General features: G+C 38.6%; 1 protein-coding gene across 1 annotated transcript; it reads right to left on the reverse strand.

Annotated features, from left to right (window-relative positions):
* Nucleotides 1-95,685: 95,685 nt before the first annotated feature.
* LOC111911077 (pumilio homolog 4) lies at nt 95,686-99,715 on the reverse strand. The gene is made up of 11 exons (XM_052766779.1): nt 99,612-99,715; nt 99,443-99,519; nt 98,106-98,132; nt 97,400-97,949; nt 97,160-97,301; nt 96,977-97,084; nt 96,669-96,881; nt 96,482-96,589; nt 96,143-96,337; nt 95,898-96,054; nt 95,686-95,732 (listed from the first exon to the last, which is right to left on the reverse strand). The coding sequence occupies exons 1-11, from the start codon at nt 99,713-99,715 to the stop codon at nt 95,686-95,688; spliced, it is 1,728 nt and encodes a 575-aa protein (XP_052622739.1).
* Between the last annotated feature and the right edge of the window lie 44,464 nt (nt 99,716-144,179).

A 144,179-nucleotide genomic window follows, 5' to 3' on the forward strand; every position in this document is an offset into this window, starting at 1 on the left:
AGGAACTCTCCTTGGGCCGTAAACCCTAATGATGGTTGCAAATGAGCCCTAATTCCTTCCTTAGCCTTGGAACTAGGTCTAGAACACTTCCAAACTGAGTAAAGGACCTTAAACATCAAAATGGTACAAGTTACCATGAGATTACGGCCGTAAACTCATTAGGGCCGCAAAACCCTTGGTCGTGAACTCATGGGGAGTTTACACTTGGGCCGTAAACTCCAAGGTGAAGCCCTACATCCCTTAGATGCAACCCTTTGTACTTATAACACTTGAATCAAAGTGTTTTCTATGTCCTAGGGTGTCTATATTTGCTTAATTTGTTGTTTAATCACTAATTAGATGCATATATGTGTCATTATGTGCTAACTAGGATCTGTGTGTGTGCTCAAGTCTTCACTTGACACCTAGCATCCTAGACCACTCGTTCATCTAAATCACTCACTACAGGTGAGTTCATACCCCTTAATCTACCTTTTAAATGATTTTAAATGCTTTTGGGGGCGGGGGAATACAAGTTGAAACATTATAGTTATTAGATTAATCACACATGGTTAAGAACTATCAAACAAATTGATTTGCCATTCTTTTAGTTGTTTTATCAAACAAACTACTTCAAACTTTTTACCAAACTTGTTTTACATGTTAAACTCGTTATCAAACTTGTTTCTATACGCCAAACTGCTTTTAAATCGTGTTATAAAATAACATCAAGTCATCAACATTTATTTAAACTCTTCAAAAGGTTTTACAAAACTTCTTTTTAAACTTATATATATTTTCAAAATCATGTCTAATGCATATATAGTTATATAATTAAGGTTTGAAGGATTTAGGACTGATAACTCACTTTATTTCCTGTTCCTCCTTTGGTCGTGGACTTAGAGTGCCCGGTTGTTTGTCCGAGTTTTGTTTGATCCTTAGTTATATATTTTGTATATATGTATAAGACATAAAAGCTTTTATCTTAGTTCAATACATTCAGTCATACAAACAATTCTACTAGTAAACTATAATAGGTATAGTTTAGGAGGATACTAGTCATTACTTCTAGCTCAATGATGCATACAAAGAGTCAGTTCATTCATGAGTCAGAACTTACTATTATGAGAAACTATACAAATATACTATGATGAGAAACTAAGAGAACTTACTATGATTAGAAACTATACAAACATACTATGATGAGAAACAGATAGAGAATACTATAACGGGAAACAATATATACACTACACTATACAAATGAACATACTACATACTAGACAGAGAGAACATACAATACTCTAGTACATACAATACATATATAAGTATACTATAACATAAATGTGAACCACTGTTCTGGGCATGGCATCGCTGTCATGGCTCGATTTGTATCCAGAGTCTCTTGGAGGGAGAGCCTGAATTTTTGTATAGATCTATATTGGATTGACTGTCCTACACCTTGTTGTTCGCTACAATGGGACTTGCAAGTCTACGGGTGCCAAATGTCATTACTTCCGACGTCGTTCATCTTTGTGTTCTTAGTCAATAGTATGGTGCAACCATTTCACAATACACCTTAATTAACAGCCGGATTAAGGTAGATAGTACAGCAGTAGCTACTATAATATAACACTACATTACTTTATTATTTTCCATTGCATTTCACATTGTGATCTTCTCACATAAAGGGTAATGTAAAAACTATATTTTTGGTTAATGATAGTCACTTTTGGGAAAATACACACTCATACAAGAAACAAACATACATAACATTTGATGCCTTGATAAAAGGCTACATTTAGTAGAAAATATAGGATTTTCTAGGAGATTCAGACATTTACAAACTTCTACATCAAACATTTACAAACTTATACATCAGACACTTACAAACATTTTCATACAATCAATGACACTAAAATGCTTATGAACTCACCAGCTTTAAAGCTGATCAACTCTTTCAAAATAACTTGTATTTTATGGTCATCAGTAGACAGGTACCGATGCTAGGTTTTGAGAAGATAGAGCTTGTTCAAGACTCATCTCTTATTTTGTTTTACATTTTTGGTGTCTTATAAACTTCAGAGAACACACTTGTATTAGATTATATTAATTAATGCAATGGATGATGTTGTTGCTTGTTTACTATTACGCTTTGTTGTGATACAGTACATGAGGTCCTCCACCCCCGAACGTTTTTGCCGTTCCGGTTTTGGGGTGTGACAGTTTTGAAATGAGTTTCAAGATATGACTCATATTTACTCGAGCGTGGCTCTAACACTTTGATTGGGAACAAAGTATTAATCATCTTATGATTGAACCATTTATAACAATGATTTATTCCTTTTATAGTCATGCAGTTGCACTAAGATGTTCTTGGAGGATTTATTGTGATATAATTCCACAATTACTAAGATGATCATAAAACATGATACTAAATTACATGTGGCGGAAAAACACTTAAACCCTTAAGTTCACATCTCGTGATACCACTGATGGGTTTTCAAGGTTATAAACAAAAATTTAGTATGTAATGTGTGCTAACGAGGGAAATTTCCTTGTCCACATATCATGAGGTGTTTTGGAAACCTTCTTAGTTGGGACAAGATTAAGACTATGGGCGGCAATCTCTAAGGTTTACCCCCAGAATGAAATTGGAAGAGAAGCTCTAATCATCATGGAACGAAGCATGGCCAACAAGGTCCAATTGTGCTTCTCATCCACACCATTAAGTTGTGGTGTCCTAAGAGGGGTTAATTGTGAAACTATTCTACATTCCTTAAGGTAGTCATGGAACTCGATACTAAGATACTCGCTACCACTATCTGATCGGAGCATCTTTATTTTCCTGCCCGATTGATTCTCGACTTCATGTTTAAACTCTTTGAACTTTTCAAAGGTTTCTGATTTATGTTTGATTAAGTAAATAAAGTCATATATATATATATATATATATATATATATATATATATATATATATATATATACTATAATCGTCTGTAAATATCACATAAAATCTATTTTCATCCTTTGTGATGGATCTGAAGGGCCCAAACACATTTGTTTGTATGAGGTCCAACAAACCTTTACCTTGTTCACAAGATCCAGTGAAAGGTGATTTTGTCATCTTACCTAAAAGACAAGATTCACAAGCATCATCTGACCTTAGGTCAAATGATTCCAACACTCCATCCTTTTGGAGTTAGGCGATGTGTTTCTTGTTAATGTGTCCAAGACGACAATGTCACAAGTATGCTTTGTCTATACCATTAGAGGAATCAATTTGAAATACATTATTGCCTAAATTGTCTAGACACATCATAGTGTCATACACACCATCACAAGGTAAAGCTTCAAAATAAAAATACCATCTTATAAGAAGAAATAAAACCATTCAAATCATTAAATGAATATCCAAACCCTTGTATGAACAATGCATGAAAAGTGATAATGTTTCTTGTCATTTCTGACGAGTAGCAACAATTTATTAAATCTAAACTAACACCATTACTAAGCACTATATTATAAATTCCAATCCTGGTAATAGGAGAAGATCGCATATTCCCTATGATCAGGTTCGTTCTATTGTGCTCCACCTACACACTTCTTCTTAGACCCTGCAAATCAAAACAAATATGAAATCCACATCTTGTATCAAGGACCCAAGAATGAGAATATGATGAGTAATTAGATGAAATAATTTATCTACCTGCTGAAGTTGGCTTCACCTTGCCATGTTTGATATCTTGTAGATACTTCAGGCAGCTTCACTTCCAATTGATGGGTTTTGAGCATTCTAAAACTTCCTAAGTGTAAATGCAACCCTAATAACCTTGGATCTATGTTTGTCTAATTATCATGCAAAGTTGAATTCCAAGGTCATATTCCTATCTAGCATACATGGGGAACATTTTTAACTTGAATGAAAGATAGAATAACTTACCTTGTTGTGGATTATGATCCTTGAAACCTTGTGAGCCTAGCACCCCAAGTGTGATGCCCCAAATGCTTCACACAACACCAAATACAAAGGAGTAAACTTTTGAGAGAATACGCACACTTGAAATATCGGCCTAGCCCTCACTTGTACTTGTGTAGCCGATTTTGGTGGAGAATGGGTTCCTTATATAGCGTTGAGACATCTAGGGTTATACCATGTAAACCCTGATGTGTCATGACTCTTCATTTCCATGACCCATGGCTTTGTAACTCCCATGGAGCATCCAATGGGTTTAACCCAACTTGATAATCTATGGAGCCTTTTAGCCCACTATACAAGTTATGGATGATTTACATAATCAACCCATATATTTAATTAGTTATCTTTTGATCACTTAATTAATTCTCAATTAATTCCTGATCAAACTAATTAAATAATACTATTAATATATTAGAACTTAGAATATATTAATAAACCACAAGTGTTATTTCTCTCATTTAGTCTATCCAATTGCATGGTGCCATGCAACCCAAATGGACCATGTCGGGTCGGGTCAAGTAGATACCAGAAATAGTTATGGACTTAGACACCTTATCCAACAGTCTCCCACTTGGATAAGTCTAATAACTATAACTGCAAGTATGACTTCAGGAACCGATCAGCAATCGTAGCTCTTTCAAGGTTTCTCAAAACTGAGAAGATGATGATACGCCATTTAAGATAAGTGATCATATAATCCTCTGTTCTAGATATCAGTCGGACAAATACATGGAACAATGTCATACTTATTGTCCAGCAGTTTGTTTCCCGATTTCTGGTTTGTTTGAAAAAGAAATTAATTGAACACATCAACTTAGTTCTAACCGGGCCTGGTACATATGTCAAAACAAAATCATCGAGGGGCCCAGATATCAGCTTCTAATCGAAGAAGGACCAGATAAAGTTCGACTCATATGTTTGTTCTACTACTCATTGAATTATACATAAAGGAACGTCTTATAACATCGAGTTACCAATGCGTTTACGTACAATCAATGCATAACCAACTCATAAATAACAAATCATATCTCTAGGTTTGAAGAGTTATATGATATTACCGTCTCACGATCACTTGAGATAAATTCCATGAAGTGATTCCAGTGAGCGTGGGTTGAGTCTAATGCTCAGAACTTATGAGCACTCATGATTTTTGTAGCCATGTCCAACAACTTAGACTTGTGCAACCAATCATGACAGTCTTGGTTCATACCTACTTCCGACATATGACCGACTGTGGAGGTTCGAATAATATGATATACCAAACATAATTATTCTGGAAGTCAAAACATGCAAAAGAAATATAGTAAACGATCGACAAGAGATAGCAACACTTTACTCATAAATAAAAAACCTTTTATTCATCATCTAATGTCAATTACACTTTAAAATTTTCGAGGTTATCTAACTACTAAATCTAATATCATCCTTCAGCCCTATGCTCCGAGCATGCTGGAGACGCTTAACCCGAGTCAGTCCCTTCGTGAGGGGATCTGCTGGGTTCTCATCCGATGATACCCTCTTTTCCACGAGGAGTCCTTCTTCTATTCGATGTCTGATGAAATGGTATTTTCTGTCGATGTGTCTGGATCTCCCATGATCCCTTGGTTCCTTGGCAAAGGCAACAACACTTTCACTATCACAGAAAATTTCCATTGGCTCCTTAATAGTCGGTACAACTCCAAGGTCTCCAATGAAGTTCTTAATCCATATCGCCTCCTTTGCTGCCTTGCTAACTGCTATATACTCTAATTCTCAAGTTGAATCGGCCACTGTTCCTTGCTTGGAACTCTTCCAAGAGATTGCTCCTTCGTTTAAGGTAAAGACCCAGCCTGACTGAGAGCGGAAATTATCCCTATCAGTCTGAAAGCTAGCATCACTATACACTACAACTCTCAAGTCATCACTCCCACCGAGGGTAAGGACCCAGTCATTAGTCCTCCGTAGGTACTTGAGGATATTCTTTACCACAGTCCAGTGTGCCTTGCCAGGGTTCCCCTGATACCTGCTAACCATGCTCAAGGCAAAGGCTACATCAGGTCGAGTACACGTCATAGCATACATTATCGATCCTACAGCCGATGCATAAGGTATTCGACTCATTTCTGCTATCTTAGCCTCAGTACTAGGGCTTTGTGTCTTACTTAATTTGGTGTTACTCTGGATGGGTAACTCTCCTTTCTTGGAGTCCTACATGCCGAATCTCTTCAGCACCTTATCCAAGTAGGTACTCTGACTAAATCCACTTAGTCTTTTACTTCGGTCTTTTAAGATCCTTATCCCTAGAATATAGGTAGCTTCTCCTAGGTCCTTCATAGAGAAACACTTCCCAAGCCAGGACTTAACTTCCTGCATAGTTTGGATGTCATTTCCTATGAGTAGTATGTCATCCACATACAATACCAAAAACCTAACTATACTCCCACTATCTTTGACATACACACAAGATTCATCTTCACTCCTACAAATGCCAAACTCTTTGACTTTCTCATCAAATCAAAGATTCCATCTGCGAGGTGCTTGATTTAATCCATAAATGGATTTCTCAAGCTTAAACACTCTATTAGGGTACTCTGTATTGACAAAACCCTCTGGCTGACTCATGTAAACATCCTCAGCCAACTTTCCATTAAGGAAAGCGGTTTTGACATCCATTTGCCATATTTCACAATCATGAAATGCGACTATGGATAACAGAACCCTAATAGACTTAATCTTGGCCACTGGAGAAAATGTTTCATCATAATCAACTCCTGGTGTTTGTGAGAAACCCTTTGCAACCAGTCGTGCCTTATAAGTGTGTACATTACCATCCATGTCGGGCTTCTTCTTGAAGATCCATTTGCACCCTACAGTCTTACGACCTGGTACATTCTCAACCAAGTTCCAAACTTGATTGTCATACATGGACTGTATCTCGCTGCCCATTGTCTCTTTCCATTTGGCTGACTCAGGGCTTGCCATGGCTTCCGCGTAAATGTTAGGTTCATCCAGACCTATCAGTGTCTCATCACTGATAAGTGTATCCCCTTCCGCAATAATATGGAATCCATAGTAATGCTCAGGTGAATTCCTGTCACACCCCGAAACCGATGGCGGAAACGTTTAGGGGCGGAGGATGTCATGTAAAGTATCAAAACCAATGTACATAGTAAGCATAGTAAACACAAAACATTACATTACATAGAAATATTTACATATGTTTGAAAACAAATTAATACATGTTTTATAGATACATGAGTTTGAACAAAAGTAAAGACGTGACTTTTATATGCTCCGTCTTCTCCAAAAGTTTGCGGGATACCTGTCTAATGAGAACCTGAGAATACAAGTAATTTTAAAAATATCAGCATAAAGCTGGTGAGTTCATAAGCGGTTTGTTTCTGTAAAAGAACAAGTTTTCTTTGGTTTTCTGAAAAAGTTGCTATCCAATAAAATCCCGTATTTTCTTATAAGAAAAGTTTAGTTATCCATTTGTTACACAGTTTGGTTAAGAACAGTTATGTTATCAGAGGAAAAACCCTTATTTTCCTTAAAAGTTGGTGGTTGGTTATCGATTCGGAATGCAGTGTACATGTATCTACCCTCCTTGTAGCGTTTGTGTGAAGTTTCCTGAAAACCTGGTTATCCTTGAAAAGTATGTTAGTCTTAACATGTATATAAAACTATTAAGTGGGAAGTAAACTAATTCATAAGGTTATTTGATTACTAGGTTCATTATTACCAAAAAGTAAATCTTTGTTTTCTAAATTGCGATTTCCATAACAATACGATATACTAGATATGGCAATAAGAAGTCCAATATCATTTTATGAATTTTGTCACCCGTAGACCTGCCGGTCCCACTGTAGCTAGCAGCAAGGTGCGGGGTAGTCAGCCCCGTATAGATATATACACTCAAGTCACGCTCTCCGTCCAGGAGATTCTGGTTACAGGGGTGGTCCTCCACTCACATATCTCTGTGGAGTATTTCAGAGGACGTGTCTCAAATTTTTAGGACGAACAAATTTACAAGTAATAATGTGGAAAAACCCTATTTTAGATTCTGGTCACAAAGGTGGTCCTCCACTCGTGTATCTCTATGGAGTGTTACAGAGGACGTCTAAGTTCTAAGATTAATGATTTTAACATTAAAGAAGTGGAAAATCATTTGTGAAATATACAATATAACATTATATAATGAGATTTGCAATCAGTTTGAAAACTAACTCTGCAAGTCAAACGGTTGGTTAATACGGTTTCCAGTGTTAAAAGCATACGGAATTAGAAACATTTCAAATGAAATAATAAGTTTGAGTACAAGATATTCTTGTACTTTTGCTTGTATTCCCCCCTGAAAACATTGAAAACACAGAAAAAGGTGTAGGGGTATAAACTCACCAGACGAGAAATGTGTCGGCTAGGATGCTAAATGTCAGTTCAGGGCTTGAATACACGCGAGGTTCCTATGTAATATGAAGAGATACATAATTGTATCTAATTAGACTTTGAACTACTAATTAAATAAGAATATACACTCCGAGGCGCGAAAACACTTCATTTCAAGTGTTAGGAGTGATCTGGGTTGCATCTAAGGAGGTGTAAGGCCTAGATATGGAGTTTGTTGTTCAAGAGTAAACTCTTAAGGGAGTTTTCGGCCCATTGACCATATCCCCATGAGTTTACGGTCGTAAACTCATGGGTGGCGTGTTCTTGGTTGCTTATAGGTCTTATAACACTAGTGGAACTAGGCTAGGTTCAGTTCTAAGGCAAGGGAAGTGAATTGATCAACATATGGACCATATTAAGGAGTTTACGGCTGTAAACTAGGAGTTTATGGCCGTAAACTCTTACATGTCCTTTGCTTTTGTGTTTTGGTGATCCTAGGTTAAGCACAAGTGGTTCTAGTCAAAAGTATAAGTCATGGAAGGAAGTTAGGGCATCATTTGACCACTATAGAGGAGTTTACGGCCCAGGAACCATTCCATGGGGGGTTTACGGCCATAATCTCCTAAGGAGGTGGTTTCTCTCATGTTTAAGGTCCCTAACACAATGGTGGTTGATTCTAGACATTCTTCCGAGGCATAAGAGGTGTTTAAGGGGCATTTTAACACCTTAAATGGTGTTTACGGTCTTAGAAGGGTTGTTTACAGTCTAAGCATGATCTTGGGCCGTAAACTCATGTTTACTCCCCAATTGTTAAGATTTTGGTGTTCTAAGTCCATTCATGTAAGCCCCTAAGTCATTGCTAAGCACTATAGGTGATTTGGGAGGGTTTTGGGGCTCCAAAACCCCATTTCAGGGTGTTTATGGTTTGGGGATTGTTCCTGGGCCGTAAGCACATATCTTTGACACTATTGGATGATTTAAACACGAATTTGAAAGCCAAATATGCTAAACTATAAGCTAGGATTGATCACTTACCAAATTGGAGCTTGAAAGGGATGGTTTTGGATCAAAACTTGGATTGTAGAGAGAGAGTAGAGAGAGGGAAAGTGAAAAAGCTTCAAATGAAGTCCACTCACCCTTATATAGGGTTTGATTTTGAGGCTCAGTGGAAATCTACCCGATACTGATGTTAAACGAGGCTTATGGTCGTACTCGATTTAGTTGTCGTAACCCGACGTGGTCGAAACTAAAAATTCTTCAAATAAAAATTGGGGTGTTTTCATGTGTTTCTAATGGGTTTGGACACTTACGAGGTCATAATGAAAATCTTAATTCAATTACCCTAATTAAAAATGTTAACGGAAAAACTTGAATGCAAACGAGTTTTACTGACGGAAATGGGTTACCATGACGGAAAATTTTTCGGATTGTCACATTATCCCCCCGTTAAAGGGAATTTCGTCCTGAAATTTAGAATTAAGATACAAATCATAGAATTGGAAGGAGATGCGGATATTTCTGTTTCATCGAGTCTTAGCGCTCCCATGTGAATTCGGGTCCCCACTTGGCATTCCAGCGAACCTTCACTATCGGGATGTGGCTTTGTTTCGTACGTTTGATCTCTCTATCCATGAATTCGATTGGTTCTTCTATGAAGTTCAGACATTCATTGATCTCGGTCTCATCAAAATGGATTACGAGGGTTTCATCGGATAGACACTTTTTAAGATTAGAAACATGGAAGACATGATGGATGTTGCTAAACTCTTGAAGTAGTCGGAGTTTGTAGGCTACGGAACCGATCCTAGCAAGGATCTCAAAAGGTCCTATGTACCTCGGGTTAAGTTTTCCGCGCTTTCTAAGGCATATCATGCCTTTCCACGAGGGGACCTTCAACAGGACACGGTCTCCAACCTGGAATTCTAAGGGTTTCCGTCGTTTGTCGGTGTAACTTTTCTCTCTGTCTCGTGAAGCTTTCAGTCATTCTTGAATCTAGATGATCTTCTTGGTGGTTTCACGGATGATTTCAGGACCAGTGAGAGCACTGTCGGGGACTTGACTCTTGGCTAGCTGCGTGTCCCCTACCTCGACCCAGCATAGAGGGGATCTGCACTTACAACCGTAGAGGGCTTCGAACGGGGCAACCTTGATGCTGGTGTGGTAACTGTTGTTATACGAGAACTCGATCAAGGGTAAATGGGTGTCCCACGACTTTCCGAAATCGATGATACAGGCTCTCAGCATGTCTTCCAGGGTCTGGATATTTCTCTCACTCTGTCCGTCTGTCTGAGGATGGTAAGCTGTACTCATATCCAGCTTGGTTCCAAGAGCTTTCTGAAGGGACTGCCAAAACCTTGAGGTAAACCTGCTATCTCGATCGGAGATAATGGACACAGGCTCACCGTGTAGTCGGACTATCTCTTGGATGTAGGTTCGTGTAAGTCTTTCCATCTTGAATGATTCTTTAATCGGAAGGAAGTGAGTGGATTTTGTCAAACGATCGACAATTACCTAAATGCAATTGTACCCACTCGGAGATCTGGGTAACCTAGTGATGAAATCCATGGTAATCATCTCCCATTTCCACTCAGATATCTCGGGCTGCTGGAGCAAACCCGAGGGCTTCTGATACTCAACTTTTACCTTGGCGCAAGTCAGACACTTGCCCACGAAGGTAGCGATTTCGGCTTTCATATTTGGTCACCAGTATAGTTTCTTGAGATCCAGGTACATCTTGTCCGAACCTGGGTGAACAGAGTATCTGGTCTTGTGAGCTTCGTTCATAACAACTTCCCTGAAACCTTCGAACTTTAGGGTCCAGATTCGATCCATGAAACAGTAGACTCCGTCACCTCTGATACCAAGTTTCTTATCCATTCCCCTCAAGGCTTCATTCAACATATTCTATGGTTTTAGGGCTTCCAAATAGGCTTCTCGGATCTGTATGAATAAGTGGGAATGGATTGTCATTGTCAATGTCTTGGCCTTGTTACTTGAGCTTTCCTTTCGGCTAAGGGAATCTGCTACCACAATGGCCTTGCCGGGATGGTAGTGGATTTCGCACTCATAGTCACTGAGTAGCTCATGTTTAAGTCTTTCTGATCGAAGACATGATGTATGCTTTTATGGTCGGTGAAGATCGTGCACTTGGTTCCGTAGAGATAATGTCTCCAAATCTTCAGTGTGAAGACCACTACTCCTAACTCCAAGTCGTGAGCTGTGTAGTTAACTTCGTGTACCTTTAATTGTCCCGAGGCATAAGCGATAACTTTTCCTCTCTGCATAAGTACACAATCTAAACCCTGATTGGACGTATCACAATAGATAACGAAATCCTATGTCCCTTCTGGCAGGACAGGATAGGTGTGCTGCACAAGGCTTGCTTCAATATTTGGAATGTTGTATCTCGCTTTTCACTCCAACAAAAGGGTACACCTTTCTGTGTCAGAGTGGTCAGCGGTTTGGCAATTCTAGAAAAATTCTGGATGAATCAGCGATAATAGCCGGCGAAACCCAAGAATTTACGGATTTCTATGGGTATCTTGGGTGCCAACTAATTCTCTATCGCCTCGATTTTTGGAAGAGTCCACGTGTATGCCTTCCTCGCTTACTACGTGACCAAGGAAAGTGGTTAGACCAAAGGGCATCACTACAAACTCGTAGTGACCATATCGAGTCCTGAATGTTGTCTTGGAAACATCATTCTCATGGACTCGATGCTGATGGTACCCTGATCTAAGGTCTATCTTCGATAAGTAACTAGCTCCCTAAAGTTGGTCAAAAAGGTCGTCTATTCGAGGGAGAGGATAACGGTTTTTGACGGTCAATTTGTTCAGCTCGCGGTAGTCTATACACATCCGAAAGGATCCATCTTTCTTCTTCACAAATAATATCAGGGCTCCCCAGGGTGAGGAACTCGGTCTGATGAACCCTTTGTTGAGCAGTTCATTAAGCTGACTGGATAACTCCTGCATTTCTATTGGAGGTAAGCGATATGGAGACTTGGGTACAGGATTAGCTCCAGGAATTAGGTCCATGCGAAACTCAACTTGACGTTCTGGAGGAATTCCCGGGAGCTCTTCGGGAAAGACATCAGAAAGTTGCAGACTTCGGGGATGCTCTCGAGGTCTTTAACTTCTTGTTTCTCGTCGATTACATGAGCTAGGAATGCATAACACTCCTTTCGCAGAAGCTTTTGACCTTTGATGCAGGAAATGAAGCGAAGATTAGAACTAAATTTATCGCCATAGATCATGAGAGTCTGGCCAGAGGGGAGATTGAGACGGATGGCTTTTTCGTAACAAAGGATATCAGCATGATTGGGACTCAACCAATCCGTGTCAATGATATCATCAAATCTCTTTATGGAAACTGGCATTAGGTCGATGGGAAAAGAGTGATCGTTCAGGGTAAGGGTACGACTTATGAATTATATCGTTAGCGTTGTCTTTCTCACCGTTAGCCATCTCGACGTTAAATGTTTCAGTTAATGGTTAGGGATTATGTTTAATAAGATGTTTGAATGAATGGCTAACAAAACTTCACTCAGCACCATAATCGAGAAGGATACTAGTATAAGAGTTGTCGAGAAGGAACGTACCCGTGACGATGGTGGGATCGGTGACTGCCTCCACCTACTTTATAGTCAGAACTATCCCGGCGTTGTTGGTGGTTGTTACTTTTGGGAAGTTTCGCTTGAAATGCCCGATTTCACCGAACTCATATCAGGCCTGATTGGCACTCGCTTCGGAAGCTTGATTGGTTGGTTGAGCTGGTGCTCTGCAGTTTCGCGCAAGGTGACCCTTCTTGCCATAGTTTTTGCAAAACATTTCACAACACGAGCCAGGGATACGATGGTGGTAATTGCACCTGTTACACCAAGGGAGGTTACCAGCATACCTATTGGTAGGTGCTTGAGCTGTAGACGCAGCGACAAGAGTAGTAGCAGCGTGGACTGCCACAGTTTTGTGCTTCTTGGAGGGTCCTTGTGAACTCTAACCCTTTCGCTTTTTCTAGAAAATCTTCTTACTCTCACTACACTCATTCCGGTGCCCCTGATCACCTTCATGATTTTGGGAATGGGTGTTACTTCCTGGTCCACCGAACCCGCCAGGGATCAAGTGCGCCATTGCAGCCGTCACTGCGGCAGTAACAATTGCCTGAAATATGACAGGGTCGAATTGAGAAGGATGCGGTGGCGGAGGGTTGTTGTTCCTTAAGCTGGGTCCTTTCTTTGGAGGCATATTGATCTAAAATGATTAGGAAAGAGAGGATGGTAAGTCCTCTGAATTGAATAATGAGATATGAAACAAGAGATATCTCATTATGACAGATAAAGTGTTCTACTAAGTGATAATATATAGGAAAACTACCAAAACAAGGGAATTTATCGCTAATAAAAGAATGAGTAGCAACACTTGGAATGAATTTCTATAACGTATTCGGCTTTGGCTAAAATACTCCTATAGTATTTTATGTTTCGCTGCGACGATGATTCGTTGTTTACATATTAGGTAAGTTTTAGGCATGCTACACACCACAGTCACTCCCAAGCACATGTTGGCCATGTCTCGAATGTATATAGTTGATCAGGCTATATTGACCCTAGACATGACTACATAATTGCCCAGGTTTAACAGCAGCGTACAACACCCAATTACTTATGTTTTGTTCTACTCGTAGTTACGGTTTCTGGCGTTTAGGTATTCTTGTATACTTTTGAAAAATAATTATATTTTAAAGTATACTTTTAGTTCAGAGTACTTCGGCCCCTTAGTGCTTATAGTCTTATACCATGTAAGGTTCGGTATACTTAGTTCACTATAAACAAGGGCTCTGATACCAATCTGTCAGACCCCGAAACCGATGTTGGAAACGTTCCGGGGCAGAGGACGTCATGTAAAGTATCACAACCAATGTACATAGTAAGCATAGTAAACACAAAACACTACATTACATAGGAATATTTACATATGTTTGAAAACAAAGTAATACATGTTTTATAGATACATTAGTTTGAACAAAACTAAAGACGTGATTTCTATATGCTTCGTCTTCTCCAAAAGTTTGCGGGATACCTGTCTAATGAGAACCTGAGAATACGAGCAGTTTTAAAAATATCAGCATAAAGCTGGTGAGTTCATAAGCGGTTTGTTTTTGTAAAAGAACAAGTTTTCTTTGGTTTTCTGAAAAAGTTGCTATCCAAGAAAATCCCATATTTTCTTATAAGAAAAGTTTAGTTATCCATTTGATACACAGTTTGGTTAAGAACAGTTATGTTATCCTAGAAAAAAAAATCCTTATTTTCCTTAAAAATTGGTGGTTGGTTATCGATTTGGAATGAGTGTACATGTATCTACCCTACTTGTAGCGTTTGTGTAAAGTTTCCTGAAAGCCTGGTTATCCTTGAAAAGGACGTTAGTTTTAACACGTATATAAAAGTATTAAGTGAGAAGTAAACTAATTCTTAAGGTTATTAGATTACTAGGTTCATTATTACCAACAAGTAAATCTTTGTTATCTAAATTACGAGTTCCATAACCATACGATAGACTAGATATGGCAATAAGAAGTCAAGTATCATTTTATGACTTTTGTCACCCCTAGACCTGCCGGTCCCACTGTAGCTAGCAGCAAGGTGCGGGGTAGACAGCCCCGTATAGATCTATACACTCAAGTCACGCTCTCCGTCCAGGAGATTCTAGTTACAGGGGCGGTCCTCCACTCGTGTATCTCTGTGCAGTGTTTCAGAGGACGTGTCTCCAATTTTTAAGATTAACAAATTCACAAGTAATAATGTGGAAAAATCTTGTTTAAAATTCTGGTTACAAAGGTGGTCCTCCACTCGCGTATCTCTATGGAGTGTTACAGAGGACGTTTAAGTTCTAATATTAATGATTTTAACATTAAAAAAGTGGAAAATTATTTGTGAAATATACAATATAACATTATATAATGAGATTTGCAATCAGTTTGAAAACTAACTCTGCAAGTCAAACGGTTGGTTAATACAGTTTCCAATGTTAAAAGCATACGGAATATGAAACATTTCAAATGAAATAATAATTTTGAGTACAAGATATTCTTGTACTTTTGCTTTTATTCCCCCCTGAAAACATTGAAAACACAGAAAAAGGTGTAGGGGTATAAACTCACCAGACGACAAAATATGCTGGCTAGGATGCTAAATGTCAGTTCAGGGCTTGAATTCGCGTGAGGTTACTATGTAATATGAAGAGATACATAATTGTACCTAACTAGACTTTTAACTACTAATTAAATAAGAATATACACTCCGAGGCGTGAAAACACTTCATTTCAAGTGTTAGGAGTGATCCAGGTTGCATCTAAGGAGGTGTAAGGCCTAGGTATGGAGTTTTCTCTTCAAGAGTAAACTCCTAATGGATTTTTTGGCCCAATGACCATATCCGCATGATTTTACAGTTGTAAACTCATGAGTGGTGTGTTCTTGGTTGCTTAACGGTCTTATAACACTAGTGGAACTAGGCTAGGTTCAGTTCTAAGGCAAGGGAAGTGAATTGATCAACATATGGATCGTATTGAGGAGTTTACAACTATAAACTAGGAGTTTACGGTTACATGTCCTTTGCTTTTGTGTTTTGGTGATCCCAGGTTAAGCACAAGTGGTTCTAGTCCAAAGTACAAGTCATGGAAGGAAGTTAGGGCATCATTTGACCATTATAGAGGAGTTTACAGCCTAGGAACCATTCCTTGGGGGGTTTACGGCCGTAATCTCCTAAGTAGGTGGTTTCTCTCATGTCTAAGGTCCCTAAAACAATGTTGGTTGATTCTAGACAGTATTCCAAGGAACAGGAGGTGTTTAAGGGGCATTTTAACACCTTAAATGGTGTTTATGACCTTAGAAGGGGTGTTTACGGTCCAAGCATGATCTTGGGCCGTAAACTCATGTTTACTCCCCAATTGTTAAGATTTTGGTGTTCTATGTCCATTCATGTAAGCCCCTAAGTCATTCCTAAGCACTAGAGGTGATTTGGGAGGGTTTTGGGGCTCCAAAACCCCATTTAAGGGTGTTTACGGTTTGGGGCTTGTTCCTGGGCCATAAACACATATCTTTGACACTATTGGATGATTTAAACATGAATTTGAAAACTAAATATGCTAAACTATAAGCTTGGATTGATCACTTACCAAATTGGAGCTTGAAAGGGATGCTTTTGGATCAATACTTGGATTGTAGAGAGAGAGTAGAGAGAGAGTGAAAAAGCTTCAAATGAAGTCTACTCACCCTTATATAGGTTTTGAGTTTGAGGCTCAGTGGAAATCTACCCGATACTGATGTCAAACGAGGCTTATGGTCGTACCCGATTTAGCTGTCGTAACCCGAAGTGGTCGAAACTAAAAAAATTTCAAATAAAAATTGGGGTGTTTTCATGTGTTTCTAATGGGTTTGGACACTCACGAGGTCATAATGAAAGTCTTAATTCAATTACCCTAATTAAAAATGTTAACGGAAAAACTTGAATACAGACGAGTTTTATTGACGGAAACGGGTTACCGTGACGGAAAAATTTTCGGATTGTCCCAATTCCTAACCCTTGTGGATCACCTTAGAGGTACAGACTTTTCAATTGGCTCAACAGGAGTTTCCTCCTCAAGTTGAGTGCTAGGGTTTGAAGTTACTTCACTACTTGACTCTTCAATTTCTTCAAAGTCAACTTGCCTCCCACTGTTTCCTTGGCTTATGAACTCTCTCTCTCTCTCTCTCTCTCTCTCTCTCTCTCTCTCTCTCTCTCTCTCTCGAAAGACAACCCTCCTTGCTACAAAGACCACATTTTCACTAGGCCTGTAGAAGAGGTAACCAAAGGATTGTTCTAGGTAGCCGATGAAAATACACCTCTTGCTTCGAGGATCGAGCTTATCATGAATCTCACGTCTCACGAAAGCCTCGGAACCCCAAATCTTGATGTGGTCTAGTTTGGGTACTTTACCAGTCCACATCTCATGAGGAGTTTTGGCAACTTTCTTTGTAGGGACTAGATTAATGATATGGGCGGCAGTCTCTAAGGCATACCCCCAAAATGAGATTGGTAGCGAAGCTCGACTCATCACGGAACAACCATATCCAACAAGGTTCGATTACGCCTCTCAGCCACACCATTCAACTGCGGTGTCCTGGGAGGTGTTAGTTGTAAGACAATCCCACATTCCCTATGATAGTCGAGGAACTCTGAACTAAGATACTCACCACCTCGATCGGATCGAAGCATCTTAATGTTCCTGCCCAATTGATTCTCGACTTCCTGTTTAAACTCTTTAAACCTTTCAAAAGTCTTTGACTTATGGTTGATTAAGTAGACATATCCATATCTATTGTAATCATCAGTAAAAGTCAAATAATAACGATTAGCATCACTTGTGGCATGTTTGAAAGGTCCACACACATCCGTGTGTACAAGATCTAACAAACCTTCACCCCTCTCACAAGAACCTGTGAAGGGTGACTTTGTCATTTTTCCAAGTAAGTATGATTTGCAACTATCATCTGACATTAGGTCAAATGACTCCAAGACTACATCCTTTTGGAGTTGTCCTATGCGTTTCTTGCTTATATGTCCAAGACGACAATGGCATAATGACGCTTTATCCAAGTTATTATCATTAAGAGAATCAATACACAATACATTATTTCCTAAGTTATCAACCACAGATACAGTTTCATACACACCATCACAAGGTAATTCTTTAAAATAAAGAACGTTATTAAAGAAAGCATTAATCGAACCAAGTTCATTGTCAAATGAAAAGGTAAAACCTTGTTTATAGAATGCATGAAAGGAAATAATATTTCTTGCCATTTCTAGCGAATAACAACATTTATTCAAATCTAAACTAAACCCACTAGTTAGCGATAAAGTATAAACTCCAATCTTGGTGACATGTAAACCTTTCCTATTCCCCATGATTAAGTTTATTCTTCCATGCTCCACATTCTCACTTCTTCTTAATCCCTGCAAATCAGAACATATATGAATACCGCAACCGGTATCAAGGACCCAAGAGATAGAATAGGGTGATTTATTAGATAAGATAGTGTAAATACCTGCATGGTTGGGTTTAACTTTTCCATCCTTCACATCTTGCTTGTATTTTGGGCAGTTCCGCTTCCAATGTGATTTTTCATGGCAATAGAAGCATTCAGCCTCTTTTGGGTAAGAAGAAGGAGTGACGAACCATTCTTAGTTCCACTTGAAGAAGAGCCATCAAGGGTCCTAGCCTTGGTACCCTTCGGAGAGCTCTTTCTCTTCTTCCGTCAACTTTTCCCGATTGCCAAAACCGGGGTGGATTTTGGAGTAGGAGTGTTAACAACTGACTTACCCTTAAGACCTATTTCTACGCTCTTGAGGAGTCCCTGAAGTTTGTTGAGTGTGACCTCTTCCTTATTCATGTGATATGTCATGCGGAATTGATCATAGCATGATGGTAAGGAGTGCAAAATGATATCTATTGCAAGCTCCTCAGGGAAGTTCACATTAAGCTTTAGCAATCGATCCACATACCTTTGCATTTTCTACATGTGGCTTGTGATGGATTCCCCGTCCTTCATCATGGTTGTTATCATGGAGCAAATGATTTCATACCTCTCTTTTCGTGCACTTTGATGGTATCTTTCCATCAGATCTTGGTGCATTTCAAAAGGGTAGAAGTCCTCATAGGACTTTTGGAGTTCCGCTGTCATGGTGGCCAACATGATGCATTCCACTTTTGTAGCATCCCTTTCATGTGCCTGGAAGTCAGCGATCTCCTGGGGAGTTGCAGTGGTCTCATCAATCTCCTTAAGCTCCTTGTCAAGGACATATTCTTTGTCGTCGTAGCGGGTAATCATCCTGATGTTTTTGATCCATTCATTGAAGTTGGATCCATCAAAGGTGACTTTCCTACACAAGTTCATAAGGGTAAATGAGCCATTAGGATTAGAGCCAGAAGCAACGTTGTTTGAAGACATCTGAATGAAGAGAACAAGATTAGTTTAGATATTAAGAGAGTCCTTAATAAAACACCCAAATGTAATATTAAGGCTAGGATCCAATCGCAATAAACTATCACTTAGAAGAGGTATGTCATAATCCAAGCTATAACATATTTGAAAGGTAGGTGAATGACGATTCACCAATTTCCACCATGAAAAACAAAATATTGATATTAGGTTTTTAATTGGTTATTAGAAATTCCTAGATTCTTTGAGATTCATTGAACTTTTCAATTGCATGTTTCAATCTCGAGTGTGCCCTCCAAGTTTTGTGACTGGGATACTGAGGATCACAAAACGAGGTGTGAAGTAACAATGCAAATCACTTGGTACCCTTAAAGTTTATCACTTAATCGATGTGCCAGTAAACCACACACATTCCACCGATAATATGATAAATCTTAAGTGACCCTTTACCTACCTTGTTAAGTCAAAGTTAATGTGCCGGTTAACCACACACGCTCCACCAACGACTTAAACAAAGTAACTAAGATTGGGAATTTAATAAAAGCATTTAGTTACTTTATAATATTCATCATACTTTTAATGAGAATTTCTAATTCCTTGTCCTACCCATTCGGCTAACGACCCTCCACCAATCAAGGAAGCGGTGGGTGAGAGTGGGCACCCATTAAGTTTCCATTTTATAGGTAATAACCTTATACGCCCCTTATAGACCGGGTTCGTGAATGAAGCGTACTAGCGGTAAGACGACTTGATCTTATACATACATACATATATATATATATATATATATATATATATATATATATATATATATATATATATATATATATATATATATATATATATTAACTTATAATATTATAAAGTATAACGGTTGAATTTTAACTTTTAAAATTCTAAGGTTTGGAACTAAAGTTTTAATCAAGACTTTACTTGTTCTAAAACTTGAGGGCAAGTTTTGTAAACTTTCAAAACTTCTCATTTCTTATAACTTATGAATTAATTGAGTTAGAAAAATGAAGACACTTAATTTTTTATAACTCTTGTGTTCTTTTAATGGCTTTAATAAAAGTGTGACTTTTGGTTTTCCATAACTTGAGGACAAGTTATGGACTCCATTAAAACACATTATGATCATGAATTAAACTACCATGAAGGTTACAAGTAATTCCTATGATCATCTAATCTTCATAAGTTCAAGAACATGAATATGAACACTTTCAAGAATCAACAATTACACTTAAAAACTTGTAATTTTGATAATTGCCATTGTAAATGGATTAGCATAAACATTACACCATCTAAAACAAGTTTTCAAGTACCAAAACAGTTTAGGGTAATGTTTCTAGTCCATTTCTTGCAACAAAAGTCAAAAATCTACTGTCAGGGCCTCCTACTCGTCGAGTGCATGAACCTACTCGACGAGTAGGTTGAATATACACTTGAACTCGTCGAGTCCCCCCATGGACTCGGCGAGTTCACTGATCAGACAGCATGCAGTTTCGATTTTTTAACACAATTTTGCACAAATAACAAACAAACAAGCCTAGGCTATGATACCACTGATGGGTTTTGAGCATTTTAGCACTTCCTAATTGTACATGCAACCCTAATAACCTTGGATCTATGTTTGTCTAATTATCATGCAAAGTTGAATTCCAAGGTCACTACTGGATGACCCAACATGAGACTTTCCCTTCTAGGTTTTTTTTGGGAGGACCTTTACTCTTTTTACCTTCTCCTTGTCCAATGGCTAGGACGGGAGCACTAGCAGGAGTGGAGGCAATATCTTTTCCCTTCACTCCTGCTTCAACTGTCTGCATGAGATTTTGCAATTAAGACAAGGTGGTCTCACTATTGTTTAGATGATAGGCCAGAATGAACTGATCATAACAACTAGGTAAGGTGTTTAGGACTATGTCAATAGCCAACTCCTCATAAAAATGCACTTTCAGCCTGACAAGGCTATCAATGTAACATTGCATCCTTTTTACGTGGCCACATATATATTCTCCCTCCTCTATCTTGCAAGCCATGAGGGACTTGAACACTTCGCACTTTTCTTGATGAGCTCGCTTATGGTACTTTTCCACAAGGTCCTTGTTCATCTCATAGGTCCAATAATCCGTATAAAACCTTTGCAGCTCAGTGGTCATGGTGGCTACCATGATGTAAGAAAATTTTTTTGCATCATCGTTGTGCTTCTTGTAGGAGGCTAATTCTTTAGGAGTGGCCTTCTCTTCATCAATCTCACTGGGTTCCTTTTCGAGAACATATTCTTTTTTCTCAAATCAAAGGGCCATTTTGATATTTCGCATCCAACCATTGTAATTAGAACTATCCAATATGACTTTGGAGCAGATGGAAAGCAAGGAGATGTTATGGTGGTTGGAGGTGGAGGAGCCAGAAGCATCAGTTAGAGCAGACATTTGTAAAAGGAAGGTAGTTTTATATAGATAAGAATAATTCTTAATATAATAACCCAAAATAAAGTATTAAGGCTAGGATCCAACTATATAATTTACAACATAGAAAAGGGATTCTGTAATCTAATTGTAAATTTTTTAAAGGTAGGTAAATGACCATTTACCAGTCCCACCAAAAGAAAATTGAAATTAGAAATAAATTAAGTTAAGTGAAATTCGTAGATCTTTTAAGATTCATAGAAACTATTGAATGGCATATTTAATCTCAGTTATGCACTTTTATTTGTGACTAGGATTCCGAGGATCACAAACAAGATGTGAATAACCATGCAAATATGTTTGGTAATCTCATTTTCACTTATCATCTCAATTGATGTACTAGTAAAGCACACACGCTCCATCAACAATGATAATTTATGAGATATCCATTACAACTCTTTATTAGTCTCTATTAGTGTGTTGGTTAACCATACACGCTCCACTAATGACTTATAAAGTGTAATGTGAAACTTCATTGGTTAGCCTACGAATTCACATTTTTCTAAAGTAACTAAGATTGGTATTTTTTAAAAGTATAGTTACTTTTAATAACATTATACTTTTAATGAAAATTAATTTTTTCCTATCAAATCCGTTCAGCTAACGACCATCTACTAATCAAGGAAGCGATGGGTGAGAGTAGACACCCATTCAAATACCATTTTATAGACAGTTTCCTTATCCCCCCTCCCCTTATAGACTAGCTTCGTGAATGAGGCATACTAGCGATTTGATTGACTTATTTTTCTACATATATTAATAATTAAGCTTTTATTTTTACATATAGTATAAGGTGTATTTTAAACTTTTCAAAATACTCGGGTTTATATTTTAATTTCAAAATTAATATTCAATTAATTAAATTTAAAATAAATTAATAATGATTTAATTATTAACAATTAAGTAAATTAAATCAATTATGGATTATCTAATTAAATTAATCAAATAATTTAACCCTATTCCTTACCCTCTAATTTTTGAAAATTAGGGTACAGGATTCCAATTTTATAATTACCCCTTTTAAACAAATTAAACCAGCAATTATCAAAATATGGAAACCCTAATTAACTACCATTTTCGAAATTACTTGGGGATGAAGGCTAGGGTTTCGAAACCCTAGCCCTTAATTTGAAATCCAAGGGGTGGACGCTAGGGTTTCCACAACCCAAGCCCTTGTCAAAATCATCGCCTATTAGGGTATAATTTCAATAAACCCTAATTCGATCTATTCTTCTATTATAGATATTCAACAAAAAGCAAACAAAACACTCTGATACCACTAATGGGATTTAGATAAACAAACAAAAATTAAAACCCTTAAGTTTGCATGCAACCTAAAAAGGATCCATGTTTCTCTATTGAACCTATAACTAAGAATATCAAAAAGAAACCTAGAAACCCTAGGGTATTTTCGAAATCAACATTATATGGTTTTAGGTTTACATACTTTTTAGTAGGGATGTCAAAATTGTAGCACGAAAAACCAACCAACATGCTACCAACCGAACCAAGAAAGTTGGTAGCCAATATATTTGGTAGCCAACATGTTTGGTTGGTAGTACCATACCAATTGAACAATCTCGGTACGATAATTATACAAAAGTTTGAATACCATGGTAATACCGTACCAACCAATTCATATTATATATATATATATATATATATATATATATATATATATATATATATATATATAAACGAAATCCTAAATTTCAATTTTTAATTGTGTTTAGTGTTTATATTTTTAAGAACGTAATCTAAGTTATTTGGTCGCATTAGTCAATAGTTTTCACCATGTAAATCACAAAATTAAAGCATTACTTTAGCGTTACTTTCAATAGAATTCTTTTGTAAATTAAGAATTACGTAACAAATTTCTTTAATAAACGTCTAAATTACCAAATCTATTTGTTTGTTTTAAAATCTTACAATGGAGTATTAAAAGAAGTCGGTATATACCATTACCAATTTGTACCAATCAAACTTGTTGGTAGCCAAATATATTGGTACCAAGTATACTTGGTACGGTACCGTTAGCAAATTTTTTATACCAATTATAGTTGGTACGGTACACGGCTTAAGGAAAAACGAATTGGTACCGTACCAATTCCACCCCTACTTTTTAGTTGTTATAGCAAACAACTAGAAGTCCTATTTGTTGATATGTTGGAAGTAATAACCACAAATGTCGTGCCTCTAATATAATCTCACCTAAACTAGCAAAAAGTTGAATTACGAGAGAGGAGAAGGATTTTTCCAAGGCTTATGGAGGGTAGGCATGCACAAAATCAAGGGCTAGGGGACTTTTTATATAGTTGAGGAAACTTGGTGTCAATGCTAGGGTTCAAGGGATAAGACTTAAATTCCCTTGCTTTGTGACCAAGCAGCCCAAACCCCTCGTCTAAGAGGCATTGGACAAAATTTCTTAGGGATTCCCTAGAGATTTTTGTACACCTCATTCCATGAGGTTCTAGAGCCTTCATTTCTTAACTATTAATAAATAACAAAACAATCCCTATACTTTTAATTAATTCAATTAAACCCAAAGTTAATTTCAGTTAATTTTTAATTAATTATTAATTAAATAATATAAACTCTAATTAATATATTATTTTCATAACACATTAGTAAACCATTTATTATTATTCACATAATAAATTAATCTCTCTCTCTCTAAAATCATCATTTCCTATTGCTAGGTTTGAGGGCAACCCAAAAGGACTTTGCTACTATCAGTTCAACTATATATATACCAATTTTAGTTATGAGCATAGACACCTCATCCAACAGTCTATCGTGCGTGGAGTTGTGGATAGTTGACTGGTCAATTAGGATTCGGGCCTGATTCAGTTTTGTGATTCCTGACAAATTAATATACTAAAAAAATTGGCCCTTAAAAAAATGGGCCCAGAACACATGTCTGCTTCCCTTTCCCCCACCCATATATATATATATATATATATATATATATATATATATATATATATATATATATATATATATATATATATATATATATAGCCACACAAACACACACATACAAGTTGGGGCTCTGCATTATGCTAACTTAGAAGTTATAACGTAACAACTAACTAGGAGTTCATGGGTTCAATCCCTGACAAAAGAGAAAAATTATTATTTGTCATTCCAAAAAGTAAAACACTATATATATATATATATATATATATATATATATATATATATATATATCAATTCCCATAGAGTTAGTGAACAAGAGTCTTTTGTGATTTGAAATTCTGCCACATAAATTTTTGGATTCACAATTTGACTACCAAGGTTTTATACTTTGTCTTTTCGTATCTATGACCATTGGAAAATTATTCAGTGACCACCTACTTTAACCAATCACAAGGTGTAACACCCTGTTTATTTATTAGATAAATAAATAAATTAATAAACAAATGGTAGCCCTAAAATAAATAATTATATATGAAAAGATGGTCTCAAAGAGCTAACTATCACAATCTTAGTATTCGAGGGTTAAGAGTCTAACTTCCGAATTGGTTTCATAAATATTATTAGAGGCAGGGACTAAATGGTAATTTCTAGGACTTCATTTGAAGAGATTTTGGAGGCTAAGGGGCTGTTTAGTAAATCAGGTATCGAATTTGAAGGAATTTTTCGAAGCTGGTGTAGAAAAGGTAAAAGTTGGACCTAATTTGTAAAGGGTTTTAGATGGTGGGGTTCAAATGGTAACTTATGGACTGATTGTGAAAGGATTTTGGATGCTGGGGGCTGCTTTGTAAAATATGGTCGTATTTTGAAAGAAAATGTCATGGGGAGGGATCAGTCTTGCCATTATGGTAACAAGTTCGGTGTGGAGGCGGGTATATATGTCACAGCAAACCTTAACCCTAACTAAGAGGGTGCAACCGCTATCGTCGGAGATCTCCAGCCACCACCTCCACTCTTACGATCTTTGACGCCGCTCCACCACCTTCGTTGAGGTTGCCACCGCCGCAGTCGAATTCGAAGACGACCAGGAGCGCCATCGTCGTCTCACTGCTGAGGTTATGTTCATTGTGGTTGATGTTATCCCTTCCTCCGTGTTCTCCCATAGCTACACAGCGATTTACGACCGTCAGCGCCGTCACCAAGGGCTTGTCACGACTAGGATGCATCCGACCAGCTCTTGCCATCAGTAGGAAAAGGCCGGCACCGGTGAAGGCTCATTCGCACATGCTCCATCGTGATGTTATTGTTCTGCCGCCGCTCCCCAAGCATGTTCGTGTGGGTGTGTGTTTCTCGGCTGGGAATCAAAAGAACCGCCACCACTACCATGAGGTGGAGGTTGTTATTGCAAGATGTTGCTATCGCCGCCGCTGCTACCGTTATTTTGTACTTCCACCGTCGCCAACCACCACCAGGAGGGTGGCCGGATTCTCTTGCAAGAAGTTATCGTAGGTGTGTGCATTTCTGTTCCGTATGTGTGGTGTGTATGTGAAGCTTGGTTAGAAAACGAGAACAGCCACCGCCACCACTATGAGGTGGTGGATGCCACCATGCACCATCGTGTTTATGTGTGTGTGTGTGTGTTAGTAGGTGTGTGTGTGTGTGTTTATTTGAGATTTAGCATTGTAAAGTGTAATTACAAATTGGAATAATGAAAGGAAACTGAAAACCACCACCGTGAGGAGGTGGCTGCGGCCGCCGGTTGCCATGTTGGGTGGCGGTGTGCTTGCCTTGTGAGTTTGATTCGTTTGGGGTGCTTGAAACCCTAACGGGCCTTGTAAGCCCTAATGGACCCTAGTTGACCCAAATAAAACCCTAATGGGCTTAATAGGTCGATTAAAGCCCTAATTGACCTAAAAGCCCAACAAATTGATAAATGGGGTAATATTTGGATTGGAAAACCCTAATGCCAATAAACCCCTAATTTGGGGAATTAACCGGGACATGCGGGAATTATTTAATAACTTGAGATATTAAATAATAATCATTGGGAAAGATTAATTTAAGCGATATTGGACTTAATGGATTAAGTCCTTAGAGGATTAAGCCCTTAATGGGTTAATTAGGAAACTTAACTCTAATCATTATTTTATGTGAAACCCTAATTTCACTTGGGCCATAGTTGGGCCTAGATGATTATGAGACATTGGGCCATTGAAATTCCAATTGTTTGGACTGGAATTAATGGTTGCGCCTTAGGGTAAGACCTATTAAAGGTTGGGCCCAATTTGGAAATTTGGGCCATATGTTGGGCCTTGATTCCTAGTTTGACTTTGGGCCTATGGATTGCGCCTTGGGCTTGAATAAAGCCAAGCAAGGGGGTATTTTAGTAATCACCCAAAGTATGTACTTATGGTTATGTAGTGGAACCAATTATTAATTGGGTGTTATTTTGGTGTTGACAGTTCGGGAATCTGTCATCCAGCAGCTGGGGTTGAGCTAGTGGGACTTCAGCAGTGTGGGGTTGTGTCTACAGGACTTCAGTAGTATGAGGCGAGTTACCTTCCAGTAGGGGTGGGTCTAAGGCCACAATACTGGACCACCAATAGGGGGTAGTTGGTAGATAATTGTCCTTGTGATAATTATCTTGGTATGTTTATGTGATATGCTCATGAGGTATGCTTATGTGATATGCTTATGAGATATGCTTATGTGATATGCTATGTGTGTTAGTGGTAGCAGCGGGGAATAGTTCTTCCCTGACTTAGTCATTAGGACTGAAGGGTAGGTCAGTACCCTAGATATGCCTAAATGTATGATTATATCCTATTATTATATGATAGTGGTAGGGGTGAAATAGTCCCCGGTTACCGGTTGAAAGATACCGATGGCAGATACTGGTTCGAAGATACCGATGGCGGGTACCCGTTGAAAGATGCTGATGGCAGTTACCGATTGAAAGATACCGAAGCGGTGTACAGAACCCATGCAATGCTTATGTCACACCCCCAAACCAGAACAGCGGAATTGTTCGAGGGTGGATGACTTCATGTAGCATCATAACAATTGAATACATAGTAAAGAAAGCAATACAACCATCACATATATAATTTAAATGTTCACATTGTTGAAAGGGTACTTGTTTCAAAAGAAATTACAACAAGATGTTTAAAATGAAATTTAACTAACGCCGCAGCGTCCCTTCTTCAAAAGCTGCAGTTTAACTGTATTAATGAATCCGTGAGAAATACAAGTGGTTTTGAAAGAGTAGGTCAGCATTTAAGCTGGAGAGTTCATAAGTATTTAGTGACAATGTCTATATGAAAAAGAATGAAAATGTTTTGTTCACGTTAAATGTTTCAAGAAAATCCCATATTTTCTACATAGTAGATGATTGTTTGATTTGTTCCAAAACTGTAATGCAATAGTGCTTTTCATGCCTAAAATAGTAGTTTTATGTGTAAATTGTTAAGGAATTTGAGAAATCCCGTAAATCAATGTGTTTTTAATACGCCATGTTAGTCTTATAACCACGCTATTTGACCAGGATTCCTATATCAACGTTCTTCAAGCGTTGGAAAGTTATGACGTTTGTCACCCCAGGCCTGCGGGCCTAGCTGTAGCTAACAGCTTAGGTGTGGGATTGTCATTCCCGTATAGACCTATACACAAGTATCACACTCCCCCGACAAGGAATTATGGTATATAATATAGGACTTAAAATGCATACTTAAAAGTACGTGAAATGTCTCACAAAATTTAGTATAAAACATATTTACGTATGAAATTGTCCATTTGTTCTTGTATATGAAAATATCTTCTTTGATGTACTGTACCTAGGATGTAAACGTTCATGATTTCCTCATAAACTATACTTATTATAGTTTTTCAAATTGTGTTTCATTCATATAGTAAACCCTAGTGTAATGCTCACTCTTTATGTAAAGCATAACATGTAAAGTGACTTAACTGTTCACATATACCTAATGTAAAATGGAGCATTTGATTTGTATATATATATATATATATATATATATATATATATATATATATATATATATATATATATATATACATATATATATATATATATATATATATATATATATACACGTTTTATTTCCACAAGACAAGGTGTGTTTGAAAGTATATATTTCATACGAGAATACCCATGTAGTAGTTTATGAATCACATATGATTACTTAAATAAAAAGTTTATATAGTGAATCGTTAAGTTACACATGATAATAACTGCGCGTTTTACTTGCATTTCCCCCCTTAATATTGTATAAAAAGTATTTATAAAACATTTGAAAACGTAGTTTATAGGGGTATGAACTCACTTGAAAGATCGAAGAAAGCGAGATTAAAACCGAGCTGAACTTTGACTCAAGAAAGCGGATTTTCTCGGGATTCTCGGGAATCTCGGGAGCACAAACGACCTTGTGGACTTGAGTATGGACACCGGGGCTTCGGGATATCACGTGCATGAAAAACGAGGCAAAAACGAAGAAAGATGAGAGAAAAGGTGTAATTTCCCCGGAACCCTCGCATCCCTTTTATAGGGGCTGGGAACCGCGTCGGTACGCTGGGCGTACGCGTACGTCAGCATGACCGCACCCTCGACTGCCTCGGAGCTCGAATGGGACGGGGCATAGCCTCGCATAGGGGGCGACGTGGACGATCCGAGGCCTAGTCCTCGCGTACACTGGGTGTACGCTATTATGCCGGGCGTAACTTGGATTGGGCCGGTGACTCCCCCTTCGGGTATTACCAAATTTTGATTTAATTTTATATTTTTATTATTTAATAAACTTCAAAAATTCATATCTTCTTCATATGAACTCTGTTTTCGACGTTCTTTATATCCACGCGTAGGTGAGACCATGCTTTACAACTTTCGTTTAGACTCCGTTGGCAAATTTTGAAATTATTTTTATTATTTATTTATAAAAGGTCGGGCTAAGAAAAGTTTGTTAGAAATCCATAACTTCTTTTTCCGATGTCTTTTTTTGCCAAACTTTTTACTGTTGAAGTACCATTGTTGAGACCTTCGACTCTCATTTAGGTCATTCCGGCCAAAAGTAGCTCGATCTCTATTTCGAGTTTTTAGCTGTCTACCGCTATACCGAACTTGGAAAAATCATAACTTCCTCATACAAAGTCAGATTTGGATGTTCGTTTTATGTATGCTCAGGGTTTAGTGATATCTAACATGGTAGGTAACCAAAATAGAGGCTTTTTGTACAATTTATTTTGAAAGATAATTTCATTATTTTCGAAATTGGTTACAATACTTGGCTTTTTAAGTCATTACATAGAATCGAAATATCGGGTTGTCACATCATCCCCCCGTTAAAGGGAATTTCGTCCCGAAATTTAACGTAAGAAAAACACTTGTGGATTAGGGAAAAAGATGTGGGTACTTGTGTTTCATCTGATCTTCATGTTCCGAGGTGTATTCAGGTCCTCGCTTTGCATTCCAGCGGACCTTCACGATGGGTATGCGACTTTGTTTTGTTCTTTTAATTTCCCTATCCATGATTTCGATTGGTTCTTCTATAAAATGGAGACTCTCGTTGATTTCGATTTCGTCCAGAGGGACGACGAGGGTCTCATCGGACAAACATTTCTTCAAGTTTGACACATGAAAGGTAGGGTGTACGTTATTGAGTTCCAACGGTAGGCAAAGTTTGAAGGCTACCGGGCCGATCCTTGCAAGGATCTCGAATGGTCCAATATACCTCGGGTTTAATTTCCCACGTTTTCCGAAAGGTATTAACCCCTTCCAGGGTGAGACCTTTAATAGCAGTCGGTCCCCTACTTGAAATTCCAAAGGTTTCTGTCTTTTGTCTGCATAACTCTTTTGTCTGTCTCTTGAAGCCTTTAGTCGATCCCGAATTTGTACAATCTTTTCGGTTGTCTCTCTTATGATTTCCTGGCCAGTGAGAGTGCTGTCAGGTACTTGTCCCTTGGCTAGTTGTGTGTCACCTACTTCAGTCCAGCACAGTGGTGATCTGCACTTCCGTCCATAGAGGGCTTCAAATGGAGCAATTTTAATGCTGGAGTGGTAACTATTATTGTATGAAAATTCGACTAGTGGTAAATGGGTATCCCATTCTTTACCAAAATCGATTCCATAAGCTCTTAGCATATCTTCCGAGGTTTGTATGGTCCTCTCACTTTGACTGTCGGTTTGTGGATGGTAGGTAGTACTCATGTTGAGCCTCGTTCCTAGAGATTTTTGTAACGATTGCCAAAATTGCAAGGTGAACCTACAATCTCTGTCGGAGATAATGGATATTGGTACACCATGTAATCGCACAATCTCTCGGATATAGGTTCAAGTTAGCTTCTCCATCTTGTCGGTTTCTCTTATTGGTAGGAAGTGTGCGGATTTTGTTAACCTATCAACGATTACCTAGATGGTGTCTATTCCACCCGATGTCTTGGCTAATTTGGTTATCAAGTCCATCGTTATCCGTTCCCACTTCCACTCAGGTATTTCGGGTTGTTGCAACAATCCTGATGGCTTCTGGTACTCTACCTTGAACTTAGCGCAGGTCAGACACTTGCTTACATAGGTAGCGATCTCTGCTTTCATGTTCGGCCACCAATATAGTTTCTTGAGGTCTAGATACATCTTGTCCGAACCTAGATGCACGGAGTATCGAGTCTTATGAGCCTCGTTCATGACTACGTCTCTGAATCCACCAAACTTCGGTGTCCAGATCCGATCCATGAAGTAATGGATACGTCGCCCTTGACTTCAAGATTTTTGTCCATTCCTCTTAGGGCTTCACCTGCCACATTCTCTGTTTCCATGGCTTCCCGCTGAGCTTCCTTGATTTGTGTGGACAGATGTGAATGGATCGTCATGGTTAAGGATTTGACTCGGCGACCTGAGTATTCTTTCCGACTAAGGGCATCAGCTACTACATTCTCTTTTCCTGGATGATAGCAAATCTCGCATTCATAGTCATTCAGTAGTTCAACCCATCATCTCTGCCTCATGTTGAGTTCTTTTTGGTTAAGGATGTGCTGAAGGCTCTTGTGATCGGTGAAGATCGTGCATTTCGTGCCATAAAGATAGTGTCTCCATATTTTTAGTGCAAAAACGACTACTCCTAGTTCAAGATCGTGGGTAGTGTAGTTGACTTCGTGTGTCTTAAGTTGTCTTAAAGCGTAAGCGATGACCTTACCTCGTTGCATTAGTACGCATCCAAGACCTTGGTTAGATGCATCACAGTAGACTACGAAGTCTTCTGTTCCTTCTGGCAAGGACAATATAGGTGTGCTGCATAGTGCTTGCTTAAGCATTTGAAATGCAGCGTCTTCTTTTCCTTCCCAAATGAAAGTTACACCCTTCTGTGTTAGGGTGGTGAGGGGTTTAGCAATCTTTGAGAAGTTTTGTATGAATCTACGGTAATAGCCTGCAAGGCCCAAGAATTTTCGAATTTTTGAATAGCCTGCAAGGCCACATTCTCTGTTTCCAAGGCTTCCCGCTGAGCTTCCTTGATTTGTGTGGACAGATGTGAATGGATCGTCATGGTTAAGGATTTCACTCGGCGACCTGAGTATTCTTTCCGACTAAGGGCATCAGCTACTACATTCTCTTTTCCTGGATGATAGCGAATCTCGCATTCGTAGTCATTCAATAGTTCAGCCCATCGTCTCTGCCTCATGTTGAGTTCTTTTTGGTTAAGGATGTGCTGAAGGCTCTTGTGATCGGTGAAGATCGTGCATTTCGTGCCATAAAGATAGTGTCTCCATATTTTTAGTGCAAAAACGACTACTCCTAGTTCAAGATCGTGGGTAGTGTAGTTGACTTCGTGTGTCTTGAGTTGTCTTAAAGCGTAAGCGATGACCTTACCTCGTTGCATTAGTACGCATCCAAGACCTTGGTTAGATGCATCACAGTAGACTACGAAGTCTTCTGTTCCTTCTGGCAAGGACAATATAGGTGTGCTGCATAGTGCTTGCTTAAGCATTTGAAATGCAGCGTCTTCTTTTCCTTCCCAAATGAAAGTTACACCCTTCTGTGTTAGGGTGGTGAGGGGTTTAGCAATCTTTGAGAAGTTTTGTATGAATCTACGGTAATAGCCTGCAAGGCCCAAGAATTTTCGAATTTTTGAATAGCCTGCAAGGCCACATTCTCTATTTCCAAGGCTTCCCGCTGAGCTTCCTTGATTTGTGTGGACAGATGTGAATGGATCGTCATGGTTAAGGATTTCACTCGGCGACCTGAGTATTCTTTCCGACTAAGGGCATCAGCTACTACATTCTCTTTTCCTGGATGATAGCGAATCTCGCATTCGTAGTCATTCAGTAGTTCAGCCCATCGTCTCTGCCTCATGTTGAGTTCTTTTTGGTTAAGGATGTGCTGAAGGCTCTTGTGATCGGTGAAGATCGTGCATTTCGTGCCATAAAGATAGTGTCTCCATATTTTTAGTGCAAAAACGACTACTCCTAGTTCAAGATCGTGGGTAGTGTAGTTGACTTCGTGTGTCTTAAGTTGTCTTAAAGCGTAAGCGATGACCTTACCTCGTTGCATTAGTACGCATCCAAGACCTTGGTTAGATGCATCACAGTAGACTACGAAGTCTTCTGTTCCTTCTGGCAAGGACAATATAGGTGTGCTGCATAGTGCTTGCTTAAGCATTTGAAATGCAGCGTCTTCTTTTCCTTCCCAAATGAAAGTTACACCCTTCTGTGTTAGGGTGGTGAGGGGTTTAGCAATCTTTGAGAAGTTTTGTATGAATCTACGGTAATAGCCTGCAAGGCCCAAGAATTTTCGAATTTTTGAATAGCCTGCAAGGCCACATTCTCTGTTTCCAAGGCTTCCCGCTGAGCTTCCTTGATTTGTGTGGACAGATGTGAATGGATCGTCATGGTTAAGGATTTCACTCGGCGACCTGAGTATTCTTTCCGACTAAGGGCATCAGCTACTACATTCTCTTTTCCTGGATGATAGCGAATCTCGCATTCGTAGTCATTCAATAGTTCAGCCCATCGTCTCTGCCTCATGTTGAGTTCTTTTTGGTTAAGGATGTGCTGAAGGCTCTTGTGATCGGTGAAGATCGTGCATTTCGTGCCATAAAGATAGTGTCTCCATATTTTTAGTGCAAAAACGACTACTCCTAGTTCAAGATCGTGGGTAGTGTAGTTGACTTCGTGTGTCTTGAGTTGTCTTAAAGCGTAAGCGATGACCTTACCTCGTTGCATTAGTACGCATCCAAGACCTTGGTTAGATGCATCACAGTAGACTACGAAGTCTTCTGTTCCTTCTGGCAAGGACAATATAGGTGTGCTGCATAGTGCTTGCTTAAGCATTTGAAATGCAGCGTCTTCTTTTCCTTCCCAAATGAAAGTTACACCCTTCTGTGTTAGGGTGGTGAGGGGTTTAGCAATCTTTGAGAAGTTTTGTATGAATCTACGGTAATAGCCTGCAAGGCCCAAGAATTTTCGAATTTTTGAATAGCCTGCAAGGCCACATTCTCTATTTCCAAGGCTTCCCGCTGAGCTTCCTTGATTTGTGTGGACAGATGTGAATGGATCGTCATGGTTAAGGATTTCACTCGGCGACCTGAGTATTCTTTCCGACTAAGGGCATCAGCTACTACATTCTCTTTTCCTGGATGATAGCGAATCTCGCATTCGTAGTCATTCAGTAGTTCAGCCCATCGTCTCTGCCTCATGTTGAGTTCTTTTTGGTTAAGGATGTGCTGAAGGCTCTTGTGATCGGTGAAGATCGTGCATTTCGTGCCATAAAGATAGTGTCTCCATATTTTTAGTGCAAAAACGACTACTCCTAGTTCAAGATCGTGGGTAGTGTAGTTGACTTCGTGTGTCTTGAGTTGTCTTAAAGCGTAAGCGATGACCTTACCTCGTTGCATTAGTACGCATCCAAGACCTTGGTTAGATGCATCACAGTAGACTATGAAGTCTTCTGTTCCTTCTGGCAAGGACAATATAGGTGTGCTGCATAGTGCTTGCTTAAGCATTTGAAATGCAGCGTCTTCTTTTCCTTCCCAAATGAAAGTTACACCCTTCTGTGTTAGGGTGGTGAGGGGTTTAGCAATCTTTGAGAAGTTTTGTATGAATCTACGGTAATAGCCTGCAAGGCCCAAGAATTTTCGAATTTTTGAATAGCCTGCAAGGCCACATTCTCTGTTTCCAAGGCTTCCCGCTGAGCTTCCTTGATTTGTGTGGACAGATGTGAATGGATCGTCATGGTTAAGGATTTCACTCGGCGACCTGAGTATTTTTTCCGACTAAGGGCATCAGCTACTACATTCTCTTTTCCTGGATGATAGCGAATCTCGCATTCGTAGTCATTCAGTAGTTCAGCCCATCGTCTCTGTCTCATGTTGAGTTCTTTCTGGTTAAGGATGTGCTGAAGGCTCTTGTGATCGGTGAAGATCGTGCATTTCGTGCCATAAAGATAGTGTCTCCATATTTTTAGTGCAAAAACGACTACTCCTAGTTCAAGATCGTGGGTAGTGTAGTTGACTTCGTGTGTCTTGAGTTGTCTTAAAGCGTAAGCGATGACCTTACCTCGTTGCATTAGTACGCATCCAAGACCTTGGTTAGATGCATCACAGTAGACTACGAAGTCTTCTGTTCCTTCTGGCAAGGACAATATAGGTGTGCTGCATAGTGCTTGCTTAAGCATTTGAAATGCAGCGTCTTCTTTTCCTTCCCAAATGAAAGTTACACTCTTCTGTGTTAGGGTGGTGAGGGGTTTAGCAATCTTTGAGAAGTTCTGTATGAATCTACGGTAATAGCCTACAAGGCCCAAGAATTTTCGAATTTTTGAATAGCCTGCAAGGCCACATTCTCTGTTTCCAAGGCTTCCCGCTGAGCTTCCTTGATTTGTGTGGACATATGTGAATGGATCGTCATGGTTAAGGATTTCACTTGGCGACCTGAGTATTCTTTCCGACTAAGGGCATCAGCTACTAGATTCTCTTTTCCTGGATGATAGCGAATCTCGCATTCGTAGTCATTCAGTAGTTCAACCCATCGTCTCTGCCTCATGTTGAGTTCTTTTTGGTTAAGGATGTGCTGAAGGCTCTTGTGATCGGTGAAGATCGTGCATTTCGTGCCATAAAGATAGTGTCTCCATATTTTTAATGCAAAAACGACTACTCCTAGTTTAAGATCGTGGGTAGTGTAGTTGAATTCGTGTGTCTTGAGTTGTCTTAAAGCGTAAGCGATGACCTTACCTCGTTGCATTAGTACGCATCCAAGACCTTGGTTAGATGCATCACAGTAGACTACGAAGTCTTCTGTTCCTTCTGGCAAGGACAATATAGGTGTGCTGCATAGTGCTTGCTTAAGCATTTGAAATGCAGCGTCTTCTTTTCCTTCCCAAATGAAAGTTACACCCTTCTGTGTTAGGGAGGTGAGGGGTTTAGCAATCTTTGAGAAGTTCTGTATGAATCTACGGTAATAGCCTGCACGGCCCAAGAATTTTCAAATTTTTGAATAGCCTGCAAGGCCACATTCTCTGTTTCCAAGGCTTCCCGCTGAGCTTCCTTGATTTGTGTGGACATATGTGAATGGATCGTCATGGTTAAGGATTTCACTTGGCGACCTGAGTATTCTTTCCGACTAAGGGCATCAGCTACTACATTCTCTTTTCCTGGATGATAGCGAATCTCGCATTCGTAGTCATTCAGTAGTTCAACCCATCGTCTCTGCCTCATGTTGAGTTCTTTTTGGTTAAGGATGTGCTGAAGGCTCTTGTGATCGGTGAAGATCGTGCATTTCGTGCCATAAAGATAGTGTCTCCATATTTTTAGTGCAAAAACGACTACTTCTAGTTCAAGATCGTGGGTAGTGTAGTTGACTTCGTGCGTCTTGAGTTGTCTTAAAGCGTAAGCGATGACCTTACCTCGTTGCATTAGTACGCATCCAAGACGTTGGTTAGATGCATCACAGTAGACTACGAAGTCTTCTGTTCCTTCTGGCAAGGACAATATAGGTGTGCTGCACAGTGCTTGCTTAAGCATTTGAAATGCATCGTCTTCTTTTCCTTCCCAAATGAAAGTTACACCCTTCTGTGTCAGGGTGGTGAGGGGTTTAGCAATCTTTGAGAAGTTTTTGTATGAATCTACGGTAATAGCCTGCAAGGCCAAAGAATTTTCGAATTTCCGTTGGGGTTCTTGGAGCTGACCAGTTCTCGATTGCTTTGATTTTGGAAGGGTCTACGTGTATTCCGTCTTTGCTAACCACGTGACCTAGGAAATCTACCTTCCGGATCCAAAATTCGCATTTGGAGAATTTTGCATATAACTTCTCTTTTCTTAGCATTTCCAAAACTTGTCGGAGGTGTTGACTATGATCCTCTTTATGCTTCGAATAAATTAGTATATCGTTTATGAACACGATCACAAATTTGTCCAAGAATGAACGACACACTCGGTTCATTAAAGTCCATGAACAGCGTCGGTGCGTTTGTTAATCTAAAGGGCATCAGTACAAACTCATAGTGACCATAACGAGTTCGGAAAGCTGTTTTGGGAACAGCTCCTTCCAAGACTCGTAGTTGGTGATACCCGGATTTTAAGTCGATCTTTGAGAAATAATTCGCTCCTTGGAGTTGGTCGAATAAGTCGTCAATGCGGGGTAGCGGGTATCGGTTCTTGATAGTAAGCTTGTTAAGTTCTCATTAATCAATGCACATGCGGAAAGATCCATCCTTCTTCTTTACGAACAAGACCGGTGCTCCCCAAGGTGAGAAGCTTGGCCTGATGAACCCTTTGTTGAGCAATTCGTTTAATTGGTTGGATAGTTCTTGCATCTCAGCGGGCGCCAGGCGATACGACAACTTAGCTACTGGGGTAGCTCCGGGAATCAAATCGATTCTGAACTCGACTTGTCGTTCTGGTGGGACTCCTGGGAGATCTTCAGGGAAGATGTCGGGAAAATCGCAGACATCTTGAATGTCTTTGATGCTCTTCGTTTCTTTATCCTTATCTACCACGTGGGATATGGAAGCATAGTACTCCTTATGTAGGTATTTCAGGGCTTTGACGCAAAAGATGATTTGTAAGTTGCTACCAGGTTTGTCACCATAAATGACAAGAGTTTCGCCACTTGGCAGGTTTAGGCGAACAGCCCTTTCGTGACAAAGAATATCGGCATGGTGTAAGCTTAACCAATCCATACCAATGATGACATGAAAGCTCTTTATAGTAATCGGCATTAGATCGATTTTGAAATGAAAGTTCGTTTAGAGTTAGTGTGCAGCCTATGTACATATCATTCGTGCTTTCTGTTCTACCATTTTCCATTTCTACAGTGAATATCTTATTGAGTGTTTTAGGGTTCTATTTTAGTATATGCTCGAATTTATGACTCACGAAACTCCTCTCCGCACCACAATCAAAGAGTATGCATGCATAAGCGTTATTGAGGAGAAACAAACCCGTAACCACCGTGGGATCAACTATTTCTTCGTTCTGCCCTATTGCCAGCACTCTTCCTATGCCACCAGCATTCCTTGCCTTAGGGCAGTCTCTCTTGTAGTGTCCAGCCTCACCGCATCCATAACATGCTTGGCCTACACCGGCTCCTTGGACTTGGGTGATCGGTTGTCCTGGTGCTGTACAGAAACAGGCAGTGTGCCCCTTCTTGTTGCAATTGTTGCAATGCATCTCTCGACAATTTCCGTTGTGATGGAAATTGCATTTGCTGCATTTTGGCAGGTTTCCAGCATATGACTTTGCTGGTGTAGTGGTAATTGGTACAGCCGTGGGGATAGTAGCGGCATGGACTGCCACGATCTGTTGTTTCTTGGAAGGTTCCTGTGAAGGTTGACCCTTCCTTTTGTTCCAGAACCTCTTCTTCTTGTTGTTGTTGGTATTGTCGTTGTTGTTGTTGCTTCCTCTGGGTTGCTCCGATGCGGTAGTTGCGAAGTATTGGCAGACGCCATGGTCTACGAGAGCTTGTGCCAATTGTTTGGTGCTATCGAAGGTGATTGGCTTGGAAGCTAGAACACTCCCTTGAATCTGGGGTGACAATCCCCAGATGTACCTTTCGATTTTCTTGCTCTCTAGAGCAACTATTCCTAGGCAAAGGATTGCCAAATCACTGAACCTGTTGGTATATGTTGTGATATCTGAGCCTGTCATGGTAAGGCCCCAAAGTTCCTGTTCGAGCTTTTGCAATTCGCCCCATGGACAGTACCATGTCAAAGCTCTTTCAGAGAAAGTACAGGCAGCGAACTTCACTTTGTTCCCTTCCGGACAAGAACAAATTTCAAAAACCGCTTCAGTTTTCTCTATCCACTGGGATAGAGCCGTTATTCCTCCGGCCCCATTAAAAGTAATGGGTTTGTTATTCATGAAATTTTTGTATGTACAATCCCCTGGGCGACCTTGACGTTGGCCATTTGTAGAACTATTTACTCCCCCACCAGAACCATTGTTGCTTATTTGAACCATTTCCGTTGTTACTGCAGCCATTACCGCAGCTATCAATGCGGCATTTTCCGTTTTGGGAGGGGGTGATGTTGGAGGTGGTGTGTTGTTGACATGGCGTGTAGATCTACGGGGCGACATTGTGCTGATAAAGAAACAGAATGAAGAAATATAAGTTTTTAGTGTGTTAACAAATTTTTCATTTTTATCAATTTATAATTATACTGAACTACCCATGGTTTAGTGTTTGACGCATAATAAAAGTTTGCACATTTTTAGATAACTTATGAATCTGAGTGGTAGTCAAAGAATTTATACACAACTGAATTTCTTCATATATATTAAACACATGCCGAGTTACTTTGGAGTTAGGAAATTTTTTGACCCTTTTAAGGATCTCCGATACAGAAGTTAAAGAATAGTAAGACTTTTAGCCGAGTTCCTAATCTATAAAAAAAATTTGGGACATAGCAAGCACTACTTGCGGCGTAGGTTGCGCTTGGAGCTTGACTCCGCGTCTGATTTTTTTGCTTCCATAAGACGCCTATCGAAGGCGGCTTGTTGTTCCCTCATCTCTACGAGGGATGCAATCATTTGTGCTTGAAATGCGTCGGCCTGGAGATGGGTGTCATCATGCAACCTATCCAGTCGACGGATGTCGGAAGTGTGAACTTGTACTTCCACGTTGACTTCGCGAAGTCGATTTGCTTGTACCCCGGATTGATAAGACTGGTTGGCTAGTTTGCCCACCATGACCGGGAGTGCTCAGTCGGCTGAACCTCCTTCCCTGATGTCGTAGAAGTTCTGACACATACCGTAGGGTGAACGTATCCCTTGTTGTTGGCTCCAATGGTGGAGGTGACTCCCCCAAACGGGAGTCGGTCCCTGAAAGTTCCTCCTAATGGCTGGAGGGTCGACTACTTCTGGTTCTGAGTCCGTACCAGAGTCATCCCCTTCATCCAATTCGATAGGTTCTTCATCCTCTTTGGGATCCTCCTCTACCCATCCTCCATTACCTTGGTTCGGGTATTAGGGGTCCCCTGGTGGGTGGAATCCAGCCATTTGACTATACGAGAATAAGGTTATAAGAATTGAACAAAATTTGAAAACATGTAATACTAAACATGTCGATTAAACTATTAAATGCACCAAATACTCCTATAGTATTTAAATTTGTATGTTTGATACTAGTGTTTATTTTGGTATGTTTTGACTTGTTGCTCGCTACGACCATTCCTCGACATACGTTAGTCCAATCTCGGATAAATATAGTTGATCAGGCTATATTCGTCCCAAATTCGATTACATATATCTAGAGCTAATCGTAGTGTCCAACTCGTATTAATACTTCTTGTATAGCTCTAACCATGAAAATATATCGTTGTATGCATGTATTTTGTACTTTTACAACAAAAAATAATCTATTTAAATAAAACGTTGTTTTAGGTGTAATAACGTTTTTTCAGAGACTTTGATTCCCTAAGCATTTATAGTTTGTATATCTTATGTGGTTCGATATACTTAGTTCACTATAAACAATGCTCTGATACCAATCTGTCACACCCCCAAACCAGAACGGCGGAATTGTTCGAGGGTGGATGACTTCATGTAGTATCGTAACAATTGAATACATAGTAAAGAAAGAAATACAACCATCACATATATAATTTAAATGTTTACATTGTTGAAAGGGTACTTGTTTCAAAAGAAATTACAACATGATGTTTAAAATGAAATTTAACTAACGCCGCAGCGTCCCTTCTTCAAAAGCTGCAGTTTACCTGTATTAGTTAATCCCTGAGAAATACAAATGGTTTTGAAAGAATAGGTCAGCCTTTAAGCTGGTGAGTTCATAAGTATTTAGTGACAATGTCTATATGAAAAAGAATGAAAATGTTTTGTTCACGTTAAATGTTTCAAGAAAATCCTATATTTTCTACATAATAGATGATTGTTTGATTTGTTCCAAAACTGTAATGCAATAGTGTTTTTCATGCCTAAAATAGTAGTTTTATGTGTAAATTGTTAAGGCATTTGAGAAATCCTGTAAATCAATGTGTTTTTAATACTCCATGTGAGTCTTATAACCATGCTATTTGACCAGGATTCCTATATCAACGTTCTTCAAGCGTTGGAAAGTTATGACGTTTGTCACCCCAGGCCTGCCGGCCTAGCTGTAGCTAACAGCTTAGGTGTGGGATTGTCATTCCCGTATAGACCTATACACAAGTATCACACTCCCCCGACAAGGAATTATGGTATATAATATAGGACTTAAAATGCATACTTAAAAGTACGTGAAATGTCTCACAAAATTTAGTATAAAACATATTTACGTATGAAATTGTCCATTTGTTCTTGTATATGAAAATATCTTCTTTGATGTACTGTACCTAGGATGTAAACGTTCATGATTTCCTCATAAACTATACTTATTATAGTTTTTCAAATTGTGTTTCATTCATATAGTAAACCCTAGTGTAATGCTCACTCTTTATGTAAAGCATAACATGTAAAGTGACTTAACTGTTCACATATACCTAATGTAAAATGGAGCATTTGATTTGTATATATATATATATATATATATATATATATATATATATATATATATATATGTATATAAACAAATTTTATTTCCACAAGACAAGGTGTGTTTGAAACTATATATTTCATACGAGAATACCCATGTAGTAGTTTATGAATCACATATGATTACTTAAATAAAAAGTTTATATAGTGAATCGTTAGGTTACACATGATAATAACCGCGTGTTTTACTTGCATCCCCCCCTCTTAATATTGTATAAAAAGCATTTATAAAACATTTGAAAACGTAGTTTATAAGGGTATGAACTCACTTGAAAGATCGAAGAAAGCAAGATGAAAACCGAGCAGAACTTTGACTCGAGAAAGCGGATTTTCTCGGGATTCTCGGGAATCTCGGGAGCACAAATGACCTTGTGGACTTGAGTATGGACACCGGGGCTTCGGTATATCACGTGCACCGACAACGAGGTAAAAACGCAAGAAAGATGAGAGAAAAGGTGTAATTTCCCCGGAAACCTCGCATCCCTTTTATAGGGGCTGGGAACCGCCTCGGTACGCTGGGCGTACGCGTGCGTCAGCATGACCGCATCCTCGACTGCCTCGGAGCTCGGATGGGACGAGGCATAGCCTCGCATAGGGGGCGACGTGGACGATTCGAGGCCTAGTCCTCGTGTACGTTGGGCGTATGCTGTTACGCCGGGTGTAACTTGGATTGGGCCGATGACTCCCCCTTCGGATATTACCGAATTTTGATTTAATTTTATATTTTTATTATTTAATAAACTTCAAAAATTCATATCCTCTTCATACGAACTCTGTTTTCGACGTTCCTTATATCCACGCATAGGTGAGACCACACTCTACAACTTTCGTTTTGACTCCGTTGGCAAATTTTGAAATTATTTTTATTATTTATTTTTGAAAGGTCGGGGTAATAAAAGTTCTTCAGAAATCCATAACTTTTTTGTCCGATGTCTGTTTTTGCTAGACTTTTTACCATTGAAGTACCATTGTTGAGACCTTCGACTCTCATTTAGGTCATTCCGGCCAAAAGTCGCTCAATCTCTATTTCGAGTTTTTAGCTGTCGACCGTTATACCGAACTTGGAAAAATCATAACTTCCTCATACGATGTCAGATTTAGACGTTCTTTTTATGTATGCTCACGGTTTAGAGATATCTAACATGGTAGGTAACCAAAATAGAGGCTTTTTGTACAATTTATTTTCAAAGATAATTTCATTATTTTCGAAAGTGGTTACAATACTTGGCTTTTTAAGTCATTACATAGAATCGAAATATTGGGTTGTCATAGCTTATCTGTCTGTTTATGATGTTAGTATGTGATCAGCATGTTTATGATGTTAGTATGTGTTCAGTATGTTTAGGATATATTACTATGTGATAGTGGTAGGGGTGAAATAGTCCCCGATTACCGGTTGAAAGATACCGATGGCAGATACCGGTTGAAAGATACTGATGGTATTATGTGGTATGTGGTATGATGGGGGAACTCACTAAGCTTAGTGCTTACGGTTTACAGTTTTGGTTTCAGGTGCCTTGTTTTCAAAGGAAAGGAATCGGCTCGATCACTGTGCATCACACTATGTTTTCTGCACATGAGATCTTTCGGATTACACTCTTATATGGTTTTTATGGTGACATGTTTTGAATTATTGACATATTGGTTTTGACATGAGATATCATTATGAATGTTTTTATACCAATGGTTTTATGTTATATCTTATTTAAAAACGAAATTTTTGGCCTTGAATTTTGGGATGTTACACAAGGCCACCGCCATTCACCTACATCCTCTTCTTCAACACCCCCCCCCCCCGATGTTACATTGAAAGCCCTGCAATCTTCTATATCCTTCCCCTACCCCTTAATCTCTCATCACTGAGTCAGAGCTTGTGACGCCGATGCACCAAAAAAGTTTCCACCTCTCCTTTACCTAGTATCTAGAAGCATTACAAACTCAACGCATCCGTGGACACTGTCATCTACTTTTCTCTGATACCACATGCCTTATCCGCTACTTCTCGAGTGGTCGTTGTCTTTGTCGGAGCAAGAATTACAGGCCTTCGGTGAGGTCGACGTTTTTGTCTCCCATTCGCATTTCAAGATTAGCCTCAAATGCCAATTATGTAACTTCACAACTTCAATAAGAATGGCGACAAGGTACTAGAGTTATGTCCATTTTCGTAGTAAATTTCGATTACAACTTTGGAGTATCCGATGAATATGTAAACTTAGCCGATTTATAACAACTTGATTAATCATTATATGGTACTGGAAAACGTTATCTCACAGCACATCATTCGCCGTTGTGTTGTCGTGTCAGGTGTTCCATGGTATCTGATCATTCTAATTCCTTGGGGTCGATTTCTTCTATGTTCTTAATCCGTGTTCTTGAACCTTAAATGGTATCCTTCTCATTTAACTTCTAAACCCTTTTGGTTATTATTAACGCAGAAAGGCTTTCAAACGTTAATTTAAGACTCGATTGCACATGTTTACTTACTTTCATGCATTAATATTTGAATTTATTGAACTTGTATTACTAGATTATATTAGAAATTGTATACACATTGTGCCAATTTTACATGATTTATTTCCTTATTGGAGTTTTACTTCTTTTTTTCCTTTTTTTTTGTTCATATAATCATTGATTCATAATTGCTTGCATTGTTTTAGGAGCATCATGGATTTTTTTAATCCTTAATATAACACATTGAGACATGAAGATTATGGTGATATAGCATTCAATGGGTTGGGCCATTGCCAATGGGTGCATTATGTGGGTTACATCTTGCTTTAACCGAAATCTTTGTAACTTTGCTGTCAGTGTCAATTTTACCTGATACAATGGCAATCTCGGCCAGGTAAAAATTTTGATCTTTTAAACATTTATAACAAATCAATTAAGGATCATACAATTAATTAATGAATGAACATATTAGGTAAAATTTTACGATTTGGATTTCACTGCAATAATTGGTAAGACCTATTGTCCACATCCACTAATAGGGAAATGTTTGCATAAGTTCCAGGTATAATCCACCTCAGGCTTGATGTGTTTTGGGTAAGAAAACTCGTATTCTAAGAATTAGCCATCTGTTGAGTATGTACGCTATTCAATTTCTGACATTTTTTAGAAGTACTTATTACGTTTTGCTTTATTATTTATACAACAAATTTTTAGTTGAAAACCTACCTAGTAGATGTATTTGAAAATTTCAAAAATTCTAAAAATGTCTCGCACGGTACATACATAGATCTATGTGTCCAGTTCTTTCTAATGATTTTTTGTTTCTTACCATTTCATATAGCATAACATGTGGAATATCGTACCTGTTGTCATACCCCCAAACCGAAACGACGGAAATGTTCGGGGGCGGAGGACGTCATGTACAGTATCATAACAATGCACAATAGTGAAACAAACAACAACATCATCTATTGCATTAATAATATAGTTTATACATGTGTGTTCTGTGTATAGTTTGTAAGACACCAAAAATATATCAACATAAAAGGCGAGTCTTGAACATGCTCCGTCTTCTTAAAACCTGGTCTTGTGTACCTGTCTACTGGTGACCTAAGAATACAAGTTATTTTGAAAGAGAGTATCAACATAAAAGTTGAGTGAGTGCATAAGTATTTTTGTGTCAAAAGTTTGCATCTGTTTCATGAAAATGTTTGTAAGTGTTTTGATGTAAATGTTTGTATACTTCCTAGAAAATCCTATATTTTCAAGTAGTCTTCTACCAAGACTCAACTGTTTTGTATTTTTGTTTCTCTTTGAAAAATGATGTAAGATGTATGTTTGTACTTGTAATAGTAAAAATGTGGGTTTTCTATATTTGTGAAACTATCTTTACACGAAAAATAGTATGCATTTCTTATGTGAGAATATTACTATATGAATGTAATGGAAAAATGAAGATGTACAGTAGCGTTTGTATAAAAATACTCTTCTGAAGCACTAACTACCTTAAAACCAAAATGTTAATTAAGTTAAAACTTTGATTAGGTTATAACCATGCTTGATTGACTAGTATAAAACATGACGTTCTTTAGACGTCGAAAATGGTATGAATTTGTCACCCGTAGACCTGTAGGTTCCACTGTAGCAAGTAGCAAGGTGTAGGATGGTCAATCCCGTATAGATCTATACATAAACTCACGCTCTCCCTCCTAGAGACTTTGGTTACAAAATGTGACACAACAAGTATATTGCTATGCCATGAAATAATGGCTCACATTTTAGTTATTCTATTCTTGTTATAATATGTATTGTAATGTATAGTAATGATATGAATGTACTAACTCTTGTATGGTTCTCTGCTCTAGCAATAGTATGTAGTGAACCTCTAAACTATACCTATTATAGTTTACTAGTACGTTTGTTTGAACTGATACTGATTTGTAGAAAAGACTTAATTACTCATCATAAGCAACTAAGTTAAGTATGATCCTTAAAAATGGGTTTAATATTCAAATATGTATATAATAAGTAGAACTATGATTTAGTTGACAGTCGGACTAGTGATCCTACCCTAAGCCCACAACCAAACAAGGAACAGGAGTCAAGGTATCTAGCAGTAGTCCTAAGTCCGTTAAAGCATACTTATATGTAATAGATAGTTGAATAGGATTTGATATAAAAGAAGTTTAAAATAGTTTAAAAGGGTTTTAACAAGTTATTGAGTATAAGAAATCTTTTTGGGTGTTGCTTTCACATGTAAATGGTTAACACAATTGTATTGTGTTCTACTTGTATTCTCCCCCTAAAAGCATTTAAAAGTGTATTTTAGGGGTATGAACTCACCTGAAGTGAGTTATTTGAATGAATGATCGATATAGGATGCTTAGTATCACTAGTGAAGTCCTGAGCACAAATGGATCCTATTTAGCATATATTAGCACATATATGTATGAAAATTAAGGCCTATAACCACTAATATGTAAAGGAAACCACCTTAGGAACTAGGAAACACTTACATTGAAGTGTTAGAACCACAAATGAAGGGCCAAAAGATGTTCACGACCAAGATAGAAGGGTTCATGGCCCTAGGGTTGTTCACAGTCGAAGAACACTTGAAGTGTTCACGAACCTAGCTTGATTCTATGAAGGGTTTACGACAAAAGATGAAGGTTCACGGCCCTATGAAGGGTTCACAACCAAGTACACTTGAAGATCCTTGATGAAAAGATGATGAATCAATATGGAAAGCAAGGAACTTCTCATAAACCATAAGAAAGAGAGGAGTTACTTACGATTTTGAGATGAAAGGAGGCCCTTTTGTGGATGATACCTGAGAGAGAAATGATGTATTCACGGCTGGAAATGGAGAAGTGAGGAGAAAATGGCCAAAACTCATATATATATATATATATATATATATATATATATATATATATATATATATATATATATATATATATATATATATATATATATAGATGGCATGAGTTCACGACCAAGGATGGGTTCACGATCGTGAACCTAGTTTGCAGCCGTGAACTACTTTTGAGGGTGATTTCGACTCGAATGCAATCCATTGATCGCTAGCTAACACTTCCTAACACACAACCCTTTAAGTGTACTAGGCCTAGAACTCATAATATGACCCTTAAATCAGTAAAAGATAACAGAAACAAGTCTGAACTTTAGATTGATTTGATTGGCTTACAAGAAGAAATTACGGTTTGTCACACCTGTAGGTTGACTTGGAAAAATTTTGTGATGCATTGATCTCCATCATACAAGAAATAGCAGAAATCGAGAAACGGATAATCCACATCAACAACAATGTCATCAAGTAACTGCAAAAATAACTAAGTTTTAATGTTTGTTAGATCAAGAGTTATATCAGGGGTCATGATTGGAATTAAAATTTTATAGGGAGCTCCTCATGCACCACAACTAATCATGGCTAATAAGTGAACAAAACCAAACTCTTCAGAATATGCAGCTTACCCTGCTCCATGGCTCTGTGCTTGTAACTTCTTGCCTACTACATGTTCGTATCTTTTTTTCTCTCTTTCTCACAGATAAAATTTTATCTAAATAATTAAACATTTTTTTTTGTACTTTGACTTGTCACTGTGATTAACGATTTACTAACTATAGTGTGGTTAATGGTGACAGGCCGTGTGGAAAATGTGTATAGTGATCGAACGCAGTTGCATACATCAATTCCATCACATTCTCGTCATGTATATTCCCTCTCACTCAACCATACACCACTCTAAATCCCCTCTTTTTGTTTATCAACCTACGGAATCGGAATGACACCGCACGAAAGTCGAGACCAGGTCGACAACAACAGCAATACTGTATCAATAATCTTATTAAACCCTTTTCTTTTTTACACCCTCTCCACCTCCAGTCCCAACTTCATTCATGACACATTTCATTCAATCATCTGTTTCTAGGGTTGTTCACTATTCGGATAAAACTGAATTGTCCAATTGGACAACTTAGATTAGACTATTTGATTCGGATATTCGAATTTTTGGATGTTTTTACAGCAAAACCAAATTATTACTTTGGATTTTGGATTGGTTATGGTTTCTAAAATTAAAAGCAAAGTTCAAAAAAACCGAATAATAATTTATTATATATATATATATATATATATATATATATATATATATATATATATATATATATATATATATATATATATATATATAGGGAAAAGTAAATATGTGGCTGTCATGTATGTAATATTAGGTATAGAACCATCTATATCGACTTCATTTTGATTAAAAAAACATAATTTTCTTTCACAGTTAGCTTCTTCCTATTGCTTTTGAACTCATATGATTGTTTATTTTGTAATTCATCTCCAACATCTATGTATTTCAAATGTGTTTTTTATTAAACCTCTAGTAGAAACTTAATAACTTCCTTCGACACCTACCTTGTGTATACTTGCATTGTTTGTTTGTTTGTTTTTATGGATTATGCGAAGCGGTTTATCGAGTTTCTAATGAACAATTGCAATCTTTCATTATAGTTTTCTGTAATAAATTTCAATATACTGAACTACATGTAGTTGATAAAATATTCTTATATACGGTTTGTGGTGCAAAAATTAAACTTATAAAACTGCATGAAAAATATATTCAAAGCCAATTATAAGCTCTAATAGAGGATACAAGAAATATGATAGAGATATTTGATTGAATTTTGTTAAAATTATGTAGTTTTTGATGGTTCTATACCTAATATTAGATACATAACAACCACATATTCCCTAAGCCCATATATATATATATATATATATATATATATATATATATATATATATATATATATATATATATATATATATATATTGTTTCTTTTAATTTTTTATTAATTTACTAATTGTATTTTTAAATAGATTAGAAATTATATCCAATAAAATACATTAACGTTAATGTATACTTAACAACAGTTCTTTTATCTATAGAAATATTAATTTATAATACATTTTTTGAATAGTTATTCATAAGTTTAAATCCCAACAAAAACTTTGATTTTATTTACAGTTCACTAATAATCATGTTATATATATTTTTAAATGTTTCATTACTTGAAAACCGAATTGTAAAAACGATCCAACTGTATTGTAATTTAATTGGTTCGTATCGAATTTGAATTTAGTTTGAAGTATTTGGATTCATATTTTCAAAACCGAAATCAATTTGGATTCACATAATTGGATCAGATCATACCGATCCATTCAAACGAACACACCTATCTGTTCCAACGGCTTCCGCTCAATCATATAATTAATTTTCTTCTTAACAACTCATGTTATGTGACAATAACTTAAGTATGATTTATGTTATCTATTTCATGCTTACAAATAAAAACAACTTTTCTTTTAATTGTACAAAAAGTAGAATTTTATCTACATTTAACCAAACTTGATTACTTATCCAACCAGACGCCAACGACACAGGTAATTCCGGCTAGTTACATACGAAATTTTACCACTAAATTTTATATGTTTATTTGGTATGAATATAAATAAATTTTGAACAACAAAACATTGTAATACCGGAATCGTAAATAAATTTTGAAAACAAACGATACGTATGCGAATACAAATGTACATATAGATTCCCAAAAAATAATTCATGAAAATATTCATTGCCCGATATTTTCACATGTCGACTAGATTTTTGTTGCTGATAACCTATCGAAATCTAAACAAAAATAAATTTGCTGATATTTAGATTTCGAAGAAAATGACATGCTAAAATTATTGCTATTTGGAACATTTTGATAATATTTAGCTATTTAAAAAAATTGATAGCTTTAATTTAATTTGTCAATTTTCTTAAATGACAACACAGGTTCTATTTTCTTTTTGTTATTCAAAATTAAAGGAGATTCAATCATATTTACAGTCAATATTTTCATAAAACTTGGATATATTTATAAAATTATTTTGAACTACGGAAGTACTTGTCCACGATATGACCACTTACATCCGTAACAAAAGGAACACCGCAACACATTTTCACAAGTAGTTGTTCAACGACCATGTGAGATTTCCAAAACTCTCTCTCATATATATATATATATATATATATATATATATATATATATATATATATATATATATATATATATATATATATATATATATATATATATATATATATATATATATATATATGGGAAAACTGAATATACATTACAGCCCCATCTAAGCTTAGGTACTAAACCTCATGAAAATACGTCATTTTACTATATAAAGATTGTGGTTAGGTGATTCACGATTAACACTTGAATGTGTAGATTCAAGATCGACGCAATAGTTTTGATAACGAAGCGAGAATATTGATTATCTTTGAACTTTGTGACAGTGAAAAAAGTAATGTTCGTTATGGTGAAGTAATAAACGATAATGGAGGAAAGAAAACTAGGATGGTAAAACGATAATGGAGGAAAGAAATGTTATCGATGATGATATATTTACTAAGTGAAAACCAACCGAGTATGTTTACCAAGTTAAAACGACATATTTTAAAGGTTTAGTACCTAAGCTTAGGTGGGGCTGTAATGTATATTCTCTCTCTCTCTCTCTCTCTCCTCTCTCTCTCTCTCTCTCTCTTTATATATATATATATATATATATATATATATATATATATATATATATATATATATATATATATATATATATATATATATATATATATATATATATATATATATATATATATATATAAGCTTAAAAATAGTAAACTGGACATTTTTTGGCAGAAATGGTCCCTGCACTTTGCTCCTCATTCTTTACCTATTTTGACATTTTTGGTCCTTGCAATCAATATTTTTACACTTTTTAGGAACCTTTTAATATTTAAAGTTTGACCACAAAACTTTAATGGTTTGACAACTTTGATCCATTTTCTAAAAATTTGCTAATTCATACCCCTTTAACTATTTAACCGTTTTGAAACTTCTGATCCTTGCAATCAAAACTTTTACATTTTTTCATAAAAACATGAAAAAAAAAGGGTCGGGGGCAAAGTCCAGGCTTTTCATCCTTGCACTTTCTACGTCTGTCATATTTATCGATTCAGAAACAATATTGAAAGCTTCTAGCCCCCACGTAGCAGGGGTAACCTTTATATATATATATATATATATATATATATATATATATATATATATATATATATATATATATATATATATATAGCTAAAATGTTTATAAAAATACAAAAAGGAAAAGAAAAAAAAATTCTTATTTGGGGGTGAACAAATTGAACCCGTTTTACCCACATCCAAAAATCATATTATATATTATGCAGAAAAAAGATTTGTTCTATCCCTAAATCTTTTTTTCTAGGTCGGCCATTGAACATAGACTTACGCAAATATATTGGATTGTATGCCTAACGACATATTTACAAAATTAAACAAGACTTTCTTGTGCAGTCCGCTTAGACATCTAGAAAATTTATCCAATGAATTAGATACGACACCATATGTTAATAAAAAAAGTGCGACCGAGGGTTTTTGTAGTAGAGTAAACTCTTTCGTACCTCTTGCATCATAACGGTGTGTGAAATGTTCAAACGATCTTGTCAAAATCGTCGACTATATGTAGAAATAAAGGTTTGTACATTCGGAACCATCATCGGAAATTGTACCCTTGATAAGGTTCACCCTCTTTAAAGTAGTCGCACATAAGATGCTCATTGTAAAGTTCTGTTCCGAATTGACTCCTAGTCTGAGGCGGTGGCTCGAAGGTCGGACATTATAAGCATTATGGCTCTTGGGAAGGTAAGATCTAGGCCCATTTTGGTGCGGGTGGTGTATTAGAAGTGATCCGGATGTTCGGTTCGTGTTTTGGATCCTAGGGGTATTTCGGTAAAGTGGCGGTTCGGGCTTTTGTGGAAAATGGATTTTTTGTTTGGAAGGTCTTAAGAAAGGTTTGAGTTGTTAGAAGTTTAGGGCTTCTCGTCACCTTTTCGTGGTTATAAGGATCATCAGAATCGGGCTTATAACGAAGAAGTTACGGCCTTCGGAAGTTTCGTGGTTTTCAGGCTTAGCCAAGTATGCGGGGCGTACTAGCGAAGATGGTAGTACACTGGGCGTACCATATATATGTTGTGCGTACTCAGTCAGATCAGAACCCTATTTTAGGGTCTTGGACCCCATTTAAGCTCCTTATCTCATAACTTAACCCTAATATCTTCAGCTCCCATCCCTCTAAACCCTAGAAATTGACCCTTAGCCCCCATTTGAGTGATTGTTGTCACAACTAGCATTTTTGCTAGGAAATTCTATTCTCATATAATCATTCAACCAATATAATGATTGGTACTCTAAACAAATATCATACTCTATACCCCTTCGAATACATCTCTCATGTTCAACAAAGAGTTTGAAACTCTAAAAATCCCGATTCAAGTTCCTTATGAACTAGGATTCTCTTATTGGGCCTAAGGGACCAATAAATTATCAATTCATCAATCTATAACATTTTGGGCCATTCGGGCCTAAAATGATCCATCTTATTTCTAATGGGCCTTATTGGGCCATAACTAATCCAATTAACCCTAATAAGCCATAAATGCATTATATTATGCCATCGTGGACCGTGGACTTTCATAAAGGCCCAATGGGCCGAAAATATGGTTAGACTTCTTAAAAATTCGAACATGGCCAAGGTTGAGCCCAAACCATTTCATTCTTATTCCCTTGGCCCAAATCTCGGCCTAATAGAGATAATTATGCATATTAGACAAAAAAAATAAAAATAAAAGAAGAAATGAAGAAATATCCAACAAATGACACCTAACTTTTATATGATGGATATCCATGCAAGAGTGCATGTATCCATGCACCTATCACACCACCATAATTCAAACTCTATATCTCTCACTATCTCACTCTAATTCTCGGCCACACCCTCATTTCTCCAACCTCCCTCTCACTTCAAACTCAACAATACTTCTCTAGATCATCTAACACTCCTCCATCCACTCTCCTCAAGAAAACCGTGAGTATAAGGAAGATGTTCAAGAGAATCACTTCAAGCTTCATTTTGTGGTAAGATCTTGCAAGTCCAAGTGTCATACTTCATCTTTAAACCCATTTACTCCTCTTACACCCATGTGTTCGTGAATCATACACTTATAGTACCTTAGAGCTCGAAATCATCTCCATAACACATCTAGGCCGAGATCTCTTCACATCTTCATCAAAACTGACTTCCAAACCCCAAGGTGAGTTCATACCCCCTTGGTTTCTATTTTCACTTGTTTTTGGGGGGGATAATACAAGTCATATGTGTAGATCTATGTGTATATGCATGATTATGTGTGTTTTCTTGAAACATTTGGTGATTATGTGTTGATTTCTTCACTAATCTAAAAATATGTTAAGAAACTTGAAGTGTATCACTAGGATCTCCATATGAATCATGAGTAAGTATGTTTTATCACATATAATACATTTAAACTTGTAGATCTGGGATTTGTATACTTGATATAGTAAAAATCAGTGTTGTATTAAAAGATCCATAAACTAAACTCACAAAACAGCCCTTGACAGGAAGGTTTTGGTCCAATCACGGACTGTTTTGACCATCCAAATGGAAGTATTTTTCAAAACTGTTTTACATGGATAAAGTTCAGGTTTATACCTTTAAAATGACTACTCGCACGTTTTGACACGATTTTTCTACAATTTTTGGCGAATTTTACAAAACTGCCTATCATATTTGAAATAATTTCGGACCAACCTGTGAAGATGAGCAATTTCACACTTGTTAGAAGCCATTAAAAATTATGAGAAAATTTGTGAACAAAGTATACAAGATTTATAAACTTTGAGAGTTTACGGATCCAAATTTTGACTTACAATGATTTTTCTACAAATTTTCAAACAACTACGTCGGAAAAGCTCAAAAATCAGAAAATGTGTATTTCACAAAAATCAAGCCGATAATGCTATTTTTGACAAAACGGGGTTTTAAAATGTTATTTTTACTACAAAATAGTTATCAAAACAAGTTTTGAACAAAATGGAGACTAAAGTTGTAACATCCCAAAATTCAAGACTAAAAATTTCTTTTAATAAAAATTACGTTAAGCAAATTCATCGTTTTCAAACATAAACTAAGTATTAGTTTCCAAAATATATATTCGTTATCAGAGTAAACATTCTCAGGCTGTCTAAATTATGGTGTGTGCCATGCGATCATCCCGAGCTCCATCATCTGCTACCGGAAGTACCTGAAACCAAAACTGAAAACCGTAAGCACGAAGCTTAGTGAGTTCCTCACCTTACCACATACCATGCATAACCACATACTGCACATACTGGGCCACGCCCGCTATCCTGGGCCTCGCCCCCTACCTCGGGCCTCGCCCACTACAACGGCCCCGCCGCTCCAGGCCCCGCCTGGCTTCGAGCCCCGCTCGGATACAGATCTGTTTCACTTAGGCCTCGCCTGTCACAGGGCCACGCCCACTAACATATAATATAGCACGTAAACATATCACATCACATCACATAATCCAAACACATACTAACGGATCTTGTCCTAAGGCCTCGCCTATTTCTGGGCCGCGCGCTTGTCCTGCTACTGATGAGTCATGGAACCCCGTCCATAGTTCTGCTGATAGTGAGGTACGGGCCCAGCCCACCCTCACTCCCTCCCTAACTTGGGCCTCGCCCCTACTCTGCTGCTACTGAGATGTGGAACACCATCCACACTCTGCTATTGGTGAGATACGGGACCGCGCCCACACTCACCTTCCTACCAGGCACATACAAGTATCACACAGACAACAAGTATAAACTATCACATATAACACTTCTTGGGCACCCGCCCTCTATCATTGGACCTCGTCCCGAATATCATACTAGCATACTGTGCCTAGGGCTAACCCCCGAGTCTTCTACTCATAATTACATGGGCCGGCATTGTGGCCGTAGACCCATTCATACAAAGGGAAACTCACCTGCACTAGCTGAACTGGCTGATGATCCCACTAGTTGCTCCCCGACCACTCACTGAACTCCTGCTCTACTAGCTTCCCGAACTATCAATATCAATGCAACACTTAGTATAACCGACCCTCGACAGTTAACCAAGACAATTCTGGTCTAAGACAAAGTCCTGGTCAAAGTCAACCTTCCAAGTCAACCCTACTTGTCAAGTCCACTTACTGACTCGCCGAGGTCACATACTCAGGGTCCTTCTATTCGCGACATGACTCGCCGAGTCAGTCCATGACTCGCCGAGTCCAATGATTACCGAGTTTTGACCTGACCAACTCGCTGAGTCTCCACCCGACTCACTGATTCGAGTCTCAACTCGAAGGGTTTGGGGCTTCGCGACCTGACTCGCCGAGTCCAAGAACAGACTCGCTGAGTGCCAGGCAACCTTCATCCAACACGCCGAGTTGTTCCTCTAACTCGCCGAGTTCATGCCCATCATCAACCGACTCGACGAGCTGTCCATCCCACTCGTCGAGTTCCTCCTCATCTTCATGCTACTTGACGAGTCCACTCGAAGGACTCGCTGAGTTCATTCAGATCCACATACATGCAGAGGACTTTTGAGTCTTGCATGGACTCCAAACTGTAGATCTACCCTTCCCAAGCATATTCCCCACATAAAGTTGCAAACTTTACGTATAGAGATGGAGATCTAGGCAAAATCCACCATAAACTACGGTTTAAGGCCAAGGGGCTTCAAAATCGACTCAAGGGCTGATACTTTATGCTTCTCCAGTCCATAACACACTTGGATCTGAAGTAGCAACTCCAGATCCGGCTCCTAACTCAAAATAAGATCATTATGGCTAAAGAGCCCCAACAACCACACATAAATCTAGATGCAAAAAGGGTCCAGGAACTAGTTTATACGTCCAACAGCTCAGAAATGTCTTCCCAATCTCGGATCTATAGCCCCCTTCTTGCACTCTCAAGATTCTTCTTCTTTCCCCAAGCTTAATGCACTCTTGAAGGCAATAAATGGCTCAAATAGAGGATATGGCGGCTAGGGTTTGATATCCAGGGCTTAAGAGGCAGTAAGGAACCCTAGGAAGAAGAATAAGAGGTTTATATAGGCTCCAAGTCTCGAATTTAGGGTTTTCCACGCACATGCCAGACTGGCCGAGTCACCTTGGCCGACTCACCGAGTCGGTCACTTACTCCTCGACCCGGATCCCGCTCGGACTCGCTGAGTTCCACCTTGGACTCGCCGAGTCGCCCCTTAACATTAAGGTTTTCTTTCCTTTCTTGGCCTTCAAAACTTTGGGTGTTACAACTCTCCCCCATTTAAACTAAATTTCGTCCTCGAAGTTTGCTATGGCCCACCGCCTGCGATCTGCCTGCAATACCCATCCAATTATTCCAACACTAGCTGCCTTCCTTCACTGGCCTACCGCCCGATCATTCTGACTAGCATCAATCATTGCGGATAATCATCTCGGGTCAATCCTGACCCTAAACATTCTGGAAACACGACTTACTCAACCGATAATCCTCCTGGTGCTCACCGAGTTCTGCACTGAACCTATAAGGGTTCACCCCTTCTTTCCTTGCACAATTCCTTGCCTTCCCAAGGCAAACCCCCATAACCAACTATTCCTCCTGTCACTGTGAAGGCCCTATCCTTCACCAACTCCATCACCCCCGCTTACCAGTACGGGTCATTATCGCCAGTATCCACTGGGTATTTCTTTCTACTATGGTTTGGTGCTGAGCACCTCATGATCAACTAACTGAATTCCACCATGCGCTGCATACTCGCACTGCCACTGCCTGAAAATTTTGCTGTTCCTTTTCTGACTTCCAGATGAATTGAGACCACCCTATTCCCTACCAACCTATCAATGACTGGATTACCGGCTCCCACCGGTAGCTAGTCCCAACACCACCACTAGTCGCTCCCAGCGACTTCCAAAGAACTTGATCACCTACAACTGCTCAATCTACTCTTCCATTCAGGTACTACAAACCTGGGATTCCCGATCCCCTAACTTGACACTAAGGTCCCTACCAGGTCCCACCTGTGCTGCTAAACTCACGGGCCTCGCCCACCGGTCTCACCCAACCATACTACTGAGCAACCCTGCTCCCAGGTCTCATCTACACTGCTAATCTCATACGGGCCCTGCCCACGGGTCTCACCCAGCTATATCCTGGAGCGGCCTCTCCCAAGGTCTCACCTTTCTAGGGCTATACAGGCAACTCCCTATCATTCTCATCCACTACCCATTCCCGATCCCTACCTGATCACTAGGAGATAAAGGCCTCGCCCCAACTCTACTAACGAAACCACTAAGGAATGCTACGGCTTACCCATAGTCTTATAACACTTCCACCACTGACTGCTAGTGAATGCTACGGCTGCCTCGTAGTCTTACATCACCTCCTACCACTGAAGGCTAAAACAAAGGCATTACCCATGTGCCATCAGCTCTCAAGATCCTCACTCCGACTCCCTCGAGTCCTTCGGGCGATCCACAACCTGAATTCCCAATCACGCATTAACCATTACCAACACACGCACTAACTGATGGGGAGTTTCTCAAATTCCCAACACTGAATCCTCAAACCATCAAACGCTGAACTACTTCTTTTCCTTCTCTGAGGTCACATACTCATTCTGGGTCTGCGTGCTCCTCTCTGGGCACACCCGGAGGATTCTTCCCCACTTCGATCCTGCTTACCCCTTGCTGCTCAATACTCAAAAGAGATCCCGATCTTTACTACCATACAAATATCCGAGGTATGTAGATGGCATATAACTCGATCACAATCAACCACTCAAAATAAAATACTTTTACCGATAATGATGCAGAACCATAACAATAAAATCATGCACAATTAAAAGAACTGAAAATGGGAAATTGCATACCTGTAACGTCCGGCGTTGCTCGCGTCTCCAAGGTCGTCATCTGAAAAGCCCTGCTCCCTGCTGCAGGGGCCTCTACCCGGCCCTAACGGCCATCCGTGATCCTCAAGGTTGCAGGGGCGGGTGCTATCACCCGTCCTGCCGAGAACAATCTGGGACACTAGGCCTTCTTGCGGCCCCGCTGGTTGCAGTGCAAACATATCAAGTCTGATCCCTGCGCGGTGGTAACAGTACAATCCCTGCTGAAATGACCAGTCCGACCGCACTTGAAACAGCCAGACTCACCACCGCTACCACTCCTGCAGGCGCCCCCGTGCGCCCTGCCACACTTTCCACACCGACTGTGGTCCTGATGATCCCTTGATCTCGAATCCGATCCCTTGGGCCTTTTGCCCGAACCCGCAGCTACCTGAACCTCATCCGGCTTCCTCTTCCGGATTTGCTCCAAATCAATTTCCCTTTCTCTAGCCCGAGAAATCATATCTTCCAGCATCTTACAGCTGGATCTGCTCATGAACTCCCTGATGTCATCCATCAACATCTCATGGTACCGACCCTTCTTCATCTCCTAATTCACGACATACTGCGGTACAAGAAGAGCCCTCTCCCTGAACTTGGCGGTGATCTCCGCCACAATCTCAGTAGTCTGCGTCAAATCCTGAAACTCTCGTGCCAGCTACTGCACCTCAATAATCGGCGAAAACTCCACCCTGAACCTGGCCGAGAAATAGCTCCAAGTCATCGCGTCCAACGCGACATATCCCCCAAAGCATGACCAATCTCCTCCCACCAATCCCTCGCTCTGTCATTCAGAAGACAGGAGGCGAGTCTAACCTTATCCCCCTCGGGACACTTGCTCGTATGAAAAGCATTGGCAACATCAGCCAACCATCTGCTGCTAGCAATGGGGTCCCTAGCCCCATGATAATTTGGTGCCCCGCAGGCCCTGAACTCTCGAAATGTCAAGGTACGCGCTCCCAGCAAAGCCATCATCTCGGTATGGAAGGCTCCCAGCCTCTCATCCAAAATCTCTAGTATACCCTCCTTGATCGTGCCAAAGATCACAGGAGTCTGATTTAGCATACTGCGCGCAACCTCGGCGGATATCAACTCCCTCATTCGCTCCTCGAGCTACTCGGCCCCTAAACCCGAGCATGATCCCTCTCCGGCGCCTGATTCGTCCGCTGGTCTCTCTCGCAACGTCACCATGCTGAAACATATAACACAACCACTATCAGAATACTCATCACAGATGCGAGACCAACCATACCCCACCAGGTTCCCGGTCTTGTCTCGGCCTTTCTCGAATCGAGTACGGATCCTCTGCTTTCAGTAGTACGGGCCCATACTACCTTCCACATCTATCCGTACTTTCCTCAAGAATTGCTTCGACTCCACCAGGTCCCTTATCCACTAATACTGCTCCCATCACTACCTCATCCTAGGCTTACCCTAGGGGAACCTCTGACTCAACTCAAACCAGTCCTCAGCTGCTGAAGGTCTCCTTGGGATGCCAATTAGCCATCACCTGGATACCGTCACATGTGACGAGGCTCAGATAATCCTTCAAGTAAAAGACTCGTTCCAACAACGGTTGGACTCAGACAAGAGCTGCGCAATAGGACCAAATCCAACACTCTGAGATTATTCAACCCTGATCACATGTGGTGTGTCGTATCCACCTAATGGCTAACTCCCACCGCTCAAAGTCCCACAATGCACAAAGCAAGCAACATTCGAACAAGGGAAAATCTAACCATAACATACTCAAGCAATCATATTCACATAGCAAGAATCTGAACTAGTATGCAACACAAACTCATAACCTCAGGCATATCCTACACATGCTATCCTACTACTGTCTAATCAGCACTATCATGCAGCTCAAAAGCACAATTAACAGGCACATAAGGCATCACCCCTAGATCCTTAGTCCTATTCTAGCATGCTGTCCTATCAACTGATAATCATAACATAAACTTGTATGGGTATTTTGGGGTACTTACTTGAGCTCGGCTGATTGCATGCACCACACCCCTTTTCCTCTTTTCAAAATTCTTCTCTTTCTGGATTCTTCTTGCTTTTCTAAAACTATTTTTCGTTCTCAAAATTCTTTTTACTAAACTGTCTTTTCACTTTTCAAAACTTTTTATCCGACCCCTCAGTTTGAGTTCAGGCACACCCGAGAGTATGTCCGAATCCCTCAAACCAAGGCTCTGATACCAACTTGTAACATCCCAAAATTCAAGACTAAAAATTTCTTTTAATAAAAATTACGTTAAGCAAATTCATCGTTTTCAAACATAAACTAAGTATTGTTTTCCAAAATACATATTCGTTATCAGAGTAAACATTCCCAGGCTGTCTAAATTATGGTGTGTGCCATGCGATCATCCCGAGCTCCATCATCTGCTACCGAAAGTACCTGAAACCAAAACTAAAAACTGTAAGCACGAAGCTTAGTGAGTTCCCCACCTTACCACATACTGCACATACTGGGCCACACGCGCTATCCTGGGCCTCGCCCCCTACCTCGGGCCTCGCCCGCTACAACGGCCCCGCCGCTCCAGGCCCCGCCTGGCTTCGAGCCCCGCTCGGATACAGATTTGTTTCACTTAGGCCTCGCCTGTCACAGGGCCTCGCCCACTAACATATAATATAGCACGTAAACATATCACATCACATCACATAATCCAAACACATACTAACAGATCTTGTCCTAAGGCCTCGCCTATTTCTGGGCCCCGCCCTTGTCTTGCTACTGATGAGTCATGGAACCCCGTCCATACTCCTACTGATAGTGAGGTACGGGCCCAGCCCACCCTCACTCCTTCCCTAACTTGGGCCTCGCCCCCGCTCTGCTACTACTGAGATGTGGAACACCATCCACACTCTGCTATTGGTGAGATACGGGACCGCGCCCACACTCACCTTCCTACCAGGCACATACAAGTATCACACAGACAACAAGTATAAACTATCACATTAAACACTTCTCGGGCACCCGCCCTCTATCATTGGACCTCGTCCCGAATATCATAGTAGCATACTGTGCCTAGGGCTAACCCCTGGGTCTTCTACTCTTAATTACATGGGCCGGCATTGTGGCCGTAGACCCATTCATACAAAGGGAAAATCACCTGCACTGGCTGAACTGGCTGATGATCCCACTAGCTACTGCCCGACCACTCACTGAACTCCTGCTCTACTAGCTTCCCGAGCTATCAATATCAATGCAACACTTTGTATAACGACCCTCGACAGTTAACCAAGACAATTCTGGTCTAAGACAAAGTCCTGGTCAAAGTCAACCTTCCAGGTCAACCCTACTCGCCGAGTCCACTTACTGACTCACCGAGTTCACATACTCAGGGTCCTTCTATTCGCGACATGACTCGCCGAGTCCAATGATTACCGAGTTTTGACCTGACCAACTCGCTGAGTCTCCACCCGACTCACTGATTCGAGTCTCAACTCGAAGGTTTTGGGGCTTCGTGACCTGACTCGCCGAGTCCAAGAACAGACTCGCCGAGTGCCAGGCAACCTTCATCCAACTTGCCGAGTTGTTCCTCCAACTCGCCGAGTTCATGCCCATCATCAACCGACTAGACGAGCTGTCCATTCCACTCGTCGAGTTCCTCCTCATCTTCATGCTACTTGACGAGTCCACTCGAAGGACTCGCCGAGTTCATTCAGATCCACATACATGCAGAGGACTTTTGAGTCATCCATGGACTCCAAACTGTAGATCTACCCTTCCCAAGCATATTCCCCACGTAAAGTTGCAAACTTTACGTATAGAGATGGAGATCTAGGCAAAATCCACCATAAACTACGGTTTAAGGCCAAGGGGCTTCAAAATCGACTCAAGGGCTGATACTTTATGCTTCTCCAGTCCATAACACACTTGGATCTGAAGTAGCAACTCCAGATCCGGCTCCTAACTCAAAATAATATCATTATGGCTAAAGAGCCCCAACAACCACACATAAATCTAGATGCAAAAAGGGTCCAGGAACTAGTTTATACGTCCAACAGCTCAGAAATGTCTTCCCAATCCCGGATCTATAGCCCCCTTCTTGTACTCTCAAGATTCTTCTTCTTTCCCCAAGCTTAATGCACTCTTGAAGGCAATAAATGGCTCAAATAGAGGATATGGCGGCTAGGGTTTGATATCCAGGGCTTAAGAGGCAGTAAGGAACCCTAGGAAGAAGATTAAGACGTTTATATAGGCTCCAAGTCTCGAATTTAGGGTTTTCCATGCACAGGCCAGACTCGCCGAGTCACCTTGGCCGACTCGCCGAGTCGGTCACTTACTCCTCGACCTGGATCCCGCTCGGACTCGGCGAGTCGCCCCTTAACATTAAGGTTTTCTTTCCTTTCTTGGCCTTCAAAACTTTGGGTGTTACAAAAGTGTTATTCTTACAAAAATTGGGCGTTAATTCTAAATTTTTGGCTTATTGGGCCAAAAACGTCTTTTTACAGAAGAAGGGTCGTGAAAAGGTAAAAATCTTACTTTTAAATAAATAAATCCCTTAAAACAAAATACGAGATCTACGACTACCAGAGAAACGTAATAACCAATACACCTTCAACACCAATATCGTTACCAAACGAATTGATGCGGTCTCGAATCAATAACAAATCAAAGATCAATAAACAATAGTACTTCAATAAACACGCGGAATCTACGAGGAGTCAATATTCAATCTTTGGGCTTGAAAGTTTCAAATCGTGCTTGTTGGGCCTAGCTAGCCCAATGACATGATCTTTAGGCCCGAAGGGAACGCGCTTACATGTTATTGGGCGTTCTATGACCTAATTCCATGTAAAAGGACTTTCAATAGCTCTATTGTGCTGTTGGACCCCAAGGGTCCATTGGTACTGCTAGCAAAGTCGAGAAGTCAAATGCGAGTCGGGCCAAGTGCCTTTCGCATTCCTGATAGCCTTGAACGACTTATGGACATAATGTGGGCTTCATACCCTCCTTTCTCCTCGGTTGTGGGGCTATGAGAAGTCAGGGTGGTTGGATTAAGTGATTCTTACGGACGACGCCTAAAGGATCGTTTGTAATTGGTAGTTATAAACTAGTCATTTTCATTAATGTGTGATTATACCAACTCACAACCCATAATTAATCCAATGTCACCTGGAATTATCGAGTAGACAGATTCGTGGCATAAATCAAGAGAAGTCAGGGTGGTTGGATTAAGCGAGTTGTACTTATAACAACTCACAACCCATAATTAATCTAATGTCAACTGGAATTATCGAAAACAATCGTCGTATCGGTATAAAAATAAACAAGACACGAAATTTTATGTATGAGGAAAACATCGGGTTTTCCCGGGAAGTTCAACACTTTTACCTATGTGATGTATACAAGGTTTAACAATTATACACGTTTACAAAAATCGACAAGCATACTACGGATCTCCACACTTTTTCTTATATACAATACTCGTTTCAGAAAATATCAGATTTTCTGGGTTTTCAAATTTCACAAAAATCATTATTTTTCAAACATGACTTATGAACTCACCAACATTTCATATGTTTACATTTTTCCAAAATACTTGTATTCTCAGGTAACAGGTAAATCGAAGAATATGTATCCATTGATGTCATGGTGTTTTGTTTAAATTAGTATCGAATAGTTTAAGTTATGGAAATGTAATGTTTAAAACAATGTACTGAATGTAAACAATATTAGTTGTAATATTTCAATGCATGGTGATGAATGATGTTATGATTCATGTTTAATCATTTTGATGGTATTCAATTGAGTCACAATAGCCCTAGGACGTTTCCGCCGTCTGGTTTGGGGGTGTGACAATTGTAGAGCTTCAAAGTAATTTTTGGTGCTAGAGGAGGAAGAAGGAACTTCTTGAAGAGTCATTGGTTGACTTGGAGCTTTTGGATCCAACCTTTGTGCACCTAGATCTATCTTTTGGAGGTATAAAGTCTCAACCTTGACAAATTTTTCCATGTAGATCTAGCTAAGTGGTAGATTGTTATGGTTTTGGTCCCTTTGAGGTGGTTCTTGTGAGTAGAAGTTACTCCAGAACCTTTGAGCCCCTTATTGTGTCCTTATTGAGATTTTCGAGTCATAAATTTTGGTCTTAAGGGGTATGAACCTTCCATGCATGCTTTCGTACTCATTTGATCAAGTTTAAGACTTAGGGTTTAGATTTAGGCCACATTGAGTTATGCTAAGTCATAAAGTTGGAAACTTTATGACTTAAGATGTCCCTTGAAGTCAGATCTGGAAGCTTAGACTGAGGTCTTAAGGTATTAACAAGTTTTAAGACATTTTGGGAGTGATTTTGACCTTTTGGAATTCATCTTTGGTGTTTAGGCTTCATTAAGCCATGCAAAGGCTTAAAGCTTTCGACTTTATGGATTAAGTCACTTATATTTAGCCATTTTTATGACAACCATCAAATTCTGGTCAAGTCAAACTCAAGCAAAGTCAACAAGTCAAACTGGTCAACTCAGTTAACCCTTTTATACTAGGGTATGCGTTATGTAATTATTGTAAAATTCACTATTTAATGAGGAATCATCATTTGGAAAGTTCGAGTAGTTAAATTTCCTTAGCCTTGACAGTGCTAAAAAATGAACCAAAGCGATAAAACACTATTGCACACTCATTGGGAGTGTGTAAGACCCTTAAACATGGCTTAACGGGGCTTACCGATTTTGCGTTGCGAAGCCGAGCACTCAAAATGGTCACAAAAGAAGCCTCTCCCAATCTCTTTCACTCTATCTCTCTCTATTAAAAATCTCTCCCAAATCTCTCTCAAAAGTTCCTTTAACTTTTGGTAATCATTCGGGTCATCTCGACCATTAACAGGGTCAAAAACCGCTTAAAATGGGGTAAAAACGAGTAAAATAGACTTAAGGACCTAAAACCCCTCTTAAAGGGCCAAACCCTCTTAGGGCAGAAGGTCCATGAAGGGACCGAACTGCTGAGCCGAAGCCCCAAGAACCGAACCTGCCTTTCGGGCTGAGCCTCTCAAGGACCGAACCCGAAGGTCCTCTCAGACCCAAACCTCGCACGAACCGAACCCGAAGCCTTCGGTCCATTTCGCTCGAACTGCTTTCGGTCCATTTCGCCATCGGGCTAGCAACAACAAGGACCGAACCTCGGCCCAGGCACCGAGAGGTCTCGCAGGAAGCCCAAAATCACCCGGTTTTCGACTACGACTTCGTTTTAGGCCCGTTTTTCATCATTTTAACGTAGGATTTTCACCCAAAACTTTATTTTAACATATAAGGCCCCATATTTATTAATTAATCACGTCTTTGGGGATAAATCTTATCCAAGAAGAGTGGGTGAAGTACTAGAGGTGGAGTGTTGACTTTTCATTAGTTTATGACACAAGCAACCACCCGCACCCACTCCATGACCAGCCCACACCCTTCCCCACCGTACCTAGTCACTTCCTTGTACTTTTCTATCAATCTCCTGCCATTCTCACGTCCTAAGAGCTGGACAACCCACCCCCTCTCCTCACTTCACTCATTTTCCCTCATTTACACCAAAAGATCAAACACTTTTCTCTAAACCTTTTCTCTCTCAATTTCGAGATTTCCAAGACATTTTTCAAGCTTTCCTTCTACATTTGGTAATTATCATCACCCTTCTTATGGTTATTGCACTTCCTTCTACTCAAAATCATAGAAATCCCACACAAACATCGTCACCTTCATGTTAGGTTTTTGATTCATCAAGGCATCTTCTTAGTGTTCTTGAATTGAACACTTCCTTTCTTCAAACATCCATCCACTGAAATCACATAATGTGAGTTCATACCACTATCTTTTCATGTTTTCTTAAGTTTTAAGTGGGGAATACAAGTTAAAACACCAAGAACACAACTAAACTTTTCCAACAGCTTTCCTCAGGAAATTTTAACTCCATTCATGGACTGTTTTGGTCAACTTAAACATTTTAGTTTTCAAAATTGTATTAGATACAAATAGTTCAGGTTTATACTTTTAAAATTACTACTTGCACATGTTCATACGATTTTTCAACATTTTTTGGAAATTTTTACAAAACTACCTATCACTGTAGCTACGAATGCAGACCAGTCTGTGAATATGGAAATTTTAACACAAGTTAGACATATAAAAACTATGATAAAATTTATGAACAAACTAGACACATTTTCTAAACTCCCAGAGTTTACAGATTCAGTTTTCGGCTTCATATGATTTTTCTGGGATTTTTCCAAAATAGTACATAAATGTTAAAAACAAGTTGACAGCTTACAACTTCCATTCACACCTCGTAACTTGTTGAGCAAGGTGTGTATCATTATGTGATAATATATTATTACATTATGTGTCATTTTGTCTTGATATGTAGACATACATGAGAAAACAAATGGGTTTTTACTATATTAAGTATGGTGAAATAATAAATTGTCGTAAACAAAGTTTACATCCGTTACATACAATCATTTGGTAAACCATCACAAGGATAGTACTAATTGAATACATGTGAATGATATTACATATTATTTACCATATCTCGAAGATACGAATCATATACTAAGGTTTTCCACGACTGCTAGTAATTACAATAAACTATAATAAGTGTACACTACCAACAAATACGCTAACTATAGTAGATATAGTTAGATTGCATTACATTACAAACAATTTGGATAAACTATAATATGCATAATTTATGTTCACTATCACTACCACTATTTGGTGAATTATCATATGTATAGTTTATGTTCACTTCCACCACCACTTTTAGATAAACTATAATATGCATAATTCATGTTCACTATCACTACCACTATTTGGTGAATTATGATATGTATAGTTTATGTCCACTACCACCATTTGATGACTATGATAGGCATAGTCTCGGTCTTTGGTTTTTAAGACTACATTCTATCTAGAATTGTTAGTTTTCAGCCATAATTACTAAGGGTATATGCTAGAGTTATATAGAATTTAGTCGTGATCGACTTAGAATTGGTGGGTCCGCTTTATTTTCTGTTCATTGTTTGGTTGTGGGCCTAGGGCAGAACCATTACATTCGACGATTTATTTAACTTTAATTTTATATAACTTATATACACTTGGAGATTATGGAAGGAAATTATTGGGAATTCTAGGATGCACAATTTCATAACACGGAAACTTACAACACACTTTTCAAGGAAAATATTGGATTTTCTGGAATCCCTTTACCGCTTTTACAAGGAAAACAGTTTATTTCTCAATTAAAACTCTTATGAGCTCACCAACCTTTGTGTTGACACTTTTTCAAACAACTTGTATTCTAAGGAAATCACTAAACAGGTAGTCAACTGCTTTCGAGGACGGGACGCTAAGGCGTTAAATTCAAAACTTATTTTGTCATTATGATGTAATTGATTTTGAAACATGTAAACTTACTCTATGATGTAACTCTTTCAATTATATTGATGATGGTTATGTTTGCTTTCTTCACTATTATACTCGTTGTTATGATACTATACATGAAGTCATCCACCCCCGAACGTTTCTGCCATTCTGGTTTGGGGTGTGACAGATTGGTATCAAAACATTGTTTATAGTGAACTAAGTATATCGAACTATATAAGATATACAAACTGTAAATACATTGGGACTTAAAGTCTGGGATTTAACATTTTCCAAATAACTATACTTTTTTTGAAACAAATAGTTTCTTGTTAAAAAGTATGAGTACCTGTATACACACTAGGGTCAGTATCATGGTGGGACAGTACAAAAGTGGTGATTGTTGAACATGGAGAAGTAGGCTTAGGGATGTATAGTCAGGTCTGGGAATGACATAGCCTGATCAACTATGTTTATCCCAGAAGTGATTAGCATATGCCCAAGAATGGTTGTGGTGTTGCAACAAGTCTAAAACTTACCAAGAAACATTGAGAACATAATTCCAACATTTAAAATACTATAGGAGTATTTTGTGGAACTATAACTAACTTATGTGAAAACTAAAGACCCCTATTAGTAGGTCTAAAATGACTAAGTGCATACGCTAAGGTTATACATAATCAAAGATATTATAGACTCAGAATCTATGACTATTGCTCTACTTCCTGTTCCTTGTTTGGTTGTGGATTTAGAGTAGACTCATCTATTCGAAGGTCTATTTTATCTCAGATTATGTATAACTGGTATGCACTATGTGATTATAGAAGTGACTAATAAGGATCACCCCTATAAGTAATTATAGGATTAGACGTCTAATAACCATCTCATCTACCCCTATTCTCGCACGAACAACATGGCAAGAGCTCAACGACCACGAGATCCCTATTCGCCCAACCAGGAAAATGGTGGTTAGAACAAAGAAATTTCCAAAGAGGATCCTGAAGAAATAATGGAGGAAGACCCCGGAGACAATTTGAAGAGGAACGAGAAGAAGAAAAACAAAAGTAAAACAAAGAAAAGAATAAATAGGAGAAGACTCTGACGAGGAGCTGAGGCCTACAATACACCCTCCAGACTCTACATCCCGATGAGACTTCCATGACCCAACAGCTCGATGAGCCGTAGATTTAAATAGATGGAGTCTGAGACAAGGTCAAACACCCTACCTACAGTATGGAAAGAGGCTTTTACAACCCCAATGGTGGAGGATCAGTAGACAAGGCCTTCTTTCTCATAGTATACCACATCGCTTACCAGAGGATACAAACACGAGCACCGTTCAACCGAATCAGGAAGGTTAGTGCTATCGCCAAGATCATCGCAATTCGCCTTTGTCACCTGGATGGAGGACATGACAGGCCAGGAACCACACAAAGACCTACAGATAGAAATGACCACAACTTTTGCCAGGAATCGGAGAGTATCGGGAACGTCAAACAGCGTTGGAGAAAACGCGTGGTAAAAGCAGCACCTTAAACGACAGAAGACAGGGAAGAGGTTAGGTCGATGCGGACCTCTATGCCTTCATTTTATGGCCCACGAAACATCACTTGCCGCGAGTAGTGTGTACACTATTGACATATCGATATAGACTCCAAAACTACTGACATGGGCGTGAACACTACCCCGTCATATACGTAAATTCGGCTCGTAAAATTTAGGGATTTCACTATTCAAAGGGGCCGTGCCACTTCCAAAACTTTTCCTTACCTTAACGAAATGTAGACCTATTATCAGGTCAAAAGTTTTCCCAAACCTTATATTCTAGATTATATCAATGAAATTGGCATGCATTTTGTTTCATTGGGAATTTAACAAATATTTCATAACTTAGTATTACAAACAAATTGCTTATGGTAACTCCAAGGTTCTTAATGTATACCTCAAGGGCAGGTGTAATTAAGAGACAATCGACTTAGAAATGGTGAGTCCGCCTTGGGTCCTGTTCCTTGTTTGGTTGTGAGCCTAGGGCAGACTCATTAAGTTCGATGGCCTATTGGATCTTAATCATACACGGCTGGTATATACCAAGTGATCTTAGGAGGGGATCAGGCACGGAACAAATGACAAGTTACATTTGAGTCACTACCACTAAATTCATTTATATAGGCTTTGTTATGAATTACATGCAAGTTCCTTTTAAGTCGGAACATAATACAGAAAAGTCTAGTTTGGTAACATCCAACTTGTCACTACTATTAGAAACTTATCGTCTGTTCATCTTTACAAACTTATGACAGAACTATGCCGCCAAAGAAAAAGTCCAGACCTTCCAGCAGTGCAGCACCACCACCACCTCCGCCACCACCTCCGCAATTTGATCCCGTAATGTTCCAAGCTGCCGTCACCGCAGTCGTAGCTGCCGCAATGTCGCAAATTGGTACGAATGGTACCGGTGGTGCTGGATCTGGTGCCATAAACTCTAACCATGGGGACAATACGGGGCGTACGAGGGAATGTTCCTATAAGGACTTCATCAATAGCAAATCGGATGCTTTCAATGGAAGCGGGGGCGTTATCACTCTGATGTAATGGTTCGAGAAGACAGAATTAGTCTTCGAGGTCTACGTATGTCCCGAAGCAAGCAAGGTCAAATTTGCAGCTTGCACTTTCTCTGGTCGATCCCTTACTTGGTGGAATAGCCACGTTAAGTCACTGACGCTTGCAGTGGCTAACTCGTTAAGCTGGGAAGACTTAAAGACGTTGATGCTGAAAGAGTATTGCCTAAGGGGCGAAGTACAAAAACTAGAGCAAGAATTATGGAATCTCAAGATGACGGGCTCTGACCTTGCAACATACACCGACCGATTCTGTGATCTAGCACTCCTTTGTCCCGTGATGGTCACTCCTAAGGAAAAGAAGGTGGAACGATACCTCTGGGGATTGTCTCCCTAAATTCAAGATAGCGTGTTGGCTTCAAGACCAACTACCTTTGGCAGTGCCAAGGAATTGGCATAACAACTCATCGACCATAGGGGCAGCCATGGCACTATGACAACCACCCCTGAGCAAGATGGCAAGGGAAACTATAAAAGGAAGTATTGGGACAACGAGAAGAATCAATCAGCCCAAGAGCCCACCAATAAGCAGCAGATCGTCGCTATTCATGCTGCCACAACCCGTGCCACTCCCACACCCATAAATCAATACGCTGGTACCCTTTCGAAATGTAACAAGTGTAGCTTCCATCATACTGGGGCTTGCAGAGGCTTGCATTGTATGAATTGCAACAGGAAGGGACACACTACCCATTTCTGTAAGGCACCAGTATGACCCATCAACTAGTTCCCTGGCGTTGGAGCAAGCCCAACTTGTTACGAGTGCGGTGAAACGGGACACTTTAAGAGAGATTGTCCAAGGATAAGGAATGTTGGTGACATTGGAAGGGTACTTATGATCACCGCGGGAGAAACTTCCCCAAAACCACCCGTGAATAATGGTACGCGCTCCTGACCACCACATGTAGGATTTAAATTTTACTAAAACTAGGGTCAGTTTAGGGTCTATCAACCATAAATCTCGCGAACACGACGAACCTAAATAAGTCTTAACACATATATAAAAACATAGGGTTTTTACTAGTGAATCTATGATGGCTAGTGTAAACGTTATGGCCCTATATCATTAAGATTCTATGGACATAGAATGTATAATTTGCCTTACTTCGTGTTCCTTGTTTGGTTGTGGGCTTAAGACGGATACACTCATTCAATTGCCCTTGCAATCTTAATGATATACGACCGCTTTACATCAAGCGCTTATAAGAGAATTGGTAGGACTTATACTATAAATCTCGTCAAAAATTATCTAAGCACTCGTACTGCTAGTACTCACTAACTACAACCTGAAATTTTTGTAGTGGTAACTAAAAGGATAAAATAGAGAACTTAAAGAAATACATAGAATGCACTATCATTCCGAAACAATCACTCATTTTAAATCGACTTAGCTCTAGTTACAATAATAAAATCCCAAGTCGTCGTTTAACATAAGGTGGATTGGTCCTCACCCTATCAATTTCTTGTACTCCGATAAGTACCCACATCTCTTCCCGAACTCTTGAAGTCCTAGTCAAAATGCAAATTTCAGGACGAAATTTCTTCTAACGGGGGGATGATGTGACAACCGTCAAATTCTGGTCAAGTCAAAGTCAAGCAAAGTCAACAAGTCAAACCGGTCAACTCAGTTAACCCTTGTATACTAGGGTATGCGTTATGTAATTACTGTAAAATTCACTATTTAATGAGGAATCATCATTTGGAAAGTTCGAGTAGTTAAATTTCCTTAGCCTTGATAGTGCTAAACAATGAACCAAAGCGATAAAACACTATTGCACACTCATCGGGAGTGTGTAAGACCCTTAAACATGGCTTAACGGGGCTTACAGACTTTGCGTTGCGAAGCCGAGCACTCAAAATGGGCACAAAAGAAGCCTCTCCCAATCTCTTTCACTTTATCTCTCTCTATTAAAAATCTCTCCCAAATCTCTCTCAAAAGTTCCTTTAACTTTTGGTAATCATTCGGGTCATCCCGACCATTAACAGGGTCAAAAACCGCTTAAAATGGGTAAAATAGACTTAAGGACCCGAAACCCCTCTTAAAGGGCCAAACCCTCTTAGGGCCGAAGGTCCATGAAGGGACCAAACTGCTGAGCCGAAGCCCTAAGAACCGAACCTGCCTTTCGGACCGAGCCTCGCAAGGACCGAACCCGAAGGTCCTCTCAGACCCGAACCTCGCACGAACCTAACCCGAAGCCTTAGTTCCATTTCGCTCCAACTGCTTTCGGTCCATTTCGCCATCGGGCCAACAACAACAAGCACCGAACGTCGGCCAAGGCACCGAGAGGTCTCGCAAGAAGCCCAAAATCACCCGGTTTTCGACTACGACTTCGTTTTAGGCCCGTTTTTGATCATTTTAACGCGGGATTTTCACCCAAAACTTTATTTTAACATATAAGGCCCCATATTTATTAATTAATCACGTTTTTGGGGATAAATCTTATCCAAGAAGAGTGGGTGAAGTACTAGAGGTGGAGTGTTGACTTTTCTTTAGTTTATGACACAAGCAACCACCCACACCCACTCCATGACCAGCCCACACCCCTCCCCACCATACCTAGTCACTTCCTTGTACTTTTCCATCAATCTCCTGCCATTCTCACATTCTAAGAGCTGGACAACCCACCCCCTCTCCTCACATAACTCTTTTTCCCTCATTTCCAGCAAAAGATCAAACACTTTTCTTTCTCAATTTCGAGATTTCCAAGACATTTTTCAAGCTTTCCTTATACATTTGGTAAGTATCATCACCCTTCTTATGGTTATTGCACTTCCTTCTACTCAAAATCATAGAAATCTCACACAAACATCGTCACCTTCATGTTAGGTTCTTGATTTATCAAGGCATCTTCTTAGTGTTCTTGAGTTGATCATTTCCTTTCTTCAAACATCCATCCACTAATATCACATAAGGTGATTTCATACCCCTATCTTTTCATGTTTTCTCAAGTTTTAAGGGGGGGGGGGGGGGGGAACACAAGTTAAAACACCAAGAACACAACTAAACTTTTCCAACAGCTTTCCTCAGGAAAGTTTAACTCCATTCATGGACTGTTTTGGTCAAATCAAACATCTTAGTTTTCAAAACTATATTAGATGAAAATAGCTGAGGTTTATACCTTTAAAATGACTACTTGCACATGTTCATACTATTTTTCTACTATTTTTGGAAATTTTTACAAAACTGCCTATCACTGTAGCTACGAATCCGGACCAGTCTGTGAATATGAACATTTTCACACAAGTTAGAGACTTCTAAAAACTATAATAAAATTTATGAACAAACTAGAAACATTTTCTAAACTCCCAGAGTTTACGGATACAGTTTTCGACGTAGTATGATTTTTCTGGGATTTTTCTAAAACAGTACAGAAATGTTAAAAACAAGTTGACAGCTTACAACTTCCATTCGCACCTTGCAACTTGTTGAGCAAGGTGTGTATCATTATGTGATTATATATTATTACATTATGTGTCATTTTGTCTTGGTATGTAGACATACATCAGAAAACAAATGGGTTTTTATTATATTAAGTATGCTGAAATAATAAATTGTCATAAACAAAGTTTACATCCGTTACATACAAACATTTGTTAAACCATGACAAGGATAGTACTAATTGAATACATGTGAATGATATTACATATTATTTACCCTATCTCGAAGATACGAATCATATACCAAGGTTTGCCACTACTACTAGTAAGTACAATAAACTATAATAAGTGTACACTACCAACAAATACGCTAACTATAGTAGGTATAGTTAGATCGCATTACATTACAAACAATTTGGATAAACTATAATATGCATAATTCATGTTCACTATCATTACCACTATTTTGTGAATTATGATATATATATATATATATATATATATATATATATATATATATATATATATATATATATATATATAGTTTTTGTTCACTTCCACCACCACTTTTGGATAAACTATAATATGCATAATTCATGTTCACTATCACTACCATTATTTGGTGAATTATGATATGTACAGTTTATGTCCACTACCGCCACTTGATGACTATGATAGGCATAGTCTCGGTCTTTGGTTTTTAAGACTACATTATATTTAGAATTGTTAGTTTTCAGCCATAATTACTAAGGGTATATGCTAGAGTTATATAGAATTTAGTCGTGATCGACTTAGAATTGAGGGGTCCGCTTTATTTTCTGTTCCTTGTTTCGTTGTGGGACTAGGGCAGACCCATTACATTCGACGGTTTATTTAACTTTAATTTTATATAAATTATATACACTTGGAGATTATGGAAGGAAATTATTGGGAATTCTAGGATGCACAATTTCATAACACAGAAACTTACAACACACTTTTCAAGGAAAATATTGGATTTTCTGAAATCCCTTTACCGCTTTTACAAGAAAAACAACTTATTTCTCAATTAAAACTCTTATGAACTCACCAACCTTTGTGTTGACACTTTTTCAAACAACTTGTATTCTCAGAAAATCACTAAACAGGTAATCAACTACTTTCGAGGACGGGACGCTAAGGCGTTAAATTCAAAACTTATTTTGTCATCATGATGTAATTGATTTTGAAACATGTAAATTTACTCTGTGATATACTCTTTCAATTATATTGATTATGGTTGTGTTTGCTTTCTTCACTATTATACTCGTTGTAATGATACTATACATGAAGTCATCCACCCCCGAACGTTTCCGCCGTTCTGGTTTGGGGGTGTGACAATTTTGAGGTTTTGGATGTCTTGGCTTAATGGATTAAGAGTTAGGATTGAGAGTTGCTCAACATGAGGAGTACACTGGGCGTACAAGCCAGTACACACAACGTACAATCCCTTAAGCCAGTACGCTTAGCGTACAAGTTGAGTACGCCCCGCGTACTCAGCTGAATGGAATTTTGTTTTATAGGTTTCGGTTTGGGCCATCTTTAGGCGCTATTGGGCCATCAGATTTTGGGTTGGTATTTTATTTGTGGAGGCCCGCTATGGTCTTTGGCTTAATTTGGAAAATTGGGCCACAAGTGGTTTTTAGCATTCTAGGCTTAAGTGTTTGGATTATTATTGGGCCATTAGAATATGAAGTGTATTGGGCTTAAAAGAAGGATTTGGGCCGCATGGCAAGACCCATGTAGAGGTTTGGGCCCAATTTGCAAAATTGGGCCATTGATGGATTCATGGACATTATAGTGTTGGGCTTTTATTTTGGGTTTGGGTCTTGGCTTTGGATCATACTGGGTTAGGGGTAGGATGATCATTCTACCCCATTCATGGATCAAGGATTATGGTATGGGACCCAATTGGTAATTGGGTATATTTATTGGTATTGATAGCTCAGGAAGTGGTCAGGGCAGCAGCTAAAGATTTCTTTCAGGAAGCTTCTGAATTCGAGGTGAGTCTCCTCACCATACCAATGGGTCTAAGGCACCAAGGCCGGCCCACTTTATGTTATGTAGTATAGTAGCCATTATATGTTATGCGGTATGCTAGATGTTTTTGTGATATGTGGTATGCTAGTTGAATCTGTGTTACTTGCATGGAAGACCAAGGGAGAGCCCATGGCATTTGGATGTAAGACCATGTGGAGAGCCCATGGCTTTCCTATTAAAGACAACGGGAGAGCCCATGGCACTTAGGTGTAAGACCATGTGGGGAGCCCATGGTATCCTAGAGTAAGACCCTGGGGACGAGCCCACAGCATCCTTATATATTATTATGCGTGGCTTATATGGTAGAGATAGCTTTTATAGCTAATATGATATGTGTTATGTGGATGTATGCTCTGGAGGACTCACTAAGCTTTGTGCTTACGGTTTATAGTTTTGGTTCCAGGTATCATTGTTTTGGTAAAGAATAGCTCGGGTTGATCGTAGTGCACACACCTATGATTTCTGTAATGAATGATTTTGGGATGAACTCTGATAAATGTTTTACTTAACGATGATTTGAAATGTTTGAAATAAGTGGTATCAATGTTTTAGCTATATTAAAAATGAGAATTTTACCTTTATTTTGGGCCGTTACAAGTTGGTATCAGAGCCTTGGTTTGAGGGATTCAAACATATTTTCGGGTGTGTCTGAACTCGAACTGAGGATCTGTCAAGTTTTTAAAGGAAAAATGTTTTCAAGGAAAAGTTTTCTAAGAAAAGAAAGGATGTGGTGCATGCAATCAACCGAGCTCAAGTAATTTTCCCCAGAATACCCACATATGTTGTCTGTTATGACTTGGTTTATGAATTTGTGAGTCGCATGCTAGTTAGGGCTAGGGGAGATGCATGTATATGTTGTATGAGCTAGTAGAATTGCATGCTAATGTTCAGTAGTCAGCAATAGATTGGCCTGATATGTGGTGCTTGTAGCCTTGGGAATAATTGGATGCAATGCTAGAATGAGACTGATTATTGGTACTAGTAACTGCTATGTGTATGCTTTGAAAATTGTATACGGTTAGGATCTTATAGCAATATGAGCTAGCTACTAAGTGAATATGTTAAGTCACATGTGGCACACGTCGGATAATCTCAGAGTAATGGATTTGGATCTATTGCGCAGCTCTCGTTTGAGTCTAACCATTCTAGGATTAGTTCTGTTACTCGAAGGATTACCTGATCTCTGTTGCATGTGGCTATATTGATAAGGCAGCTGGTTGACAATATTGGGAATCTTTCAGCAGCTGAGGACTGGGTAGGTTGGGAACCTAGGGGGAGCCTAGGAGGTCCTTCGGTGGATGTTGTATTGCTGTTTAGCAGACATTTAGTGCATCATGGGAGTAGGTGACTTAGAGGATTTGGGATGATTCCAGAGGAAAGTATGGATAGGTGTGGAAGGTAGTATTCGGCTCGTACTACTGAAAGCATAGGATCCATACTCGAATCGGGGAAAATTTTGGAGAATCTAAGAAGCCTATAAAGGGGAATTGTTGGTTATGATTGGACCGAGGGGATAGTTGCGGTGCAAAATGCGGACGGGCATGCAAGGGGAAAGACCAGGGTTTGGTCCTAGCTCCGGTGGTGAGCCAGTTAGTGGAAGGACTGCTAGGATTTCAAGTTCGCCTTGGATCTCTTGTATCTAGTGGCAAGGGTTGATTGTGCAATTTATTGCGCTTTTGGATTTGAAACTATGTCTTGGGAATAGTTTATAGTCAGATTAGAGCAGAGATTGCTCCAGCTACTGTACTTCAGCCATTGGCAATTGAGCTGGCGAGTGTGTCAGGGTACGAGACCCTGAATGATATGGATCTCAAAACCGAGGATGGAAGATTGATTAGGAGTACCTCAATAAGAGAGGTATATGTCAGGTGAATTTATTGGAGGGTCTCGGACGGAGACCCGAGAGTCCAGATCAGCTTTTGAGAGGCCAGCAGGGTCGGATCCAGTGCAATGCTTGCAGAAATTGCGCGATGAAGTTTCATTCCAAGGGTTTGGATTGTTATTGGGATCAGAATGAGGTGTTTCATCATGTTATCGGGGTAGTCGAGGTATCACAGGAGGAGCTGGTTAGGATTCCTTCAGATGTTTGCGAATATGCTATCTTCAGCCATTTCCGGTGGATATTGGGTAATTGTATCACTTGGGAATTGTGATAAGTTGGATCTCGGGTTGGTTTTCTGCTATTGTCTGGGTTAGCAAGGTTTATCAAATGCCATTCAGCACATCGAGGAATCTTTGAGAGATCTTCAGGCGGATGTATCTTGCGGAGCGGATTCCACTTGTATCGTGATTGCTTCGAGTCGTTGTCAGAACCTGTTAAGTGATCTGGGGTGTAGCATGTTTGACCACGTCTTCAGGGATTGCCTATAGGGAGTAATCCCATTATATTTTTGTTGTGTTCAGGTGGACGACAAGGAGGTCGATTGTCTGACGGTCAGGGAGGAGCAGTGAGTGCACCTGCTCCAGTCATTTTTGGGGTTGGTCCAAGGGCTTGAACAAGGGAGTTATGACTAGTTTTCAGTAGCCTTGGTATTTATGTTTGGAAGAGCCATTGGGATTGCCAGAGGAAAAGAGAGTTGTCTCTGAGGTTTTGGTTAGACTATTCGTTCGCTGGACTCCGAGATCCATGCGTGAGGTCCCCGTTAAGCGTTTGAAGTGATTGATGTAGTTGGGATAGAAGAAGTGTTAGCTGGATTTCAGGTAGTGTGCTGTTTGGGCAGGGTTATTCATGGTGTTGTAGCTTTGGTAAGAACCGGTCGTCAACAAGGTGAACATTGGAACGTAATGAGGATTGAGAATCGTTCAATTCTCGCGTGCTGAGCAGAATTAGTTGAATCTAAGTGGGGGAGAACCTTCCAAGTATCCAGGACAGAAGCAAGGGTGAAAGTGGTGTAAGACTATGGGGCAGCACTAGCATTCACTAATGGTCAGTTAGGGTATAGTGTGTAAGACTGCAGGGGAGTCGTAGCATTCACTAGCAGTAGAGAGTGTTGTAAGACTGCAGGGGTGCCGTAGTGTTCCAGATTCTTTCAGGTGATTTGGAATAGGGTAGGCTAATCCACAAGGTTGTGGGGGAGCCACAATTTAGTTATAATCAGGACCAGAGGTGATTAACTGATCAGTTATTCGGGGGCGAGCCCGGATGGTTATGGGAACTTAAAATGGACCCGGTAGAGACTGTTGAGCTAAGGGTTGGACCTTGTGATACAGGATTTTGTGGTCAAGTAGTGCATGTTTCTGTTGGGCTACGGCTGGGTAGCCCTATTATTGGTTCTCATAAGAACCTGATGGTTGGACCGGGTGCGAGACTAAAAGTCTCAGGGAATCAGCTAAGGGTATTTATTAATCAGTCAAGTAAAGGATAACGGGAAGTCATGGTACATTAAGCAAATGCTGATTTGAGAATCTTTGGATAGGACCAGAGTAACAATTTGGATTTGGACAGGAACCCGAATCGGAATTCGTGCGGGATTTTGTTTCAGTGAGTTGGGATGTGGGTAATCTGTATGCCAAGAGCATGGAGGGTAGAATTCCAGAGTGGTGAATGGGTTGGTTTGATGGTAGTTTAAGCCATTATGATGTGTCTCAGGTGGCTCTATCCGTAATAGATTCACGACATGTCGGAATCAGCAAACGGTGGGTCGAAGGAGGTCGGGTATGATGTAAGACTACAACTATTCTGATAGTATTCACCTTTTTGCGTCAGATTCAGTGGCGATAGGTTTTCAGCCTATCTCGATCGGATAGATCAAATGGATTGAAGGAGATAGGGCAGTTTTGGTTAGATGAAGTATTCTTCAGAGGTCGCAGGGAACTACTGAGTGTGCTTTTGGCTCAGCAATCGGGTGGGTGTGCGGTATTCCAGACTGTTGGTAGATAAGTTGGGACCAAGGAGGTCCCCGATTGTTCTTCAGGAAAACAGCCATGTGGCAGCTAAAGGAGTAGGAGCGACTTTAGTGATTTGGGGTCTGTGTGTGGAATTACTGGTTATTCGGTAGTCACAGTTGATCGGTGATTTTGTGTCACAACTAGAAATTTTGTGTCCTGTAATCTCTACACTCAAGTAAAATGTAGAATCAAAAACTTAAAGAGCATGTAAGATGCTTACTCTATGACATCTAATTTTCAAACACATACACCATACAAGTACTACAAATAGTCAACAAACAATTGGAAACCCTAGAAGTTCTTGTTAGGTCCATTTTGGACTAGGACTTCCTTATTGGACTCATTGGGCCAATAAGCCTCCAATTTGACTATCATGGGATTAGAACCTTTAAATGGGCTCTAATTGGACCCACATCCATTTATTTCAACATTTTGGGCCACATTGGGCCTAGAATGAAATAAATTAAAAACTATGAACCATAATTAACCTAATTTAGCCCTAACAAGTCATAAAAATCACCTTTATATTTATTTGGACCAAAAATCACTCCACATAACCATGAAAATTGGGCTTAAGCATTTAAGGCCCAAACATTCTCTTTTCCCCCTCCATTCTCGGCCCAAGCCCAAATAAAAGGAGGAGTTGACTTCTTGCATGACACATCATCTTTGTATGGAGGATATCTAAGTATTACACTTCAAACATCCATGCATTCTCATCTTTCCATGCAAGCTCATTCTCTCTTCTCTCCTCTCTTCTCCCTCTCGGCCGAAACCAAACAAACACACACACATTTCACTTAAAAATTTTCTCTCAAGAAACTCTCTCCATTTCTCTCCAAATTTTCGAGATCTAAGAGGTGTTCAAGGGATTTCTTCCATAAAAATCATCATCTAAGGTAAGATATTGCTTAGATCCATAATCTAGCTACTTCTTTTCATCAAGAATCATCTCTTAATCCATTCAAGTTCATGATCTTGCATCTTAGAACCCACTAAGTTTGAGATCCATCCAAGGAACTTGATAGGGCCGAAAATAGCACCAAACTTCCACAAATCTTCTTCAAAACCGAGACCACACCTAAGGTGAGCTTCATACCCCCTTATTTTTGGTTTTTATAAGTTTTGTGTGTGTGGGGGGGGGGGGGGAATACAAGCAAATTTGTAGATCTATGTGTATTTGTATGCCTTGTGTGATTTCTATGCTTAAAGTTGTGTTTTTGTGTGATTATGATGTTGGATCTAGTCAAAAACCCTTAAAAATCGAGATATACTTTGTGTTAAATGATACTTGCATAAATTATATTACTACATACAAATTATTTCAAGAAAAATAACCAAGTTGTTTAATAACATCTTCTTTGGGCTAAAAACTCATTTTTTGGACTCAAAATGTTAAAAAAATATAAAGTTAAAGGGCCCAAAATGACCAAACACAAATTCTGATGGGTAAAATGAGTCAAAACACTTTCAATAATGTATTTTCTGAAAATACACTCTTTTGAGGGATTAATAATATAAATTTCAAGCATAATGGGCTAAAAGTGACATTTTCAGCCCAATAAGGCCCAATATGCGAAAATTTCCAATTTGAGGGGCTGAAACTGTGTTTTTATGTAAAACAGTGGACTACTAGAGTTCCAAGTCCATTTCAAAGGTTAAAAATGCTTTTCATAATTAAAAAGGACCAAAGTTGCAAAAAATTTCCAATTCGGGCCAAAAATGTAAAAACTGCAAAAAAGGGAGGTGACAGCCGAGAAAACTGCATTTTGAGGGACTAAAACTATTTTCAAATAAAAATGTGCTGAAAAATATCAATTACAACAAGTTTTGATATTAAAATGCCAAGACAAATGGTTTAAGGACTAACTCGGAAATTAATTTGTTCAAAGGGTTGAAACGGTAAATTTACAAAAGAAAGGGGCTGTAAACAGAAAAATTTCAATGTTTAAATCAATACATCCGTTGCGATAAAATACTGACACTGCGACTACCGACAAATCACAATACACGACAACACCAAAAATCGTTATCAAACGAATTGATTCGGTCTCGAATCAATAATGAATCCGAAATTACTAACACGACGAAACTTCAATACACACGCGGAAAATTCGGGAAGTCAATACACACGTGAGAATACACCAGACGTCGATACACCATCCTTGGGCCCAAAATTTTCAAATCATGCTTGTTGGGCCTAGCTAGCCCAATGACATGATCTTTAGGCCCGAAGGAAACTCGCTTACATGTAGTTGGGTCTTATATGACCTAATTTCGTGTAAAAGGACTTTTACAGGCTTTGTGCTGTTGGACCCCAAGGGCCTTCTAGTGCTGCTAGTAAAGTCGAGAATTCACCAATGCGAGTCGGGCTAAGGGCCCTTCGCATTCACGAAAGCCTTGAACGACGTAGGGAAATACCGGGGTTTCGCACCCTCTTTTTCCCCTCGGTTGTGGGGCTACATGAGTCCGGGTGGTTGGGTTAAAAGAATAGTGCGAGTGATGCCTAAGGGATCGTTTGTACGGTTGCCAACTGGTCGTTTTCATTAATGTACGTTTACAACAATTCACAATTCGCAATTAATCCAACGTCTCCGGAGCTCAACGAATACACCTGTTGCAATGAATTAACAACCCCTAAACTAATTAAAGCAAAGTGATAGGAAAACGTCGGGTTTTCCTAGGGTTTTCAATTAATACACCTACGAACTACATACCGAGTTTTACAAATTGTACTCTTACATTTATAGAAACAAACATGCATACTTACGGATCTTCACACCTTTTATACTATACTATTTTCAGAAAATATCGGATTTTCTGGTGGTTTTCAAAACAATACAAAACATTGGATTTCAAACATTACTTATGAACTCACCAACATTTCATATGTTGACGTTTTTCAAAATACTTGTATTCTCAGGTAACAGATAAAGTGAAGGAAGAATTGTACTCTATGACGTTTTGTTGTTGTTTATTTAGTATCGAACAATTTACTTTTGGGCATGTAACATTATGGAACAATGTAATGAACGTAAACACTATCAGTTGTAATATTCCAATGCTTGGTGATGAATGATGTTATGTTTCATGTATATTCATTGTAATGGTATTCAATTGAGTCACAACAGCCCCCGGACGTTTCCGCCGTTTGGTTCGGGGGTGTGACATTTTGCTCTTTAGGAAGCCTCAAGGTATTATGAGTGGGAAGTATTCTATCTAGACTGGTTTCTTTATAAATCTGTATGATGATGATTCGATGTGAGCAGTCTGTGAGGGAGATAGACCATCTAGAGACTTCAGATTTCATATGGATCAGATGTGATCAGGTTGCAAGGAATTCGTTCATCTTCGGGTTCTAGAACCCTATGAGGATTGGTTTCAGTTGACTTGGGTAGGATGTGGTATTCATGGGTTTGTGGCGGTGTTGCTCAGGTTGTATGGTATGTCGGGGACAGTGATGCATGATTTCGGGGACGAAATCTAATTTAAGTGGGGGAAAGTTGTAACGTTTTGTTCCAAATTGACTCCTAGTCTGAGGCAGTGGCTTGAAGGTTGGTCATTATTGATGGGTTTTGAGCATTCTAACACTTCCTAAGTGTACATGCAACCCTAATAACCTTGGATCTATGTTTGTCTAATTACCATGCAAAGTTGAATTCCAAGGTTATATTCCTATCTAGCATACATGGGGAACATTTTTAACTTGAATGAAAGATAGAATAACTTACCTTGTTGTTGATGATGATCCTTGAAATCTTGTGAGCCTAGCACCCCAAATGCGATGCCTCAAATGCTTCACACAACACCAAATGCAAAGGAGTAAACTTTGAGAGAATACACACACTTGAAAAATCGGCCTAGCCCTCACTTGTACATGTGTAGCCGATTTTGGTGGAGAATGGGTTCCTTATATAGTGTTGACACATTTAGGGTTACACCATGTAAACCCTAATGTGTCATGACTCTTCATTTCCATGACCCATGGGTTTGTAACTCCCATGGAGCATCCAATGAGTTTAACCCAACTTGATAATCCATGGAGCCTTTTAGCCCACTATACAAGTTATGGATGATTTACATAATCAACCCATATATTTAATTAGTTATCTTTTGATCACTGAATTAATTCTAAATTAATTCTTGATCAAACTAATTAAATAATACTATTAATATATTAGAACTTATAATATATTAATAAACCACAAATGTTATTTCTATCATTTAGTCTATCCAATTGCATGGTGCCATGCAACCCAAATGCACCATGCCGGGTCAGGTCAAGTATGAACCAGAAATAGTTATGGACTTAGACACCTTATCCAATAGTCTCCCACTTGGATAAGTCAAATAACTATAACTGCAAGTATGACTTAAGGAACCGATCGACAATCGTAGCTCTTTCAAGGTCTCTCGGAACTGAGAAGATGATGATACGCCATTTAAGATAAGCGATCATATAATCCTCTGTTCTAGATATTAGCCAGACAAATACATGGAACATTGTCTTACTTATTATCCAGCAGTTTGTTTCCCGATTTTCGATTTGTTTGACAAAGAACTTGATTGAACACAACAACTTAGTTTTGACTGGGCCCGGTACATAGGTCAAAACAAAATCATCGAGGGTCCCAGATATCAGCTTCTAATCCAAGAAGGAACATATAAACTTCGACTCATATGTTTGTTCTACTACTCATTGAATTATACACAAAGGCACGTTTTATAACATCGAGTTACCAATGCGTTTACATACAATCAATGCATAACCAACTCATAAGTAACAAATCATATCTCTAGGTTTGAAGACTTATATCTTATTACCGTCTCACGATCACTCGAAATAAATTCCATGAAGTGATTCCAGTGAGCGTGGGTTGAGTCCAATGCTTAGAACTTATAAGCACTCATGATTGTTGTAGCCATGTCCAACAACTTAGACCTCTGCAACCAATCATGACAGTCTTGATTCATACCTACTTCCGACATATGACCGACTGTGGAGGTTCGAATAATATGATATACCAAACATAATTATTCTGGAAGTCAAAACATGCAAAAGAAATATAGTAAACGATCGACAAGAGATAGCAACACTTTACTCATAAATAAAACACCTTTTATTCATCATCTAATGTCAATTACACTTTACAAATTTCGAGGTTATCTAACTACTAAATCTAATATCATCCTTCAGCCCTATGCTCCGAGCATGCTGGAGATGCTTAACCCGAGTCAGTCCCTTCTTGAGGGGATCTGCTGGATTCTCATCCGATGATACCCTCTTTGCCACGAGGAGTCCTTCTTCTATTCGATGTCTGATGAAATGGTATTTTCTGTCGATGTGTCTGGATCTCCCATGATCCCTTGGTTCCTTGGCTTAGGCAACTGCACTTTCAATATCACAGAAAATTTCCATTGGCTTCTTAATAGCTGGTACAACTCCAAGGTCTCCAATGAAGTTCTTCAGCCATTTCGCCTCCTTTGCTGCCTCACTAGCTGCTATATACTCCGATTCGCAAGTTGAATCAGCCACTGTTTCTTGCTTGGAACTCTTCCAAGAAATTTCTCCTCCGTTTAAGGTAAAGACCCTGCCTGACTGAGAGCGGAAATTATCCCTATCAGTCTGAAAGCTAGCATCACTATACCCTATAACTCTCAAGTCATCACTCCCACCGAGGGTAAGGACCCAGTCCTTAGTCCTCCGTAGGTACTTGAGGATATTCTTTACCGCAGTCTAGTGTGCCTTACCAGGGTTCCCCTGATACCTGCTAACCATGCTCAAGGCAAAGGGTACATTAGGTCGAGTACACGTCATAGCATACTTGATCGATCCTACAATCAAAGCATAAGGTTTTCGACTCATTTCTGCTATCTCAGCCTCAGTACTAGGGCTTTGTGTCTTACTCAATCTGGCGTTACTCTGGATGGGTAACTCTCCTTTCTTAGAGTCATGCATGCCGAATCTCTTCAGCACCTTATGCAAGTTGGTACTCTGACTAAGTCCAAATAGTCTATTACTCCGGTCTCTCAAGATCCTTATCCCTAGAATATAGGCAACTTATCCTAGGTCCTTCATAGAGAAACACTTCCCAAGCCAAGACTTAACTTCCTGTAGAGTTGGATGTCATTTCCTATGAGTAGTATGTCATCCACATACAATACCAAAAAGCTAACTATACTCCTACTAGCTTTGACATACACACAAGATTCATCTTCACTCCTAGAAAAGCCAAACTATTTGACTTTCTCATCAAAGTAAAGATTCCATCTGCGAGGTGCTTGCTTTAATCCATAAATGGATTTATCAAGCTTGCACACTCTATTAGGGTACTTTTTATTGACAAAACCCTCTGGCTGACTCATGTAAACATCCTCAGCCAACTTTCCATTAAGGAAAGCGGTTTTGACATCCATTTGGCATATTTCATAGTCATGAAATGCAACTATGGCTAACAGAACCCTAATAGACTTAATCTTGGCCACTGGAGAAAAGGTTTCATCATAATCAACTCCCGGAGTTTGTGAGAAACCCTTTGTAACCAGTCGTGCCTTATAAGTGTGTACATTACCATCCATTTTAGTCTTCTTCTTGAAGATCCATTTGCAACCTACAGTCTTACGAGCTGGTACATTGTCAACCAAGTTCCAAACTTGATTGTCATACATGGACTGTATGTCGCCGTCCATTGCTCTTTCCATTTGGCTGACTCAGGGCCTACCCTGGCTTCCGCGTAACTGTTAGGTTCATCTAGACCTATCAGTGTCTCGTCACTGATAAGAGTATTACCTTCCGCAGTAATATGGAATCGATAGTAATGCTCAGGTGCATTCCTAACCTTTGTGGAACGCCTCAGAGGTACAGACTTGTCAATTGGCTCAACATGATTTTCCTCCTCAAGTTGAGTGCTAGGGTTTGAAGTTCCTTCACCAATTGACTCTTGAATTTTTTTCAAGGTCAACTTGCCTCCCACTGTTTCCTTGGCTTATGAACTCTCTCTCTCGAAAGTCAACCCTCCTTGCTACAAAGACCATATTTTCACTAGGTCTATAAAGGAGGTAACCGAAGGATTGTTGTGGGTAGCCGATGAAAATACACCTCTCGCTTCGAGGTTCGAGCTTATCATGAGTCTCGCGTCACAAGAAAGCCTCGCAACCCTAAATCTTGATGTGGTCTAGTTTGGGTGCTTTACTAGTCCACATCTCATGAAGAGTTTTGGCAACTTTCTTTGTAGGGACTAGATTAAGGATATGCGCGGCAGTCTCTAAGGCATACCCTCAAAATGAGATTGGTAGCGAAGCTCGACTCATCATGGAACGAACCATGTCCAACAAGGTTCGATTACGCCTCTCGGACACACCAATCAACTGTGGTGTCCTGGGAGGTGTCAATTGTGAGACAATCCCACATTCCCTAAGATAGTCAAGGAACTCTGAACTAAGATACTCACCACCTCGATAGGATCGAAGCATCTTAATGTTCCTGCCCAATTGATTCTCTACTTCCTTTTTAAACTCTTTAAACCTTTCAAATGTCTCTGACTTATGCTTGATCAAGTAGACATATCCATATCTATTGTAATCATCAATAAAATTCAAATAATAACGATTAGCATCCCTTGTGGCATGTTTGAAGGGTCCACACACATCCGTGTGTATGAGACCCAACAAACCTTCACCCCTCTCACAAGAACCTGTGAAGGGTGACTTTGTCGTTTTTCCAAGTAAGCATGATTTGCAACTATCATCTGACCTTAGGTCAAATGACTCCAAGACTCCATCCTTTTGGAGTTGGCCTATGCGTTTCTTGCTTATATGTCCCAGACGACAATGCCATAACGGCGCTTTATCCAAGTTATTATCATTAACAAAATCAATACACAATACATTATTTCCTAAGTTATGAACCATATATACAGTTTCATAAACATCATCACAAGGTAATGCTTTAAAATAAAGAACATTGTTAAAGAAAGCATTAATCGAACCAACTTCATTATCAAATGAAAAGGTAAAACCTTGTTTATACAATGCATGAAAGGAAATAATATTTCTTGCCATTTCTGGCGAATAACAACATTTATTCAAATCTAAATTAAACCCACTACTTAGCGATAAAGTATAAACTCCAATCTTGGTGACAGGTAAAGCTTTCATATTCCCCATGATTAAGTTTATTCTTCCATGCTCCACATTCTCACTTCTTCTTAGTCCCTGCAAATCAAAACATATATCAATACCACAACCGGTATCAAGGACCCAAGAGTTAGAATATGGTGAGTTATTAGATAAGATAGTGTAAATACCTGCATGGTTGGGTTTAACTTTCCCATCCTTCACATGTTGCTGGTATTTTGGGCAGTTCCGCTTCCAATGTGATTTTTCATGGCAATAGAAGCATTCAGCCTCTTTTGGGTCAGAAGAAGGAGTGACAAAACCTTTCTTGGTTCCACTTGAAGAAGAGCCATCAAGGGTCCTAGCCTTGGTACCCTTCGAATAGCTCTTTCTCTTCTTCCCTCTACCTTTCCCGATTGCCAAGACAGGGGCGGAATTTGGAGTAGGAGTGTTAACAACCGACTTACCCTTAAGACCTGTTTCTACGGTCTTGAGGAGTCCCTGAAGTTTGCTGAGTGTGACCTCTTCCTTATTTATGTGATATGTCATGCGGAATTGATCATAGCACGTTGGTAAGGCGTGCAAAATGATATCTATTGCAAGCTCCTCAAGGAAGTTCACATTAAGCATCAGCAACCGATCCACATACATTTGCATTTTCTGCATGTGGCTCGTGACGTACTCTCCGCCCTTCATCATGGTTGTTATCATGGAGCAAATGATTTCATACCTCTCTTTTCGTGCACTTTGATGGTATCTTTCCATCAGATCTTGGTGCATTTCAAAAAGGGTAGAAGTCCTCATAGGACTTTTGGAGTTCCGCTGTCATGGTGGCCAACATGATACATGCTACTTTGGTAGCATCCCTTTCATGTGCCCGGAAGTCAGCAATCTCCTGGAGAGTTGCAGTGGTCTCATCAATCTCCTTAAGCTCCTTGTCAAGGACATATTCTTTGTCCTCGTAGCGGGTAATCATCCTGATGTTTCTGATCCATTCATTGAAGTTGGATCCATCAAAAGTGACTTTCCCACACAAGTTCATAAGGGTAAAGGAGCCATTAGGATTAGATCCAGAAGCAACATTGTTTGAAGACATCTGAAAGAAGAGAACAAGATTAGTTTAGATATTAAGAGAGTCCTTAATAAAACACCCAAATGTAATATTAAGGCTAGGATCTAATCACAATATATTATAACTTAGAAGAGGTATTCCGTAATCCAAGCTATAACATATTTGAAAGGTAGGTGAATGACGATTCACCAATTTCCACCATGAAAAACGAAATATTGATATTAGGTTTTTAATTGGTTCTTAGAAATTACTAGATTCTTTGAGATTCAATGAACTTTTCAAAGGCATGTTTCAATCTCAAGTGTGCCCTCCAAGTTTTGTGACTGGGTTACCGAGGATCACAAAATGAGGTGTGAAGTTATGGATGATTTACATAATCAAACCATATATTTAATTAGTTATCTTTTCATCACTTAATTAATTCTAAATTAATTCTTGATCAAACTAATTAAATAATAATATGAATATATTAGAACTTATAATATATTAATAAACCACAAGTGTTATTTCTCTCATTTAGTCTATCCAATTGCATGTTGCCATGCAACCCAAATGGACCATGCCGGGTCGGGTCAAGTACATACCAGAAATAGTTACAGACTTAGACACCTTATCCAACAATTATAAGGATTATGGCTCTTGGGAAGGTAAGATCTAGGCACATTTGGGTGCGGGTGATGTATTAGAAGTGATCTGGATGTTCGGTTCGTGTTTTGGATCCTAGGGGTATTTCAGTAAAGTTGAAGTTTGGGCTTTTGTGGAAAATGGATTTTTTGTTCGGAAGGTGTCACACCCTAAAACCGGAACGGCGGAAACGTTCTGGGGTGGATGACCTCATGTCAAGTATCACAACATATGCAGTATAGCAATCAAAGTACAACAACCATTGCATTAATAGTAATAATTTTACATAGGTTACATTTCGTAGCAACATCAAAGTAAAGACAATACATAACATCGATGCAGCTTGGTTCTAGGCTGACTTCGCAAAAGCTCCCGGGATGTACCTATCTATCGATGACCTGAGAATACAAGTTCTTTTGAAAGTGAGTATCAGCATTTTTATAATGCTGGTGAGTTCATAAGTATTTAATGACATTAGTATAAATACATGTTTTATTCAAAATAAACTCATGAAAGGTGGTGGTTTAGAAACTATGGAGTATTAGAATCCTTTCTAGAAAATCCTATATTTTCTAAATAAAAGCAGCCTTCTACCAAGGCCCAATTGTTTTATTTTTAAGGAGTAATTTCCCAAAAGAACTATCATTATCAAAATATCGTTTTTACTTTAAAGGAGTTAAGAGAAAAGCCTCAAATAAAATAAAAAAGGAAATCGTATTTTCCCTCAGCAGAAAACACTACTGCCTAAAAGTATATATGATCTAGACTCCGGGCGGAACGCCTCGCAAAGCTTAAAGGTAAATAAATCATAGACTTCAGGCGGGACGCCTTGAAAAGTCTAAAAATAAGTATAACATAGACTCCAGGAACGTATCGAATGAACAATATGCCTAGTTCAGTCTGAAACAAGGAAACACAGACCCCAGACAGTATCAAATGAACGATACGGCAAGCAAGGTCTAAAACAAAGAAAACACAGACCCCAGACAGTATCAAATGAATGATACAACTAGCAATGTCTAAAACAAGGGATGAATGTGAGCTCGTATGTAACCATGCTGATCGACGATAGAGTATCCGGTGACCGGTGACCCTCCAGGTCACGCGTAGAGTTAGTGGCATTATGTCACCCATGGGCCTTACCGGCGCGGACTGTAGCTAGCAGTCAGGATGTGGGAGTGTCAGTCCCGTATAGATCTATACACATGAAGTTCGCTCTCCCTCCAGGAGACTCTGGTTACACGGTGTTGGCGCGATGAAGCGTCGTAGATGGAGATAGGGTGTCACATTCTAAAGTGTTATCATGATAGTATAGACTTGCAATTGAACTGACTCCTGAGTAAATCTTTGTACTAGAGAAAGAGAGATATAGAGAGATAGAGAGAGAGATGGAATCTTCTAACTATTCCTATAATAGTTACTAATGTTTTAGGCATATGAATGCTGAATGGAAGGATGCCCTTGCTACCCAAGGGAAATGAACTGGTTGATGGAAACCATTATGTCTACACATGTATACATGATAAATAACTAATATTTAAATGACCTTCGGACGGATAACCGATGCCCACCAGACCACATCCCAACGAGGAAAAGGAAATAGGGAGAACTAGCCATTCTAAGTCCTTTAAACATTATTTATATAACTAAACAAATATAGGCATGCATTTAACGAAATAAAAGCATAGAAGAAAATTGTTGTAAAACCTTTGGAAAATCTTTACAATTAAGAATTTACGACTTGATGTCATTTTATAAAACAAACGCTGATAACCTTTGGAAAACCGTCGGAAAACCTTTCGAATACTTATGATAATCTAAAAGAGAAATTCATACTATAACAAGAGTTGAAAGCGAGATTGGAAAACCTTTTGTTAGATAAAGAAGTTTAACATGTAAAAATCCATTTGCTATAAATTTATTAATCACATGTGATTTGTCTAATAACTGTATAGTTCAACTTGTATTCCCCATCATAAAAACAATTAAAAATCATTTAAAAGGTTGATTTAGGGGTATGAACTCACCTGTCGTGGGCGATTCGGATGAATGGACGATATAGGACGCTAGGTGTCAAGAGAGGACTTGAACACACACTCGAATCCTATTTAACATATAACGATACATTTAAGTATCTAGTTAGTCATTTAATAACTAATCAAGAAAGTAAGGATGTCCAACTACATGAAAACACTTTGCTACCAGTGTTAGGAGTACTAAGGGTTGCATATAAGGAGAGTATGGACTAATATTTGAGTTTACTCCTCAAATGGTAATACCTAGGGGTGTTTACGGTTTTGAAACCATGTCCCCCATGAGTTTACTGCTGTAAACTTAGGGAAATTGGTGTATTTGTGTGCTTTAAGGATTCATGCTTCACAAGGAAAGGTTCTAGGGTTGATTCAAGGGCTATGGAAGTGATTGGGGCTCAAAATGGACACTTTATGGAGTTTACGGTCCTTGGACCACTCCCTTGGGAGTTTACGGCCGTAAACACATGAGTTTACGGTCGTAAACTCATGTTAGTCCATTTCTTTTGTGCTTTTGTGGTTCTAGGTCATGCATGTAAGGTTCTAGTCATTTATATGAGCATAGGAAGGTGTTAAGGGCACTTAAACACCTTGGAAAGGTGTTTACAGTTTTGGGAGGTGTTCTAAAACCGTAAACTCATGTTTGTCCCTTCATTACATGTTCTTGGGGTCCCTAGTTCATGCAAGTAAGGTTCTACTCCATTACACAGTCATATGAAGGCATTAGGGGCATCTAAACACCTCTTGGAGGTGTTTACGGTTTTGGGATGAACTCCCCAAACCGTAAACTCATATGAACATGGGGAAAATGATGATTTTCGAATGCTAAACTCATCTAGGAAGGGATCTATGCTAGTTGTCAAGGATTAGAATGAACTAAGGCACACTTTTGCACCCATTTAAGGGTTCACGGTCCAAGAATGTTCTTGGTGTTTTTGGATGATCTAAAGTGTAAACAAGTTTCTATTAAGCACACAAGAAGCTAGGGTATGTGCACTTACATTCTAGGAGCTTGGATGATCAGTTTTGGCGGATTTAACGGGATGAACTTATGATAGTTGAGAGGATTTCTTGAGTGTTCTTGAGGTGGAAGTTGGAAAAATGAGAGAAAATGACTAAGTGTCATATTTATACCCTCGGGGGTTCGCGGTCAAAAACTCTGAGTTTTTGTCCATAAATTCCAAAGTTTTGGAGTTCCGCGACTTACGCTAAACATAGCAACTCTAAATTTTACTTCCTTATTTTTGGTTTGCTTGACGAATATTATTTAAAATATTCCAACGGGCATAAATCCGGTCAAAAATATTTTGTGATAAATTTGGCTAATTTTTGACGTGCTTAATTACGGCGTTAAAACAAACAAAAATTTTGAGTTGTCACATCATCCCCCGTTAAAGGGAATTTCATCCCGAAATTAGAGTTTAGTCAAGGAAGTAGGCATGAACAATCGAGTAAAAGATGAGGGTACTTCCTATTCGGCTGGTCCTCGCGCTCCCAAGTTAGCTCAAGTCTTCGCTTGGCGATCTAGCGACCCTTCACTAATGGAAAGCAGGTTTGGTTCGTTCGGTTCGTGATTCTTAGAGGTTCCTCTACGAAGTTAGGGTTCCCAATGATCTCTATCAAGACAAGCAGAATTTCGAGAGTTACGTCGGGCAAGTACTTTTTCAAGTCTAAGACGTGGATCGATTTGGGGTGAAACTTATGGAATTCTAAAAGTAGTCGTGGTCTGACAAGGGTTGGACCAATTCTTATAAAGAATCTCGGATGGTCCTAAGCTCTTGAAAAGATAGAGCTTTTCAGTACTTAGAACGTAATGTACTTCTATGGCGAGATCATCATTGGCATGATCGCCATGTCGAAGTTCCAAAATTTTTCTCTTACCAGAGTGGGGTTCCCGGGTTGGTTCTTAGAAGGCTCATGTCGTTTTCGGATTCGTGCTTCCTGCTAATTGGCCCTCGAACGGTTTTTTGGATTATTGGATGTATTGGCTACACGCTGGCATCTATCGGTTACGGGACATGTACTCAATTCAGTGCAAAAATGGACCTGCACTTCTGACTCTCGAGGTGTTAGTATTGGAAATTCTCAAAGTTAGCGAGATAGGGTTTCACCAGGAGATGTGTAGAAAGTTTTTAGTTTTCTTCGTCGTCTAACAGATGCTTTCACAGTATGATACTTAACTAGAAAGAATCATGCCCTTACTTGCTTCGCTGTCTCATGGATAGTAGTCTCTGATCAGGGCAAACTTCGTCCTTAGAGATTGTTGAAAAGGGTTGACTATTTCAGGAGGTGGTCCTACTATCTCTTTAGAGATAGTATTCCTTGAACACCTAGTAGTCCAATAAACCTCTAAGACATTCCCTATTACTTAAGGTGTCGGTTCCTTCCAGTTGCAGAAAGCGCGTGTTCTTGTATAACCCATTGACCAGCACCTAGACTGGTGTCAAGTCTATAATCTCTTCGGGATCTGGGTTATAAGTCTTTACGCAACCTACTTTCGTACTTTATTCAAGTATTCTTGGTTACGGAGGTTATCCTGTGGTTCTTGGCATTCTAGTATTCACTTCGGAGAATGCAGTCTATCGTCCACAGGGCGACGGTGACTTCTCTCGCATGAGGAGGTGGTGTGTTATAGGCACTACTCGTCTGTAACTGGATGGACGAAGTTCCTGAGTAGTGCAAGTATCTTTTGCAACTACTCTTCCGGTGTTTCTGATTTTCCTCGATCTAAATCAAATCTAGAGAGTATAGGTTTCCGTCACTCGGAACTTTTAATTCTTCATCTACTCTTCTCAGAGTTTTAACCCATCGTAGCTTCCAGGTTTCCGGGATCTCTACTGAGATGCTTAATTTGTGGGATCAAGCGTGAATGGATGGTCACAGTCAATGTTCTTGACTCTTATGAATTGAGTTACTTTTCTAACTAAGGGTGTTAGCTACTATGTTGGCTTAACCGGGATGACAACAAATTTAAGATTTGTGGTCACTTTTGTAGCTCAACCCACGGTGGTTCTCTTGACTCCAGTTCCTATTCTATGGGATAGGGTGAGGAGTTTCACCTTAAGGTTCGAGGTAGAGCTCATACACGGCTAAATCACTAATACTTGGGGTATGCAAGTTGTATATAATTGAGATCGACGGGATGTTCAGTTGTGCGACCCCACCCCAAACCCACAACCCGACGAGGAACAGGGAGTAGGGAGGAAGCACACATCTTAAATCTTATCGATCTGAATTATATACCACTCTAATGCATATACCCAATAGTAGTATTTTAAGCCCATGAGTTTCTTTTCTTGATTCTCGAATATGATTGTGAGGTGCTAAGGGTCTTTCTGGGGGATCTACGGAGTAGGTTTCGGGTGGTTATCGTCTTCTGGAATACCTGCAGTGTCTTTCACTTTGGGTTCTACTTTGTCTAGGGAGGGGTTGGTTAACAATGTGTGATACCCTTCTCTTGGGTATTTCGGAAGGTTCTAGATAAGGGAGACGACCGACAAATTGCATTAGGTTTTATTATTAAGTTCGGAAGAACTTTTATTTGTCGAAATGGCCACGGTGGAAGTTCTTTTTACACATCACTAGAAATTTACACATGGTTGCACTGAGTCGAACCATGATTGATAGAGGCGTTGAAGTTGGCATACATCGACATGATATAGAATGAGAGTCGATACGGCCATGTGCTGAACGGGCACACAAGTTCTTGGCGTCTCGGGTTTCGTTCCGTGTATCACTGCTGCGAATACTTGGACTGATAGTATCGACGTGGAACTATAGAGGGTCCAGATGTTTCGGAGTAATGTACTTTTTATGAATGGATTTCCCACGAGTCCTCTCTATAATCGCCTAGTATACACTAGACCACTACTAGAAAAACAGCCTTTTACGACGCTCATTGCGTGTCGTAAAAGGCTCAGGCGACGCGCAAAAGCGCGTCAAGGAAGGCCATGTCATAAAGAGAGACGACGCGCATTTACGACGCTCATTTACAACGCGCAATTACGACGCGCGTTTACGACACGCAATGCGTATCAAGGAAGGACCTGTCATAAAGGAAGACGACTCGCATTCGCGTGTCATAACCTTACGACGCGCGTGTTAATGACATGCAATGCGTATCAAGAAAGCCCCTGTCAAGAAAGGCCATGTCATAAATGAAGATGTCACACATTTTTGCGTATCGTAAATTTAAATGTTTAAAAAAATATATATATATTTATTAATTTTTAAATTAAATTTGCATTTAATTTCTCATAATAGAAATAAAATACTTTTTTGATAGATTTACTAATTATCAAATTAAATAACACATTAAAAGTCTCATAATACAAAATAAAATACCATAAACAATAAAGATAATTCATTGCACTAAGGACCGTGTTAACAAAAGAATATAACATTATATACCATAAGTACCCTCAAGTAATCAATGTCTTACAAAGTTAAGAGACTAAGTTGGTATGTAATATGGCACTAAGAAGCCCAAGAATTGTTTGTGTTTTTCGTGTTCCTGGTGGATCCTACATGGACAAAAGGTAAGAATTAACATTTTCAAAGTATAATGCCTCAATAAGGAAATCAATGGTAAAAGGCAAATTTGAATAAGAACAAACTTTATACATATATACATGGAAGTATTGTAATACACAATAACAGCAACAAATACCAAATTACCCTTTGCTTACCTTTTCTTATGGCCACCTCCAAAAGTGAGAATTTGATAAAAGATTTAAAAAGTGGGAAAATATCAAGAATATAGAGGATAAGTTCGCGTGTCTGGTCATCACAAGTTTCTAGAACCTTCTGGACAACGTAATTTCCAAAAGGATCTTTCATCATTGCCTATAGTTTTGTTTTGCATTACAGCAAACTCAGTTACCAAAAAGACAATTAATGTGTTTTTTATTTTTACAAAAAAAAAGTTGCTAACCTGTAATGGCTCATTTTCATCAGTGGAACCAAGCATTTCGTTTACAAGAAGTTGGCGTTCATCTGGGCTTCCATAAGTTAAGCATTTCTCAACAACATTTGAAGGAAACTTTTGCAGACTCATCTTCACTGTTTCTCCTGCGATCTTGTTGATGATAGCTGATCGCTCATGGGGTTTACCATGTTGTAGGACATGCTGATTATAATCAAACAATAATATTATATCAATTAATTCAATCTCAATCACAAATAAACACACACACACACACACACACACACACACATATATATATATATATATATATATATATATATATTCAAAAGGTGAGTGAGTGAGTACCTGAATAACATAATTTCCATATTGGTCTTGTGCTAGAGTACAAATCGAGTTCATGATTTCATCCATTACAGCTTGTGTATTTCGATCATCACAGTGCTCCAATACCCTCTGTTCATTTCACATATAAGAAGAAGAAAAAAAAATACATAATGAAAGTTATTATTTTTTTAAAAAATATATGTTTTACCTGAATGACTCGACATCCATAAGGATGTGATGAAAGAGAAACAACTTCTCCAAAGAAAGAAGAAACTATAAACTGAACACGATCTTGAGGCACACATTCAATACATTTCTGGATTACATGATTACCATTCTGATCACCAACACATTTCATGATTGAACCATCAAGCTCAGCCACCATTTCTGTCTGTTGATCAACTTCAACAACCTCCAATGCCTGAGTATAAATCCATGTTATGGATTATTCATCAATATGGGATGACTGATCTTTAAGAAAGATTATGTGCTTTTTGACAAAGAAAAAAAATCTACCTTCTGAATAACTCTGCAACCATACATTTGAAGGCTAAGAGGCAAAACATGACCGATGAGTTGACCAGCTAAATCCCTTCTTTGACTTTTGGTCCCATGCTCAAAGAACTGAAAGTGTATGTACAAAATGTTTAAGTATACAACACTATGAAAGAATTAGACCTGAAAGGATGATGAATGTACCTTTTGTATGACATAATTTCCAAACACATCAATCATCAAACTACGTGCATGAGGGACAATTTCGGGAAATATTATATTCTTTTCTTCAACTGTGGCCGATTCAAGCTTCTGCTGAATAAACCTGCTTCCATATTGATCGGTACTATAACATAAAAGGGAAAAAAAGAAAAAGAACAGAGTCAATGATGCATAAGTCATAATTGAATATGAATGAATAAGAGTAAGGCTTAGTTTGCATACCTAAACTCAATCACATGATCAACAACATCAGAGAGTTCAAAAGACTTGTTTTTGTTGTTCTTGAGCTCATCCAACAATGAAGAAACATATCTTCTATCTAAGCTCATATCACCTTCCGGATTCCAAGATCCAGAAACTCCACCCACTGAATTTCTAAAAGCAGGAGCAAATTGTTGTGACAACTGTCTGGATCCAACTGATGAACGTGTAGAATTTTCAAGTAAGTTTCCTTGATATGGAATGCCATGATTATATGTGGGATTCCCATATAGATGATTTAAGCTTCCAGATCTTCCAAAAAGTGGTGAACTGTATTGTTGGTTATGTTGAGCAAGCAGTGCTTCAAGATACACTTTCTGAAGAGCCTGCATATCTTCATGGCCATGTGAAACAACAAAATTATTGCATCCCAAAGGAAGATTAGTTGAGTGTGTGTTGACCATGCATTGACCATGTCGTGAACCCATGATTGGTGAATGAAAGTTAGATAGAGGTGGGTAGTTACATCGCCTCAAAAATTGCCCTTTTCCAGTTGTGTTTAAAGTTGAAGCTGAAAATACAAATTAAAGAATGTAAACAGTAATTAACGGATTAAGTTTATGGATTTATAAAGTCTAACAAATTACCTGAAGCAAGGTGATTAATCGGAGCAGAGTATCTAGCAGGAATCTGACTAGAACAAAGAGTATAGTGTTTTTTTAAATACCTGCAATGGAACTATGTTGACAACAGGCTGTAAGCAGTCAAAAACAAAAGGAACTTGAATTACATTGCAATATAAAACACCTTCAATACACCAAAGGTAAAGAATAGTAGGTTCACCATCATCCACACATCTGTTAATTCTAAAATCTTTATCCCAAAGAAATTTCCTTTATAAAAAAATCTTTTCTTTTACTAAAACAAAGGTGAAGAAGTCAACAATGGGATGACATTCCATTTTGGAATCCATGACAGCAAAGTAAACAACTGAGTACACCACATTACATGTATAATCAATTAGAAAACTAGAAAAATAGATAGTAACTAAGTGACCGGGCACCACACGTAAGTGTTATCAGCCTTGAATCTCAGTCCAAAACCCATAAAATTAGTTTTTTTAAACAGACATGAAAATGATAACCATAAACAATATACTGCTACTTATCATAACCCATATCATATATTCTAGATAGAAGAGATGAAGTAATAGTAAGGCGTAAGCATCTGACTAAAAAATATTTAAAAATGAAAAGCTCATAAAAGAAATAAATGAATTTTGGATTTAAGCCCTTTACCTGGATAGATTCCAGATTAGCATTCAGACAAGAAACAAATAATAGAGTTGTAATTTAGACTTAAAATTTACTGTTTTAGCTATTCTATGTCAATTCTTTCATTCATGTTATAATTAGAAAATCACAGGCTAGCTTATATGAAAGTTTCAGGGATATGTATTATGCATAATGTCTCTCCATACATACATACACTTCATGTCACATGAGTTATCTGAAAGATTCATGTTTTTTTTATAAAACATTGAAATATTATCTTTAAGTTGTTGAGCCTCCTTGTACCCCTGTATCATTCAATCACAAATAAGGTGGTTATGATGGATTCTTAGCTAACTCGGTCATATTTTCAACAAACCCTTAACCAAATCCTTCATTACATATATTTTACTTTCCTTTTTCTCTATCTTGTTCACCTATATCTCCAATACCCCTTTTCACCCTAATGTGTCGATCTCAATGGAACATTTTTAGCTAAAAAGTAAGAAAAATGTATTAACAACTCATACCATTTTGCAAGAAAGGCACATACATGAAGACAGGGGCCATGATTCGATAATCAAATATTGCAAAACTCAGTGAAGCAAATAATCAAACACTTAGTGGGCAATAAAAATCCAACACATTAAAATAAAAAAATAAAAAAAAAACCTGCACCAGAAATGGAAATAAAAAATAAAAAGAAGCTTGAACACAATAAAAAGGAAGTAAGTAGTTGGGGATGATGATGAACAGTTAGTGATGATGGATTTATTTTCAACATATGATTTACCTTGAGATCCAAAATTAGCATGAAGAATAGGAATCACTCTGATAACCCTGTTGCAAAGACTTTCCCACATCATTATGCTTGTCAAAATAAGAAATTACATCAATGAAACTGTAAAATAACATGAAGTTTAAGAAGCAATTAGCGTTAATTTTGAATTGGGGAAACAAACCTTAGTTCTTTTTTCTTCGCCATGGAAAAGCACACAAACGGAAGGATGTGTATGATGTTTTCCTTCAAGATCTTCGCCTTCAAAGGTACACGATTCATCTCCATTTTATCATGCTTCCCTACCGATTCCTAATCGAAAACCATGATTTCTAGAGCTTGAACTTTAGGAGGTGGAAGGAAGGAAGCATCGTAACTAGAGCAAGAGGGAAACAAAAATGGAGGATAAAAAAGAAGCGGGTTTTCAAAATGCTTGGGGATTTCATTTTCCCTAGTATCTACTAAAACCCTGGCCTAGCACGTGCTAGAGAGAAGGGAGGTGGCGATGGCTTAGGGTTTACAGAGAGACGGGAGGTAGAGAATGAAGGGAGATCTAGAGGAGAGAGTATTAGAGAGAGGAGAGTGGATTGCAAGGATGAAAGATAGATAGAAGATTTCAAAACAAGGCGGGTTTTCAAAAGTTTTGGAATTTCGTTTCCCCCTTATCTACTAAAAGCGCGTTTCATTAAAATTATAAAGCGACAGGTAAAGACGACGTGCGTTTAAGATAAAGCGCCCTCCGTGTTTTTAATTTTTTTTCTTGAGACACTAATTTAAGGGCACGCAGTAATGCGTGACGTAAATCCTAAATTTTTTTTGAAGAGATGACACTATTTTAAGGGCAGGTCCTTTTGCGTATCATTAATCAGCACGTGTTGTGAAAAGCACGTCATTAAAGGTCTATTTTCTAGTAGTGGTCATGTATAATTAAGGTGGAAAGGACTGTTGACTGAGCGACTCCGCCCTAAATCCACAACAGTGCAACTTGTAATAGAGTTACAGTACTAGATTTACTACAAGATTAATGCTGTGAACTAGGTATACTACAAAGGCAAGTATACGCAATACGAGGGTCCCTTTATTGACGGGATCTCGCTAAAGATAAGACTCTGGTTGCACTAGTTTTAAACAGTTTATGAGTCTGATACAACGAATGCTTTAAATACTTTAACGAGGGCCTGGAGTAGTTTCTCCTGCAGCAGTGATACTTAGTATCTTCCCGTCTGCGCCGGTTCTTTATTATTGGACAGTCCTTTTGAGGTGTCCCATCTCGCCGCATTGGTGACATGTCTGGTTCGTACTAGTATTGGTGGTGGGAGTGAGGTGTTTAGTCAGAGTTACGTGGACACGGGTGCCCTCCTCGTTCGTCCACTTTGAAAATTTCTTTTTAAAGAGTCTGGCTTTATCACCATCTTTGTGTGTAGGGTTGGTCCCGATGCCAGGGACTTGTGAAATGGGTCGTGTCGGTGCTGAAGGGGCAGGGGTTGTCGCTTGCTACTGTTGTGAAATGGAGTCGTTGGCGCTGCATTCGAGCTCGACATTTTCGTTTCCACCTCTCGGTTTTACAACTTTGCATGCCCATGACTGTTGCCATTCGTTGGCTTCCTGGATCGGTACAACAATCAAAATTTTCCATTCCTTTGCCAGTCGTGATTGCATTGCTAGCGTTGAGGTTTGCAAGGACAGCTGTCATGGCAGCTGTTATCGCGGATTGGGAGATGGCAGCGTCGATATGAAGGATAGGGGTTTCGTTGTTCGGCTGACTATTTCCGGATGACGACATGATTCTGCATCACGAGAGACAAGGGGTTCGTGAGTGACCAAGGTTGGCCCTAGATTACTTGATTCTGACTAAGAGATGAGTTATTATACATGAGAACTTAGCTTATACACGTTATGATATAATCAAGACTGGGTGGATAGTAAAATGTGTAATTCTACTTTTCTTTCACATCCTGACGAGGAAAAGAAACTAAGTCAGCAACCTCACATTCTACTGTCTACCAGGTCTTCGTTATATATAACTTGGGAATGTATGAGCGAGGAAATCATACTAATAACCTTCTTACTAACCCTTCATAATTTAACTAGAACTCCTAGTAAAGGCTATCTTTGGACCTAGATGTATTTCAATCGTTCACCTATGGAGTAGAAGTATGTTCTCGAAGGTTTGACCTACATCCCTATGATGCAGTCCGGGTGTCAAGGTAGGGGTAAGAGTATCGGAAAGCCATAAAATGGGAGTCGTTCCTACCAAGTTATCTTTATACTGGAGAGATTCACTCTCTGGCTTTGGAAAGATCTGAGGACAGTTCGGAACGAAGACCACAGAAGGAAAGGCTCATGAAGACTTATGGCTAAACACTCTCAATCGAGGTTTTGGTATCCGATTTAATCGTATTACTTGCGACGGGGAAAAGGCGATTTACCTAACACATAGTGTGAGTAGAGTAATCACTAACTCACTAAATTGTATTATTTTATGGGTGTATTAGCGCGACGAATACGAGGAAAAGACACTTCTCGGGTTCCATGTATTGGCTCCCTTTGTGATACTTTTGTTCGAGTGTTTAGATTCCGGATGTTCTTATACTTTGGTAAAATATGGTTATATTTTAAAGTATAATTCTTGGTCAGAGTGTTTTATCCCTATGTATTTATAGGCTGTATATCTTTTATGAATTGATATACTGAGCTCACTATAAACAATGCTCTGATACCAATATGTCACACCCCAAAACCGGAACGGCGGAAACATTCTAGGGTGTATGACGTCATGTCAAGTATCACAACATATGCAGTATAGTAATCAAAGTACAACAACCATTGCATTAATAGTAATAATTTTACATAGGTTACATTTCGTAGCAACATCAAAGTAAAGACAGTACATAACATAGATGCAGCTCGGTTCTAGGCTGACTTCGCAAAAGCACCCGAGATGTACATGTCTATCGATGACCTAAGAATACAAGTTATTTTGAAAGTGAGTATCAGCACTTTTATAATGCTGGTGAGTTCATAAGTATTTAATGACATTAGTATAAATACATGTTTTATTCAAAATAAACTCATGAAAGGTGGTGGTTTAGAAACTACGGAGTATTAGAATCCTTTCTAGAAAATCCTATATTTTCTAAATAAAAGCAGCCTTCTACCAAGGCCCAATTGTTTTATTTTTAAGGAGTAATTTCCCAAAAGAACTATCATTATCAAAATATCGTTTTTACTTTAAAGGAGTTAAGAGAAAAGCCTCAAATAAAATAAAAAAGGAAATCGTATTTTCCCTCAGCAGAAAACACTACTGCCTAAAAGTATATAAGATCTAGACTCCGGGCGGAACGCCTCGCAAAGCTTAAAGGTAAATAAATCATAGACTTCAGGCGGGACGCCTTGAAAAGTCTAAAAATAAGTATAACATAGACTCCAGGAAGGTATCGAATGAACAATACGACTGGCTCAATCTGAAACAAGGAAACATAGACCCCAGAAAGTACCAAATGAACGATACAGCTAGCAAGGTCTAAAACAAAGAAAACACATACCCCAGCCAAAATCAAATGAATGATACAGCTGACAAGGTCTAAAATGAAGAAACACAGACCCCAGACAGTATCAAATGAATGATACAGCTAGCAAGGTCTAAAACAAGGGATGAATATGACCTCGTATGTAACCATGCTGATCGACGATAGAGTATCCGGTAACCCTCCAGGTCACGCGTAGAGTTAGTGGCATTATGTCACCCATGGGCCTTACTGGTGCAGACTGTAGCTAGCAGTCAGGTTGTGGGAGTGTCAGTCCCGTATTGATCTATACACATGAAGTTCGCTCTCCCTCCAGGAGACTCTGGTTACACGGTGTTGGCGCGATGAAGCATCGTAGATGAAGATAGGGTGTCACATTCTAAAGTGTTATCATGATAGTATAGACTCGCAATTGAACTGACTCCTCAGTAAATCTTTGTACTAGAGAGTTAGAGATATAGAGAGATAGAGAGATAGAGAGAGAAATGGAATCTTCTAACTATTCCTATAATAGTTACTAATGTTTCAGGCATATGAATGATGAATGGAAGGATGCCCTTGCTACCCAATGGAAATGAACTGGTTGATGGAAATCTTTATGTCTACACATGTATACATGATATATATATAACTAATATTTAAACGACCTTCGGACGGATAACCGATACCCACCAGACCACATCCCAACGAGGAAAAGGAAATAGGGCGAACTAGCCGTTCTAAGTCCTTTAAACATTATTTATATGACTATACAAATATAGGCATGCATTTAACGAAATAAAAGCATAGAAGAAAACTGTGGTAAAACCTTTGGAAAATCTTTACAATTAAGAATTTATGACTTGATGTCATTTTATAAAAAAATGTTGAAAACCTTTGGAAAACCTTTGAAAAACCTTCGGAAAACCTTTCGAATACTTATGATAATCTAAAAGAGAAATTCATACTTTAACAAGAGTTGAAAGCGAGATTGGAAAACCTTTTGTTAAATGAAGAAGTTTAACATGTAAAAATCCATTTGCTATATAGTTATTAATCACCTGTGATTTGTCTAATAACTGTATAGTTCAACTTGTATCCCCCCCATAAAACAGTTAAAAATCATTTAAAAGGTTGATTTAGGGGTATGAACTCACCTGTCGTGGGCGATTCGGATGAATGGACGGTATAGGACGCTAGGTGTCAAGCGAGGACTTGAACACACACTCGGATCCTATTTAACATATAATGATACATTTAAGTATCTAATTAGTGATTTGATAATTAATCAAGCAAGTAAGGATGTCCAACTACATGAAAACACTTTGCTACAAGTGTTAGGAGTACTAAGGGTTGCATATAAGGAGAGTATGGATTCATATTGGAGTTTACTCCTCAAATGGTAATACCTAGGGGTGTTTAAGGTTTGGAAGCATGTCCCCCATGATTTTATGGTCGTAAACTTAGGGGAATCGTGTATTTGTGTGCTTTAAGGCTTCATGCTTCACAAGGAAAGGTTCTAGGGTTGATTCAAGGGCTATGGAAGTGATTGGGGCTCAAAATGGACACTTTATGGAGTCTACAGTCCTTGGACCACTCCCTTGGGAGTTTACGGCCGTAAACACATGAGTTTATGGTCGTAAACTCATGTTAGTCCATTTCTTTTGTGCTTTTGTGGTTCTAGGTCATTCATGTAAGGTTCTAGTCATTTATATGAGCATAGGAAGGTGTTAAGGGCACTTAAACACCTTGGAAAGGTGTTTACGGTTTTGGGAGGTGTTCTAAAACCGTAAACTCATGTTTGTCCCTTCATTACATGTTCTTGGGGTCCCTAGTTCATGCAAGTAAGGTTCTACTCCATTACACAATCATATGAAGGCATTAGGGGCATCTAAACACCTCTTGGAGGTGTTTACGGTTTTGGGATGAACTCCCCAAACCGTAAACTCATATGAACATGGGGAAAATGATGATTTTTGAATGCTAAACTCATCTAGGAAGGGATCTATGCTAGTTTTCAAGGATTAGAATGAACTAAGGCACACTTTTGCACCCATTTAAGGGTTCACGGTCCAAGAATGTTCTTGGACCGTAAACACCTTGTTCTTGGTGTTTTTGGATGATCTAAAGTGTAAACAAGTTTCTATTAAGCACACAAGAAGCTAGGGTATGTGCACTTACATTCTAGGAGCTCGGATGATCAGTTTTGGCAGATTTAACGGGATGAACTTATGATAGTTGAGAGGATTTCTTGAGTGTTCTTGAGGTGGAAGTTGGAAAAATGAGAGAAAATGACTAAGTGTCATATTTATACCCTCGGGGGTTCGTGGTCAAAAACTCCGAGTTTTTGTCCGTAAATTCAAAATTTTTGGAGTTCCGTGACTTACGCTAAACACGGCAACTCTAAATTTTAGTTTCTTATTTTTGGTTCGCTTGACGAATATTATTTAAAATATTCCAACGGGCTTAAATCCGGTCAAAAATATTTTGGGATAAATTTGGCTAATTTTTGACGTGCTTAATTACGACGTTAATACAAACGGAAATTTCGGGTTGTCACAGAAGGTCTTAAGAAAGGTTTGATTTGTTAGAAATTTAGGGCTTTTCGTCACCTTTTCGTGGATATAAGGATGTCAGAATCGGGCTTATAACGAAGAAGTTATGGCATTCATAAGTTTCGTGGTTTTCAGGCTTAGCCGAGTACACGGGGCGTACACAAAGTGTAAGCGGGGCGTACTAGCGAAGAAGGTAGTACGTTGGGCATACCTTGGAGTACGTTGGGTGTACTGACCAGGATGATCGCGAATGTTCCCCAGAGTACTCTGGGCATACCATATGTACGCTGGGCGTACTCGAGTCAGATCAGAACCCTATTTTAGGGTCTTGGACCCTATTTAAGCTCCTTATCTCATAGCCTAACCCTAATATCTTCAGCCTCCATCCCTCTAAACCATAGAAATCGACTCTTATCCCCCATTTGAGTGATTGTAGAGCTACAAAGTGATTTTTTTGTCACAATTAGGAATTTTTGTGCCTTGTAACCAACACTTAAACCAATTTATGAATCAAAAACATGAAAGCATGCATGATGCTTACTCTATGACAACAGAATTTCAATCAAACACCTCATACAAGCATTGAAAATAGTCAACAAGCAATTGGAAACCCTAGAAGTTCTTGTTTAAGTCCATTTTGGACTAGGACTTCCTTATTGGGCCCAATGGACCAATAAGCTTCCAATTTGGCTATCTTGGGCTTAGAACTCTTAAATGGGCTTTAATTGGACCCACTTCGATTTAATTCAATATTTTGGGCCATATTGGGCCTAGAATGAGATAGATTAATTATATGAACCATTTTGGACCATAATTAACCTAATCTAACCTAATGGGTCATAAAAATCATATTTATATTTTTTTAGGGCCAAAAATCATCCAACCTAGCTATAAAATGGGCTTAAGGGCAAAAAGCCCAAAAACCTCCTCTCATCCTCCCCATTCTCGACCCAAGCCCAAGAGAAGAGGAGAGTTGACTTTGTGAGTGACACCTCACAATTGTTCAAAGGACATCCATGCATGAAGACTCAAACATCCATGCACTCACATACTTCCATGACTAGCTAACTCTTTTTCTCCCTCTCTCTCTTACTCTCGGCTGAGTTTAATCACACACACACACACATTTCACTCACTTTTCTCTCAAGGAAACACTCTCATAACTCATCCAAATTTCGAGATCTAAGAAGGGATCAAGGGGATTTTTACACAAGAATCATCATCTAAGGTAATAAATCTCTTAGATCCTTAAGCTAGCTACTTCATTTCATCCAAAAATCACCTCTTAATTCATTCAAAATCATGATCTAGCACCTAAGAAGCATTCAAGTTCGAAATCTTCCAAGGAAGGTTGCTAAGGCCAAATTTCTCCTCATTTTCTTCCAAAAACCGAAACCACACCCAAAGGTGAGCTTCATACCCCCTCTTTTTCGGTTTTTATAAGTTTTGTGGGGGAGAATACAAGCAAATGTGTAGATCTATGAGTATATGTATGCCTTGTGTGATTTTTATGCTTATATGTATGATCTTATGTGATTGTGATGTTTATACTAGCCAAAAAGAACTTAAAAACCGAGATCTACAATATGAAGTATGAAATAAGTATAACTTATGTCATTTCACACTAACCAAGTCTAGAAAAATAACCAAGTTGGTTAATATGAACATTTTTGGACTTAAAACCCATTTTGGGCTCAAAATGCTAAAAATACAAAACTAAGGGGCCCAAAACGACAATATATAAATTCTGAAGGTTGAGATGAGTCTAAACAGTTTCTAATATGTATTTTCTGAATATCAACACTTTTAAGGGGTTAAAAATGTGAATTTTAAACATAATGGGCCAAAATGGGCTTTTCGGCCCAATAAAGCCCCAAATTGCGATATTTTTGAATTATAGGGGCTGAAACTGTACATTTCTTTAAAACAGAGGATTATTAGTGTACCAAATATAGTTCAAGGGTCAAAACTGCTTTTCAAATTAAAAAGGGACCAAAGATGCAAAATTTTTCATTCTTGGGCCAAAAGTGCAAAAGTTGCAAAAATGGAGGTTTCAACCGAGAAAATGTCATTTTTGAAGGACTTAAGTTGTTTATCAAGTAAATTTGTGCTAAAAATGTCTTTCTAATAAGTTTTGGTACTAAAGTGTCAAGAAAAATAGTTTAAGGACTAAAATGGAAATTCTTTTATACACAAAGGGTTAAAAGTCTAAACTTTATCCAAGAAAGGGCTTAAAAAGATAAACTCTAATTCTTAAAACAACAAATCCCTTAAAATAAAAATACGAGTACTACGTCTACCGGCGAAACATAATAATAAATACACCTTCAACACCAAAATCGTTACCAAACGAATTGATTCGGTCTCGAATCAATAACGAATCAAAAATCCATAAACAATGGTACTTCAATACACACTCGAAAATTTATGAAAAGTCAATACACCATCTTTGGGCTCGAAAGTTTAAAATCGTGCTTGTTGGGCCTAGCTAGCCCAATGACATGATCTTTAGGCCCGAAGGGAACGCGCTTACATGTTATTGGACCATATATGACCTAATTCCGTTTAAAAGGACTTTCAATAGCATTTTGTGTTGTTGGGCCCCAAGGGTCCTTTGGTACTGCTAGCAAAGTCGAGAAGTCAAATACGAGTCGGGCCAAGGGCCTTTCGCATTCACGATAGCCTTGAATGACTTATGGAAATAACGGGGGCTTCGCACCCTCTTTTCTCCTCGGTTGTGGGGCTATGAGAAGTCAGGGTGGTTGGATTAAGTGAGTAGTACGGACGACGCCTAAGGGATCATTTGTATAGTTGTAAACTAGTCATTTTCATTAATGCGTGATTATAACGACTCACAACCCATAATTAATCCAATGTCACCTAGAATTATAGAAAACAACGTCGTATCGGAATAAAACTAACTAAGCCACGTAATTTGATGTATTGGGAAAACATCGGGGTTTCCCTGGGGATTTCAACACTCTTAACTATGTGATACATACAAAGTCTAATAATTATTCACATGTATAATAATCAACAAGCATACTTACAGATCTTCACACTTTTTCTCATATACAACACTTTTTTTTTGTTAGAAAATATCAGATTTTCTGTGGTTTTCAAAATTATACAAATCATTTCTTTTCAACCCTTACTTATGAACTCACCAACATTTCATATGTTGACATTTTTCCAAAATACTTGTATTCTCAGGTAACAGGTAAATCGAGGGAAAAATGTATCCAGTAATGTCATGATGTTTGTTTAATTAGTATCGAACAGTTTACGTTTGGAAATGTAATGTTTTGAAACAATGTACTAGATGTAAACAATATTGGTTGTAATATTTCAATGCATGGTGATGAATGATGTTATTATTCATGTATATTCATTGTGATGGTATTCAATTGAGTCACAATAGCCCTCGGACGTTTCCGCCGTCTGGTTTGGGGGTGTGACATTTTTGGTGCTAGAGGAGGAAGAAGGAACTTCTTGAAGAGTCATTGTTTGACTTGGAGCTTTTGGATCCAAGCTTTATGCACCTAGATCTATCTTCTGGAGGTATAAAGTCTCAACCTTGACAACTTTTTCCATGTAGATCTAGCTAAGTGGTACGTTGTTATGGTTTTGGTCCCTTTGAGGTGGTTCTTGTGAGTAGAAATTACTCCAGAACCTTTGAGCCCCTTATTGAGGTTTTTGAGTCATAAATTTCAGGTCTTGAGGGGTATAAACCTTCATTGCATGATTTGGTACTCATTTGATTAAGTTTGGGACTTAGGGTTTAGATTTAGGCCCCATTGAGTTATGCTATGTCACAAAGGTGGAAACTTTATGACTTAAGAAGTCCCTTGAAGTCAGATCTAGAAGCTTGGACTGAGGTCTTATGGTATGAAGAAGTTTTAAGACATTTTGGGAGTGATTTTGACCTTTCGGAATTTATCTTTGGTGTTTGGGTTTCATTAAGCCATGCAACGGCTTAAAGCTTTCGACTTTATCGATCAAGTCACTTATATTTAGCTATTTTGAGGTATTGGACGTGTTGGCTTAATGGATTAAGAGCTAGGATTAAGAGTTGGTCAACAGGAGGAGTATGCTGGGCGTACAAGCCTTTAAGCCAGTACGCTTAGCGTACAAGCTAAGTATGCCCCGTGTACTCAGCAGAATAGGATTTTTTGTTTTTGGGCTTCGGTTTGGGCCATCTTTTGGGCTTGTTGTTTTGGGCGTTATTGGGCCATCATATTTTGGGTTGATATTTTATTTGTGGAGGCCCGCTATGGTCTTGGGCTCAATTTGGAAAATTGGGCCATGGATTGGGCCACGAGTGGTTTTTAGCATTTTGGGCTTAAGTGTTTGGATTATTATTGGGCCATTAGAGTATGAAGTGTATTGGACTTAAAAGAAGGATTTGGGCGTCATGGTAAGATCCATGTAAAGGTTTGGGCCCAATTTAGAAAATTGGGTCGTTGATGGTTTCATGGACATTATAGTGATGGGCTTTTGTTTTGGGTTTGGGTCTTGGCTTTGGATCATACTGGGCCAGGGGCAGGATGGTCATTCTACCCCATTCATGGATCAAGGATTATGGTATAGGACTAAATTGCTAATTGGGTATATTGGTTGGTATTGATAGCTCAGGAAGTGGTCAGGGCAACAGCTAAAGATTTCTTTTAGGAAGCTTCTGCATTCGAGGTGAGTCTCCTCACCATACCAATGGTCTAAGGCACCAAGGCCGGCCCATTTATGTTATGTAGTATGGTAGCCGTTATGTGTTATGTGGTATGCTAGATGTTTCTATGATATGTGGTATGCTAGTTGACTCTATTTTACTTGCATGGAAGACCATGGGAGAGCCCATGGCAACTGGATGTAAGACCATGTGGAAAGCCCATGGCTTTCCTATTAAAGACCATGGGAGAGCCCATGAAACTTAGGTGTAAGACCATGTGGGGAGATGTGACATCCCCATTTTTCATGGCCAGAAAAGACCGATTTTGTTTATGCTTTATAAAAATTAGAGTACCTCTTTTAATAAAAATGTTGCGGAATTTGTTTCCAGTAAAACATGATAAATACGTTATCAAAGCATTCCTGAAGAAATGCATTTTTATTCATTTTAAAACATTTGAGATGTCATCGTTAATACAGAAAGATAAGCATAAACAGAACTTACATTCATTATCACTAGTGATTTACATCTCCTTAATCTCTCAGTTTAATGTGATATCATAACAACACCTTTAATATAAATAAACTGAGTGGGTCAGGTTGGGAAACCTGGTGAGTACATAGGGTTTTCAACCCACAATAATATAATTATTGTGATTAAACAATCAAATAATCAACCCAATTACCAATCCCCATTATCTTGTTTACTCTTAAGGATCTATCCTAAGAGTCATCTATCCTGCATTCGTTTATTCCGAAGTCGCTTGCTTCCAGGGTTATAGGACTGGCACTAAATCCATAGCTGCCAATGCTCGTTCGTAAAGCACTAATTCCATATGTAACGTCCCAAAATTCAAGACCAAAAATTTCATTTTTAATAAGGTTATTACATAATTAGAGTGTGAATAATCAAAATATAATATTATGAAACCATATCAGAGTATAATCCCAAGGATCTCGTGTGCGGAAAACATAGTGTGATGCGCTACGACCAAGCCGGCTCCTTTCCTTTAAAACAAAGTACCTGAAACCAAAATTGTAAACCGTAAGCACGAAGCTTAGTGAGTTCCCCCATCATACCACATACCACATAATATCATCGGTATCTTTGAACCGGTAACTGCCATCGGTATCTTTCAACCGGTAATCGGGGACTATTTCACCCCTACCGCTATCACATAATAATATGTCATAAACATACTGATCACGTACTAACATCATAAACATGCTGATCACATACTAACATATCATAAAAATACTGATCACATACTAACATATCATAAACATACAAATAAGCATTGCATTGGTTCTGTATACCACTTCGGTATCTTTCAACCGGTAACTGCCATCGGTATCTTTCAACCGGTATCTGTCATCGGTATCTTTCAACCGGTATCCACCATCGATATCTTTCAACCGGTAATCGGGGACTATTTCACCCCTACCACTATCATATAATATCATGATATAATCATACAGTCACTCATTTATGGGGTACTGACCTACCCTTCGATCCTAACGACCGAGTCAGGGAAAAACTATTCCCTGCTACTACCACAAACACACGTAGCATATCACATAAGCGTATCACATAAACATATCTCATAAGCACATCACATAAGCATATCTCATGAGCATATTGCTTAAACATACTAAGATAATTATCACAAAGACAATTATCTACAAACTACCCCTGTTGGTGGGCCGGCATTGTGGCCTTAGACCCACCCCTACTGGAAGGTAACTCACCTCACACTGCTGAAGTCCCGTAGACACAATCCCACACTGCTGAAGTCCCGCAGACGTAACACCATCTGCTGGACGACTGATTCCTGAACTGTCAATACCAAAATAACACCCAATTAATAATCGGGTTCCACTACATAACCATAACACATACTTGGATAATTACTACATTACCCCAAGCTTGGTGTATTCAAGCCCAAGCCCCAATCCATATGCCCAAAGTCAACTAGGAATCAAAGCCCAACATATGGACAAATTTTCCAAATTGGGCCCAAGCCTATACGTGGTCTTATTCTAAGGCCCAATATCATATAATCATTAAGGCCCAACTATGGCCCATCAATAAATCCAAGTGAAGTTAGGGTTTCACATAAAATGCCGATTAGGGTTAAGTTTCCTACTTAACCCATTAAGGACTTAATCCACTAAGGATTTAATCCATTAAGTCCAATATGCATAGATTAATTTCTTCCAATGATTATTATTTAATATCTCCAGTTATTAAATAATTCCCGTGTGTCTCAATTAATTCCCCAAAATTAGGGTTTTGATGGCATTAGGGTTTTCCAAACCCTAATTAGGGTTTCCAACCCAAATACTAGCCCATTTATTAATTTGTTGGGCTTTTAGATCAATCACGGCTTTATTGGGCCTATTAAGCCCACTAAAATATTATTAAGCCCATTAAGGTTTTATTGGCTCCATTAGAGTCCATTAAGCTTCATTGTGCCCATTTGAGCTTCTTTAGGCCCATTAGGGTTTCAAGCACCCCAAACGAATCAACACCACGAGGCAAAGCACACCACCACCCGACACGGCGGCCGATGGCAGCAGCTACCACCCTAAGGTGGTGGTTTTCAATTTCTTTCATTATACTTTAGCTAATTACAGTTTACAATGCCCTAACCAAGAATAAACACACACACACACACTAACTACATCAACACACACCCATGGCGGTTTATGGTGGCAGCCACCACCTCATGGTGGTGGCATCAGCTTTTTCGGCCAACAAGCTACACACAACACATGCTATAGAAAGAACAAACACCCACACTCTTTTCGTGCATGCAAACAGGTCCACCCACCCTCCTGCTGGCGATTGGCGACGACAACACCATAGAAAGGTGGCAGCGGCGGTCTTGACGGCGTTAGGCAGCAGCACACACGAAGGGTGGTCTTCAGGAGCTCGCTCCCAGTGATAGCAAGCCAATAGTCACACGAATCTCGAAGCAACATCACACATCCACCCAAACTCGTAGCCACCACCCATGGTGGCTGGTGGTGACGAGATAAAGCAGCGAAAACTGGTAGAGTAAGAAGAAGGAGGCATGGAGGGACTATGGAACCTCAACGAACTGAGGGATAAGAAAGAGTGGAGTCAAGCAGGTGCGACGGTGTGACAACCCAATGTTAATCCATTATGTAATCCCGTTTTCGCTAACAGAATTCGTCGCTTTATAAAAGGTTCCGTAATAGTTGGAGTCGTCAATAAATAAATATCTAATTATTTATATTTCATGTCATTATTATTTAGTATAAGTAAATATAACTTGTTAATGTTAATCTCGTTAAAAGGTTATATTACTTTTCAACCACCTCACCCGGGTAAAAAGTTTAAACCCTGTTAAACTTTAGCATCGGGTAGTCGTGTATTGGGTGCAATACCTGAGACATATATAAAGGAAGTGAATATCACTTTGCACACTTTTACCACCCAAACACACTCTCTCTCACTACTTTCTCTCTCTAGACCCGATTTCGACTCCAAAACCGCGATTTCCGGCTTCCAAATGTAAGGTTTTCTTTCCTAACTTGTTCTCAGCATATATCATTGTGTTTATAGCTAGAAAATCATAAGATTGAGGGGTAAACTAGGAGTTTACGGCCTAAGAAGCTCCTTAGGCCGTAAACACCCCAAAACATGGCGAAAGTCCCATTATTCCTTCCTTTAGGCTTGTATACTAATTAAGGAAATTACCTAAGAGGGTTTGGACATCAAAACACAAGTTTTTAGTGCACAAAAGAGGTTTTATGGCCCAAGCATATGCTTAGGCCATAAACACCCATTTTCCATGAGAAATGGCCCCAAAAACTCATCCAAGGCATGTTAGAATTTAGATATGAATTTAGGAAATGTTTAGGGCCATTAAACAACAAATTTTGAGGGATGATATAGAGTTTACGGCCCAAGAATAAGCTAGGACCATAAACTCCCCCAAACAACACTAAATGAAGGTTTAAACCCCCAAATTGGTCCTAGACATTCACTAGAAAATATAGGGGATTGATTTAGGGCCTTAGCATCCATTTTTGGGAGTGAACAAGAGTTCACGGCCAAGCCAAGGTGCTTACGGCCGTAAACTCCCAAGGAGTGGCCTCTGGGTCGTAAACTCCAAGGGAGTAAACTCTTGGACCCCCTTAGTACCCCTTTTGGCCTTGTACAATCCCCGAGAACCACATCTAAGCCCTAAGACCTCGAATCAATGCTAGAATATCTAAATGTTTTAATAAAACGCATAAAATGACTGATTTCTTGTAAAACACATATTCCATATGTTAATAGGGTCTTAAAAGGTGTACAAGTCCTTATTTGGTACCAAACGCTCAACCGACACTTTCACCCGATTTACTCGGTTTCAGGTGAGTTCATACCCCTTAATGAACTTTTCTAATGTTTTCATATGTTTTAGGGGGGGGGGGATACAAGTCAAATATACATTTTTATGAAAATCAATCACATGTGATTTACTATCCGTAGTTCAAATCACATGTGATTTATCACTATGCTTTATAAAAGAACTTTACGCCTTCAAAACTACTTTGGAATAATAAACTATTTTCTAAATGTTTTCCTTAGTCAAGATTTTTATTAAATTACTTTTCTTATAAAATGTATCTACACTAATATATTTATATAAGTAAGACTTGAAGGGCTTAGGACCGATAGCTCGCCTTATTTCCTGTTCTTGTTTGATGTGGGCTTAGGGTATTTGTTATCCGGCCGACTGTCGTTGATTTCTTAGTTATATATCATGTATATCAGTGTTAGATATGAGCATATTTATCTCATTCGTTGCCTATATTACTTAACTGCCAAGAACCATACACACTAAGTTAACTATAATAGGTATAGTTAAGGTCGCTACTACTTGTTACCGCTACTACTGTACGTACTATAGTTCACACTATTACAAAACGATACATTAATAAGAGAGCATACTATGAACTACACAAAAGACTACTACATTATATTACAAGAGAAAACACTAATCCGGAAGATAACACACTAACTCTCTACAAGATACTCTGCGCGCTACATATTGTGACCAGAGCTTTCCGGAAGGAAGGCGACTCTACATGTATAGATCTATACGAAGCAGACACTATTAGATCCCGACTGTTAACTTCGGTCCGAGCTGAGCAGGCCCAGGGATGGCACTACTTCACTACACTGTGCATGATCGGGAAGGTCATGGGATTCCTCTATTACTCACACTATTGGTCACATGAAAAGGAATACACTACATCCACACTAAAATACTAAGACTTAAGTCTCAGTTAATATCCCAAAGTAAAATAAGTATCTATTACTAATGGAAGTTCGCACCATTATTACTGTCAACAGGCATAACTTTTCTTTTACCTACACTATATACTGGAAGATTTAGTACCTCACTTTTACAACAAACTGTTTTCAATGATAATACTTACATTCAACTTAGAGTTTTCACTTACGATGTATTTTCTGGAAAATATAGGATTTTCTAGAGTTTTCTACTACTTATACATGTAAATTGCAGTTTTTCACACTATATGTTCTAATACATTTTATACAAAATTCACACTAAATTCTTATGAACTCACCGGCTTTATGCTGATACTCGTTTTCAAAATAACTTGTATCCTCAGGTCAAAGATAGACAGGTACAGGTGCAGCATTTTGGAGAAGATGGAGCATACAAGATCCATCTCTTATTTTTGCATTACTTTTGGTGTCTATTGAAACTTTACAGAACACACTTGTAATTAAACTCACTATGTAATGAAATGGTTGTATGTTTCTTGTTTTTACTATTATGCAATTGTGATGATACTGTACATGACGTCCTCTACCCCGAAACGTATTCCGCCGTTATCAGTTTTGGGGTGTGACAGATGGAGATGAACAGCTCCTCCGTCACCAACTGACGCGACACCGGCAGCAGTCACGGCCTCCACGATCCACACTCTCCCGCTCCTCCCGATTAACACGACATTGATGCATTGATCTTCTCTTCGCCGGTACACTGATCGTTGACAGCGGAAGGGAGATGGCAGCGCTGGGTCAGAGATGAAGAAGGAAGTGAATGGCGGCTGGAGGGAGGCATAAGGGTGGGTAACGGCTACCTCTCATATTAGGGTTAGGGTTGATGACTAAATGAGTTATATACCCGATCCATATACATCTTTCCCATACTTACAATTCTGGTTCCTCCCCTTGGAATCTTTTCAAATCTAATCCAATAATTACCCTTTAGACCCCGACTTCTAAAATTCCTTTCATAATAAACCCTAAAATTACTAAACAGCCCCTCCTCCATAATTTATTCTTAAATTGAATCCAATACTTGCACTTTAACCCCTTCCTTCATGATTTTATTTCAAGTTAAACCTAGAATTACAAAATCACTCTCAACTTCCAACATTCTTTACAAACTAACCCATGAATTACAATTCATCCCTCAACTTCTATAATTATAACTTTTAACTCCTCGAACTAACGTCTTGCTCATTTATTCTTGATTTTAGGGCTTCTATACATTTATTTATTTATTTTAGGCTACCATTCGTTCACTAATTTATTTATTTAACTCATAAATATACGGGTGTTACACCATAGCTGCTATAGTATATTCATCGAGTACTAAATCCATAGCTACCAGTGTTTATCTAATAGGTACTAAGTCCACAGCTACCAATTCCTAACAGGTACTAAGTCCATAGCTACTAGTGTTTGTCCAATAGGCACTAAGTCCATAGTTGTCGATGTTATTTATCAGGCGCTAAGTCTATAGCTGCCAATGTTTACTCACATCATCTTTTATCTCTCCTCATTCATCTACCCATGTCATACCCAACATACTTGTATATATAAAATACGTATACAATTTAAATCATTTAAAACATGTATAAAAACGTTCATCCAGCACAGACAGCAAGTATTCAGATAATATGCACACATAGCACATAGTTTATATAAAATACTTCATATCTATGTGTAAAATGAAAGTAACTATGCACTCACCCGATATGGTGGTGACTCGGTCCTCGGACAGTACTTCGTAACTCTTAAAACAATTTCCCTTGGACAAAACCTAGTATCATTACCACTAGAGTTTAGTCTAACATTAACCGCGACTAATTAATAGTCTAGATATTATTACTATTATATAATCGTTAAGAAACACTCTTATATTACTCCTAATAATATCCCAAATACTCATTATAAGTTCCTAATAATGTTACTATATTAAAACATAAGTTATACTAAAGGTAGGGTAGGTATAGCTCACTTACAACGGGTTTCCTTGGAAACCGGGCTCTGCCAGAGCAGAGTTTCTGAGCCGAAGGCTCTTCCTTTCGGTGCCGTCAGGCGCTCTGGGGCTTCCGCCTCGTGCTAGGGGGTTCCCTAGGCTTTTTGGGGGGTTTCGGGAGGTTTAAAGAGTGTTTTTAGAGAGAGAAAGAAGGGGTGAAGGTGTGAGGTTGAGGGTTTCCCCGTCACCTCTATTTATAGCACTCATGGAGCGTCACCACGTCGTGGTGGCTCTCACCATGTCGTGGTGTTGCGTAGGCTCCAAGTTTTCACCTGGTGCTGACACGTGGCATCGCACACCGGGTGGAAATTAGCCGATTTTCAAAAATTCATAACCTTCGCATACGAACTCCGTATTCGACGTTCTTTATATCCACGCGTAGGTAAAAATAAGATCTACAACTCTCATTTAGACTCTGTCGGCTAATTCTCGACCGATCTTAAATTTCACAATAGGAGGAGATTATACTGTTAAATGTCCGCATAAAATTCATAACTTCTACATACGGACTCTATTTTCGTCTATGTTTTACCGTTGAGTTCCTATTAATGAGATCTTCAACTCTAATTAAGATTGCATAAGCCAAAAACTGCTCGAACTAAAATTTTCGGGATGTACACTACTAAGCCGAATCTAAGAAAAATCATAAATTCCTCATACAAAGTCAGATTTCGGCGTTCTTTTTATGGATGTTCTCGGTTTAATGTATACTAAAACTTTGGTTTAGATCACTAAGGCTAAAAATTCCTCCATCGTAAATTTACTATTTACGTCTCCCGGTGCTGTGTCGGTTTTGCCGTAAAACTTCGACAGGCCATAACTTCTTTGTTATAACTCAGATTTCGGCGATCTTTATATGTACGGAACCCTAGAGACATATTCTACAATTTGGTTAAGATTATTTATTCTAAATAATATTTTGTTGAAAAAGTAATATTCGACCCCTATTATCTCTAAATTGACTAGCCTAGATCTACGGACGTTACAGGAGCCCATGGCATCCTGGAGTAAGACCCTGGGGACGAGCCCACGGCATCCTTATATGTTAGTATGCATGGCTTATGTGGTAGAGATAGCTTTTATAGCTAATATGATATGTGTTATTGGTGGTTGTCGAGGCCAACAAAAATAATAACCCTAAATATTACACACTAAAATAGTGTATAGTGGTAAAGGGATCGTATCCACGGAGATTGTTCTAATTTTATAACTCTATGAGAAAGCTCTTTGTAAAAATACTTGTAAAATGACAATAAATTAAAAATGGGGGGTTTGGCCTTTGGAAGTACTTGAAATAAACTAGAATTAAACTAAGATTTAAATAAACCATTTCAACAAAAATAGGAGTTTGATGTAAAATCAATAAGAGAAGGATGGTTGACTTAAGGTTTCCTCACTTTGACTTTTTGAAGAACATATCATTAGAATCCAATGGTGCAATACTTGTTTTAAATTCTAAATTTGGCTATAGTAATCCAAGAAGCTTGAGATTACCTAGACTTTTCTTAGTTGTTAAAATGGTTAGAGAAGCTCATAACAATTTCCTTAGTCAAAGTCACAATTTACATTAAGCATGTAATTAGTGAAAGTCAACTAGCATTAAGAACCAAAAAGTCACCGAATCCAAGAGGGGTCAAATGCTTTCACCACCATGTTGGAGGAAATGTTTTTAAGATTGTGTGAAGAAAACACAACACAAAAATCATTTGTTGCTTGCTAATTTGAGGATGCTTTACTTAATCAAGAAATTAGCCAACTAATCACCACAAACACATTTAAACTCATGAATAAAAACATACTAGTAGTGATAATATGATAAAACAGAAAACATTTCCATAAAGATTTAAGAGCAAGTTCATGGATTCTTCAATATTCAACAAAAGTTCAAAGGATTCAACAAAAAGTCAACCAAGATTAGTTTAGCCAAGCATGGATAAACTAAAAGAAACAAAGTTAGAGAATATTGTACCAAACATTAAGCAAGAATCAAGAGGTAAAAAGATGATGTTCTTGAGGTGTTCTTGGCCTTCAAAAGTCTTCAAAACTCCAGAGAGAATCTCCAAAAATCGGATGTCCAAGAGTATGAAAAAGATAGGCACCAACCTTCCCCATATAGCTTAAAACATGAGTTCCCGGAAATGCCCCTACAGGGCCTTGTGCGACCCGCGTGCTGCTGCACGGGTGGGTTGCGCGGGTGGTGCATGACATGGGCTTCTTTGAGTTTTTGGGCCTCCAAAGCATATCCCACTAGCCCAGATCGAGTCCAATCACCTCCTAGCCCATTTTCTTCAAGTTTTTCTTCATTTTAAGCCCAATTTGACCTCTCCAAATCCTCCAAAGCTCGTGCACTCGCCCGATTAACAATCTACGCACGCTTGAATAAACTCCCGCATCTTGCAAATTTAAAGTTTCTTCTCTCCAAGCCTTCAAATAATCATCAAGCTCGCTCCATGCATCATCTCCACAATCACCAAGCCTAACATCCTTTTTGTCTACCAAATCCCATCAGCTTTCCATACATCCCGAACACTCCCACTCCGCTAGACCCGAAAACCTGCAATCATGCTCACAAGATTCGAAAGTACCCGAAATAGTCATAAAATAACAAAAAGGAAAATATGCATGGAAATTATCTAAATTATGAATGAAATATGCTAAAATAAACTATAAATAGAAGTAAACAAAACAAACTATCAAATCACCCCAAGCTTAAACCTTACTTGTCCTCAAGTAAGACATGACTAAAATGAACTCAGGATTAACTATCCTAAGAAAATAAAAAGAATGGATAAAACCATGGAACCTGATCACCGTTAGTCAACATGGTCAAAATTAATCTTTCTATTATCTCACAACTTTTTTCATCCGATAATAATGAGAACATAAACCACATCCAGGACAACTCCTTTAAGTGAGTAAGGAGGGATGAGCAGTCGCAGCCTCAATGGAACATGCATACAATAAAGAGCATCTGTAGTAGGGAGAAAGCAGTTGGATGGAATCGGGTGGAGCTCTTCTTTAAATGTACACTCTAATCTCGTGTCTACCAGTTTCTCTCATGTGTAACTAGGTTTAATCGCTCGGGCACCGTTGTAGGAATTGGTTCACATAGCATTTACCCAAACCTCCCGTTGCATCCGACTCGACAGTCCCCCTAACATCACCAATTTGCGAAAAACAACTCGATCTATATACAATAAAACAAACCTATACAAATGAATATCAAACGCTGGGTAACCAAAATGCTGGAAAATTTTGTTCAATAATTGAACCGGTCACCCAATTAAGATAGTTGCAGCTGGAATTTTTCTTGCTATTCTTTTTTTCTTTTGTTTTTTGTTTTTTGTTTTTTGTTTTTTGTTTTTTTTTTTGTTTTTTTTAAAAACACTTGAAGGCAATGTACTAACAATCGAAATGTTTATTAAGAAAACTTCTTGACTCAAAATTTGGTTCCCAAAAGTATGTACGTGGAACCGAGAGGGTAATAATATAATCCGAACGGTCTAATTATGAAAATGACCATGTGTGGAGCGTAAATATGCAAGCTCCTTTTCAAACTTTTGATTTTCCATAAATAAAGAAAATGGCCTAATGTGGGCTAAAAGAATCTCTAAAATCCTAAAAAAATCGCGAGAAAGATATGGTGATGTAAAGAGACCGGATATGGATTCTACTCGGGGACAAGTACTAGTGTTTCATCCTAACGGTTCAAACGTGATCAAGTGTGATCCTCTCGGCGGTATTGACCGCAAGGCTAGAAACATCCATTGCTATAGTATATCGTATAGTTGTTAGTATTGCATGCTTAATTCTTCATGAAACTACATGTCCATGATCACTTACCCCTTTAAGCTTCCAGCATCGGATCCCAAGTATGAAGTCCCAAACTGCAGCTAGTGGTCCCGGTTCGATGGGTGAGATAACAACAAGATCCTAGACCAATAATGATACAATAACTATGAACCAGTTCCATGGCATCCAAGGGGGTGAGAATAAACAGACAACAAAAATGCATGAATGTTAATGCCCTAAGCAAAATGTTATGAAAAAAATATAAAAGGTGAAAAAGAAGAAAATAAAATCTTTTTGGAATTTTATATAAATATAAAAAATAGATGAAAATTAGCTTAAAACTAAAATGTTATGCAACCTAGTTAAAAATGCATGAAAAAGTAAAAGATAAGGGAAATGCCCCACCCCAAGCTTAAGAACAAGCATTGTCCTCAATGCTAAAGGAAAGGGCGGAAATGACCTAAATCGGAGGGTCGGGCGGCGGGAAATGCCTGTGGCGATAGTGGTAGTCGCACATATCCTGGACCTGGCGGGAACTGTGAGGAAAGGACTGCTCCAATCGATCAACACGGCTCACCACATCTTGGATGGCTCTCGTATTCTCTTGCGTTTGGGTGTCGATGCGCTGCATCGTGGAGAACATTGTGGCAAATTGGTCAAAGAACGTAGGGGGAAATATGGTTAGACTTTATGTCCCCCCTGCTGATGCGGCTGGTCAAAACGTTGTGGAGGGGCTTGGAAGTGGTCATGCTGAAACATCGGCTACTGCATCGAAGGTTGGTCAAAATGGTCCTCAGCTTCGGGCATCTCGTCGTCTTCTTCGTCATCTTCTTCCTCTTGTTCCTCTGCGTCGTCACCCTCATCATCACCGAATTCTGGAAATACACCTGCTTGGGTCAACTAATCTGAAGGAAGCCAAGTGTCGGGTCGTCTGTGTCAAATGAAGAACCGATCCAACTTGGCAGGATGTAAACTAGGGCTTTGTCAGAGTCTAACCAACTATACGTGCGGGTTCCCCGATCGAGCAACATCTCCATCCGGATGAGAGAGTCACAGTCTAGTAGGAAGTTCGGTGAGGTGTCGACAGGTATGTACTCAGGAGCCGGGAAGTCTAGGCCGACGGCTCGACCTATGATCGTGATAAGTCCCCCGATGAAAATTTCCCCCGTGGAACGATGGCATATGGAGTCGCATTTGTCTAAAAAGAAGCTTGAAAAATTGAGGGGGAGTGCACGCCTCATGCTTCGGAGGAAAAATAGCTCACATCTGTTGAATTGACCGGGCTCGAGGCGCCCGAAGATGCTTGTCGTGAAAACTCGATGACCAATTCGCCAGCAGGGGTGAACAATGTGCTTGGCACGCTATCGGCTCGGGTTGAAGGTAGTGAGACCGGAAATCTGCATCCAAAAGCGTGCATCCGGGTTATGCAGAAAATCTTGGTACTCTTGATTTTGGGGACTGATGTGGAGTGGATCATCTATACCCATGATGGAATCAAACTCTTCGTATGTGAGCCTATGATGCTCCCCTTTCAACTGGAATGTGAGGACTTCTGTTGCATCATCTCGTGCATATGTGCTAAGAAATTCCATTGTGAGTTCCTCGTAAGTTCTGTCACAAAAGTCGAAGAAAACCATGCCAACCCAGTTGTAGGAACAAATTGTATACATCATCATGCACCCCAAGCTTTTTCATGGACTATCTATGGTAGAATTTTGTCGGCCGGATTGTGCGACCCCGAAGGTTGGAGTGATAGGTTTTGATTTCAGCATTTGTAAGGGAAGGATCGCTTCCCTCTTCTCCTCTTTTTTTCGTTTACCGGCTGCTTTGCGTAATGGATAGGCGACATCCTTTTGCGGGTTAAGATCAATCGATGATCCATGGGTGCGTGTCCGAGCTGTGGTTTTTTCCATTTCCAATACCTACAATATCAAAAACAATTTCACCAACGCAATCCCTCACCTCACCACTCTCAAATCAATGCAACTATCATTAAACCGAACACAAAAATTCCAAGAAATAATGGCACCCAACTTTTGACAACTTAAAATGGTTTCAACAACACCACTCGGTTAATTTGACAATCCCAACAAAAATTCGGCAGCATTACGAGACAAAACGAGAAAATCCCAACCAAAGTTTAAACAATTTGTGGAACAAATTTCCAAGCAAATTAACCAATCTCAACCATTCTCAAATCAATGTTTCCAAATAAACCAGTAATAACTAACAATCCTAGGCAATTTTCAAAGCATAATTGGATGCAATTATCGAATTGGAACAATGCAATGTGATAAAAACCAAGGAAAGAAAATACCCGAATTGTCCCAAAATTGAACTTGAACCCGAAATCCGCTACCGTGCACCCCAAGCTTTGTGGTTATTCATGGGTGCCAAAATGCAAGATTTATTCACTGAAGGAATATTTTCAACTTGATTTGTGTGAAAAATCTGGCGGCGACTCGTGGTGGCTCAAAAATTCCGGGAAAATTTTTAGTGAGATTTTGAGGTTTTGTTCAGTTAGATGTAAAGAGCTTGGAAAAAGAAACACTTTGGTGGTGTCGAAATTGCGAGAGGTGGCCGGAAAATGGCCGGAAAGTGGCGAGTTGGGTGGTGGTGGCGCCCCTAAACCCGACAATGGATCGGAGTAAATTTTGGGTGGGGTTTGTAGAGCACGGAAAATGGTGAATAATGGCGGTGGTCTCGTCGGATTCCGACCGATAGAACTCTGGGAAATCGATTTTTAATGAAAAGTGGGTTTATGTGTTCTTGAGAGTTTGAGAGAGAATGGTGAGTGTTTGAGAGAATGAAGTGAAGAAGAAGAAGAGTTGGAGGTCTTCAATCCATATTCAAGTGTGGTCAACACCCGGTCAACATTGGTCAACTCATTAAACCACCTGGTCAACGAAAGTCAAAGCTGGTCAACAAAATAGGGGTTGGTCGTCAAGACAGCACGCGGGTCGCACAGGGGTGGCATGCGGGTCGCGCAACCTATGCAATTACGAGGATGGCTTTTGTTTCATGGAGGATCCAGGCCATGCACATCAGTCGCACACCTGTGCGCAGGTCGTGCATGGTTCTGGTCCCGGTTCTCGATTTTTTTCCGTTTTCTTCCGTTTCTTCACTAGTTCTTGAATCGGAAGGCCCCAAACACCTAGAAACTCTTTATTTCTTCAAAAATGACTTCAAAAGTTGCATCAAAACATTTTCAAAACTTATTTATTCGAAAGTAGAAACATGAAAGCATAAAGCTTTCCAAAAATGCCCCTCTTTAACGTCTTTGGGGAGACGTCCTTCTAGCTTGATTCAACACACCGGGACATCCAAGTGGATAATTTCAATAGTGTTTGCATAAAAACCTTCATAGAATGGCTTTAATCGGTGCCCATTGACTTTGAAATTTTGTCCCGTTTCTTCACTTTGGATTTCGACCGCTCCATGGTCAAAGGTTTTTATTACAACAAATGGTCCAATCCACCTTGATCTTAATTTGCCCGGGAATAACTTCAATCGTGAATGGTAAAGTAAGACCCTATGCCCCGGTTCAAAATTCTTCCGGGTGATGGACTTGTTGTGGAAGAGCTTCGTTTTTTCCTTGTAAATTCTCGAGTTTGCATAAGAGTCATTTCTCAATTCTTTTAACTCTTAAAGTTGAAGATTTCTATGTCTTCCAGCCTCATCAATATTGAAATTTCATTTCTTGACCGCCCAAAATGCTCGGTGCTCTAACTCGACGGGAAGATGAAAATATTTTCCAAAAACTAATCTGAAGGGCGACATTCCTATCGGGGTCTTATAAGCGGTCCGATAGGCCCATAAGGCATCGTCAAGCCTCAAAATCCAATCTTTCCTTGTCGGATTCACTGTTTTCTCTAGAATAGACTTCACTTCACGATTCGAAACCTCCGCTTGACCATTCGTTTGAGGGTGGTAGGCAGTAGAGACACGATGGGTCACGTTGTACCTTTTTAGCAAGGCCTCCGTCATCTTGTTACAAAAATGCATCCCTCGATCACTAATCAACGCCCTAGGTACACCAAACCTCACTAAAACATTAGACTTCAAAAACTCGATAACAGTTTTGGCATCGTCCGATCTAGTGGCTTTGGCCTCAACCCATTTAGAAACATAGTCAACCGCGATAAAAATATAAATGTTTGCAAATGAGACGGTAAATGGGCCCATGAAATCAATCCCCCATACGTCAAAAATTTCACAAACAAGGATTGGATTTTGGGGCATTTGGTTCTTTTGCGAAATGTTTCCCGTTCTTTGGTACCGTTCAAAACTTTTGCAAAACAAGTAACAGTCGCGTGACATGGTCGGCCAAAATAGCCCACATTCAAGAACCTTTCTCAAGGTTCGGATAGGTCCGAAGTGTCCCCCACAAGCAAATTCATGACAGAAATGTAAAATAGATTGATGCTCTTGTTGGGGTACACATCGCCTAATGATTTGATCTGGACAATGTTTCCACAAATAAGGCTCATCCCACACATAGTATTTTGCATCACTTTTGAGCTTGTCTTTTTGAGCATGTGTGAATGTGTCGGGATACCTTTTTGTGACTAAAAAGTTAATGATATCGGCATACCAAGGAATAGATTGAGTAAGGGAAAAGAGATGCTCATCCGGAAACTTGTCCCGCAACGGGAGAGGAGTTTCATTTGAAGTGATCCGGGTTAGATGATCGGCAACAAGGTTCTCGCATCCGCTCTTGTCCCGGATTTCCATGTCAAATTCTTGTAACAGTAGGATCCACTGGATGAGTCTTGGCTTTGCATCTTTCTTCGTCATCAAGTACTTAAGTTCTGCGTGATCCGAATACACTATGACCTTAGTACCAAGTAGGTATTGTCTAAATTTCTCCAAGGCGAACACTATATAGCTCCTTCTCCGTGGTAGAGTAGTTGCTTTGAGCATTGTCTAGTGTCCTTGATGCATAATAGATCACTTGGGAGGCCCTCCCATTCTTTTGACCCAAAACGGCGCCTATCGTATAGTTGCTTGCATCACACATGATCTTAAAGGGGAGATCCCAATTTGGTGCTTGCATGATGGGAGCGGATGTAAGCAACTCCTTGAGCTTGACAAAAGATTCTTTGCACGCCTCATTGAACTCGAAATCAACCTCCTTTTGCAAGAGTTGGCATATTGGTCTTGTTATCTTTGAAAAATCCTTAATGAACCTTCGGTAGAAACCTGCATGGCCCAAAAAAGAACGAACTTCCCGAACACAAGTCGGGTAAGGTAAACTTTGAATAACATCAATTTTAGTCTTATCTACCTCAATTCCTTTTTTAGACACAATGTGACCCAAAATGAGACCTTTACACACCATGAAATGACATTTCTCAAAATTCAAAACCAAGTTTGCTTCAATGCATCTTTTTAAAAATTTTGTGAGATTGGTCAAACATTCTTGAAAAGAGTTGCTATATACCGTGAAATCATCCATAAAAACCTCAATTATGTTTTCAACGTATTCCGAAAGGATACTAACCATACAACGTAGGAAAGTGGCCGGGGCATTACCTAATCCGAATGGCATTCTCCGGTATGCAAAAGTACCAAATGGACATGTAAATGTTGTCTTTTCTTGGTCCTCCGGTGCCACCGGGATTTGGTGAAAACTGCAATACTCGAGACAACAATAATGAGATTTCCCGGCCAACCTTTCTAACATTTGGTTAACGAAAGGCAATGAGAAATGATCTTTTTGTGTGCTTGCATTGAGCTTACGGTAGTTAATACATACTCACCACCCGTTTTGCACACGGGTGGGGACCATCATACCTTTGTTGTTCTCGACCACCGTGGTTCTCGTCTTCTTTGGAACAACTTGCACGGGGCTCACCCACTTGCTATCTGAGATTGGATAGATCAGCCCCGCATCAAGAAGCTTTAATATCTCTTTCTTCACAACTTCCATCATTGGCGGGTTCAATCTTCTTTGCGCATCCCGACTCGGCTTGCATTCATCTTCCATCAAGATCTTATGTATACAAGTGGAGGGGCTCAATCCATTGATATCCGCAATCGTCCAACCCATGGCTTCTTTATGCTCCTTCAACACCTTGAGCAGTTGCTCTTCTTCAAATTTGGTTAAGTGAGTTGAAATGATAACCGGAAGGGTTTCATTCTTTCCCAAGTAGGCATACTTCAAGTGTTAAGGTAAGACCTTCAATTCCAATTCGGGTGGTTGAACAAGGGATGGAGGCAATTTTGTATGAGTTGGGGGCAATTCAATTTGCTTGACATCTAATCTTGTGGATTTATTCATCTCCATTTTATTTACCAACTTCTCAACTTCCGGATCCAAAGAATAAAGCTTTAATTGCCCGACTAGCTTCCCACAATCGAATCCTTTGCTTAAGATCATCTCCAACATATCACCGTTAGATAACTCAAAAAATTCTTGAGTAATTGGCTCAAAAACATCAACAAAGTACAAAGATGAAACATCACTAGGATATCTCATGGCATCATAAATATTAAAACTTATTGTTTCACCATCAAACTCCATTGTCAAACTTCCCGCGTACACATTGATCTTCGTGCTATCCGTCTTCAAAAACGGTCTCACAAGCAAGGTTAGAGCCAATTTGGAGGCTACTTGCTCATCTAGATCAACCACATAGAAATCCACCGGGAAGACCAATTGGTTCACTTGCACTAGGACATCTTCCAAAACACCTCTAGGAAAGACACTTGATTTATCCGCAAGAGAGATTATGACACCAGTTTCACTTAAGGGTCCGACATTTAATGATTCATACACCGAATAGGGCATGACATTGATAGAGGCACCAAGATCAAGCATAGCACTACTAAAAGTGACATCTCCAATCTTGCAAGGAACCTTGAACATTCCAGGATCTTTGCATTTAGGTGGAAGTTTCCTTTGTAAAACCGCGGATGCGTTTTCATTAATCAAAATTTTCTCATTTCCCTTCAACTTCCTCTTGTTGGTACAAAGTTCTTTCAAGAACTTTGCATATCTTAGGATTTGCTTGATTGCATCAAGTAGAGGGATGTTTACTTCCACCTTTCGGAAGGTGTCCAAAATCTCTTTCTCCTTCATATTCTTCTTTGAAGTTGCAAGTCTAGAGAGGAACGGTGGTTGAGTGGCTATTGGTGTTACTAGAGGGGTAGTCTTCTTTGGGGCTCCGACTTGTTCATCGTTCTTGACTATAGGTTCTTCAATGGGAATGATCTCTATTTCTTACTCTTCTTCCCTTGGCTTCTTCTTTGAACTACTTTCTCCGGCTTGTTTGCCACTTCTCAAGGTCACCACATTGACATTTGGGTTCATTTTGATTTGAGAAGGGAGTTTACCACGAGATTCCAATTTGCTTATGAATGTGACTATATCTCCCATTTGTGCTTCAAGGTTGGAGATACTAGTCCTTGTCTTTTTTTGGAATTGCTGGGTACTAGTGGCTAGGGATTTGACAATATCTTCAAGAGACATTCCGGAGCTACTTGGTTGAGATTGAGGAGGTTGTTGATGATGATGTGGAGGGTGCGGTTTGGGTTGATAGTGTGGTTGTTGATGTTGGTAATGAGGTTGTGGTGGTGGATAGGATGGTCTAACCAATGCATTTTGAGGCAATGGTCTTGGGTTGTAGCTCATGTTGGGATTTGGCTTCCAACTTGAATTATATACATTTTGGTAACCGGATGGTTTGTTGTGGTAGTTTTGGAACTCTCCCGTGGCATTCACATGCTCCGCATCTTCTTGAAGGATAGGACACATATCCGTAAGATGTCCCATTGTTGCACATATTCCACAAACCATCACTTGTGGATTTTGTCCCATGGCTAGCTTTTGGACAACAGAGGTTAGATCTTTGATTTGAGACTCAAGATTTGATGTTCCCACTTCATTGACTTTGTGTTGTGTGTCTCTTTTCATATCTTGGCTAGGGCCAAAATGTTGTGAATTTGCGAATATGGTGTTGAAAAGTTGTCTTGTTTGTTGTGGGGTTTTACTAAAGACATCTCCACTACTTGAGGCATCAACTAGTCTTCTCTCCATTGGCAACAATCCCTCATAGAAGTGTTAAATGAGGAGTTATTCCGGAATTTGGTGTTGTGGGCAACTATAGCACATGTTGTTGAACCTTTCCCAATAATCATGGAAAGTCTCATTTTGACCTTGGCGGATTCCACAAATCTCATTTCTAAGACTTGAAACTCTTGAAGCGGGATAGAATTTATCAAGGAAAGCTCTTGCCATGTTGTTCTGTGAGTTGATCGACCCCGGTGGAAGATAGAATAACCAATCTTTTGCTCTATCAGCCAAGGAAAAGGGGAATGCCCTTAGCTTGATTTGGTCATCGGTTGACCCTTTTGGCTTCATACTAGTGCAAATAATGTGGAACATCTTCAAGTGCTTATGCGGGTCTTCGTTCTTCAATCCATGAAAAGTTGGGAGATGATGGACTAAAATTGACTTCAATTCCGAACCTCCTTCCAAAAATAGGTAATTGATACCGGTTGGAGTTTGTGTAACATCGGTCTCCATCATTTGCCTCAAGGTTCTCTCGTGAACTTCTCCTCCGTCCGTCATTGCAATTGGTTCAATAATGAGTGAATTTTGTTGTAGGGGTGGTGTTCCGGGAATTTCTTGGCGAGGGTCGAGACTAGAATCGGGTTCTATATCACATAATGAAGCGGTTTTTAACCTCCGGGTCCCCATGGGGGTTAGAAGTTTGACCATGTTCAACTCGTTTTTCCTTCACCAAATGCTTTGCTTCTTTTTCGATTTCAGGGTTGTAAATCAAGTCACCTGTACGCTGAGATCTGGGTATAGAGAAACAAATTGATTAAAAATAAACCAATCCCCGGCAACGGCGCCAAAATTTTGGTGGTTGTCGAGGCCAACAAAAATAATAACCCTAAATATTACACACTAAAATAGTGTATAGTGGTAAAGGGATCGTATCCACGGAGATTGGTCCAATTTTATAACTCTATGAGAAATCTCTTTGTAAAAATACTTGTAAAATGAGAACAAATTAAAAATGAGGGGTTTGGTCTTTGGAAATACTTGAAATAAACTAGAATTAAACTAAGATTTAAATAAACCATTTCAACAAAAATACGAGTTTGATGTAAAATCAATAAGAGAAGGATGGTTGACTTAAGGTTTCCTCACTTTGACTTTTTGAAGAACATATCATTAGAATCCAATGGTGCAATACTTGTTTTAAATTCTCAATTTGGCTATAGTAATCCAAGAAGTTTGAGATTACCTAGACTTTTCTTAGTTGTTAAAATGGTTAGAGAAGCTCATAACAATTTCCTTAGTCAAAGTCATAATTTCCATTAAGCATGAAATTAGTGAAAGTTAACTAGCATTAAGAACCAAAAAGTCACCAAATCCAAGAGGGGTCAAATGCTTTCACCACCATGTTGGAGGAAATGTTTTTAAGATTGTGTGAAGCAAAAACAACACAAAAATCATTTGTTGCTTGCTAATTTGAGGATCCTTTACTTAATCAAGAAATTAGCCAACTAATCACCACAAACACATTTAAACTCATGAATAAATACATACTGGTAGTGATAATATGATAAAACACAAAACATTTCCATAAAGATTTAAGAGCAAGTTCATGGATTCTTCAATATTCAACAAAAGTTCAAAGGATTCAACAAAAAGTCAACCAAGATTAGTTTAGCCAAGCATGGATAAACTCAAAAAAACAAAGTTAGAGAATATTGTACCAAACATTAAGCAAGAATCAAAAGGTAAAAAGATGATGTTCTTGAGGTGTTCTTGGCCTTAAAAAGTCTTCAAAACTCCAGAGAGAATCTCCAAAAATCGGATGTCCAAGAGTATGAAAAAGATAGGCACCAACCTTCCCCATATAGCTTAAAACATGAGTTCCCGGAAATGCCCCTGCAGGGCCTTGCGCGACCCGCGTGCGGCTGCGCGGGTGGTGCATGACATGGGCTTCTTTGAGTTTTTGGGCCTCCAAAGCATATCCCACTAGCCTAGATCGAGTCCAATCACCTCCTAGCCCATTTTCTTCAAGTTTTTCTTCATTTTAAGCCCAATTTGACCTCTCCAAATCCTCCAAAGCTCGTGCACTCGCCCGATTAACAATCTACACATGCTTGAATAAACTCCCGCATCTTGCAAATTTAAAGTTTATTTCTCTCCAAGCCTTCAAATAATCATCAAGCTCGCTCTAGGCATCATCTCCACAATCACCAAGCCTAACATCCTTTTTGTCAACCAAATCCCATCGATTTCCATACATCCTGAACACTCCCGCTCCACTAGACCCGAAAACCTACAATCATGCTCACAAGATTTGAAAGTACCCGGAATAGTCATAAAATAACAAAAAGGAAAATATGCATGGAAATTATCTAAATTATGAATGAAATATGCTAAAATAAACTATTAAAAAAGTAAACAAAACAAACTATCAGTTATGTGGATTGTGTGTGTGGGGTATGCTCCGGGGGACTCACTAAGCTTTGTGCTTACAGTTTACAATTTTGGTTTCAGGTATCATCGTTTTGGAAAAGAAGATCTCGGATTGATCGCAGTGCACACACCTATGATTTCCGCAATGAATGATTTTGGCATGAACTCTGATAAATGTTTTACTTAACGATGATTTGAAATGTTTGAAATAAGTGGTATCAATGTTTTAACTATATTAAAAATGAAAATTTTACCTTTGATTTTTGGGTTGTTTCACTCGTGGGATGCTATGTAGCCTCTTTGTATAGATTTTTGTGTATAAGACGTTAACTTTCAGTCTGAACGTTGCTTAAAGTATCGAATTTCTTTTCATGGACCTTAACATGTTGCCCACCACTTCAAGACCATGGGAAGTGGGTGGCACAATCGTTCGGCAAATTTATTATGGACCTTAACATGTTGCCCACCACTTCAACGTATTGTGAAAATCATCTCTTATCGACATCATTGTCTCCAAGATAGATAAAATTGTATGTGTGTGTATTAATCTTATTTTTCATTTCTCTCTTTGTTGCTATGTCACTCCTCCCTTTCTTTTTATTGTCATAGAAAATCAAAATACATCTTATGTGGAACACAGTGGCGAGCCTAAAATAAAAACCTACATGTGTCACTATTTAAGTTAACCCGATAGAAATGACATAGCTAAAAAATATTAGTAATGGGTCGATTAATATAAGAATTTTTTTTTAATGATATTACAATTGTAACCGAAAAGGTCTAATATCTTGCTATATCCATAATCGTATCATTACTAATATTATCTAAAACAATTTTTCAATATATGGCACTAAGTTATCCACTAAGTTGGGAAACAAAAACAATCAAATAAAACTATATTGATTTCACGATTGATTGAATCACATGCAATCCATATTAAAACATATCACATGAAGTGATGAAACCTACCACTCAAAACCTATTGTGCATAAGTCAAAATAGATGTTCTTATTGTTAGCGCCAAGATTGGAGATTACGTATTAAATTAATCATGTCTTGAACTTTTGATTTCATTTTATTTATTTGTAACCATGATGAAGATTAGAAGAAGCGTAAAACCGTAGAAGGTAATTACTATCAATCACAAGTTCACAATTGGGAATCTTCAAAGTTAAAACTCGACGTGTAGAAGAAAGCAATGTGGATTGCGGGCCGAGACTAATGTGAATGCGAGGTTGTCGGCAGCCGGAGGGAGGCGAACAGGCGGCCTGATCGAGTGATCGATAAGAGTGACTTTTGTCTTCGGTTGTTCCTTACGATTTGTGTGATTGCGTCATGCGTATTTGCTAGAAAACAACCGTCAATTCACATTCAGTTTGTATTTTTTTTCTTTATTTAATTTTAAAAGGTATTGGGTTAATTTTTGATGGAAATTATTTGAAATAAATTAAAATTAGACAATTGAAATATAAAAAGATGGGCTAAAAGTCCATGACAAATAAATGAAGGGGGGTATCTACAAATTTTAAAATAGATCTTAATTTTTTTTAATTACTTGTAAAATAATTTTTTTGTTTAGGTGGGTCAGGTGACCCACCTTCAATTGCAATAGCCCGGCCACTTGTGGAACATAGGTGGTCATGGCAAACATGACACCCTTTCATTCGCTTAATCAATCATTGAAATATTTTTTTTATATAAAATACAGTATTGTAGAAATCTGTATTGGCGGTCGATTAATAAATTGGCGGCCTTGAGCCGATTACAATTATGGCTAGACATCTAACTTAATAGGTTTTGGTAAATATCGGTCAACAACAGTCCTTAGTCGTTCTAGACGATCTTTGGCGGCAAATATATATATATATATATATATATATATATATATATATATATATATATATATATATATATATATATATATATATATATATATATATATATATATATATATATATATAAAAGTAGGTTAATGCGAAAACATAAATATCTTGCGAAAACGCGAAAACAGATTTTATCTTATAAAAATTAAGCATATGTACTATAAAAAATAAATTTATTACAATAAATTAAAGATAATAAGTTTATACTGGATTGTGTTATGATAATATAGATTTAAAAACGTTTTTAATAATTACTTTTTTTTTTCACGTCATTAACCATTTTTAAATTCATGTTTTCATAATAAAAATGTTAAAAATCATACTTTGCTAATATCACACAATTTCTAATCTATTATTGATTATCATCATTTATTTCAAAGTTTGGATGAATTATTGTCCAAAAGGATAATGTTGAGGCGGCACAATCTCATAAGTTTTTTTTGTTTTCTTATTTCACAAATTATTTGCATTTTCGCATGAACCTCCCTGTATATATTATTCCTTAGTTTCCACTTATATCCTCTACGGCACCGCTTGAGTCTCAACCAAAAAAAGAGTAGGCAACACATTCATGATTTGCCATTCCCAATTCCACTTAATAAATATATATTTAGCTTTAAATGATGTTTTCAAGTGTAATTAAATAAAATAAATCCAAAACAATCGGTAGCCAATGTTATCTTTTATGATCCAATATATTATATTATTTATTTGTTTAAATTTTAATAAATTTGGTTGTTGATGTCCTAATCAAGCATTACATCATGTGTCCAATAAAAATACTAAATATTCTAATAAATATTCTAATAGAGTATATAATAGTTATTAAAGAAAGGAATTAAACAATCTATCATGTATAATTGGGACTTTTTAGAAAAAAAAATAATAACAAAACAAAATTTTTCTTTTTGTTTTTGAAAAATAATCATTTTCTTTTAATGTCTCATTTTGGACCACTGTTCGTATTCCAAAATATTTTTTTTTTCAATTTTTTTTTCTCAAATGAATGTTACATTCCTAGTTTTATCTTTAAATTTCATAGTTATTTTATAGGTTTTTTCCATTTTGTTGAAAGAAATATGTCTGGTTATGTCTGAAATGTCAATTTTAAAATGTTTAATGTCATCATTTTTAATAAATATGATTTTATGTACTAATATAATATATAGTTCACATTTATTATGTGTGTTCAAATTTTTGTTAGATTTAAGTAAAAAAAACATTTTCTTTTCTTGAAATTGAAAAATTATTCATTGGATTTCAGATTTCTTTTTGAAATTCTGTAGTATTTTTTTCGAAATTCAAAATTTCAGTTTAGAATTCTGAATGTAAGTACGAAATGTATTTTTTGTCAGAAAAGTGTTTTTTTCTCCGAAATATCCATTCCGGACCAAATGGTTATTTTCATTAAAAATTATTTTTTTGGGTTATTTTATTCAAATACACATTAAATAGTGGTTAGATTACCTAATTTCCCCTAAAGGAATAATATTATTGTTATAGTATAAACATGTTTTGAAGTTTTTTATTTTTAATGTTCAAATATATATTTATAAAAGAATATATGCTTTAATAGAAAACAAAGTAAATCGTATCCTCTAAATGGTTCATATCGAACTTACTTGACCTAAAAGGCTAAGACCGCTCATGTTTGGGGATAATCGCAAAGCACTAGCGCTATTTTTGACATACAGTTATTGAACCTTAAATTTTCATTATGAATTTATACATATTAACTGTTAGGATAAAGTGGAGACTATTTTTAACAGGATTGTCAATGTTTTAAATTTGATAAGTTAACTCACGGTTCTAAATCACATAAGGTGTGAGTTGTCGGCAAATTCATTCTTAAAGTTTTTTCGATTCGTGACGAGTCACGTCGTTATACGGCATAACTTAAGGCAACCATTATATATATATATATATATATATATATATATATATATATATATATATATATATATATATATATATATATATATATATATATATATATATATATATATATATATATATATATATATATATATATAGGTTCAGGTTCATTTGAGACCATTCTAATTTTGTAAGACCGTGAGACCAAATCTAAAAATAATTTTAAAATACAAAATAAATGGAAAAGTTCAAAAATTCTTTTTGTAAATATTATTTTCGGAGCTTGAATTAACTAAAAAAAATAAAAAAAAATAAAAAAAAATCCGTTTTTTTTTTAAAAAATACATGAAATATTCTAAATAGAATATTACACTGACATATTCTAAAAAATAATTTTAAAATGCAGAATAAATGGAAAAATCTAAAATTTTTTTTTTAAATATTATTTTCGGAACTTGAATTAACTAAAAAAAATTAAAAAAAATTCATTTTTTTTGAAAAATACGTGAAATATTCTAAATAGAATATTACACTGTACATATTCTAAAAATAATTTTAAAATGCAAAATAAATAGAAAAATCAAAAAATTCTTTTTTTAAATATTATTTTCGGAACTTGAATTAACTAAAATAAAATAAAAAAAAATTTTAAAAAAAAATGCGTATCACGGTCTCACAAAATATAGGTGGTCTCAAATGAACCTAACCATATATATATATATATATATATATATATATATATATATATATATATATATATATATATATATATATATATATATATATATATATAGGTTCAAATGTTTATGATATTTATTGTGTGCTATAATGCACCAATAAAAATTTAGTAAAAATTATATGTATATTAAATGATATTCATATTTATAATTCTTTTTTATGGAAACTAATTAAATTGGTCATTAATGACAACAATATTATTCTTTTAGAATGAATTCGTATATAGAAGAATGAGAGTGTATTCTATCAAAATGAGAGTGTATTCTAATAAAATACACTCTATTTCTTCATATATTCCACACAACTTTATTATCTTTTAAGTGAGTGAGTCCTGAAACAAAAAACGAACCCATACATAAAATCTAGATGCGAATTCATTCTGAAAGAATGTTATTGCTGACATTAATGATGAATTTAATTAGTTTCCATAAAAAAATTATAATTATGGATATCATTTAATATACACACAATTATATAAATAATTTAATATCTATCATTATTTAATTAAATAATTATTTAATTTTACTAAATTCTATTGGTGCATTCTAGCAATAATAAATGTAAGAAACACATTGACCTTGCCCTATATATATATATATATATATATATATATATATATATATATATATATATATATATATATATATATATATATATATATATTCTACTATTATTCATTTTTATACACATATATGAGTTAAGACGACAGTTTGTTAAATCTTGGCGCCAAGTACAAACCTTAGAACCATGGCACGTCATGGCGAAGCCATGACGAGTTTTTTAGAACATTGAGTTAAAAAGGCTGAACAATAGAAAGCAAGTATGTAGAACTGGGTAGTGGATACCTGCTCAGACGAATGCCGAGTAGCGAGTACTCGGGAGTACTTGAGAGTACCCTGGGATTACTCGAATTCGGTAATTCATGTAGAAATATTTTTAGAAAAATTATATATGTCAAAATCATAAGTTAATATCATAATTTGATTTAAATATATAAAAAATTAGATGCATGTGAATACTTAAAACCTGAAATACACACAATTGTTTCACTTCATGAATAATTATTGAAAATTTAAGATATATATGTAGTAATAATCAATGTGTTCAATAATACATCATTAAGTATATTATACATATTAATTTTGAAAATTTTGATTTTTTATATTTTTATGACAATTTTGACCATTTGACCGAGTTTGCCGAGTTTGACTTTGTTAACCGAGTAGGCCCGAGTTAGAGAGATATTGACTGAGTTTTGACTAATTTTTGACAGATTTTTACGTAATTCGAGTTTTTTTACCGTGTTTACAAAATTCGCCTCGGTGGAGGGCCGATTCCAAATAGACCGAGTTTTACAACATTGATAGAAAGAAATATCATTGTAAAATTATTAAAACCTTAATATTTTAAGCATGCAAATCATATTCCAAAAAATAGAATGCTGTCGCTGAAATATGATAAAAATACATACTTAAAAGTTAAATACTTATGCGATTTATATATATTTTCATATTTTGTTTAAATAATATTTTAGTCAAAATTCCGTTTCATTATTACAACACTCGTCCAATATTAGAGGGGTTATGGTGATTGAGGTCGTTGTGGGCCGTAGTAGTGTAGGGTTTATAATCTAAAATGAAGGTTGTCTGGTTGATATTGGATCGATGGAGATCATAGTGGTGGAAGTGGTAAGTGGATTGGGTTGAGGATTGTTGGGCTTATGTAGAAGGTTGTTAAGCCGAAAGTAAGGGTTAAGGCAACAACTGATGATATGACGACATATTGGTGAAGGTTAGTTATCATGAAAGGAAATCATAGGACGGAGTTTAGTTTGGTGTCATGGAGCAGTATAGAAAAATAGCTTCATCAAAGACAACATGTTTAGAAGACGTTGATTTTGTTGGTTGCTAGGTCGATACATCAAAAACCTCGATGTTGAGTTTGATAAGTTAAAAAAATATAGGGTGTGGAGAGGCTTTAGTTTATAGGCAATTATGCGATTATCTTTTTAAAGTGTACATTAGTATTTATATAAATGTATGTTTTTTTATTTCTTCATATTCATTTATCAAGATATAGAATATAAATTTAAATAGACAATATCGTAAAAAACTGTGAGTGAATTATATGTATTTTGCCTTTGGGGGGGGGGGGGGGGGGGGGGGGGGGGGGGGGCGATGTAAAAATGGTATTTGTAATTTTTCGTTTTTGAAAAAAGTTATTAGAAAAAAGTTTAGAGAATGTCAAAAAGAGTATATAAATAAAAACAATAAAATAGAATTCTATGCTAAAAGTTTTAGAAAAATACAAAATCTTGAAACTACACCTATTGGATAAATATTTTTCAAACTATACTCATTTGGTAAATAAAATTTTTAAAAACACCTATTTAGTCAAAAACTCGTCATATGTAGGGTTGTTTCCCAAAAAAAAAAATGGAGAGTCTTGACGTATAGTGTTTGACGTGAGGAGATTTATTCTATGTGTAGCCATGAAGAGTTTCTCTACCCAAAATGCAGAGGGAAGGTGAGCATGAAAAACAAGTGTAAGTAACATTGTTGATAGTTTGAAAAATAGGCTTGGATTTTTTTGTTTTGTTTTGTTGGGAAGTATGTGAACATGAAAAATGTATCTGAATGCTAGTTTTAGCCAAAAAAAAAAATGCATGGAATTGTTGTCGTATTATAGTGATTTAGTGGTATATTTGAATTGAATTTTACATATGTTAATATTTGAATGACTAAATCTGAGCAAAAATAAAATTTTGTTTCCTCATAATTAATTATCCATTCTTAATATTTCATCTTAATTTTATTAAAAAATCAATTATTTTGTAATATATTTATTTTCATAAAATTTTATTTTGTAAATCTATTTTTATATATCTTTCTTAACTTGATAAAATAAATATAAACATTAAAATGTGACTTACCAACCACTGTAATTGTAATAAATAAAAATTATCATGATTATTTAAACATTATATTCATTTGGAATTTCAATCTTTTTTAAGTTTTCACAAACAAGAATATCAAGTAGATGTGAACATCAAACACTTGCACAAACATTTCAGTGATAGACAAAAGTTTATGCTAACAGATCTAAAAGTTTACAACATCAACAACCCTTTACTGATTTAGAACTAGTAGGTTTTTAACTTACTCACAAAAACCTCTCTACAAACACACTCTTCTCTCTAATACAAACAAGCCTCACTATAATATCTCAAACTAATCTACTTCTATCCTAAAAGATAACAGACTAACCAGAAGTAGATTACAATAGAAAAACTATAGAGTGAAACCCTAATTTATAAAGAGACAAGGCGAGATGTGTGTGTGTGTGTGTGATACTCTATGTATTGACTAAAACAAACAAAACACACTATATACGTGGATAAAATACATGGCAAATACAGCATGACACACCATTGCCCACCCAAAATGTAATCTGGATAAAACTCGCATGTATCACATTCATTTTGCAAGAATTGAGTTGTAGTCCACTAGAATAAGAGCTATTACAATCTAATCCTCCTCCACTATAAAATACACATTGGAGAAAATCAGGAATTACCCTCACAAATAAAAACAATAATAAATAAAACCAAATTAATACAAAAAGGATATAACAATGAGGACTTTGACAAAAAGCTATTATTGTAACACCCCCTCCTCCTCAGTTGATCATTGAAATCAACCATTACTTGAAAAAGAATCAACAAGACCCATCTTATTACATAAGTAATCATGTTGAACTGAAGTCAATTCTTTCGTTAAAATATCAACCATATTATTTTTAGAATCAACTTAATGAACTTGAACCAACCCATTCGTAACATTTTATTTTATAAAATGAGTGTCACCATCAAAATGTTTGGTTTTTTCATGAAAAACAGGATTCAACACCAATTTCAATGCAACCCCATTATCACGAAAGATTGGAACAAGAGTAAGACTGTAATATCCAGAATCCCCCCAGGTATCTTATTTTATGCATTTATATTGAGTTTTTGGAGAGAGACTCGGCGAGTAGGCGCTCAGACTCGCCGAGTAGGATCGCGGATGGTCAGACTGATTTAATGGCGGACTCGGCGAGTCCACGCTGTTTAATGAAACCCTAATCCCTGGGATTTGGGATCTATTTAAAAGGGCTTATAGCCACCTTTTGCGGCTACCAAACCCCTAAGAGGAACCCTAAGAGATCCAGAGCGTTTGTGAGGAAGAAGAGGTCATTTTTGATCTTTGTGTGGGTGTTTCTGCAAGAAGTAGGTGGACAAGGCAAGAGGGAACTAAAGAGCGATATTCTGTGGATTTTAGAGGCTAGCGACTTCGTTCTTAGGTATATATTTCGATCCTTCTTCAGTTTGGTGTTAATCTTTGAGAGTTAGGGTTTCTAGCCCCTTTAGAGTATGGATTGTGGTGCAATTGGTCCCTTCTTGTGTTGAGACTTTGGATCTGGATCCAAAGTGGTCCAGACACCTTAACTCCTCGATCTTTAAGAGTGTCTTTGGGAGATAAGAGTTTGGGATGGCATATTGGGGCCATTTCTTCAAATAGAGCCATTAGGTCTTTGCATGGGCATCAAGATCCAAACTTTATGTGTTTATTTTGCTTAAAGAGGCCAGATCTATGGGTTAGAGGAACGGATCTGACCTCAAGAGGTCATTTGAGTTTGAGCATGGCTTGAACTCGCTGAGTCCATGAACAGACTTGGCAAGTAGGATGGTTTTCCCCATAAATCACGCAGATGGTAAGTCGCTGAGTTGGGGAAGTGACTTAGTGAGTCATTGGGGATTTTGAGGATGCGAGTTCATGACTGAACTCGCCGAGTCACAATTGTGCACTCGGCGAGTCTGGTCAAAGGGTTGACCATTGACTTTTGTTAACTTTCAGGGTTTGGTCAACTTTAGAGTATTTGAACCTTGAGAGGGGTAAAATGGTCTTTTACCCTCTTGAGAGTGCTAAGAGAGGGAATGGTCTAGCCCTAGGAAATGTGTTGATGTCGAGTGTCTATTTTCGTATGATTAGGCGGAGGCTAGATCCTATTTCACGGAGTCTGAGATTTCCGAGTTACCGAGTTACACGAGGTGAGTCTTCTCACTATACGTTACTTAGAGTGGTATTATGAGTTGACCGGAAGTTCTTATGTACTATGTATGAGATTGTATGCCATGTATGAGATTATGTGCTATGTGATGTAAGTATGATATATAATTGTATAGACCAGACCAGAGGGTCCAATGATTCAGATCGGGCCGGAAGGCCCAACGAGCTATGACCGGACCAGAGGGTCCAATGAGCTACGGGACCAGAGGGTCCCGCTGAGACACATTGGCCGGAGGATCGTACAGTATCCTCGAGTGGCATATGTGTTGTATGTGGTATTTTGGGGGACTTACTAAGCAATTATGCTTACAGTTGTTGTGTTATGTGTTTTAGGTACTAGCGAGGACCGTGGAAAGGCGCCGGCGTGAACCGTACACACAAAGAGGAGATTTGATTTGTGATCTTGGGATATGTTTGATTTGATAACTATTGTGGAATACTTTTTGAGAATGTTTTATATTTAAAATTTGGTTGTTGAAAAATGAAAAAAAAAATCTGTTTTGAAAATCTCGTGGTTACAAGTTGGTATCAGAGCCTTGGTTCGAGGGACTCGGATGAACCTTCGGGCGTATCTGAACTCAAACTGAGGATTTGAGAAATTTTCAACCAATAAGAACTGTTTTTTCTAAAAAGAGTAATAAGTTTTGAAACAACTAGAGCAGAGCAGTGTGTACGGTCATCCAGCGCCCGAACGGTGAATCCCTAAAATACCCTTACATTATGTGTTATGAGATATGATATGTTATGTTATGCATGCTAGAGTAGGCTAGGTAGTCATATTAGGACTAGAGTGGCCTGATTGTGATGCCTTAGCCTAGGAGATTACTGCTGCTATGAGATGCCTTGTGAGTGAATAGGTAGCAATTAGGAGCTCATGAGAGGTCTATCGGAGGGTAGCCAATGCGTTGCGAGAGTAGAGTACTAGCGATCCGGGATCCAAGGAGGATGACTTGAGGTGAATGCTGATGCGGTGTGGTCAGTAGTATAGGGCCCGTACTACTGAAGACACCGGATCAGTGAGCAGTCCAAGTAAGAATCCTTTGGATATTAGAGGATGAATAACGTTTTGTTATCGAGTGCGAGTATGCTTGATCGAGTCTCTGATATTTTTATGTTGTATTTCAGAGACATCATGGTTGGGACACGACACACACCTGGGAGTAGTGGTGTCAGCGACGAGGAGATCCGTCGATTGATTCATGAGGAGGTGGTTGCTGCCGTACGGGCCGAGATTCTAGAGATGTTCGGGGACATCAAGACCACATTGATTGAGACCTTTGACGAGCGGTATGCAGCAGTGACTGAGGCTGCGGCTGCTGCAGCTACTATTGCTATTGCTGCTGCCAGACCTCAAGGAGGTGATTCGTTGTTGTTTCGGGAATTCAGCAACACGAAGCCACCAGAGTTCGATGGGACACAGGACCTGATTGTTGCGATGAGGTGGATCTCTGATATCGAGGGATGTTTCTACACGTGTTCTTGTCCAGAGCACTTGAGGGTATAGTTCGCTCTGAACCAGGTTCGCTTGGGAGCGAAGGATTGGTGGAAGTTCATGACGGCGAGCTTCACTCTGGCAGAGATTTCTGAGGTGACCTGGAAAAAGTTCACCACCATGTTTCGAGATGAGTACGTTCCCACTGTGGAAAGGGAACGACTGGATCAGGAGTTTTTGAACCTCAAGCAGGGTACTGATTCAGTTACGGTGATTACGCGGAAGTTTCATGAGAGAGCGATGTTTTGCCTTGAGCAGGTGTCTACCGAGCAGGCTTGCATGAGCCGGTATCTGAGTGTTCTGAGGAGAGATATTCGGGAGTTTGTGGCGAACTCAACTTACTGGACATTTGCTGAGCTCCAGGAAAATGCCCGGAAGAGGGAGATTGAGTGGGAGACTCAGGCCAGGGAGGAGGCCGAGTCACAGAGGATGGATCGGTGGCTGGCTCAGTCTCAGCCGGCAGCCAAGCGGGCCACGCCCGCTGATTCGAGATCTGGGAGCGCAAAGGGCCACACATGTGGGAAGCGCGGCAAGAGTCACGAGGGGTCGTGCAGGGCAGGAGTATGCTACAAGTGCGGGAAGGAGGGGCATATCGCGAGGGATTGCCCTAATGGATTTTTTGTTTACTTCCATTGCAACCAGACCGGCCATCGGAAGGCCGAGTGCCCTCAGCTACATCAAGGATCAACACAGGGATCTGCGCCTGCTGCTAGGGCTACCGAGGTTCAGCCAGTGATGGCCGAGGCACCAAAGGCTCGTGGGAGGAGATCTGCGCAACACCCAACGTTGTGGCCGACATGTATTCTTCTCTCTATTTATTTGAGTCTGAGATATTATGCTTATATTATGTTATGCGTAGGTACCTTTCTTGCGAATTATGTACCTGCCTTAGTGTTATTTGACTCAGGAGCGAGTCGATCTTTTTTGTCGTTAGCTTTTAGTCATCATATCAGTATTTGTTGAGAGGCATTGAGTCGACCTCTGCAAGTTTCTATAACTAACGAGCGAGCAGTGTATGCCACGAATGTGATTCGAGGATGTAGACTTGAGATCTTCGGTGTGGGGTTCCCGATTGATCTAGTCCTGATTGCGATGGGGGACGTATGTGTCATAGTGGGCATGGATTGGTTGAGCCAATTTGGAGCTATTATAGACTACGAGCGTCAGCTGGTGACGATTCGAGACCTTTGTGGGGGAGTACTTATGGTGTACGGTGAGGGTACCCGTCCTGATTTAGCAGTTTGTTCGGCTCCTAGGGCGAGCCAGAGTTTACAGCAGGGCTGTAGGGGATTTGTGGCGTATGTGATGGACACGCGAGTGGCCGCTGGGAGGCGAAGTTCGATTGATGAGGTCCCGATTGTGCGGGAGT

Source organism: Lactuca sativa, chromosome 8, assembly GCF_002870075.4.
Source record: "Lactuca sativa cultivar Salinas chromosome 8, Lsat_Salinas_v11, whole genome shotgun sequence".
In the NCBI taxonomy this organism is placed as follows: domain Eukaryota; kingdom Viridiplantae; phylum Streptophyta; class Magnoliopsida; order Asterales; family Asteraceae; genus Lactuca; species Lactuca sativa.

What these genes read in the sequence shown, in the direction of transcription:
- LOC111911077 (XM_052766779.1), bottom strand. Translation starts at nt 99,715, where the DNA reads ATGGAGATGAATCGTGTACCTTTGAAGGCGAAGATCTTGAAGGAAAAC. An exon ending in GAAATTATGTCATACAAAAG is followed by an intron (nt 97,085 to 97,159) that starts GTACATTCATCA and finishes ATACACTTTCAG; the next exon opens with TTCTTTGAGCATGGGACCAA. An exon ending in GGAGGTGGCCATAAGAAAAG is followed by an intron (nt 95,733 to 95,897) that starts GTAAGCAAAGGG and finishes TTGTCCATGTAG; the next exon opens with GATCCACCAGGAACACGAAA.